Source organism: Lemur catta, chromosome 14 (genome assembly GCF_020740605.2).
Source record: "Lemur catta isolate mLemCat1 chromosome 14, mLemCat1.pri, whole genome shotgun sequence".
NCBI classification, from domain to species: Eukaryota; Metazoa; Chordata; class Mammalia; order Primates; family Lemuridae; genus Lemur; species Lemur catta.
This window is the reverse complement of record NC_059141.1, coordinates 11,464,893-11,585,072: the sequence shown is the minus strand read 5'-3', so window position 1 is coordinate 11,585,072 and position 120,180 is coordinate 11,464,893. Positions and strand designations below refer to the sequence as shown.

The following is a 120,180-nucleotide window of genomic DNA, read 5'->3' as shown; positions in this document are numbered from 1 at the left end:
GCAATAACAAAATAACTAAATTAAATTAACCAAGGAAATGATTTATTGCCTTAACTAGGTCAGCACTTTAATTTCAACATACAGTATAGTCTACTCACCTGTCCTCACTGGAGGACCAGGCTCACCAATGAATAGGCAGCATTTTATTTTATCTATTTTTTAGAGATGGGGTCTTGCTCTGTTGTCCAGTCTAGAGTGCAGTGGTGTGATTATAGCTCATTGCTTGAACTCCTGGCCTCAGCCTCCCAAGCAGCTGGGACTACAGGTGCATGATACCACATCTGGCTAATTTTTAATGTTTTTGTAGAGACAGGGTCTCCCTATGTTGCCCAAGCGGGTCTGGGACTCCTGGGCTCAGGTGATCCTCCTGCCTCAGCCTCCCAAAGTGCTGGGATTACAGGCACGAGCCACTATACCTGGCTTGGCTAGGTAGCATTTTAATTTAAAGTTCTTAGCAGGCTAGGCACTGTTTCTATTTATATTTTGTCTCTCTGTGATATATGATAAAAAGCATATTTATATGACAATAATAATCTGTAAAAGAAATGATAGGAACTAGTCATACTCTATATTAAAAATGACAGTGGGATGGGGAAACACTAATACTTGGAAGAAACTTCAAACCACTCCAGTCCTTACACAGGGACTGCCTGATGACCTGCTTATGATAATGACAAAGAGCTATCCACTCCACACAACTTACTGGCATATAAGCTAACACTGCTCCATGATGGATGTGCCCAAACATGTATAGTATCCACTTAGGAAAATAATCCAGACTTTAAGACTCTGACACACAAGCTAAAAATGGTCTGGAAAGATAACAATTTTTACCTATACTACTCCATTTCCAACAAACATTTTACTGTGAACAAAGAAAGGAAAGAGGGAGGAATTACTGGTGAGTAGTCAAAGCCAAAACATCCATCCTTTTTACTCAGGCCGAACAAGGCTGGGTGCTACCAGCCCTGCTGGCCTCTGCCAGTCAGAACTTCCACGGGACTGTCCAACTCCGAAACGACTGCAGGTGAGTTTACGCAAGATGTGCTCAGATACAAAAGGGTGCAAGAATTTTAATTAAATTCTTATTTTTCCAGAAAAGCAGGAGGCCTTTTTTTTCTTTAACAGCAACAGCATGAAGTACTACTCTATCCTTTTGCCTCACTCTGGCTATAAATTGCATTAACCTTAGTTTAAAAAAAAACAACAACTCTGCAGCAGAAAAGACTTAATTTATATTCCAAAATTGAAGGAAGAATAAATAACCTTTTAGAGAAAACAAAAACATAAAGATGCAGTCCTTAGAACTTTAAATAGGATGCATATAATTTTGTGTGCAAACAGCTAAGAACATACCTTGAAGATACAAGCACTCCTATGTCTTCCTATCTGGAATCGACCGTTTTTGTTGACAATGTCACCCCAGCAGGGGCAAAACCTCCTCAAAACTGAGGTTAGAAGGAAATGCTATAGGCATAAAAAGGTTTGTAAATATCCTGCATCAAATACCTTTATGTCAAATTAATTTAAAATGCTTTGTGATCACGGTGAAGGAAAGTAAGCAGCTTAGAAAAGGCAACAACACTTTCAAAATACCAGGTACTAACTGTTGCCTGGTCCAGCTAACACATCTCACCAGACGTGTAACCTCTTACCCTGGAAATGAGAGTGTTCTGATAACCATGTTCTTCTGCAGATGTGTGTGATGAAACACAGAAAGATGCCGTACATCTTTTTATATTCCTAAACGTATGTGAGACGCACACCAGCGGACAGACGGCAGATGCAGGAAGGAGAACAGCATAAAGAATAAAATTCCTCAAAATAAACCATCTTGGGGACTATTAAAAATTACTAAAGTTATCAACACTCATACAATTTTCCTATTAAAGAATGTCAAGCTTGGGGAAGTAAACCAAAAACATCAATAACCACAATTGACCTTTAATGTGAAACTATTGGTGCTTTTTTAATAAGTTGTGGTGAGGAGAGTTCAAATCACAGCATAACAGAACTTGTTTAAGTGAATTAATGCAGTCTATAGCTAGTATATCATATAGCAGTATTACCCAGTTAAGGAAAAATACAGTTGAAAAACATTACATTTTAATTCCCCATGAGTCAACTGTAAAATCATCACGGGGAGAACATGGAAATAGTTAAGCATAACGAACCTACAGAAAGATAATTACCTCCAAATTTAGGAAGTACATTTACCTGCCTACCAACCTCTTCAAGCCTATGCTTAGCACACGTGCAAAAGTACAATACAACTACTGCAATTATTACTATCATTTTCTTTTGCCCTTAGGTGAGAAACACCTGACAGCTACATGCTGAGCCATGCTAACAAAACTAAACCTTTCACTTTCTTTAATAGTAAAATTACCATTACTGAATCATTGTCATAAAAAGTGCATTCAAGTACATTACTACTTATTTTAAATAAACACCAATTTTGAAACAATCAACTTTGAAAAGCTGCATAAGTTAAAAAAAAAAAAATCCCTGATTACATTTCTATTTATTCACTGTGGTGGCCTGAAACACTGTATTTTTAGAGACTAACTACCACTTAATTTCTTTAAAAAAAAAACACACACACACACAAACAAACCTGTGTAATACAGAACAGCAGTGAAGCAAGAAAAATATGTGCTTGTCACTTATCTTCACTGTACACAAGAACTGTGATAAAATATGGTACTTGTGCCTCATTAGTACATGGAAAAACACAATTAACTCATAGCGTAGAGCACATGGTTTACCAAGATATTACTGTTAAATTCAAGGTTTGTACTTTCACCTCAATTCTGTATTCAGGCCACCAGAGCATCCCCACTGAGGTCCTTGGGAGGCTTTGGACACAATCAATAGCATGTATTTTTCATCCAATAGTTAACAATCTGTGTAATTAATATCGACTATGGGACTACCAGTTTGATGCCAGCTCCTGAGTTTGAAGCTTATCCCAGTCTACCCCAGAAAATAACTTGTATGCCACAGTACCCAACAATTTCCATGCTGCTGCAGTTTCTTCATCAAAAGAGGATCAGACTCAAAACAGAAGCTTCTTTGGGGGCTTTTAAAATCACGTTAGGCTGGTCAGTTTTGTTTATCCAATTATTCACAAGCACCTCGAACTTTCAGCATTCCATATGATGACTGGTATGCACACTTCCTAAAAAGACATCAATATCTGAATGTTGTATAACTTTCTAAAAGAAGTCATACTTAATACGGTAACTAGGAAAAATCTTACCCCTATAAAGATCAGAAAACAAAACTACTTAGAATGTGTATTTTTCTAAACAGCATATTTACATTTACAGTTGCTGCTTACAAAAGTGACACCAGAAAGAACCTGCGTTTTGAATGCAGTGACCAGAACAGAGTGTCTATAGCCCTTGCCAATACACCAAAACTAATCACGTGCTTATTGAAAAGGACTTCCAAACTGTCAGCCTTCTGGTTTACAGATCAGCAGTTGGAGCTGTCTGTCTCTCTCATTTTTTCAACGCTGTCTTCTTTGTGTTCTGGTTTAATTTCGCCTTCATCTTCCTTGTGTTGAGTTGGATCTTTTTCAATGACCTGGTCTTTGGTTTGGGGTTCATGTGTGGAAACAGGATCTAAAACTACAACTGGTTCAGCTTGTTTTTCACCATCAATGTATTTTCTCCTGCATCCAATGCTACTGGGAGGCCTATGGGATGAAGAGGTAAACAAAAAAGTAAAAAGCAGAGAGAAAACAGTTGTCTTTCATATTCCTGGATTCAGACCAATAAAAAACCCAAAATGTGCTAAGTCTAATCAACATGCACACAGTAGTCTTTGAGATGCCAGCCATTTAAAAGAAAAATGAAGCTATCAGATTACATAATAAGAGCACAAGGCCAGAAGAAAGAAGGCAGAGAAGTCAGAGCAATTAACTACAGAAGTATTAAAAAGCCGAATGCACCTACCTGCTTAATTGCATCTCTTCTCAGGAAGCGCAAAGCTCATGGACACACTGCGCATTCCTCCTCACCGTCTGCAGCCCAGCCCCTGTCCTGCCCTAGTTTAGCTGAAAGGAGCCAGTTTACCCCCCACTCCCTCGTGTCCCTGGATACAGCTGGTTGCAGGTCTGCCCTAAAGAGTCTGCACGGACAAGGGGAAATAAATCCCCCCTGGTCACTGACGGACAGTGAGAGCTGCTGCCACTACTGACCAGCAGAGACCTGGTCAGACCTGAGGAGGGCAGGAGAGGAGCAAGGGCAGATGGGAGAGTCAGAGAACAAGCTGAAATGCTAAATCACCGTAAACTTTTCTAAAAAGGAGAATCAGGTTTCTTGAGAAATTTCTTAATTGAATTTCAGAGGCAATTTCTTTTTCCACAGAAGCCTCCTTTCTTCTCTTCTGATGCAAGAAGCTATTGCTTCTCAGGCTGAATGAGTGACAATTTCCTTGTGGAAACAGAGATACTCCTGAAACATTTTCTCCTGCCATGTGCTGGGCAATGAGGCTGTCCGCACCCGGTCCTCTCAGCAGTCATGGTCAGAACCCACCCTCTGAAGGTGCTGGGCTGCTGACTTGCTGCCTGAGGGCTGAGCCAGCTGCAGTGGGCAGGAGTGGGGCTCTTGGACTTTTCTGGTCTTCCTGGCTAATGCTAGGATCAGGCCTTTTTGTCCCAGAGAAGTGACAGCTAACCATGACCCAACACATCGCCACCCTACCTCTGGATGTCCCAACCAGTACTAGGGGGCTGCTGGCCAGCGTCTGCCCAGTGCCCTGCCAGCACCTCACCAGGAGTTCGTTTCCACTATTCCCTGACCCCTCAGCAGGTCAGATCGCTGGTAGACACTCTTACCACCTAGCACTCTCCCTTGTTGGACTTTGCACAGTTAATTAGTTGTTTCTTATCTCTCTCTTCCAGTACCATGTACACATCCGTGAGGCAGGGACTGTTTAGCTTTGTTCATAAATCCATCCCCAGAACCTAGCGCAGATCCATTTGTGGAGTAAACGAATGAGCAAATACTAACAAATTGTGAAAGGCTCAGAATGAATGGGGAGAAACCGCGGTTTTGGTGTGAGCAGGTCTGGAGGCCTCTCTTGTTCAACAAAAACAATGATGAACTACTGGAAGAAAGTGGCCTGCACAACCCAGTCACAGACACAAAACACTCAAACCCAATGACCACACTGTTATATCATTACATGATTAGTACAAGATTTGTCCAAATGCTTGAAGATCACTCCCTCTGGCTACCGGGTTAACTATGTGACTTGGTCATCATCATAAGTGACTAACACATAACTCTGTCTTCCTGAGAGGTGGTAAAGATAAAGAGGAGCGCAGGACGACAGGCTGTACTGTGCTGTAGTGAGGACAGATTCCTTTATTTTTGCCTAAACATGGCAATGCCCTGTTCACTTGGAAGCACGACACTGTCCATCCACGCTGGCCAGATTTCTCAAGACATCTGTTCCAATGCCTTGGGAATCAGTATGGGACATATTAATAGTTTCCCCAGTGATACCTGTTTTGACTTTCTTTGACTCAGGCAACATCTAAAAGCCTGTGATCGGAGAAATAGAACCACTAGGAGTGATATAAAGGATTTATCGTGGGAATTGGAGCTTAGACAATGGAGGGCACTAGTCAAGCATCTACATAAGTCTGCTACCCTTGCATCTAATGTTGGGCCTGTGGTCAGTTTTCCTGGCAGTTGGGAGGGAAGATGGCTGTAAAGTAGCAGAAGCCCAGGACAAATGAGAGCTCCATCCATCTCTCACGAGCAATCCTGATGACACAGAAATCCTGCAGGATATGCTAGAGCCTTCCACATGGAGCTGCACATGCATGCACCTGGCCCAGGATTTGGAGAAGCTGGAGGAGTTGTTGAGGGGAGCTGGAGACACTGTGGGTCAGCCACTGCCACGTGCCAATCAGGTGAGTCAGCACATCAGCAACATTGTGCATGAGCTATAACAGAGCCTGCTCTACATGCACCTTCAGAGGGTTAAAAAAAATTTTTTTTTAAATCTACTTCACTTCTGCCTTCTGAATCTCATGTAAATTTCTCTTATGGTAAACGTGAAACTGGAAACAAATGGGTAAGGGACTTTTAGGAAATGAAGTTGCAGCATAGCTGAGGTTACAGGGCAAGCCCTAACAAAGCATGCAGGTTAAGTCACAGGTCTGGCTTTACATCTTGGGGCTGAGCCCGCTGCTTTACAAGCTAGCCAGTCTGCTCTGAGCATGCAAAGGAAGTACTTATCTCACTCTAGGTGAGCAACTTCCATCAACCCATACTAACCTTCATCATTTCTGGAGAACTGACATGGATGTTTCCATGCCCATGTATGCCTGCAGGTGAAGGGGAGGTGAACACATCCTAGAAAAAGCTTCCTTCATCAGCTAGGGGCTAAAAACTTCCAGGAGTGTTCTCTGGGCTCCACAGGACAATAAATGGATGTTGATTGAACTGAAAACTCAGAAACCTTGTATTGTCAGGCTGAAAGTGTCCTGGAATTGTCTCAATCCAAAGAACTTTTCGTCTGTCCTGAAGTAAGCTTCTCAACTGCAGATTAATCTATTATTAAGTCACTGGTAGGCTACAATTTGAGAACCCCTTTGTTGATTATCACTGAACTAGGCACAGTGGGCAATTTCTCTGAATCTATGCACTGAGGGAGAGTAATTGGTTTCTCAAGGATAATGACCACTGCCTTGGCATCCCAATGGGCAGGCGGAAAGGGACTACGGCAATCATCTCGTCTGACCTGTCCTTTCACGGAGAAGGACGATGGGGCGTGGAGAGAAGAGCCTGGCCTAAAACCACACAGCTCATCAGTGGCAGAACCGGAACAAGAGCTGGCAGCTCCTGTCCCCCGTTCCTGCTTTTTCCATGACACCAAGCTATTTCCCAAAGGTATCTTCTCCTAGAAACGTGAAAATGATACTACAGGCTAATTTGGGCATGTTTAGTGATTTCTTTCTTTTTGAATCCTCATTTCCATCTGCATCTTCCAGATCTGTAAATATAAAGTCCATCCCTTCAAGCTATCCCTTGGTTTTTTTCCCCTCTGTGGTTTGTAGCTCCTCCTGGTTTGGTATCACTAGATCCGTTCCTGGCTCCCACAAGGAGCTGCATGAGGCTCCTTCTGAAATGAGAAGCCTTTCTCCTAGGCCTCACTCTATCTCCACTCCCATCCTATGGGAAGAGCAGAGCCCTATCAGTGATGTGCTCTCTCACGGTGGCAGGTTCTAGAGGGTTAAATCTGAAGCATCTCCCCAAGGTAGAAATCCCAGAAGCTCAAATGCAACAGTTCAATAGGAATTGTAATATACTATTATTCTGTTCCATTTTTCTACTTTAATGCAACATCTAAGTACAATGACCACAAATAATTTAAAGTCAGCACTTGAAAAAGTAATAGCAACCTTTCTCCTGCATGCTACAAAATCTGCAAGTAAAACTTAAATTTTATAGGTGATAAGACAACTAAAATCATGGGATATTCAGGCTGAGAGGGATCACTGATATGAGCTAATCTAACCTCTTCATTCGTCAGATGAAGCCTCCAAGGAAGAGTAAGGTTAAATGCTTTGTCCACCAGCACATGACTTAATAATAGCAGATACAGGACTAAAATTTTGGAATCTTGATTTCCTGTCCAATATTATTTTCTTGCCACAACATACTAGTAGTCATTTATGATCAAGTCAAAGAGATATTTTTCATGGGTCATTTAAGATCATATGCTCAAAGGCTATTTCAAGACAAAAACAAAAAGCAAAATAAAAGCTAGGAGAAACATACCAATCTACACCACTCTACAAAACCTGATGCCCAAGTACAACTTGGGTACGCTTTTAGAAAGCAGCTACTGTTCCCCAACTGCAGGAGAGCCCAAATGTGGGGCCTGGGCAGGTAGGACCTCTTACTGGTAAAAGGAAAGACCTGACTCCAAATCGAACTGGTGGTACCAGAAGAATCAGAACAATTGCAAATGGCTATGCCAAAGCTGAACTTTATAAAGGGACTCAGTGATTTCTCAGACTATGTTACAAGAGATGAAAGCACAGCATTCTAATTTTTAAAAAGCACATCATTGTTTGCATTCAATGAAATTCCTTTCAAAATCAACTTTCCACGTTCCAATTATATTCAACAACATTCTAGCTAACATTTCAGCTGCAATTCAAATTAACTAATGCCCAAAAGAGCCCTAATCGAAGTAGTTCGGAGCTCAATTGAATACAATCAAAGCTCATGAAATGAAGGGGGAAATGCTTATTTCATGCAAATTCTGCATATCACTCAAGCTTAATTTTACTGATAATATAAAGGTGGGACATTTTGAACATTACAGTGAATGAAACTTTTAAGCGGTGAGAGTTATTTTATAAAATGCTACCTCTGAAAAGCTGATTGCCAAACAGTATAAAAATGGTTTGAGGCATAAATGCCAAGTTCATTTCTATTTCACTTCAGAGGTAACTATCTTTCAAATCGCAACAGCTGGACTATTTAACACAATCTGGTGAATCAAAGTATAGTTCTTCTCTGGTCTCCCAGTGGGACGTCTGCATTAGTCTGTGGCAGCCATCCAACAAATGACGCACAGCCGGACGGTCTGAACTCTGTTTCATTTACAATAAAAGTGGATAAAACCACAATCATATTTACCACCTTCAAGGACAGAAAACGGAAAGATTTAAATTTGTCTTTATAAAGTAGTTTCCTGGGAAAACTCCAAAGAGGAAGTTGGTTTTATATTTTCTCTAGTGTAAAAATAAGAAGTCTTACTTTTTTTTTTTTTAAGCCCTTTACACAGTTACTACAGCAGTGAACAGTAGTGGCGTTACAGCAGAGGTAGTTTTTATTGTTTCTTCTGGAAACACTGCTTTTCAAGAGCTTTTAATTTACTTGTCCAAAACTTCACAAAATAAAGTTTCAAACGTAGGGTGAAACTTTCTATATTATTACCAATTCTAATACTTCTCTTAAATATAATGAAAATAGAACAAAGCTCAGTTCTTTTGGCTTTGCGCATTTTTTTTTTTTTAACTCCATTTTGGCTCAAAGAATATATTAGTTTGTCTTTGGGGTATTCTTCTATTTGAGGGAAAAATAGATTTGATTTTTAATTATAAAAAATAACATTGGTAAACAACAGAATACCACCGTGCTTGAAAATCTGACATCAGCCTTCTAGATGCTGATTTTTCCTCAAGATTAGCAAGAGTTCCTTTTTAACACAGGTTAACAATGGCTGGGCAAAGACCTGTGTCCACGCTCAGCAATACTCTCTTTGGTTGAGTAACTACAGCACAGGCATCCTGTGGACAGCTCACCCCAGATCACAACGCCACGCTACAAAGCCTCTCGTGTACGACGGACTGGGGACATTTACAGATTCCAAAATACACCAACACAAGGAGGCTCGGGAAACTGGACCATTCTCGCTGGCAAAAACAACACTGATAATGTGTGAACTACGACTGATTTTAGCTCAGCCAAAGATTCTGAAATGTGTGTGATACTTTTCTTGGGCTAGTTTTTCTTTTTCTTTTTTCTTTTTTTTTTTTTAGCATTTTGTAATTCTGCACAACATTAAGTCACCATGGAAAATCCATTCAGATCCCAGATATTAAAAGCTGAGTGTTATTTACAAGAAATATTTTAAGAGAGAGTCTTCCACAAAATTCATCATATATAACACTGGCTTCTTAAAACAAGCTGCTATTCTAAGTTTTGAGAATAATATTTTAAAAAATATTTTAAGTTTTTCTTTCAATTTACTATGTGATATTCTTTCAAAATTTTCTTTTAAGATAGGAAATCACAAAAAAATCCATTTGCTACTCTTCATATAGTTATGACATAATAAAGCATATTTCAAATGAAATACATTTATCAGGTTTCAGAAGTTAGGTCAGTTTATCAATAGATCTGAAATGGAATTTAAGTTTTAGTCAGCTACTTTTATTTGAATAAATAAAAAAACTCTCCTCTACTCCACTATACATAAATAAAAAGAAACATAACACTGTAGAGACTATTGTAAAATGGTTTAAAAAAAACCCTACGAGGTACCAAAAGCAACTTGGTTCTCTATGCAGAAATAATATATTTTATACAAAGTCTCTTAAAATCATAGGTGCTTGCAACCCAAAGCAAATGTTAGAAGGCAATTAATTCTTTGAAGAATTGAGAATTACTCAGCAGCATTGTAACAGTAATTTTGAGATTTACTCAACAGCATTTTAACAGTCATTTTTTACACTAGGAGTAATACATCCTCAACAATTAATCTGGAAGAAGTTGCTGTGTGCACAGCTACGAAGGACACTAGTAAGACAATTCTGACAGGCTGATCTTTTGGGCGGTCCACAGGATAACTCCTGGAGGGTGGGCGTGGGGGGGGACTAAGTGAGGGGATCTCAACTTCCAGAACATTTAGTTGTTCTGCTAATTTTGTTGTTAAAACTTAATTGTCCATGTACAGGCACACATGGAGAACCTTTGTAGTAGTGATTTGCCAAACAGAGCTGTTTCCTGCAGTGTCAGTACACAATTCAGCAGTACTAAGATTACAGGTGAGTGCAGAGCAAATCCTTTAATTGTGTAAGAGCATCAGATTAAGCAGTAACGTCCAAGCAGTTCATTCTGTTAGCTAGTAGTCTCTTCTCAGAAACAAATGTTTACAAAGTACAGGGAAGGTGCCCTCCCAACCCCCTTCCCCCTCCCCACCAAGCTTGAGGACACGGGGACACACACACACACACACACACACACACACACACACACACACACACACACGAAAGAGAGAGGAGGTGATAAGGAAATGGTGCGGGGTGGGAATAACAGGAAGAAAGCCCACTCCTTTCCATCCAAGAGGCTAAAAGAACTTCCCTAGTCTCTACTTGAACAAAATGTTGACCCAAAACCTCTCTTAAGGAATGGTAATATGGCCAAATTAATTTCCAGCCAAAATCAATGTTTGAGAGAATAATTTTATGCCAAGTTTTCCTAAAAGTAAGTTAAGAATCTCAAATTTCTATTTGCTAACATATTTCAAAAGCTCAGATTCTCTACCTCTGATCAAAGAAGGCAGTACTTCTCAATTTCATTTTCCTACATTAGTTTCACACTGGAAATAACGAATAAAACTGAAGATACCAGTTAGAGGTCAAATAATGATAAAAATCAATCTTACTTTTAGTTCAAAACCTGAAATGCATTTAGATTTTTTTTCTTTGATAGGAATGTTTGACTGGTCATACCAACCAAGAGACATCTAAAATTTATCTTTTATCAACTACACTTTCGTATTCAGATAATGGCTCAAACAAGATGAACTCTTACAAAAATAAATCTGTGTGGGGCCAAAAGTCACATATATTTATAGACACCATAGATGCAGAAATTAAATGCAAATCAAAATAAAAATGGTTTCACTGGAAACGAACATTTTTCTATTGAAATTGAAGTCCTATAATTGCTACATGGGTTTTTGTTTTTTAAATTCTTCTAGGGCAGAATGTGACCTGTTTTGACTCCCCAAACAAAAAAGCAAGCTAACTGCCTGTCTGGTGGTTAAAAAGGAAATTTAAAAGAGGTTGATAAAACTTACAGTTTTGGGGGGGATGTGGGGTGAAAAGAAGCATGATGAACTAGAGAAATGTTAACAAGAAGAGTCTCTGGCAATTGTGCCCTACAAGGATCTTTGAGAAACCAAGAGATGAGGATGGGGCTATGAAATCACTGTAAATCACAATGCAATGCAACCTGAGTTCCCTATCAAATGGGTTCTCCCTTTTGAAGTAAGGCTTTATAGAAGTAATTAGATAAAATGAAAAATCATCTCTGAGGTTGACTACCTTGTTTTAGCTGTAACTGTCAGAAGCATCTTCACCTTCTTCAAAGTAATTAGTTAATTAATAGAAAAAAGTGAATATGGATGAACAAAGCTCAATTCAGACAAGCAGGGCCACTTCCAGCCAGATGAGACTGTTTCAGAGACGAAAAACAAGATGGCAAGAACACAAGATACTCTTGAGCCTCTGCCTGCCTGTGATGCAGACATATTTTAAGATCTGTTCACCTCTTTCTCCATACTGGAGGCCCACTTGTTCTGCCTCTCTTTATAACAGAGATGTCCTAAAACATGATGACCAATGGACAAACTCAAAGGGCCTAACTGGACCTCTCTCAAAAAAAGTGGATACAATAATAAAAATTATTTTGGGCTTTAGGATGTATGTTTTTAAAATAACTAGATTCAGAGATAGTGATTTACCTTTATATTATCATATTATTTAGTAAAGCAACTTTCTAATCCAATGATTAAGGTCAGATATTTTCAAGGTATTTGACTTCTGGGAATAAACTACTCTTCAGCATGTTTGAAATGTTCAACAAAATAAAAAATGTGCAAATGAAACTTCTGTTGTAGACTAAACTAGTTTAGGCTGATAGGCTAATTTCCAAAGTTTATTTTGGCAGCATGGCCCTTTGTTGTATATTTGGCATGAAAAATATTAAAATAATTTCTTTCTAATTATTCTTTAAAACTTTTTGCTAAGTCTGATTGGCTCTCCTTTTCAGAACTCTTTGTTTTACTGGATAACATTTTCCTCCCTTGACAAGAGACCTTTAAATTGCTTAGATTAGCCTTGGAAAGAGGATGAGAAAAGGAAGAGATTACACTACCTGAGTATGCAGGGTCTGGGGAGCAGGATGTGAATAGGGCCAATGAAGCAATTTACTGCAGAATCATTGCTTCCTATAAAAGCAATCTTATGGTCATTCTCTTTTCTCCCCTTCCTTAAGCTCTTAAGAAATGAAATACAGTGTGCTATGGTTCAAAAAGCATGGGCTGGCCAGGTACAGTGGCTCACGCCTGTAATCCTAACACTCTGGGAGGCCAAGGCGGGTGGATCGCTCAAGGTCAGGAGTTCGAGACCAGCCTGAGAAAGAGCGAGACCTCATCTCTACTAAAAATAGAAACAAATTATCTGGCCAACTAAAAAATATATATAGAAAAAATTAGCCGGGCATGGTGGCGCATGCCTGTAGTCCCAGCTACTTGGGAGGCTGAGGCAGGAGGATCACTCCAGCCCAGGAGTTTGAGGCTGCTGTGAGCTAGGCTGACGCCACGGCACTCACTTTAGCCCGGGCAACAGAGCGAGACTCTGTCTCAAAAAAAAAAAAAAAAAAGCATGGGCTTTGGAGACATAATTTAAAAGGTTCAAACACAATCTGACCCAACTATCAATCAGAAGTATAATTTGGAGCAAGCTGTTTACCTCACTGAGCCTCAGTTTTGTCATGTGTAAAATGAGGATAATGTCCAATCTATAGATTTGGGAGAATTAAAATAATATACTAGTAATACCTGGCTTAATAAATGCTAGTGAAATACAGTCAAAACAATAAAACATCACAGAAGCAAATTCCAAAATTCTCAACCCTCAAACTGGAACTAGTTCAATACCTACAGTTTCTACCTATAATCAACATATACATCCTGCCCACCATTTCAGCACATTTCCTCTTGGATGGGTATTATGACTATATATTGATGAAGAGTAATAGAAAATATTACATAAAACACCCACACACAAAATGGAATGTTGTAGGCTTTTCCTTCCCAAATGTTTTTCCAATTTATTGTACCTGTATCAATCAACAATATCAGACATGCATTCTGTTGATAACAGAGTTAACATGTTTCAGGCACCTCAAATAAGATTAAAATGGAAGACAAATTCATCCACATACTGGGTTTTCTTATTTATTGTTCAACTTATGTTTCTGTTTCTGAAATATTAATTTCCTAGTTATTCATTAATCAATGCCCCAGAATGTATAAATGTGAGACCAATCTAGCTGGAGTGAAAGAAAAAGAGTTAGGCAACAACCAACTGCAGCTCGACTATACTGCATGGCATTCTTCTGCACATGTGGTTGGGAGGCATGGCAAGTATTTATGTCACATTAAAAAATACATACATCTGTAGTGGTGGGAAATTGACAGCTATTTCCAAAACTTGAATCTACTTTCAAAAGCTGAAGTCATTTGGAATATATGTTTAACGTATATTAATAGTAGTGATTAAAGTCAGCCGCATCATCTTTTGATCAAAATAAGTACTGACACTAGTTCTCTTATAGGACCAACAGAGTGGCTCTGAAGCAGTCTTTACTTCTCACTCACTTTCTCCATCCCAAAATAAACAGATAAAAACAAAAGACTGCCCAATTTATTTCCTCTATGTTCAGATATTTCTAACTCAAATAGGTCTAAAAGCCTTTGGGGCTATAGTGACAGGGTTGAAATGAGTATGTTGACCCCCAAGAGTACAGCTCTGAAAGACAACAGTCGTCTTGATTTGGACTTGTAAGTTCTGATGGTATATTTTGAAAATTAATTATTTTTTATATTTCTGATTTTGTGTGTGTCTTACTGTAAATCTATACTGAGAGACATGTTGTAGGTAGAAAATACGTACTTGTTTCTTATCCTAACTGTGAACATCTTTACCAAGAAACCACGTTTGTTAGGAATTACTGGTGTTTTAGAGCTGAAAGGGATTCTAGAGTGCCTCACCGACTGGCCTCAATTTTAGATTAGAAGAAACATAAAACATAACAAATAAAACATAATAAAAACATAACAAAATACAGAGAGATTAAATGACTTATCCAAGGTCATCTGGCCCAGTCACTAACTCAGATGGACCAGTATCTTAGCTTTTGTCCTTGATTGTCCATTATCCCAATATTATAATTTTAATATAAGATTAGAAAGAATATATTGAAATACTTTTCACACATTGCCTAATGTACATGACAACCCTACAAGGTAGGTGTTACAATCCTCAATTTACACATGAGGAAACTAAGTCATAGATTAAATAACTTGCCCAAGGCCAACCTTAGTCTGTCTGATAGTGGAGCTCAAGCCCTGGAAATAACTGGATGTCGCTTGCCACCCTGTGTGTATATGGGAAGGCACTGATTTTAGGCTTTGTCATGTGATTTTAGCTCACTTTATAGCTCACTGTAACCTCGAACTCCTGGGCCCAAGCAATCCTCCCCCCTCAGCCTCCTGAGCAGCTAAGAGTACAGGTCCAGCTAATTTTTTAAATTTTTTTGTAGAGACAGGGTCTTACTGTGTTACCCAGGCCTGTCTTGAACTCCTAGGCTCAAGCGATCCTCCTCCTCAGTCCCACAAAGTGCTGGGATTACAGACGTGAGACACCACACATGGTCTACAGGATTTTATCGATGCAAATGTAAATCATTCTTATTTTTCTGACCCTGTGCAACACTTGATTAGCCTATTTCCAGCTATTTCTATAGCTGTCTGAAAGTGGTAACAGTTTCTCTGAAAAATTCTATAATTCTAGAGTTTTCCCTTTTTTATATTGACCATCCCCACTCATTGATTAGCCTGAATCAGTAAGTCTTACTATATTTTAACATTATCAGATTAATCTAGATCAACAGAAAGAACACAAAAGCAAAAATCAGGTTTACGCTGTTCATGTGCTTGGCTAGCTCCTTACACTTCATGACAAAGAGAGAGATTACAAGCATAATTCCTTGCTGAATTATAACCAATCAGAATTAATAAAATTCAAATTCACTGTGGCATTTAAGATATTATGACTAGATAGCATATACTTATTAGAAATAATTAACAGGACACAAATGTTTTTAAAGCTATTATTAAAATAGAAACAATACATTAGGCTTCTCCAAGCCCTGATTATCTTTTCCTTTCTTTTTTTTCCCCTTAAAAAATACCCTTGCTTTGTTTATGCTAGTGACAAGAACATTAATTTTAATTAATCCTTATAATTAAGTATTAAAATTGTTTCTTGCTTTTTCATAGATTCCTAGGAAATAAATCAGTATATCTCTGACTTTATAATTTGCCAGATAGGAGTTACTTAATTATTTGGAATAGATACATACGCTAATTTTAGGAATTTATTAAAAAGAACTTTTCTAGGGATAGCTTGATGCTATTCAATTTTCTGGTGAAGTGAAGATCTTATGCAAAAAACATCTTTGTTTCTGCCTTTACATTTAAAACCTTTCTTAGTAGATTAGCAAGCTTTCCTGTCCATTTGAGGCCAGTCAAGTTAGCCTAGCTAAATCTTTCTTTTATAACTGCGTATTCTATTTTCTCTGATAACTTTATCTGGATATAAAGGTGAAGAAGATATGCAAGTTTGAGCTGAATGTAAATGATTTATGACATTTAAGAAATGTTTTAAAAACCAAATAATCCAACAAAACAACAAAAAAAACCTCTAATATCTAGCTTATATGTACATGACACTGCTAAATAATGGGAGAACGCTGGTTAGTTGAGCATTCTAATTAATTGAGGGGGTAAGCTATGAAGCTACAGAATACCAGCGTACAAGGTAGAGGGTGGACAAAAGCCAAGGGTCTAGGTGGAACAGTATTGGGCCAGCAAGGTCAAAGTGGAGGGAAGAAGAGAGGGCAGAGTGGTAGGGGCCGGGGGCGGGGGTGGGTGGGTGTTGGGGCAATAACGTATACATTAGAGGCTACCGTGATTGGCATCCTCCCTTGACCTTGATTCCTGTCAAGAGCCAGTAGTGCTGCTCACCTGAAACACCATGGTGGTGTCGCCACAGATCACAGGAAAGACACGACTACTAGAGTACAAAGACAGTTTTAAAAAGCAAAGGAAACATTTCACTTTTTAATTGCTGACCTGACTTCCAAGTGCTTTGAGGTAAGACAATGTGATTGCCTCTACCTTATGATTAGTATAATAGAGTGAACTTATTAGTCAAAGCCAGCCAGAAACAGCCCTGAAAATAACCCTTCTTGTTCCTGGCAGCGAGGCTAAGAAGTTTAACTTAACGTAGTTATATATAAGCTTGGAACTTCTAAGTTTGCACTTTTAAAGCTTACATGTAACTACATTAAGTTAAACTTCTTTTAGTTATTGAAAGGTTTAAACATAAGTGAATGAAGTGTGCCTGTCTGGGAAGCAAATAATTACCCTGTATGTGCACAAAATTCTCAGATTCACGGGGATAGTCTAATTGTACTTAAGAAACAGATTTTTCAGAAAGGCACTCTTATTTGCTAAATGACTGTCAATATGAAAATACATGGCATTAGTTACTTTAGCTAAAGAATGTCAAGAACCGAATAATCAAGCATTAGGTTACAAAATTTAAAAGTTAATACAGCAGCACACAGTATCTGTATTAGTACTTTAAGTAGATAAATTAAATTGAAATGTGTCTCTTAAGCAGTCATTGAACAAGCAAGATGAGAAATAAATTGAGCTTCACATCGGCCTTTATGGCATCTAACAACTGTGTCTGTCAACACATGGATCCTTTTCACTGTCAATTCAACACACATTTTGCAGACCTTGGGCCTGCAATTATTTCATTTCCTTTCTTGGAAATGTAATTTCCACTTACTTTTGGAGAATAAAAGGCAGACAAAGGGAGGAAAGAGTTGCAGTATTTTCTGATTAAGACTATCTGTATAAAATGGTAAAGGAAAAAAATCTATACACACACACAGAAGCATTTATCAGAAACTAACTTGTCTCAGCCAAATTGCTTTTGTGTCTGGATATTGGTTCAAATGTAGCCAGATTGTTGATGTCAAATTAGGTGTTAAACAAATTTAATAGAAAAGATGAAGAATGAATATAGATCATCTTTCTGTAAGAACTGTTCAAATGACTCTAGTCAAAAGAAAGGAAACACATGACTGCAGGAGAAAATGTGCTTTTAAACACAAAGAAATTAGATAAAACTGTAAATCAGCAAAGAGGGCCATTCACTCCAAAAGAGGGGGAAAAAAAATTAATAGTACCAATGAGAGAAATGCAAGAGAGGAAGAAAATACCAGTTGGCAAAAATAGATCCAAATTGAATTTCAATTTCATTTGTCCAGGTTTCACCTTTTAAGCTAAGACAGCTAGAGTACAAAAAATGGGTTCTTTCTCTCTTGATAGAACAGGAAATCAGAGGTTTAATTAACCGTGATTACAATATTCGGCTGATCTGATTTGTCTCACCTCTTCCTTTTCTCTAAGTGACAAACTAGCTGACATCCTGGCAAGAGAACTAAAGCAAAACTGTAGACTAATTTCAAAAAGAGCTTCCCATTGTTATAAAACAAATTGATCCTCTACTATGTCTGTCTGAAACACATTCAACAGCAGGATTAACTCTTTGACAATCAAAGTGCCACTCTGAAATAAGACTATATAGATAACTCCTTAAACAGTATATTTTCATTCTCAAGATAGAGCAATATCAGGCTCATCTTTACCTGAGGACCAGATAATAAGGTTGTGAAAATGTACCCTTCAAAGTAGCCTCTGAAAAATCTAGTATCTTCTTCAGCTGTTCATGAACCATTAAGAGGGATGATCGAAGTGTTTAATCTTGAAAGACTGTGTCCTGATGCAGATTAAGTATCATCTAGGTCAATTCTTTGTGTAGAAGAACCTGATTACCAAACCAGTTTAGGGGAAGGAATTATTTCTCTTAATACATGGCATTTGCTTTGGATCTGAATTGAGATCTCTAAGCTATTATAGGAGCCTAGAATCAAAAGCTCATCAAATTGAAGGAGAATATTTATTGGCTAGCTAAATAAAAATTTCTCTAAAGAGAAACAAACCAAAGAAACACACAGTTAGACATTACAGATTCTTCTACACGCTACTTAGTAAAGAGCATCATTACTTACTGAAATGTAACCTTGGAACTTGTGCATCCTTCCAATTTACGGGACCCTTCACCTGGTTCAGGTGTTGGGGGGGACGGGCTGTTGAATTCTGCCTCCAGAGTTTTCTTGTTCAAGGCTGTTTTTGTTACACTGGATACAGAACCCAACACTGGCATGGATTTGGACTCTGAGGTGGCTAATATCCCGGTTGGACCTTAAAACCAAACACATACCTCAAGTTTAATAATTCTGTACGACGCTTATTAATATGGTATTGAAAAACAGATTAGCTAAAAATCCTTCAAGAAGTGAAAGGGCCAAGTTAGTTAAAAATTTCAAGAGCATGCTGGAAAATGTTCCCACTGGAAACCTGCTCTGTTTTGGGTGGTGCTACTGCTTTTCAATGCACCAGAGGACCACGCTGAGAAATTGTGTACAGGCGTTTAAGAAACCACAAAATCCCGGCCATAGTTCCCTCACTGACCAGAGTCCTTAGTAATACTGGAATTGTGAAAACTCTTTTCTTCTCCCAGAGTATGGCTTTCTGACAGCCCTACTTGAACTATTTCGTCTCTCAAGAGTTAATTCTTCCCCAAAACTCAGCCCTGCATTTTAAACAGAAAATAGAACAATGTCAAAAGGCTCTTTCTAAAAGGCTCATGAAGCCTTCTCAAGCATTAAACAGCTTTTATGAACATTTTCATTTTAATATGAATGAGAAGTAAGTGGATTTATTTCCTCTTAAAATACAGACACACAGGATCATAAAAATTAAGTGGAAAAGAGTTTGGCTATTTACCTATTGGACTTTTCTGCACTTTGGGACAGGATTTTAAGACTGTAATAGGGTTGTTACTGAAATTACTGGCATAGCAATCTAAAAATGCTGGGCACTGAAGTTAAGCCCCATCATGACCTTTTTCCTAACTCTAGGTAAAAAGATTCTGTCCTAGGTGGTTTTTTCTCAAAGTGAGATTCTAATATGTCTTTCTTGAAACTTCAGAAGGTATGCTTTTAAAACAGAGATTTATGAAATAAGTCACAAATATGCAAATTAAATAATTTCTAAAAGCGAAGCTAGAGGACAGCCTTGAAAGGTGCCATGCAGAAAAGGGCAAAACTTGGGAGTCTCCTTATTCCTGAGAAATGTCAGATCATCATCTCCCAAGATGGAAAGTGTCAGTGGGTACAATCCAAAATACTAGCTAATCCTTGACCATTAATATTAAGCTCTGGAACGTTATTCTTACATTTGGATATGAATGTGTCTGATGTACAATAGCACAACATATCAACTCTAAAAATAAACATCTAATTTGAAAAACCTACCTGAGAGAGACTGAAAAACTGTTCAGCCATTCTGTTAGATGCCTCCTGTAGCCTCACTCTACGTGGGAGACACAGAGCCCCTCTGATCCAGTGTAAGAAAGCATTAGTGTCTACCTTCCTTATTTACTTCATCTACACTATCTGGGCAGACAAGTTGGCAACATTATTGAATATTCTAAAGTCTATTTTCCTCCTATGTTAAGCCTCATGTTTTATGGGGACATGGGAGTAAAGAGAAAGGCAGAAAGACCAAGAAATAAAGTTTCTGAAAATATAGATATGAAGTTGAATTCAAGATTTGCTACAGATCAGCTCTATTCCGCCCTTGGATAATTGTTGACTACAATACTAGTTAGCTTTAAACAATTTGTCCTTGCAGGAAAGCAAGATCTGTTTCTGAATACACCAACGCTTGCTGCTTGTTCTTGCAACTGATGCTAATAAAAAAAAAAGGGTTAGTAGTGAGCTGAGCCAGAGCTCTTATTTTTCTTATGTACAAAAAGGAATTTTGAGAAATGCACAGTGTTTAGGATTATTATTACTGCATCCTATTTAAGCCACCCAAAGTTCTCCAAGAAGCACTTGCTGCTCTTTTACATGGCAGTTGGGTAGGCCACAAGGCCAGGTAAAACAAGGGAACATCAGTTAGCTTCATAAGAAAAATTCTAAGGAAAAGGGTTTGTGCCTTGCTCCTGGGGGAAATACCCACTAACCTGGAATCGTGTTCTGGAAACCTCAGGCTGCCTCTCTTGCAAAACTTCCCGTCTCCATTTGTGACCTCATATTTGCTTTCCCATAAGCCTTTGTGCACAAAAGAAAACCACCTCAGAGATTCAAGTACCTGAGGCACCAACCTGTCCAACTCCTCATCTCTGTCATCTGACTCCTGCAATGCAGCTGTGCTGTTTTAACTTCTTCCTTATTTTTACCCCTTGGAATTTTCACTTTGTCACTCCATGAACTTTATATTAATAAAAAGATTCACATGGTAAATGCCTCTTTTAGTCTGATGCTGGAAAAATGTTTGTACTACCTAAAAATGGTGTGCTTTCTTTTTTAGATGATGAGAGTTTGTAAGTTTGTTTCCTCCCCTGCCCTCCACCCCCCCCCTTTTTTTTTCCGTCTTGGCTATTAGGAAGCTCAAAGAAAATTTCTGCTCAATTATAAGGCACTCTCTCAGTATGTGTTTCCTCTCTATATCACCAATGTCAGTTCTTATTTCTCTATGCGTTTACTAATGGTTCCATTGAATATATATCTTTTATTCTAACTTCCTTCAATATCAAACTGTATATTGATGAAACATAATAAATAAAATGAAAGATCCTCACCATGCCTATAAAATGTGTTCCTTTCTCTGCTCTTTGAAATATCCAAATTTCCATATTGACTAAAATGAAAATGTTTCCTCATTTCTTCCATTGAAACTCGGAAGCAGTGAGTGTTGCACGTGTCTGACCAAATCCGTGAGTGAAGTAAGAATGTTTCTGGAGAAACTAGAAGGTCAGTGACAAAACACTAAAATGGCACCGACAAAGCCCTAAAACATGAAACGATGGAAAGGATGACTCATGCACTAAGTCACAAAATGAGTAACAATTCACGTGGAGGCCATGTAATGCTCATAGAGCAATCCTAAGAAAAAAATATTTTGTGGCACACCCTTAATTTTCCAAGAGGTTATTTTGCGTGGTAGGGAATCCTCACAGGATTTTAATGGTAGAATCTCCAGACCAAACTAAAAACTGGTTGAACTTTTTACAAGATGAAAATAAAGATTTTACCTTTTTATAATAAAAGTTTGGCTGGTATTATGCCGCTTTTGGTTCAAGGAATCAATTTACTCAATTGTTTAAGTAAATGTATATGTGAAAACTAGAGTTTGATTATCAAAAATCCATCTTTCATATTCTATCAACTTAAAAGTGGTCAACATGACTCAATATTTTCCAGGTTTCAACAGTTATGATGGACTATTTGGAGCTGAGCGAGCTGAGTCTAAAAGATTCAGCCCATTAGCTATGGTTGCTGATTTATTTTACTTTACAGTAGTTTTTTAAAGTCAGCCTCCTACCTGGCCACAAGGGAAAAACCTCATAAAGGTTTCTGTTAATTCCTTATGACCAAGCTGATGAAAACAACCGAGGACATCTACAGTTAGTTCTGGAACAGATCTTGAGGCCAAATATATGCCTAACATGACACAAATACAAACCAAGAGCTCAAGACTTGTTCTGATGGTATCTTATAGTTGGTAACAGAGCTGGAATTTCTCACTCACTCGGTTCACAGGCAGAGACAATAAGCTAAACGGATATAAAGAGTAAAGATGACTTCCCTCAATCTGTAACTGATGCGTAATTACTACTACAACTACTAATTACTGTGGCTCACTTTGTGCCAGACACAGTGCTAAGCATTTTTCATACAGTGACTGGCTTACTCTCTAGAATAATTCTATGAAACAATGTTTTTATTATCCTCATTTTATAGATGAAGAAACTGAGGCACAGAGAGGTTGAGTAATTTGCCTAAGGGCAACCAGCTAGTATACGACAGAACTAGGATTCCAACTCAGATGGTCTGATTCCAGGGTCTGTACTTGATACTATATTGTTGTCAAAAACCCACTCCGAATGTTTTTACACAGGGTATCTTGCATTAAACAATCATATCTATAAATGCCTGATTACCTTCAAATACATAAATATACCAATAAATAAAAATGCGTAAGAGTTCTTATGAGATATCCATAAATACCTTTGCCTATCCAATACTTCTCACTCACATTAAAAATGAATATTTTAATAATTTTTAAAAGATCATTTCATAAATTTCATAGTAAAAAAGGGACTTAAAGGAAGAAGTTTCAGAGATGAAGACTAGGACCATGGAGAAGTCAAACCAGCTTACTACTGCTATCTGCTTCTGCTGTCACCTTTCTGCGACGCAAAATCCTTTCTAACTCAGTTTCACTGTTTTCAGGGTCAAGGGATTTTAAGCTTCTCGAACTAGTGGATTTGTTAAGTGTCCCCTAAAGTGAAAACAAAACAAAAACAAAAAGGTTAATGTCTTAACACAATATGCAAAAGAATATAAAAATCAAACCAACAAAACATTACCAGAATTTGAATGGAATTAAGAAATAAAACAAATTTGAGATATGTATATATATATATATATATATATATATATTTAGTGTGCATATCTTCAACAACACAGAGTGTTGAATCATTCAGAAGATGCTACTGATGATGCAGATACTAGCTTTCACATGGAAGAACAGTAAAAGAACAACTCTTGATGCGTTTACTACATGAAATTCAGCAGTGGCAAGGTACCTGCATAACGATGATTAAGATTCTGATGCGTGCTGACCGGGTGGAGAAGAGAATGGATATAATAAACTCACCTTAGAAGGAAATCTTGATATGGCAGACACGAGCCACTAAACCCAAATCCTTGTGGCACTGAAAAATGTGTGGCTGATTCTTCAGAGAAAGTGACCCTGCTGGCTGCACGCCTGATGTCAGTGGTGTCATGGCTGCCAAAGGAGGCACATGATGCTCCCCGGTGGCCTAGCCAAAGGGCTGCACTGAGCACACCTTGATTTCAGTGTGAAAGAGGAAAGTTATAATCATACACAGAGGCAAACAAGGGTTGGGCCTCTTAATTCCAGATTCCTAACAGAGGAGGCAGTGAATGTATCTTCCAGGGCCCAGAAGACACTGAAGGAGACAAGAGATGTATGAAGCCGTACTCATGCTGAAACTGACACTGGCTTTCAAGAAGACAGAAAGACCCATGCAGTGGTTCCCTGCCCTGGCTCCTCTGAGAAGTATGCTATGGAGGGACAGCTGTGGTTTTCCATCTCTGTTACTAGTCAAGTGTTGGAACAGAACACTGGGTGATGTACTTTTTCTCAATTATATGTAAGAATTTAATATATACATTAAATTCATATGTATTCCTAAATACATATCTAAATTCAATAAATGCAACATTACAAGTTTTTTGTTTTTTTTTTTTCCATAAGAAATGCTATTTCTTTGAAATGGTCCTCAACTGCGCCACAGGCTTGGGTAGTGGTTGAGGAGGATGCCAGGAGAACTGTAATCCTTTGATCAGAGGAAATAAGAACCTTAAGTCTGGTATAACTCGCCAGACTTCATGCCAGAGTCAGAAGGCAGCTTTTGTCCACCAAGGCTAAGAACCTCGCCAACCTTTGTAGTGGCTGAACTCACTAAGGGCTTGTCTTAATCCTGCTCCCTCCCCTCTGCCAACTTCCTCAAGGATTCTAAGACTTCTACTGGCTATAAATGGTAACCCATTTTTCAGCTTTAGTCTATAAAATAAAAAAAGTTACTTACAAAATCAGATGGGTACAAATCTCACATGGTATATGTTATATCATTTTGTTTAGAAGTTTTTTCCCCCTAACTGCTTAAAGTTATAGAAAAGCAGCGTGTTGTGATGGGGGGATATTGACTAACAAGATTAGGAGATTGTATTATTTTGCTGTCAGCTGCCTAATCAACTGATGTGCAAAAGACTTAGATAAAGCTCATATTTTAATCAGGCATATGACATTTTTTTCCCCTGGACGTACCTCTTTTTGCTTTCCATTTATTGCAAAAATCCATAAAACATACTAAAAGAAATATTGCATCACACTTTAATAGATTTTACAATTAAAAAATGAGATGATTTGGTTTCTTTAACATTGCAGATCTCTGTCTTCTCATGGAAGAGTCACAAGTGAAGTATGGTTGACACCGATGACTGCTTCAACTATTAACACGAGTTGTAAAACTATTACACTGTTTGAATGTTAAGGACACTGTTTTTTCCAATGGCTGGAGTTAATTCAAGGAAAAAGGGTAGGCGTGTACGGTATACACATACTATACCTTCCAAGAACATCCTTTTTTGATGAATTTATCTTTCACAATATTCTCTAGTTTTTCACTTGGATAACAGCATTATTTCCCTAAATCCCTGGCTGTAGTAAGCTACCCACCCATACCTGATACCGTAGGAATCCATTTTCCAAGTTCTAAACTTTGAATCCCAAACTTCTTTCTCCATTTACTGACAGAAGTCGTTGATTCAGCTAATATATGAGTAGACTTTAAATACAAAGGCAATAATGGAGGAAAGAAAGATTTCTGTATGACTCTCAACTAATAAAATACCAAGATTACCTCACAGTTACCTATTTACAGGTAAGAGAATTCAAACTCAGTGATCCTCAGTCTCTGGGTCAGGTCCCACAATGACTCAGTGATAAGGCTGGACCTAGAACTTAGATCTTCCAACAATCTTAGCCTCCATGCTAATTAAATGTTCATAATACTGATTAATCTAATTCTCAGGTGGCAAAATTAACTATTCAACAATTTCTAGGTACTTCCAAAAACTGAAAATGTTTGAAAAAGACCCATAACAGAATTTCTAAAAGCTGCTTTACGTTTCTTTGATTTATAGCCAATTGAAATTAAGAAGAGACTTGTAGATTAATTTGTATCAATTTATTCTTTAGGAATCACCATTGCCACTTATAGTGGCTTTTACTTCTTTCTTTTAGAGACAGGGTCTTGATCTGTCTCCCAGCCTGGAGTGCAGTGGCGTGATCGTAGCTCACTATAACCTCAAATTCCTGGCCTCCAGCAATCCTCCCACGTTGGGCCTCCCAAAGCGCAGGGATTTACAGGCATGAGCCACTGCATCCAGCCTACAGTGGCTTTTAAATGACTGGAGTGACTCAAGATGTCTAATTTCCTATGCCTCAAAACCTGTGTGACTATGAAAAATGGACTATATATATACTATCCACAAAATATACAGCTTTAAAAATTAAGAGTAAGTAGGTTTGGAAAAATGAGTTCGGTCAACACTGAGACTTTAAAAATTGGCTTGAAAATTGTACAACTCAAAACTGCACTAATTCAGCAGAAGGCCAAATTTCTAAGTCTTACAACTTGGGTCACATTTCATTTCAGCAAAAATACCCCACACTGAGTTTCTTCCTGGTTTCTGTTCTACAACAGAAGTAAACATAGTGTTTCCTGGTATCTCCTGGTACAGGTGCTGGCTTTCCACTTCAGTACACAACTGCAGGCTTTTCATGTTCTTTCATATTTACTTTTTACATGCCATGATTGTGAGGTTGGCATCATGTGCTTTACTGGGTACTAACTCTGATACTCCAAATAATCTGAACTTTAGCAAGAAGCACCAATAAAGATCCATCTGTTTGGCAAACTGAGCTGGGGGCTGTCGCTTTCTCTCTCTCCCTTTTTCCCTCCCCTCCCATCCACCCTCCCCTAAAAGAATTGGTGAGATTTCTTGGCCCCAGGTGATTTTCCAGTTACAAATGGTCCATTCTTCCACAAAGAAGCTAACTGCCATTTGGCAAAGGGAGAGTAGGAGAGAGGATCATGAGTTTCACTTTTTAAAAAAACTTAATGCAAAGAAATAATATTGTCAGAATAACTGTTGGTGATACATTAATGCCACATAAGGCAGAGAGATCTAATGACAGATTCAGGGAAAGAAGGATGGGAGTAATTTGCAGGAAAAAAAAAGGATATTTTAAAAATGTTTGTAATTTGTAAATTACTTCAAATTTCTCTCCTTGAAGTGGGACAAAATTATGGTGAATATGACATTTAAGAGTAATGCTGTAATTCACTAAACTTGCTACCATCCAGCATTATCAGGGAATGGGATATCTTGGACAATCACATATTATCATATGCATTTCATATAGATGTCTGATTTTTAAAATAAATCTAATTTTTAAAAAGTCAAACTCAGTGTGGTTTACTGTTTCACGGATGATCAGGACTGTGCCACAGGGAACATCTTTATGGACATGACATGGATTAGCATGATAATGCAGAGACAACAAAGGGGCTGTTACAGGAAGTTCTCCGTAAGGGAACACTGGGTAACAAAATTTTCCCATCAAAGAATCCATGAGATAATAACCACGTACTTTTTCAACGGTTTAATACTTTATCCTGTAGGTAGACCACCACTGTTAACCAGTGATATACCTCTCTTCAGTGCTAATCCTATTCACTTAAAACAAAAGCAAACAATTAGCCATTCCGAGTTAAGTCTACTGTTTAGAGACATGCTTGATGAAAATAATCTTGTTTACCACAATTATGTGGATGTCTACATGCAACACATAATTAGCCCAGTAAAAACAGACATGGGAATATTTAGTCCTATACCTCCGCCCCCGTGTCTGTTGACTTACTGTGCATAATAACTGGGACCGTAACAGGATCTGAAAATAGAGCTCTTGGTATCTGAAACATTTTCTAAGTGGGGCGTTTGTCTCTGACAGCAACTGTTGGAGAGGGTGGTAGCCATGTATTCCGTTGGCAAAAGCTCACACTTTGGAAAGCAGAAATATGACTAGGGAGGGACATGAAGCACGCTCACCGACGGATATGAATTACCTTTAGAAAATGAAATTAGTAACATATAGAAAGGGCCTCTTACTTTATCCTCCAATTTATCATCAAATAATGTTTCAACTGTGAGAAAAGGCACGTTGGGACCCTGATACTAACATATTGGGTAGGAGCTCAGATTTACATTTAGGTGTCAAGAACTCCACTTTCATGCCTCAAAGGAAAGCATTACCCATATATTATATTTCTGTTATTCATAAACATGTACAGATTCTTGACTATGGCCAGACACTTGATCTTTAAGCTGTAATGCCAGAATGGGAGGACAAGAACAGGAAACAATGACTTTGGTCAAAGTGTAACCACTCTTTTAGAATAGAAATAGCAAAGTGTTATTTTATACATTATTAACACAAATGATAGAGGAGTACGAAAGTATAATGAAGTAAACTGACAAAAGACATAAGGCTAATTGTACATGGGAATAAAACATACCAAAAATAATTATTCATAAATACACACATTTTAAATATATTCTCCTTTCATTTCTCCATTAACTAAATAATAAACTGAGATCTATTCTTACCAGTATTCCTTTTAGCTCATTCACTGCACTTTCAGAGGCTTTTGAAGATTCTGGCTACAATTTTAAAAAGAACACAATTACTAATTCAGTTTTAAAATACCAAACAATGATGTTTACAGGGCAAAGCATTGGTAGCTTATACGTATGACTACATATTTTTTTAATTTTTATTTATTTATTTTTTTTGAGACAGAGTCTCGCTCTGTCGCCTGGGCTAGAGTGCAGTGATGTCATCATAGCTCACTGCAACACAAACTACTGGGCTCAAGTAATCCTCCTGCCTCAGCCTCCCAGGTAGCTGAGACTACAGGTGCACACCACCACACCCAGCTAATTTTTCTTTTATTTTTTTCGTAGAGATGGCGTCTTGCTCTTGCTCAGGCTGGTCTCGAACTTCTGACCTCAACTGATCCTCCCATCTCGGCCTCCCAAAGTGCTAGGATTACAGGTGTGAGCCACTGCACCTGGCCATACATATATTTTTAAAATTAGGTCTATGTCTTAAGGTTAGGAAAAAATATTAGCCATGTTAGTGCTCCCAAGTGGCAGTTAAACAGAAAATTAGAAGTTATATTCAAAGCAAAAGGAGGCATGCTAACATCTTCTAAATATCATTTTGTTGCCTCTTGGTTATCATCAGAGATAGAAAAGATTTGATTCCAAATTATTCAGAGCTTTTTATAACGAAGTGTCTCCACTTGCACTGCTGGACTCTACCAGCAAGCCAGGACTAGGGAGAAGGCAGCGTAGAGCACAAGCAAGCGACAGGGCAGAAAACCTCTCTCAGCTCCACCAGCTCCAGGCAGAGGTCAGCTTACAGGGGCCTGGCACCCTGGCATGTCTTGTTTCATGAATTCCACACCAGGATTGAGTTGGGAGACCTGGGACCAGCCAAGGACCTGGCTTGCAGAGAATGTTAGCATAGCTGGCTGCCAGAGTAGGAAAGACCCTCAGAGGGGGTGAAGTCCAATCACTATGTCATCTTAGCAGGAGACTTAGGCAGCATTTGAGTCAGGTGTCTTGAGTATAAGCCCAGGTCTCTTCTGGCCGTACCGTGAACAAAATAATTTGAAATAAAATTCTGGGTAAGATATGCCTGTCCCACAGCATCTAATAATCTCAGTGGATCCCTCAACTGATTCCCAATTTAATGGAGGGAAAATTTAGCATGAGGCCCTCATGAAAAAGAAGTTCAGGAAAGACTTCTGGTCTCCCCTGCACCACCTCCTCTCACAAGGATGGAGATGAAGAGAAAACTTGCAAGACACAGTGCAAGGAGCTCCTTGAGCATCTCACTACTGCAAAAGAGGTAAGGCTTTATATTTTCTCTCATCAAAAAATGCGAGTTGATCAATAACAACCTATAATCCTTGCCTCTCAAAAGAGAATAAAAGATCTTATTTCAATTTTTAAAAACGGAAGCAGAGAAGTGAGAGAGGTGTGCTGCTCACATACAAATCTGACTAAGGCACTCAGCTCTCATAGCCCAGGTTTCCCGTGTAACACACATGCCCTCAGTGCCGGTCAGAAGCTCTGGGACACTAATTTCAACCACGCCGGCACCAACACCACCGCTAAGGAATTCAGAAAATATGCAGTTGAGTTAGTATCCTTAAAGCAAGCTTAACTTCTGCAGGTCAGCTGTTCGGGTGACAAGCTGTGATATTTGAACAAACACCCAAAATGCTGCCATGCCACTCAGGCTGCCCTCTGACTGCACACGCCTTTTGAAGCCTGCACGGCGCATTCTCATAACTTGTAACATTTCAGGAAAGCCATGAGGGTCCTGGGGGAAGACGTGTGCCCTCAAGCATGCAGTGGCCATATGCCTTAAAGGTTACTGACCAGGTCATTCAGCTCTACATCTACACAGTTTAATGATTACCAGAGAAAAACCCAGTTGTCCACTGATCCTTGTTCAGTTGCATCCCAGATTTTGAATTGACATTAAATAATGTGTAACTGTTGGAAGAGTCATGAGAAGAAAGAAAAAGCACAAAGTGATGCTCTGAAGATGAACGTACGTACTGAACATTGATTGCTTATGATTTAAGAAGTATTCAACATCCTTCTTTCTAAACTAATTTTGTTTCTTTATGGCACTGCATTTTCTTCCAGTAATAGTTAGGTTTTGCTTATTCTTTCCATAATCGTGGTGAGGTGAAAGTCATAAAAATGTATTCTTTTTCAAAGATGGCACTCAGACCTTGCATTTTAAAGTGTTTTCATCCTTTATTCCATCTTATCCTGACGACAATCCCATGGGTCAGATGGCAGGTGCTATCCTCATTTTGAAGAGAACAACGTACGGGGAAGCTGGGTGACAGTGCCAGGGCCTGACCTCAACAACAGTGCCCTTCCCTCACTTGCCAGACACCAGCATTGGAACAGCTGCACCAGATCACTCCACACACTCAGCTTCTCCTCCAGTTTTACATTCTGTCCTTACTTCAAAAACTGCTTCTGATCACTGGCACAAGACTGAACTACTTTACACGGCTGGCCAAAGCTTCTGTTTCACTAGATGGAAATCTATCCTCGGAGATGAGTATCGTGTCTCTCTTTGCAACTCACTTTCCACGTACAGCCCACACCAGGGCCCCTCCTGCCTTGCCTGGCTATCAATGGCCTGGGACAGACAAAGTGGCAACTTCAGAAAGCCCATCGGGGTCTGTACTGAACAGGGGGCATTTAAGCCGTTGAAGAGGGGAATTCTTGAGAGGAAGAAAAGTTTGGTGAAAAAGGAGGTGGGGGGGAGAACGAAGAGGTGGAAGAAGAGGAGAAGGAGGAGGAGGAGGAGGAGGAGGAGAAGAGGAGGGAGAACCAATCTGTTCACACCTAATTAGAGTGAAGAAAGAAAGAATATTTTTCAAGGAAAATGTCAAAAACTATTATTGGGCTTATGTAAATGTAATAGACACACAAAGGGAGGGGAGAAATACTGAACTAGACTCTAAGTGCCGCGACAGATCCTGGAGACAGCTGATGGTGTACATGTGCACAAAGTTTTCTCCTTGAAGTGACCTGGAATATGTTTGTGAAATTAATGAAATACAATCATATAAATCTCACTATTTTTCAAAAGTTGTCTTAGTTCTTCTGTTCTGCTGTTATTATGTGATTCTCCCCCCATTAAATAGAAGCTTCAAGAAGGCAAGGGTTTTTGTCTATGTTGTTTATGGCTTTATCCCCAGTGCCTAAAACAGTATCTGGCAACTAAAAGATAATAGAACTACACAAAAGAATCAGGAATCAAAGAAAAGAAAGAGTGTAAGAATCGTTATTTGTTGGCACAACAGTTAATATCAATGTCCTTCTCAAAGAGATGACAACAGCCTGCAAATAACATGGCTTACTTTCTACACTGATTTAGGTTCACCATGGGTCTGGGGCTTCTTAAAACAGGCTTATATAGAAGTAAAAGCTTTTATAACACATTAGCCTTATCCTAAGATTGGACAGTCCTGATGTACCTTTCACCAAACTTCAAATTTTTACATTTAAAAAGGGGAATATCAAGGAAGGAGAAAATGTTTAGCCACTCCGTACCTTTTCCTTCGGTCTGGCTGTCTGATTAACTGGTCTGAGATGAACTCCCTTTTTAATTCTATCCATCATCTCTTCAACTGCTTGCCTCTTTAGGTCTGTGACTTCTTCAGCTGTTCAAAGAACACATAAATAAATCACCTTATGTTACAAGAAAACAGCTACTTCCTATTTTGGGTGACTTAGAAAGACTATACTATGTAATTAAACACAGTTATTTTTCAGACAGAGTTGTGGAACACCAATAATTTACTAATGTTAACAGCTACCACGTAGCAACATATTTTAAAAAAATACAGGATGTGATAAAAAAATGAAAGTATAAAAATTTGTAGGACAGAAGTCAATATTGTTCACCTATGTTAAACAAAGTAGATTTTGTTCATTTATCAACATGAATTTCTCCAGGTCTTTAAAAATTCAACCCTGTACCTAATCCCAAATATTCATTCATCTTTTATCTCAAAAATGTTTTTGTAACTTATAGTACATCCTTTGTTAATCAGTCCCAAGAAGAAATAACTACCAAAAACTCATTTGCGAAAAATCAAAGAGACGTTTTCATATTTGGAATAAATCCATAATCTAAAGAGGAGCAGCAAATAAAATCTATTTTTAAATTGCCATCTTTTTGTTTAGAAATCATGTGGAAAGGAAACATTTAAGCAAATCTTTTTCAAGTCTCTTAAAATTGTCAATGTTACAAGAAAACATACATCTCGAAGTAATTGCAATTAAGTAATTAAATTTGATTTTAAAATGTCAACTATCTATTGTCTAGCCTTTGCACTATTTTGCTGCAAAATAAATAAAGCTGTCGAGATGTGTACCAATTAGATAAATGCATCTGAGGTGAATGCAAACATATTGATCAAAATAGTGAAATCTGTCTCTCTTGTAGAATAGCTTGACCAAAGCACAGAACCATTTTGGAACATTTATCACCATCAGTGCAGTTCTAGATCTTGTGTTCGCCTCCATCTACCTGCAGCTGATTTATTTACATTTAAATATTGCGTAAGGACCATCCAATTAGTATCTCTAACAGACTCTACATTACCTGGCATATGGTGGGCACTCATCAAGTATCCACTGACTGACTTCTGTAGTTGTGGCTTTAAATGGCTATTAATATTTTTACTATTTGAGTAGAAATTACTAAATCCCAAAAGGCTGGCTTCTAAAGCGAGGCAATCACAACTATATCCCCAAGCTATTTAGCTCCAGTGTCAGGCTTTACACTAAAGGGGCCTAAATCATGGCTTATTTTTTCCTGCTACATGACCAGACTCCACTCTAACCCGGGGTAGCCACTCCTGTTGTGTAAGTGCCTAAGGGAACTACAAAGAGAATCCAGAAGTTTCCATCATCCTCACAGGATGGACACTGCTACATTCACTGTACAACCTAGATTTTCTGATACAGTCCTAACTTCAAATAGAGTTCTGTCATTCTCAGAAGCCACTAAAATGCTGGGAATTTAAATTTCTCAATATCCAAAAAACGTTTTTCAGCTCCACAAGTTACATAAGTATCTTTTGCCAGGAAATATGGGAAAGAAACATGGTCACCAAAGTTAGAACTCGTCCACCAGTAAATGAAAGATGGCAAAACTGTGGGTTGATCAACCATGTTATCTCAAGTAGCATTTTCTTGGGTAGCTTCTTCTAATGGCTCAGAAACATCAAGGAGGGGACAGAGAAATAAATTACCACGGGCAGAAATCCATTCATTCATTCACTCACTCACTCGATACATGAGTATCTATTGCGCACTACACGGTGCTTTTGCTCACCCTACTCAAAAGCAGAGGAGATAAAACCCAGATCTTCCATTCAAGTACCTGGGTATGGTTGTGGGATTTATTGCTGGGAATTTAGAAAATACGTTCAAAAACATTTGATTATTCAGAAAGGCTGCCATTTTGAGACTAGGAAGAGCTGCGTGGCAGTAGGAACACCGCCTACAAACGGATTAGCACTCTGTAAGGAATGACTGAAACCCAATTAAATGCACCATACAAAAACTAATTAAGGCAGACAGATGGAGAATTATGGTCAACACCATTCAAATCTGCTACAGCATCTAACATAGCAGGAATTTAAAGTAGTTTCTTATATTTGCTTGCCAGAATCATAGTGATAATTCAGAGAAGTGCCACTATCTGTATTGTACACAGATTATAAACCAGGCTTTAATTTCTCAGTCTTTTTCAAATGTAAAGGCTTAATTGGTTTTAAGGAAAAGAAATCACTCTTATCAGATTCCCTACTCAGGCGCAATACAAGGGCAACGCTAGGTTAGCTACACAAGCTTTCTCTCTCACCAACCCTGTTTTTGAACCAGCAAAAAGCAATCTATACGAACTTCTCAACTATTAAGCAGTTCTAATAAATCTGCAAGAATCACCTACAGAGAGCTCATGGTATGTTTTGTAATTCTTTCTGCAATCACACAGTTGGTAATTGTCTCACAAAAGCATGTAATCAGGGGGACAATAGAAATATGCAGGATACTGGAGATTACAGAAAAGGGACAAATGAAGACAACAGGTCTAATGTTATTGAACTGCCACAGGAAAATAAAATCAAATGTTCTTTGAGTTAGTGCTGCAAGGTCAGTCTTGGATCAGAATGCTACATGTAATTAATTGGGGCTTAAATTTTAAGACCCACTTGAAAAATAAGTTAGTTCCTCAAAAATAAAAAAAAGACCCACAGACAAAACCATCACCTTATTACTCAATAAAACCTTCTGTTATTACTTAGAAAAACTAAAACGAATTTCTAAATTCCACAGGATTACTCTTCTGTTTCACTAACTTTTTCTTATAAAGGCATTTTAAGAAATCTTATGCCACCACGATGTACAAAATTTCTAAAGAATACATTATGATTGAATAAGTTAAAATTTGACTTAAGGTCATAAAGTTAAGGAAATTTCCTTAACTACAATAATTGTAAGAACCTGCTGAATAAAGACTCCCTTTGTCTCTCTAAAAGGGTGGCCGCTACCTTGTCCATTTTTTTTAGCTAGCCCATTTTGAGTATTTTCTATGCTGGACACTACTCTAAACACTTTTTATGTCGTAAGACTCATTAATTCTCACAATAGCCCTGTGAAATAGGAACTATTATTACCTCCATTCTACAGATTAGCAAACTGAGGCACAGAGAGGTAAGAAAATGTAAACAAACTAATGACCTAAATATTTGATTAAACAGCGGGCATACCTTTGAAATCTTAGATCTGGCCCAACAAATACATTCTTGTCAAAATTAGTTATTAACTTCAAAGGTTATAATGATTTCTTACAATCATATTATAAGAAAATAATAAAATATTCCACAGACCTTCCTTATAATTAAGCCATTTAAAAGCCAAAAGTTAGGACTCAAAGCTTCCCCATTTTTAAACTCTGTGAAAACCTTACCAACCATATGTTAAATGCCCTCATAAGATGCTGAAAGAAAACACAGTGACAGGGAGACCAGTCCCTGTGTTATAAATACAAACATAGAAGATCCCAATGTTTGATGCTCTACATTAATTTATCATGCATTTAGTCATTGTTGATTTATTCACTCAACAACTGCTTTTTAGTGTGAACTACTAACCAGACACTATAAATAACTGCCTTGACAGAGAGGAGGTTCTGCTCCATCCCCATGTGGGTACAGTATATATCATTCAAGGCTCTATGATTTTTAGGGTTACTCTCATCTAAAATCTCATGAGCAACTTCTGTGTCAGTAACTCTACTTAGAATCCCAAAATAATAATCCAATGGCCCAAGGATGTGGGAGAAAATATTGTCACATTTGATGAATTGTAAATAAAACATCATTTTTGTAAGAAAACTATTTAGCTCCTAACATTGGGGGTTAAGAAGTCCTAGAATTCTTTATTTTTAATTTAAGGGTGCTATCGAGGTTATTGAGGTTGACAAGTTGATGATGTGATCTACTTCAAAGGGAAAATTATTTTATTCTGACTTTCCCTCGACACTCTAAGATATACCAATTGTTCCCCTCCAAAAAAATCAAAATAAAATTGAAATTGCAGTGTCAGGAAAAGCTAATAGCCAGTAATCCCGGAGCAGGGCTGCCCTGCATATCACCAAGGGAAGGACTGCTTCATAAACCTGCAATGCCTTGTGCAAAACAGAATTTGCCTTTCAGCCCCACTAACATACAAAGGAATAGATTCCAAAGGGTTACAAGATGCAGGCACAGAAAGCCAATTCAGAAATGAAATCGGCTTCCATTTGTAATGGTGCTGCAAGGTCCTGCTAAAAAAGAGAAGACTAAGTCCAAACTTCAATTCACTCAATATGCACGAAAGCTATGGGAGGCTGCACAGAAGAGCAAACCCTCTAAAGCTTGCAATCTGCTCAGGGGGAGAGAGGTGGAAATAACTCAAACATCAGAGCCCAGAGCGGAGGGTGGGGGTGAGACATTAAATCCTTAAAGTAACAGAATTTAAGGTAAAATGCTATCACAAGGCATTGTAACGAGCCATTCATTTGGGTTGTTAATAATAATACTAATAAATAGGAGAGAAAGGAGGAAGAGCCTGGAACACACAGGCAATCTGCTCGGGACCTGAATGGAGGCTACAGAATTCGAACAGCAGGCTCGAAGGACCAAGATCTGGCCCCAGCCTTGCAAGCCTTTGCTCTCACCGTGGCCGCACACCAAACTTCTGCGGCTCTGTGAACCACTCTGCATCTAGCCACCTGGCGCTCCTGCTCAACGGGAAGGCCTTTCTGCCTCCATTCCCTCTGTGCATTGTCCTCCAGACCTCTGTCTCCAATGAATCCCAGAGTCCCGTGGATTTTACCTCCCTACATAGGTCCTGAGTTCATCTATGTCTATCTCTACTGCTACCACCTCGTCTAAGCCACCATCAACATTCACCTGAATGACTGCAATAGTCTTCCCTCATCCACTCTCACCCCTTTACAGTATGTCCTCTATGCCTACTACAGCCAGAGTGTTTGTTAAAAAAAAAAAAAAGAAAGAAAGAAAGAAAAGGACAAATCTTATCACATTACAACCCTACTTAAAACTTCTACTGCTCTTAGGAGAAATTCTAGAACCTTCACCTTAGCCTCCAGAATGTGGCTCCTCCTACCTATCAGACCACCTCTCTTACATTACACCCCATGTTCTAGCCATATCAACTTGCGTTTAGTTTTCTAACATATCAAGCTCCTTCTGCATTTTGGACCTTTGAATCTGTTCCTCTGTCCGAACTGATTTTACCCTATATACCCCCACCCGATGTTCTAAATGCACAACTACTCAGCTTGAACATCACTTTCTGACTCCAGCAGTCTACCTATACAATCTCTTAGAAGCGCATACTCCTCCTCAATTGTATTTAAGTAATTATACATTTGCTTGCATAGTCATTTGTTTACTTCATATCTGGTTACACCAGAATGTAACTTGTATATCTTGTATCTCCAGTACACCAGACTGGAGTAGTACATAGAAAGTACTTGATAAAGTCTCAGCTCACTTGCTATCAACTCTAAGAAGTCTTCTCTCACATCCCTCATTTGGAATTACTCCCTCTCTTTCCTTTACACCCAAAGTGACCTGTCCCTTAATGAAAACATATTTCCTAGCATCTCTCTCATTACAGTGACATACGTACATTTTTATCTCCTCTAGACAATAAACTACAGGAAGGAAATGACAGATATATGGTCCATTCTTATAGCTGTTAAGTTCTTCAACACTTCTCTCCTGACAATCTGTTCATAGTCCAAGAACTTAACAAACGTGAACTGTTGAAAAATTGCACAGCATTGACCACTTAAAGCAAACCGAATGGAAGTGATGCTTACTTGTTTCTGGCTGAGCTGCCTTTTCTTTCTTAGCACCACTGCCACTGGGGTGGGATCGCTTCCGGATCATGGACATGAGGGATCTTTGGGAGGAAAAAAAGATCAACAGGAGATTACTGGATGCCTTATGATCCAGCAAATAAAATGTATAGATTCTAAATAATCAGTAAAAATCCAACTCTTCTGTACATGCATGAATATATAACTAGAATTTAAGCAATCTACTTCCCATTTTTAATAATGTTAAACTTTTCATCACTTTACAGAAAAAAAAACATGTCTCATCTCTTTCCATGTAAAACTAAACTAATTACTGGAGGGAGGGGACTGCTATAATTACTAATACGATGCATACCCATTTACAGAGGAAAATAGATACAGAAAAAATTTCAATACCCACACATGAAATTTAGAAACTGCTATCTATGTAATACATCTGAAGGAGCGGGAAGCATGAAAAGAATTAGAGAATGCTTCATATAAAAAACTATGTTATCATAAATATCTATTTATGAAATATGGGCATAAAAACGTCTGAATCTGTATGATATAGACCAAATACTTAAAGGTAAAATATATTTAGACCATCGTTGCTCTGGTCCATTCTTTCAAACTTATGTAAAATAAAATGATAAATTTTATCACATTAACATTTTAAAACTTATGCATATTAAAAGATACTATAGAGAATGAAAAGATAAGTTACAGAATATATAAAGAAATTCCACAAATCATGAAAAAAAGCAGACAAACCAATACAAAAATGAACAAAAATCTTGAAACTCCATAAAAGAGGGTATCCAAATTTCCCATACACATACAAATAAGGTGCTTGACTTCATTAGTTATTAAGAAAACACCAATTAAACCCACTCTGAGGTATCACTATATAGTCATCAGGTAAGTAAAAAATTTTGTTTAAGTCTGATATATCAAGTGTTGGGTTTGTGGAGTAACAGGAATTCTCAAACGGAAGAGAGCACATAAATTGACAGTGTCACCCTGAAAAATTATAATTATCTAGTAGAACTGAAGATACACATATCTTATGAGCCAGGTTCCACTGCTATATATCTTACAGAAATGTAAACACTTGTTCACCAGGATACATGTACAAAAATGTTCATGTAGAATTTTCATAATTTCCCAGAACTGGTAATAATTCAAATGTCCATCAGCACACAATGAATAAGTACATTTTGAGACGTTCATAAGATGAATAATACATTAATAAATATGAATGAAATTCAGCCACATAAAATAACATGAATGAATCTTACAAAACAATGCAGAGTAAAAACAGCAGGACACAATGATATAGGAAAATTCCAATTATATAAAGTTCAAAACCAGGCCACATAGATATTTATGGTAGTTTAGAGGTACATATGTAGGCAAGAAAATTTTTCTTCAACAAAGGCAAGGAAATGATTACCATAAAAGTCCAGACAGTGATTAGGGAGGGAGGGGGTTATGTTTGGGAAGGGTAAAAGGAAAGGATTCTAGGGTGCATTGTTCTATTTCTTGATTTGGAGGATGATGATATGGATGCTCATTTTATATTACTTTAAAACTACACATAAGTTTGTGTACATTTCTGCATATGTTATCATTTCACCCATAAAAAGTTAACAAAAAAACAAATGAATCAAGAATTTTTTAATTCTTTCAACTAGACTGTAAATGTCTTCAGTGTGGTAAAAACTATATTTGACAAAATACAGTCCTAAGGAAGACAAGCTGGGAAGCCAGCAATGGAAAATAAATTACCTGGAGGACAGGAGAGGCACAATGCTGCCCTCAGAAAAAGGGACAAATGGATATACGTAGTAATACTTGCTCAGAAGGTGGAACCACCCAATGTTTCTTAATCACTATAATTTTTAGAATTTTTTTACTTTTCACTTCAACTTTTGGTTATATTACTAATCCTCTAATTGTCTTTTCTTAAAATTCCCAAACACACTGGACAAGCTCCCAAAGCACAGTAAGAAGAAAAAACCCATATCCTGCTCTATCTAGGCTGTGACATTCCCAGGCCTTACCAGATGGAAAACAATCTATCACTGCGCTGTTGACTTCATCTAGTTTATCTTCTTTGGGCTCACAATGGCCCAAAATGGAACTAAACTATTTTCACAAAAGTTAGAAATTGCAATTTGAAATAAGCATATTTTATTCCAGAAGTTGTAAGGAATGAAATAATGTAAATTATATTTGTTCACTTTTCTACCCTGTCAACTGAAGAGCAAGAGTATTCAATATATCCTTGTCACTGCTCTGTGGCAGGGTGGGCTTGAGTGTTCTCACTAATCAGAAGCCCCTCCTCACCCTCTCACCATACTCTGTAATGGCCCCATCTGTGGTTCTGAAAGGAAATGCTGAGAACATGCATTATTGTGCATAAAAATCACAAAGCAGGTACATATTTGTACTGCTCAGAGTATTTATAAATATTTACACATGTGAAGAATATATATTCATCAATGTAAACCACCAGTAGATGACAGACAGCGTCAGCTTAAAAGGTACTGAGTTGAAGTATTAAGTTGGAGACACATGGTGCCCAGAGAAAAATCATCTGTAATATTAAAAAAAGAACCATCAGTCAAGATGGGGCTTAGATTACAGAGAAAACAGATTGGGTAGGAGTCGCGGGACAGATAAGAGTGGGACAAGACATCTGGGACCTATAATCCAAACCTCTGGCTATCATTGCCCCATTTCACTGCCATTTCAATTGAATGGATAAAAGATTCAAGCAAGTGATACCCCAAGATGAAACAAGTGAGTGGAGAATTTTTTCACCTTGAAGTTCTTCAAGATGTGTGCTTGGCCACTGTGATGGTTATTCTGTGTGTCAACTTGACTTGGCCATGGAGAGCCCAGATATTTGATCAAATATTATCCTGGGTGTTTCTGTGAGCATGTTTTGGATAATATTAACATTTAAATCAGTAGACTGCGTAAAGCAGATTGCCTTCCCTGATGTAGGTGGCCCTCATCCAATCATTTCAAGGCATGACTAGAACAAAAAAGCTGACCCTCCCCCAAATAAGAGAGAATTCCTCCTGCCTGAATGCCCTCAAACTGGGATATTGACTTTTTCTTGCTTTCAAACTTGAACTGAAACATCACCACTTCCTGTGAGCCTGCCAGCCTTTGGAATGGAACTACACTGCAGGCTCTCCTGGTTCTCGGGCCTTTGGATTCAGACTGGAACAAAGCCATCAGCTGTTCTGTGTGGCCAGCTTGCTGGCTGACCCTACAGATCTTGGGACTTGTTGGCCTCCATAATCACATGAGCCAATTGCTTATAATAAATCTATATTTATATCTATCTATATCTGTATCCACACACATACATATCCTATTGGTTCTGTTTCTCTGGAGATCCCTAACTAACACCTCTATGCTTCTCTCCATGAACCATACCTGCCCAGGACCTGTCCTATTTTCACTACCACTAGAACAAAAATTACTGAGGTATGCCTTCTTCCTCTCTTTCCTCTCTCCTACCTATTCTCTAGCTCAAATGACGGGAAGAGGAAGAAAAGGCAATAAGGGCACTTACAGAAGCCACGACCCTAATCTTCCTTCCCCCTCTCCCACTTTCATTTCTATCCCTGATCTACATCAGGATCAAACAAATGGCTCAGGAGCAAAGTTGGGAAACTTTAATTAGTGGATTCAAAATCCACTGAAACTCAATTCATACGCAAATATATTTCTCTGACAAGAAAGTACGCTTCGTCCAAAAAAAAAAATCTTTTCTGAAAAATTATGTCCCATACTATTAAATTCAACTTAAATTAAAACCATTCATATTATTTAATAAAAACTTTCTTTAAAGAGCCTTATAAAAGGGTTCATGCTTGAGATATATGTAGTCCTGAACCCTACATTCATTTGTTAGTATAACTGTAAAGTGCTCTTTGGAAAAAAATTCTATTTAGGTTATACTTTAAACTCTAGGGCCTCTCAACATTTCTCTGAATAAAAATTAAAGGCCAACAGCAAGATTGTAATTGCTTTTTAATAGTTCTCCCTCTTCATACCCAGAAGTGACCTTTCTTATCAGCTCAAAATTCTAGACCTTAGAGAAAGATCAAAGTGATGAATTTCCAATTTTAAATGTCAAATCCAGAATATCTCCTACAGATTTAGCTACCCAGGAAAGAAAGAATTTAAAATACCTGAAATGCTTTCAATTGACTCTTGGATCTATCATGTGTAAAAATTATTTTGCCTTAACTAACTTCAATGGCTTAAAGTAGATTATGCCATATCCTACTCAGTAAGGAAAACTAATGAGAATCTTTTTAAAAAGCAAAGTCCCATTTTCATAGTTGCGTGGGAGGAACATGCTACACATTCAATTCAGATGGATCAGCAAAGGTACAAAGTATGGATAAATGGCCTCTCTGTGTGAAAGGATTAAAGATTAAACAAATCACATGAGTTAATGAAAGGTAAAGAACCTAGCCAAAGTTTTTAAATGCCATTTATTCAAGAATAAATTATACAAAAGCAGCTAACATCATGAAATGAGGAGGTAAGTTGTCACCACAGCCAGGAGGTTGTATAATGCAATTCTGGGTGGTGGCACAAAATTTGACTCTCGATCTCCTAGTGTGTATTGTGCTTAAGTCAGCTACTCAATACCATCGAGTCACCTTAGGCTTCAGAAAAAGTGAATTCCTGTCTGCATATGATTTCCTGTCACAAGAATTTAAGCATAATTCATTTTCCTTATGGAGGGTTCCTCTCTCAGTATTATTAAAGGCTTAAAAATAAGGTTAGCGCTAAAAAATTCATCATTTTAATTTAATTATTAGTTAACGATATGTTTAATTTTTAATTTAGTACTTTTATTTTTAAAATAATTGAACAAACCAGAGCTTTTCAAATTCAAATTAGTGAGAGAAAAAGATAAACACATTCCAGAGAAGCTCAAAATTCCTTGGTCTTACAGGTAAAGGAAATCCTAAGGGTATGGAATAAAATTTTAAAACTGGAGTATCTAAGATGAAAAAATGTTTAGCTCCTGGGGGTTGGAACATCCACATGGAATCTCAACATCTGCAACAGAAGAACACTTGTAGGCCACAAGAATTTATTTGCCAGATGTTTTCTAAGGCCCCTAATATACTGGCCTTTAGAAAATTTTCCAAGAGAATTACCATACTTTCTATGGTCCCTCTACTGATGCAAAATTATTTAAAAAAAAAAAAAAAAAAAGGATACCACTAGCTTGTTAACATAATGTCTGATGCAGAGCCGTCTTCCCGGGTGTGCTTACCGGATAGGATTGGGAGGTGGAGGGGGCAGTGGTGGTGGAGGAGGAGGTGGTGGAGGCACTGAATTCTCAGACTGGTTCACTCGTTTCTGTAGTTCATCGACTGCACAGAGAGCAAGCATTCAGAACAGAGCTGAAACAAGCAACTACACACCGTTTATACATGTAAAAGGAAACGCATAAACTCTCTCAAAAGCAAGTTCTTTTCATTAAGGCCAACTTAGAAATTTCATTATGAAACTACAGAACTTTTTCAACACTTTATTATCTAGTCTATGGCTAATGCAAGAGAGGCCTCCCATCTGTTAAAATATTACCATCTTTTTGCTGTCTATACAAGTCTTCAGAAAAGAAAAAACATTCAGAACAATGGCTGACAGTGGGAAGTAAGCATTGAGTGGGTTGAAGAAATATTTGTTAACAATGGAGTATGCTACTCAAAAACACTAAGAAATTGTTAATACTTGACTTTAAAAGTGTAGAATTAATTTTAAAGATGACATTTAGTAATGAATTTTGATAGCTGCATACTTCTCTCCTCTGCTTAATTTCCTTCAGAAACCACAAATGCTAGAGTCCTTGATTTTAACCAAACTCAGATTCCTAAATGTAACTCAGAAACTTTTTGCTCTTTTGATGCGTATTCTGGAAATAAAGCTTATTCATTCAGTTCATACAAGTCATTAGTGAAGCAGATATTTACTAAGCACCAACAATGTGAAAGAACCACTTATGTATGCTGCTGTTGAAGACACAGTCCCTGAGTTCAAGGAGTTCAATTTAAATTTATACCTGGATGCTAATTCCCGTAATACAGGCTAATGGGTAAGAGGTCCTGAGTACTGTCTGCATTCATAGGTGGCTCTCTGTCCACAGCCACTCCACCTTCCACGACTGACTGTACCCTCGATGATCCATCCCCTGGTTTTTACTCTCAACACTTAAATAGGCAGTGTGGGCTGTGCTCTCCAACACCAAGAATCCTCTAGTCATTTCACGTGCATGTGACTGTCTCTACAAAGGGAATTTGAGTTCTCTGAAGACAAAAGGCCTGTTTTCTCATCTTCTGTATTTCTTATTTACCCTAGGGTATGGCTGGGTACACACACAGCAGATACTAAATAAAACACATTCAAAATTGAATCTCAAATGTCCCTAATATCTGCCTCCTCCATTCATATTAGAGATGACTTTGGCCACAGGTTGCTCTGATATTTGTTAAAAATAATGGAATAAAATTTCTTAGCTTTGAATCAATTTTTAAAAAATTGTAATCAGTTTTCATTGTGGATTAGAAAGCATTGAATGTTTTTATAAGGAAAGAAGCCTATATGGTTCTTCTGCATAGATTTCAAAATTCTAGTATAAAATTAACCAAAAATGTCTAAAGTGAATATTGAAGCTATTATAAAGGAAATGTACCCGCCTCCTTAAATTACCTACCTTCCAACAGAGACTTATGCATGTGTAGTAATCTAACTCACACATTCCTGTTAAGCCGTCTAGAACTGAATGAATAAATCTTTTGATGTGAGTATTCCCTGGTGTTTTAAAAGTTTTTCCATTTAATGTATGTATTGTTGCCTGTTTCATTGTTCGATGTGATATAGAAAGTATTACTTCATGTGTATAATTAAGACAGCAAAGATGAAGGTAGTGTGAACACCAAAGATGAAGGCAGTATTTAAAAAGTTTAATATTTTAACAAATACGCTCTAAAATGAACACAATAAAATACTTAACAAACACTCATCTCTGAAGCTCTAAAAAAACGCTGAAATGTTGGGTCTTCCCACACTAATGGTATCTCTGTCATAATTCTGTATGTTACGCTCACAAAGACTCTGGGTCCAAAAAAGAGGTTGAAAATATTGACGAATCATTTGATGACAGCAGCTGTTCAACTGAATTGCAATCGTTAGACATGGAGGAATTTAAAACCAAATCTTGGTGTTTTTCTATAGCATTCAGTAAATGTTCTAGGCTAACTATATGCCAGGTGTTGTACTGGGCATCAGTAACTCACAGATTAATAAGAAGACATAATAGCCTAACTCAGTGCTTTTACCCGAGTGCTTTAAATTTTTGGCTTTCTCCTCAGAATTCTGGTATTTCAATTCCAATTCCTTTTTATCTTCTTCTAGAAGCTCCAGTTGCTGTTTCAGGCTGTGCATCTCTTTGTGGAGTGTTTCATTTTCTAGTCGCTCTTCTAATTCTTTGACCTATAAGTTATAAACAATATCTTATGGGGTGACAGTTTTCCCTTTGTCAAAGAAAAGGGAAAAAATAAATACATGTTTCCCTTTGACTTTGTACTTCACCACAAGGAGATTCCATCTTTAAAACCACACAAATTCTGGATAAAGATAATACTTACAATCATTATCAGCTCTTTGATTTAATATAAATTTACTGGTGAGTTATGTACCAGACATTTTAATCTTTAAATATGAGCCATAAAAGTAAAATAATAAAAATTCATTTAAAACAGATTAATGCTTTGGTACCCATTTTAAAGAGAAAAATTCAGATAGTATTTAAAAAGACCCCTGGGGGCACAATTTGGTAGTAAGCATCAAAAACCTTCCCAAGAAAAGAAGAAGGAAAGGCCCTTGAATTAGTAATATCACTTTTAGGAATTTGTTTTTAAAAATATTCAGACACAGGCCAGGAGTGTTGGCTCATGCCTGTAATCCCAACACTTTGGGAGGCTAAGGCAGAAGGGTCGTTTGAGGCCAGCAGGTCAAGACCATCTGGGCAACATAGCGAGACTCCATCTCTACAAAAAATTAAAAAAAATTAGCCGGGCATGGTGGCATACACCTGTGGTCCCAGCTACTGGGGAGGCTGAGGCAGGAGGACCACTAGAGCCTGGGAGTTGGAGGTTGTAGTGAGTTATGATTCCGCCGCTGCACTCCAGCCTGGGTGACAGTGGGAGACCCTGTCTCTAAATAAATAAATAAAATACTAAGGCAAGTGTGCAAATATATTCATTAAAATGTTCTTTATAACAATGAAAAGCTGGAAATGAATAACCTAAATGTCCACCAATATTATTGATTCAATAAATTATGGCATATTCATTCAATGAAATACTATGCAATCATTTAAAATCACATAGCTTACCATCAACTGACATGGGAATATATATTATCAATTGAAAAAAAATCAGATTATAGGATAGTATGTGTAGTATGATTCCATTTAAACAAATATATATACTCATAAAATTATATATTTACGTAAAATTTAGCTATTTACCAGAATATGGGATTCTTTAACTTTTTCTATATTTACAAAAATTGTTTATTATAAGGAACATAGGTTATTTTTATAATTGCAAAAATAATATGCTGTACTTAAAAGATTGCTGAATCTGCAAGGAACTTATAGACAGGGAAGAAATATTTTCAGCCACATAGAGATGGTCTGGTTCCCAACTTATGATGGTTTGACTTACAAGTTTTGAAGTGTACAATGGTGCAAAAGCCATACACATTCAGTAGAAATCATACTTCAAATTTTGAATTGTGATCTTTTCCCAGGCTAGCAATATACGGTGTACTAAGCTTACAAGGCTGGGCGGCAGCAGCCAGCTGCCACTCCCAGTCGGCACGCGATCACCAAAGCAAACAACCAATACTCTGCAATGTTCTAAGCTGCCAGATGATTTTGCCCAACTGTAGGCTAATGTAAGTATTCGGAGTACATTTAAGGTAGGCTAGGCTAAGCTATGATATTCAGGAGGTTATGTGTATTAAATGCATTTTCAAGTTACAATATTTTCAACTGATGATGAGTTTATTAGGACATAACCCCATTGTAAGTCAAGGAGCATCTGTACATGAAAGATTGTCCAGAATAACTACATAGAGAGCATAACAGCTTAGAAGTAATTATTGCTATAATTTCATTCATGATTTTTACCTAATCTTCAGTGTCTCTATCCCTATCCAACAAGGTACATATACAACAATTTATTCCTATACCTCAGTTCAATTCAGTAGGTTCTAGGCATGTATTGTTTATTAAATGACTCAACTGCAAGTAGCTGGACTTTTCACAATCAAAAGTTAAATTCTAGCTTAAGCTAAAACAAACAAACAAACAAAAACATTCTTTTTTCATCTGTATTTGAAAAGGTAATTCCTGCACACGGAAACAAAAAAAAAAAAAAGAAAGAAAGAAATTCTTTCCCTCTTACTCAGTTTCTCAGTCCTCTTTCCCAGGAGACGATTACCACCTATCCGTCCAGAGGTACTCTACACATACACCAACACATCTTACTGAGGAAAAATAAAATCAACTCGACCTCACCACCGATTTCATAAAAACTTCAGAACTTCCAAGGATTAAATGTGAGTATTGCTGCTCACAGAGACTTTGACAGGTGATAACAAACAGCAGCTAACAGCCTTTCCTTCCCAAAGTAGGTGCATGGTAAGCAGTGCAAATACTGATGTAATTTTTCTTAAGTGGTTTCTTTAGTTTGCAAGTCTTTGTTCTGCCTCTTCACCTCTCCTCTCCCACCTCCTCTCACCTCCCTCGATGACTATCCTTTCCGCCTAGCACAGAGAGGTAGGCTGTGTCAGCTGGAATAGCTCCACTCATACAAATTGAAATACCCACTTAGGAAGTCTTTAAACATATACATTTGTGCAAGTTTACAAAGTCAGAAATTTTCTCTAAGCAAACAATTACTACTAACATGGACTTTTCTTTTACTCCCTCTTTGAATAAAACCTATAACCTCCAACAAGCTCTTTGAGACTAATATAGCCTCTTAGTGTGTACAGTCTCCTAAAAACACAATGCCTCCAAAAAACAGAAGTCCAGACTCTGTATTATCAAAACTATTTTTGAGTCATATCTCTTTCCCGTGCTTCTTATGACCCCTTGGACAATCTAAAGATCATTGTAAAGTCTACAACAGTGTGCTATAAATTTCAGTTTGGAAATACATTAAGTTCATTTGGTATTTTTTTCTAAAAGGTCATTGGAAGGACTTAGTAACTAAGGTAAAATATAGAACTACAAATGACTAGACTGATTCCTTTCATTTTAAATACATGTAAGTGTGTAGCTACGTCTGTGTGTAGCTAAGACTCCAGAAGAAAATCACATACCTTTTGCTGATGCTGAATTCTCTCTTCTTCAAGGAGCTGGATGAGTTTTGCATTTTCATCTAAAGCTTTCAAAAGCTGCTGGTCAGGGACAGAGCTCTGTAGCAGAAGGTGACTTTGTCTCTTTAGCTTGTTTTGTTCAATGAACATCTGCAAAAGTTCATTACAGGAATATATATACCAATCCACCCCACATATTTCAATGGCAACTTCAGCAAAAGGAAAGTACATAGTTTTTATTAAAATGTTAAAGGCAATTTCTGAATTGCATATCAGTTTTAAAAGCAGTGATTGCTACAATTTCATTCCTAACTTTTATACAATCTCCGGTAGCCTTACTCCTGCCCACAACGAGGGCAGGGGTGTGTGTAATTTATCCTACACTTCAGTGTTTAAAATTTTATTATTGCTTGAAAATACATTAATACTAATAGTAGTAGCTAATATTTATCAAGAACTTACCTTATGTACTCTACTAAATATTTTATATGCATTATTGTCACCTCTTACATCAATGCTGTGGTTAAGTGCTTCTACTATGAACAGGTAACATTTACTAAACACTATGTGACAGATATGATGGTAATCATTTTATATTCATTGTATCATCTTATCCTTACAACAACACTGTCAAGTAGTTTTATCCCATTTTACAGATAAGGTAACTATGGCCCCAAGGGGTCACGCAGCTTTCCCAAGAACGTAAGTGGTAAGATCAGATTTAAACCCATTTCTGTCTGCTTTACATGCACAAGCTCTTAACTAGCTGGCTAATGTCCTCTGCTATTTATTAGGCATAATGTTTTGTTTTAAACCATTTAGTTTTTCACCACTCACGAAAGTAGTCAACAGAAGAGTAAAGGGGAGAAGGGAGACAGTATACTAATATTTATTGAGTACTTTATTAAGCAATTTACATATATTAGTCTTCTAATCCTAAAACAAACAATTCTACATACCTCCTTTTCTAAAAAGGTATTCCAAAAAGTTCAGTTACCAAATACTAATGAATATGGTTTTTAACTAGGGTAAGAACTCGTCAGTTAGAGTTATGAAGTTGGTCCCTTATCAGACAAATAACACAACAGGTATCAGAATTTCAGAGAAATTTCATAAATCTTTTTGAAGAATAAGAAGAAAAATCTTATGTTGTTAATATATAATATACTCTTTCCAAAATAACACTGAAATATCACCTGAGTTGTTTGGGGGGAAAAAAAGAATTGATTATATAATAGTTTCATATTATACTGGGGATAGATGTTGAACAAAGTACCTATAATTTAAAAAAGAAAAGACACACTATGCTAAATAGCAAGAAAAATATATTCACAAAGTACAAGAAAGTTCTTCGTTTAAAAATTTAGTATAGTTATGAAGACAACTGACTGTTTTCTTCTTATTGAAGGGGATCATGTTTTGGGTTTTGTTCTTTAAATGAACTAATAGGAACAAGAGGAGTGGGGAAGAAACATTTAATTTTCACCCTACATATGTGAGAATTGTTTCTTTTTACAAGGTACATGTATTCCCTTTGTAATTAAAAATACAAAGCGGATTAACTTTAAAATTTGATTCCCAACGCTCTAGACTGTGAGCTCCAAGAGGGCAGGACTCACATTTGGTTTCTTCACCATTAGAGTCCCAATGTCAACACAGTGTCTGGTGCAGTAAGATGTTTGCTGAACTCACTGAGGAACAAAATGCAAAAGAGTGGGACCCTCTTGTTAAGCTAAGTCATGTGCCTTTCAACAGTAGTTTTCTGTTGAAAACCTAAGAATCTGTAAACCATGTAAAAAGGAAAATATACTCATTCCAAGCAATCTAGCACTACTTAAGAAAATTTTTTCTTCTATTATGTAGACCGAATCTAGACATTGTAAAATTATTGAGCACCATGGCAAATATTTATGCTACCAGTAACATAAGCACCACTGCTCTTGCTTTCTCTCTTCAAACTTCTACCTCCTCATTCTGTCTGATTAACATGTCAGCATCATTGTTTCCAGCAACCACCAAGGCTTAAGACCAGGTGAATGGCAGAGTAATCATTCATTTTTGTCCTCTTACTGCAACCTCGCTTCTTCTATCTTCTCTGCTACTGCATGGCCTTCAAGTTTTTATTTGAGCTGCTTTTTATTCTAACATCATTGTATTATACAAACAACAGATGGAAAACTGAAAATGTCTTGAAATAAGACCCTGGCATGAGGGTCAAAATCAGACAACCTTTTCAGTTCTGCAATAAAGGCATCTTCATATTATCTCAGCCTTCCACTGATTATTTAGTTGCATTATTTATATTGCTGCAGCTTTTTCCAGAGGGCTCTGACACACTTCAATTCTTTTTTCTTTCTTCCAAGTAATAAGAGAACAATATTTGCTCACCTTTCATTAAACTCTCTGAATAAAATGAATGATAATATTTCAAATCAGATCTACTTGGCCTAAACCTTAGGTAGGGTTCATTGCTAGCACAGCAAGGCTTAAGCATAGAAAGACTTCCCCACAAAACCATCATCTGATTTGCAAATGTCATTCCCATAATGCCACACTTTGCCTTCCTTCTATGTCTTGGGTAGCTCTACCTAGGACTGATTTACATTTCCTTAGCTGCTCTACTTTCCTTCAACCCACAGTATGCATACAAATTCAAAAGACTTATACAGGATGGAGATCTCTGCAGGTCAGCTGCATTTCCCTGGAAACCAGCCCCAGAGCCATGGAATACCCAATGACTGCAGGTCAATAAGGTAAACTAGAACAGGAGAAGCTCAAAGCTTATCTCTAACATTGAGAGGAAAATCATTACACTGGTGAAAGGCTGAGATAATAGATGTACAACATGGCAATGTTCCACAGCTAGTGGAAGAATCAACTTGCATAATGAGAGCACAGTACAATGGCTGAAGAGAAATACTGATACCATCATCCTGTTATCTGAGATGGCATATGGAGATGGATCTCAGATTTTAAGGCTGTGTGAAGCACACAGACACCCTGCACTCAACCTGGACTTTCCATCACAAGTTATGGGTATCTCTGAATGCAATTCCTTGCCCATTTTATAGTTTATAGAATATTTTTTAAAAATTGTGCCATTTGATGCTAAAATCCACTTGGTTAGGTTTGTATCATCACCCATTTTACAGATGGTAAAAGGGAAGCCCCAAGAGGCTAAGAGACAGTTCTAAGGTCATACAACTAGTAACTGACATGCCCAAAACCTGAACACAGATCTTCAGACATCAAGTTCAGTGAACTGGATACTATTCCCTACCTCCCTCCCTAACCAGAGGATCCTTAATTCAAACTGGTAAGAGCTCTTACGCAACCTCAAAAATTTTGTTGATATGTCATCTGCAAGGTCCCTTAAAGAAACAAAAATAAAAAACTAGGTCTCTACAAGATACCCACCTCTTGTGCAAATGACTCTGCTTTCTTTCGAAGGTCCTTCTCCAGCTCCAGGTTTACTTGCATCTCCTCATACTCTTCTACAGCTAATATGGACACTTAAGATGAGGAAGAGACAACAGACAACATGCCACACAGATGGTCAGGAATATGGATGAAAAGGAGTGTTGAAGATTCTTCATACAGGCATATAGGCACTATCATCCATTTCTCATTGGCATATAAATTGATAAAACCTTTTTGGAGGGCAAGCTGGCAATGTGAATCAAGAATGTAAAACTATCCATACCCTTTGACTCAATGACTCCACTTCAAGGAAGGTATATTCTAAGAGATAAATCAGGAGCACATACAGAGATTTCATTGTAAGGATGCATTCTGCATCATTGTCGAAAACGGTGAAATAACCTAGATCAGTGGTCCCCAACCTCTTTGGCACCAGGGACTGGTTTCATGGAAGACAATTTTTCCACAGACAGAGAGTGGCGGAGGGGCAAGGAATGGTTTGGGGATGATATAAGTGTCTTACATTTATTGTGCAGTCAAACCTCTCTGCTAATGATAATCTGTATTTGCAGCCACTCCCCAGCACTAGCATCACCACCTCAGATCATCAGGCATTAGATTCTCATAAGGAGGGTGCAACCTAGACCCCCCCCACATGCACAGTTTACAGTAGGGTTCATGCTCCTATGAGGATCTAATCCCACACTGATCTGACAGGAGGCAGAGCTCAGGCGGTGATGGGAGCGATGCGGTGCCACTGTAAATACAGATGAAGCTTCGCTCGCTCGCTCACCTGCCGCTCATCTCCTGCTGTGAGGCCCAGTTCCTAACAGGCCCAGGGGTTGGGGACCACAGACCCAGGTGGTCTAACATTGAAGGATCAGTAAACTGTGGTACAAGAAATACTATTCTGTCATCAAAATTATACCGCAGAAGCATATTTAGTGAATGGAAAGACAGTCATGATACATTTTTTTAAAAATAAGCGCAAATTGAATTCATTTTTGTTCTTTAAAAGCCACAGATAAAACACATCAATAGGCATTTCACAGAACAGGTACCATATGAAATCCAATAAAAGTGGAAAGATGCTCATTTTCACTAGGATTCACAGAAATGCGCAATAAAAACACCTTTCCACGCCCACCCAAGGGGCAATTGGTAAAAATTAAAAAGGACAGCTATATTAAGTTTAGAAAAGACACACAACAATGGGAACAAATGTACTGTTAATAGGACTGTAAACTGACAGATCTACTCAAAAAGTAATTTGGTATTTTGTGGTGAAATTGAAGATAAAGTTTTACATTTGGCATTTATTTTAGTGAAACTGCGGAACATGTGCACCAGAAAACAAGTATAATAATTTTAATAACATAATTTTCATGACTCATAATAGCAAAAAACTGGAAACAACTCAAATTTCCACCTACTGGATACTGGATAAATGAATTTTGGTATAGCCATCTAATGGAATATATACCGCAGTGAAAACAAACATAACACAACTATGTCCTCACTAACATAGAAGTTGCAAAAGGTTATATGCAAAATGCTTGCATTTATATAAAGTTCAAAAACACACAAAATTAAACAATGTGCTGTTTAGGGATACATACATACTTGGCAAAACTATAAATAAAAGAAAGGAAATGATAAAAACTCAAGGGAAGGACATGAGCTGAGAGGGCTGTTCATGGGTTTGTAAGGTACAACTAGGCACAAAGACATTTCTTTTACCGATATTCTCTTTGTCTTCCATCTATATTATAAACATATTTAACAAAAAATTTAAAAAAATATAGCTTTTTTAAGATTAGAAGAATATATACTAAAACGTTAATAGTGTTTATCTCTGGATTATAAAGGTTGAGATTTTTCTTTTCCTACATGAATCTAAATTTTCCACCAAAAATATATTACCTGAATAAAAAGAAAAAAAAAATATATATATATATATATTTAGGTTATTTTTAAGTGTTCTTCACGTTTACAAAGGAGAGAAACAACCTTAGATCCATTCAGGCCCAAAGAATCAAAGCTTTGTACTAAAGAAACCTTTAGTAGGACAGAAACCTTCAAAAGGAGGGTCCTGTCAAATAAAAGCAATGTGAATTCTTTGCTACTTTTGACATTTAGTGGCCTATTTTGTTTAATAATGATATTGACAGGACAGAGGGAGTGATGACGCTATTGAAATTAGGCACAACATAATTTCTTTCAGAATCCGAGTCAGAAGGGCCAGGGTATGCGAAAATTCACTTTTTGTTACAGTGTTCTGGACACAGAAAAGAGAGTCCATTATCTTGCCGGGGCCTCGGACAGTCATAGTCGTCTTTGTCATAGTCTCCCCCCCTGAGGCTGTGGTGCGCCTCAGCGGACGCACACCGTCCATCTGCCTCTGATGAGGCACCTCCATCCCGAGCTGAGTCATATCGATAAAATCTTTAAAAAGGCTCACTTAATGGCCGCTCTCACACGCTGTTCCGCCAGAACACTTCAAGCCTAACTGACTAAGGACGGGTTTGCTGGGTAATGACATAGAATTTCAGACTCTGTACTCTGTAAATCTACTGCCTCCTCAGAAGAAAGTCTAATAGTCTTACTCAAGCAAAGCAATGGAAGTGGTGATTTGTGGCGTGAATTACAGGTCCCTGATAGCTAAATGATTTTCAAACCTATTTTAAAAAGAAATTTCATGAAGAAAACAAAGAAGACTATGCCTATCCAAAGCCCTGGCAAGATAATTGACCCTCTTTTCTGTGTCCAGAACACTGTAATAAAAAGCGAATTTTCACATATCCTGGCCCTCCTGACTCAGATTCTGAAAGAAATCAGGTTGGTCCTCGTCATGTATTTATTGCCCAATCTCTCTTCCTAGACAGGGGCCTCTCTGAAGGCAAGAGCCATGTGACTAACCTTTGCAGAACCCTCTGTTTCTAGCACAGTGCAGCAAGACTGAAAATTCTTCTACATCATTGTTATCTTTAAATATGGAAAGACCTGAAGAGATGTTACAATCTAGAGCCCCTCCCACACTTCACTACAAGGTCCTGTATTTATTCAAAAATCCAAGTTGATGAATGATGAAAAGATTGAGAGCTACCACCAAGAACAGTGTGGAAGGCTCTGGGTCTGGAGTATTTCCTATCAGTGTTGCAGCTTCTGAACTAGGAAAGAGAGTGGCTGAGGGGAAATGGGAGAACAAGAAGCACATTAAGTTCCCTATCTTGGAATTACTTTTGCAGAACTGAACTTTGTCATCACTTCCCTGTCCTAAACTGGGGGCCATAAGAAACAGGCCCCCATGAGACGTGACGCTGTGTTTTACAACAAGGATGACAAGGTCACTGTTGACAAAATCACACAGAGTTTCCTCTGGAAATAGCCATTGGAGACATTTCCCATTTACCAGGAGACCAGGTCTGCTTCTCCTAATCATTAGGTTTATTTTCATGGGATTCATTTAAATGACCAAGAATCTCTTATTGCACTGGCTGCTAGACAGCTCAGCGTCCGATTTCAGACACACAGGCAGGAAATGTGCAAGACCTCAGAGCAAGAACACACTTTGTGTAAGTCTAATTCCACTTTCCCTTTGCCCCATTCTCCACATCTTCTTAATTTAAAATTTCATCCCATTATGTTGCATGTTTTATGTAGATACACTAACCTCACCTGGATTGAGATTTACTATTAATAAATAACCTATAAAATATATAAATACTGAAGGGATAGCCAAAATGGCCAGGGTGCCAGGATATATGTAGAACAGAAGTAGTATTTAGGTTTGAAGTTTCAAAATGAGTTGGGTTCCTAGTTCCTCAACTGAAATCACTTTTAGATGTCCCCAGACTCTAAGTTGGGTAATAAAATAATAGGAATGAGAGAGACTTGCTGTTAGGAAAACACAACATAGGAGAAGTTTTGTTTATAAGAATCTTTAGGATAGGCACAGGTGTAAAATGACACAAATTACAAATGTATCTGAGAAAAAAAATACTGGAAAGACATACCTCTATTGCATTTTTCTAAGACTTTTCTCTGTTCGAGAACTTCTGAATTTAAAACAGCATTTTCTTGTTTAACTTTATTTACCTAAAAATGTGAGATTTTGAGGGAAGAAAATACCCAAAATTGTAAAATAAGACATATGGCAGTGTGTGATATTCGAATTGCTGTTCAACTTTCAACATAAAATTACAATTTAAAGCTGAAATTGGCTTCACTGTGTTAAGGCTTTTATTAAAGCTCTTCTTTAAAGTTTCAAAGATAGCTATTTAAGTTAGTGTGAACACTTAGTATAGAACTTATTTACATATACCAATTGGCACTGGTCCCTAAACATAACAGTATTCTAGCCATGCAATGTAAATGATTCATATTCTTGACACAAAAATCCAACTAGAGATCACTCACAAAATACACAAATCATTTAGTCAGAGATCCAGTGCTCAATTTGTTATTCATTCTAAATTCTGAAGACTTTTGACTTAAGTAAAACACACATCATGAACTTTTAAGACAAAAAATATTTTGAACTCTGATCACTTTTGGCTTAAATAAAATACATATGAAAATATTTGCACAAAAACTTAAATTTCTGAAGTAACTTTTGATATCAATAAGGGAGAAGAATACCATACAGCAGTTAAAAAATAAAGAATATAAGGCTACACATATCAAGGTGGATAAATCTAAAATATGTTATATTGAATTTAAAAAAACAGGTACATTTATAAAGTTTAAAAATATTCAAAATACTACATATTATAGTAAACATATAAATACATTGGAATGATAAACACCAAGTTCAAAACAGTGGTTCCTTAGTAAAACTGGGCAGAGAGTAAGGAAAATGCAATTGAGAAGGGGTATACCCAGGTTTTTAATCTCTGTGCTAACGATCTATGTCACGTAGTAGGTATATGAATGTTTGTTATTTTGCTCTGTGTACCCTTTTTAGATATTGAAAATAGTCATAATAAAAATAATTTCTGCATTGTCTTCCAATAACACCTGTAAGTGGGAAGGGAGAAAATCATCCATAAATTATCACAATTGAGGAATAGAGCACATCATCATGTGTGTCCTGTCTCTCTCCTACAGCTGTACTCAAGAAACAAACTAAGGGAACAGTCCTGACACTGGCTCTGAATCCATCAGCACCTCCAGATAATCTGTGAGCTGGTTTTTGTAGTAAAGCCTTATTATTGTTGGTTTAAATTAATAACTGGTACACACTGTCCAACAATAAGGTCCCTTCCAGAATATCACCTCATCCCTCTGCCCATTCATTACAATGTTTTGCCACAATAAGCAAAAGCAGCTGGGGTCGGGAAGTTGGTGGGCACTGCTTCCCAACCTTTATTACACCACGGCCTTCAAGAAAATGACAATATACGTATGGGAACTGAGGTCATGGTTCACTGAAGGGATCGGTACCTTGGCATACTTGTAAGCCACACGGGGGTTATTAGGTGCGGTAGCACATCAGTTGGGACGCTCTGAGGGATAGAATCCAAGACCACAGACACAAGTTAAATCAAGATTGTGAAGGCAGATCCTTGAAGACTCATGCAAATAAAAGGCAATTTTCTGGTCCTGTTCTTAAGACGGTTCAAAAGGAAAAAGAAAGATTCTCTAAATACCCACTTGCATGCATTCTACCACTTGTACACATTTTACCATCTATCATGTATGTCTGTGTTGGAGGTACACAGAGGGATAGTCCTTCCCAACTGAGTCAGCTTCCCACTGAAGAAGCAAAACACTCTCTTCCTTCCTCACCACCAGCAGTAAAGTGTAAGACCTGAAACAGTAACTACCATTCTTACAAATTCACCTCATGCAGTAAAAAATGGGAGACAACCGGGAACACCTCCACGTTAGTGTTTCATTTAAGCTAGGTAGTTGTTCATGATCTTACTTTCTCTACCTTTTTACACATCTGAGGAGATTAAAAGTGATGCATGGTTCCCATGTCAGAAATTAGCTTCCAACAGCAAATTTTTAACTTAGCCAGTCCCCAAACACCTGGAAAACACTAAAAGCCTTGCCTTTCAGGCCTAAGATACATACTTCTTCAATGACTTCTACAAGTTTGCTCTTGAGATTTTCCAGTTCAATGGCTAACGTCTTCTTTTCCTCCTGAACAGATACAATTTGATCTCGAAGTTCTATATTTTTAAGGAAAAAATAATAAAAAAAAATAGAATAAACTTACTTTTAAAAGAAGAAATCAATCTATCTGGTCAAAAGAATTGAAAATGCCAGTCCATGTGCAGCTTACGGTCAAGGTTATTTAACAATTAAAAGGAAAATAAAGAACCAAAGAACAATGGGAATCTCATTTGTGTGGGTGGCCCCCACACAGCCAGGTTATTAATAATTTTCTATCCAGTAACCTCAATATAGTAAATGTACCAGATCATGTTTCCTTTGCATTCTATCAAACCTACATTCTTCACAAAAGCTACCTGGCATTTGGGAAGTAAAAATTGTTAAGCTTTCAGCAAAGCAAATTAAGGCATTGTACTAATTTCTTTTTCATTTCATTATGGTCATGGGCTCTTGTCACAATACAATATAAACAAACAATTGGGCAGTTAATAATTTAGAGATTTTGATTTGAAGAAAAAGATCCTGACTTGCTGCCAATTTATAGCCCTTAAACATTATTTGAACTCACTCAAAATATAACTATTTGAAAGAAGGGTTAATTCTAGTAATTTTCTCTCCAGAGTTGTGGGTGTTTTGTTTTTTAATTTATTTCATATTTTTTATTATTGGAATTAAATAAAAAATGTGTTACTAGAATGAAAATATCAGCAACTAGGCCAGGCATGGTGACGCACGTCTATAATTCTAGCACTTTGGGAGGCTGAGGTGGGAGGATCACTTGAGACCAGGAGGTCAAGATCAGCCTGGTCACAGAGTGAGACCCCATCTTTACCAAAAAAAAAAAAAAAAAAAAACTAACTAAAATTAGCTGGCCGTGGTGGCACATGCCTGCAGTCCCAGCTACTGGGGAGGCTGAAGCAGGAGGATCACTTGAGTCCAGGAGTTTGAGGTTGCAGTGAGCTATGATGATGCCACTGCATTCCAGCCTGGGGGACAGAGTGAGACCCCATCTCAAAAAAACAAAAACGAAAGAAAAAAAAGAATACAATAGCAACTGTAAGTATAAAGGTTTCTGGTGCTAAAGTTACTTCTACAACTCAAATGTTTAAAAATACACACGAATTTGCACAGACTACTTAAACTTACACCCAGGCCTACTGTTTTGCCACTTAGTTTTTAACTGCTTTTAATTTCTTACCTTTTCCCAAAGGCAATGAGAAACTTGCTCTCTGGTTATTTGTAAGTTAAGTCACTTTTTACATGACTGCAGCTCGAAGAAGTTCTCAAAGACTTATTTCTGAATCCCTTTCTCTACCAGCTGGCTAATCCAAAAGGAAGAACGTGAGACCATATTGTTCAAGACCTAACAGAAACTTCCTCTCTCCACCTACCAACGTACTTCTGTGTGGAGGGGTTGAAGAGTCTGGTAAAGACAGTGCCTGTTACGTCCTTTCTTCTTTATGCTTCCAATAGAAATTTTATCTACCAAACAAACTGATGAGTATTGCTTTGCACATATGTACTAAATTAAAATATTCTGAGAGTTATTGAGCCCCAAACTGCTTTCCTACATCTTTAACATAAACATGTGTATGAATAAAATTAATGTGCATTTAATAGATGTACCATATGATCTTGCCTTACAGCACTGCTTGCTGACCAACATGGTTGTTCTGAATATCTGAATATTGCTTATAGCTCACTGCCAGAATCAGATATGAAATTCTTGGAGGACAGAACCTACAAAATTTGGGGAGGAATCTTCTCCAAAGATTCCAAGACATAACCGAACAAAAAAGGAGTGTTGGCTAAATATATTTTTATCCATTCTTTCTTTGTTTAACAAGAATATCTTGACATAGTCCATATTCTTAAGGTTATAGTCTAACTGGCTATTTCTGCTGAGCTAACACTTTCAAAAGTGCCAATTCCAAAACAAGAAAGTAACTCATAAAGCACAAATGTTATAACCTACTGTGATTTTCAGCCAGGCTATACCCTCGGCCAATTAAATCAGAATTTTGGGGAGGTAGGACCCAGGCATGAGTATTTTTAAAAGTTGCCAACTGATTCTGATGCGCAGTCAGGGTTGAGAAGTGCTGTCAGAAATACGCTCAGGAACGAAGCAAAGAGCTCCACCTTTGATTTGCTTCTGACACTGCACTGAGACGCACGTCTCGCTGGCACCGTCCGTGTCTGTAGTTGCATCTTCGTCATCAATGTTTATCTCTTCAGTTATTACATCTGGTCCCAGCTTGGCCATGTATAACATGCTGATTCTTTTCAATGTTTTATTTTCTTTATTTAGCTAAGACAAAATATAAAAACGGTTATTTTAACAGCAGTCAAATGAGTATCTTGAATTTTTAAACAATAGACAAATTAAGTGCACTTTTGTCTTACATATTCATCAAGATTCACAGCAGGACATAACAATTAACAGATTCATTAGGTAAGTTTTTATTCATACTTTTTAATATTAAATTTATTACTTGAAGCAAGACCTGCTGCCTGGATTACAGCTAGTAGCAAGTGGACATGCTAGTTATAACTGATAAGAAATACAAGGAATTAAGATAAAACACTGGTATAGATTAAATAAAATTTTGATTTATTTGTAGCCATTAATAATCTTAATTAAGGCACTTTATTATAAGCAAACTTTCTGTTTGATGCTGTGCTGTGAACACCTTTTCCGTGTCTGCCTCGCATCCCCTCTTTCCTGGACACTGCCACTCTTCTTCATTGTTCCACATGACTTCTACGGGAAGAGCCCTGGTCCCCCGGAGCACACCCATCCCTCTGGCCACAGCTAATTAGTCCAGGGATTAGGCACACACTCCAAGTTTGTGCCTGATCAGGTTTCCTTCTCTAGAAATTTGTGAGCTGGAACAGAGAGATGAGTTTCTTTCCATGTGTCTGGAGCTGCTGGCAACCATATTCCACTACTAAATCAAGGAAGAGAGGAAGGTAGCCTACAGCAAAGCCAAAAATGAAGCTCCTAAATAGGGAAAAGCAATGGAGAAAAGGTTTCCCAGACTCCAGCCCATTCTTAAACTGTTCCTTGCTCACAGGTTCTATGAGATTCTCCAATATTCCTCTCTAACAAATTTCTACGTTGTTTCTTTTCTTGCTTAAACCAGTCCAAGATGTGTTTCTGCTATTTAAACAGAGTACTAACAAGACACAACAGAAGTTCAAGATATGTTTCTATTAACTCTATAAAAAGAGTTCCAATTCATAGCAGAAAAACAGATTCCTAATTTGTTACTGTATGTGTTGTTCCCTGGTGTAGAAATAAGAGAAATGAGCTGGTTTATAGATTTACCCAACTGTCATCACCTTCTTTAGCTAATGTGTTTATGTGCATAAAAATGTTAGTAACAAAGTACACACAAAGACTAAGCTTGGTCCCATGTCTACAGAAGGAAAATATGGTTTTGCTTGGTTTCTCTTCCCAAGACTAAAAAATAAAAGGTCTTTCTAAATTTGAGCACATGAAAGTATTTAGTAGATTATTTTCCCTAGAATAAAACGTAAGCTATAGAAATGCCAACACATTCCTTTACTAGAGCCACTGGCCACTGAGATTTAAAAATTGGTATTGGAAATAAATGAACATAAGTCATTAGAAAGCTAACTACCCTTCCCCACTGTACCTGAAACCAGGATAACACGTTTGGTATGGTGTTAGTCTGGCTTTACCACTACTGTGGATACTTTGCTTTGCTAAAATGTGTAGGTTAAACTGATGTATGTAGACCAATTATTTAAGTTGTATAATCTAAAGCCATTAGATTTGCTTGTTTTGTACCTTTAAATATTTATGATCCACATTTGTGATCATAATTTGGGCTCCTCCAAGCTTCTCACAGGGAAGCCCAGCCCACTTCAATCTAGGAGATCTGATTCTTATGTCAATAATATATAGCCTAAATGTTTACCCCAAGTGGTGTGGTCTGGAGAACAAGAGGTCTCTCCAGCCTTTCTGGGGAATCATGAAGCATCTCTCAGAACTGGCTACCAATCCTTCCATGGGTTCTTCCTGGGAAGAAGACTGACAAGCTCTGTTTGGGGAGTCAGACACACTCCTTTGTCCCCTGTCCCCAGTCTACAGCCCCAGCTTCTATCTTCCCACATTAGAGGATCAGGGATAACAGATGAGGCCCATAATTTCCCAGCCCCTCTTCTTTAAGATGGAAAATTCCAGTAAACACTGTGTGGGTTCTTTAAACCATGAATGCCACAGCATGGCACTAGAAGCTCAAGGACCTTCTTGCCAATTCTCAAACTATCCCATCTTTCCTAAATGTTGGAAGAAAATACCAATTTAAGAAAAAAGTGAAAAACTATAAGACTTAACATGTTGACTGCCACACTAGGAAAAAAAATTGTTTTCCTTGGGACCATGGTGTTTTATTACAAAAACAGAATAAAAACTTCAAAAAACAAAATGATCCTTTCTAATTTAATGAAAAATGAAATATACTGACTTCTATTCATTTAATCTACATTTTTAGAATTAATTTGTCAATATTGGTTGTAACAATAAGAATATCAACAAGTAAGATTTTCACAAACCAACTGCAGGGTTTTCTCCAGGTTTTGCTGCATGAGGCCCTGGGCTCAAAACTAGCATGAGTTAAATACAACTCGTGTGGCAGTTAATGTGTTAATTTATAATTCTGTCTCCTAATATTTAAACTAATGGTTCTCAATTCTGTACATCAGAATCTCTGGAGATCACTTAAAAAAATCCCAATGCTTAGACCCTACAACATACCAAAATCCCTGGCAGTGGGACCCCGCATAGCACTTTTTTAGAGCTTTCCAGGTGACTCCACTGTACATCAATACTAAGAATGACTATGTAGAGTAATGCAAGGCTTTAGTATACAACCCACCTCTGCAATAAAATTCTGCCTCTACAACTAACCTAATCTTTCGGTGTTTCAGTTTTCTCATCAGTAAAGTAGGATAAAAATAGTCTCTATCCCACAATATGAAGATTAAATGAGACACACAAAGTATTTAATACAGTAACTGACATATAGTAAAACTTCAGGAAGTGTTAGCTATTAATAGGTAGAAGAGAGGTTTGTGTGTTTATCCTTTGGAAATCATTTATCAGTTTTCTTCAACCAAAGTATTCATCTATTTTTCTTCTTCCTCCAGGATACTCATGAAAATATTAATTTTTTCCATCTAGTGCTTAATATATTACTTCCCAGACCACCATCACAATAATACTTGATAACCTGATTGTCAACAGTTCTGCTCTCAAAGAGCTTAACACCCCTACTAAATCAGGCACCAAAGTTCACCGGCTACTGTCTGTCTGTAGTACAACTACTCTGTTTAACAAAGTTACTAGCTCAAGAAAAAAGGCAACCAGAAAATTTTGTAAGTCTTCTCTAAAACACCATTTTCATATTTTGAAAGAAGAAATAAAAGATTTATGTACATGAGGTCTTCTGTGCATACTACTTGAACATTTTTGAGAATTTTGAATTTACAAATTTTGGCTAAGCAATTTCACTGCAGTTATTCATCCAAGTTGGAAGTTAATGGCATGCTACCTGTTGTTTGGAACCCTTCTATGTTACAAGCCAAAAATAAATCTTTTATAACCCTATAGTAACAGAATCTACCACCATATTCAAATTTAAATAGAATTTTTATGTTGAGCACAGTTTAATAAACATTTAAGGGTACAAAACATGCAAGTTTAATGGCTTTGGATCATATGACTTAAATAAGTGGTCTACATACATCAGTTTAATCCATACATTTTAGCAAAGTATCTACACTTGCTTTTGAGAAAATTATGAGGTCAAACTGCACCATAAGAATTAGACATTCCATTTGTCATTAACTTGATGGCAAAGATTTAGAAAAATAAGAATTATAGAAACTTTGCTGCTCAGAAAATGAAGCCTACTTTCAAAAAATGATAATTTATACTTAAATCAGAATATGCTATTATCATTTACTGATCACACATATAAACAAAGCTTTCAAATTTTGCATTCAAAGCTATAGTATCAGCTAAGCATGGTGGCTCATGCTTGCAATTCCAGCACTTTGGGAGGCTGAGATAAGAGGATTGCTTGAAACCAGGAGTTTGAGACCAGGAGTTTGGGCAACACAGTGAGACTCCATCTCTACAAAAAATTTTAAAAATTCTCTGGGCATGGTAGCATGCACCTGTAGTCCTAGCTACTGGAGAGGCTGAGACAGAGGATCTGTTGTGCCCAGGAGTTTGAGGTTGCAGTGAGCTATGGTCACACTGCTACACTCCAGCCTGGGCAACAGAGCAAGACCCTTTTGCAAAAAACAAACAATCTTTCATGTCCAATGAGCACATCTATAAGTGTTTGATCGAATTCTCATTTTTTGGTTTGTTTTTTAGTCCATGCCCCATGAGTTCATAAAACAAACTATATGTCCATTTTTTAAAAGGCTTCTTAAAGAATAGGCAACAAACAGCATAAATTAAAGAGCCTATTGCTAACACTACATTGTAAAAATGACCTTAGAGATTAGGTAACACAGCGGTTCATAACCAGGGATGAACTTAACAGTCACTTGGCAGCTTTTCTACATATACGTGCCTGGGCCACACCCCTAGAGCCAGAGAGTCTGGGGTATTCTCAAGAAGCCAACCATGGCCCATCCTGGCATCTAGGGCAAGACAACTACACCTCAAAGAGATGAATTCTCTTGCCCAAAGTCACCTATTAAATAAAAGGGGAGGGAGGAAAGGGTAATTTTTTTTAAAGGGGGCCATATATGGACCAATGATTAACTCTAGTCCATCCTGTCATTTAAGATGAGACACTGCAGTCCAGAGAACAAAACAAGCTTATCCAAAGTCACATATGCCAAAAATGACATAACCAAGAACCAAATCTGGATATACCGGCCCAAATAAACTCTGCCAATCCAGAGAGGTAACCAGGGTCCTAACTTTAGATGTACTATTGCAACAGGAATACTTGAAAATAACAAGAGATCATATAGAGAGTATCCTTAGACACTAGAAGATTTAGAGAAGCTAGTATTTTTTCCCTACTTGTTCCAAAAGAAATAAGAGAAATGAAAAGAATTCTCACAACATTATGGACCAGCAACCTCTATGATATGTAGCAGCGTAAAAATGATGTAAGAGTATCCATGTTATCACTGTTTTTAAAGCAATGGCCTGTATTGCTATGTATTCTTCAGAGGAGTAACGAGAGAAGTTACATGCATAGATTTATATTCTTAGGTTCAGACTGAGTATCTTATGAATTCTAATGTAGTGTCGTTCTGCAAACAATTAAGCAAATACCTCTAGCAAGCACGCTGCTGATGCATACTAATTAAATTTATTTACTTATTTATTTATGGGTAGCAGGATTTCAGTCACATCCAAAGAAATACTTTGGAAGCAGGTGATGGGGGGGAGGGAAAAGAAATACAACCAGCATTACTAATGAAATTTGGTTGAAAATTGCTGTAATCCATTTTCTGATGAAGTGGTTCAGATGCATTTTACCCAACCCAAAATACATAAGACAGATAAAAACATTCTTTAATAATAATGTACTTCTGATGAGACAGAATACAGAAAATTACACACTTGGTAAATTCATCAGCTAGAAGCAATCAGCGGAGCACTGGAGGTCACCTTTAGCATGCCCTCACTTTGCTTTCACAAATAATCACCTGAAATGTATGGCTTCAGAATGACTTTTTCATCCGATTCAAATATGAAACATTCATTGCTCTTTTATGTCACACCAGGTTAGTTTTAAACTCGGTACACATTTTAACCAAATGCATAGACATTTGGAAAGTTCATTTCAACCGACTACCCTGAGACCATTTTTCACACGCAAAAAACACAAATGCTGAAATACACATATACAAATGCTCCTTTTACGATGGAAATAACCTTTTCATTAAGGCGAACATTTACATAATCATATTCCAGGATTCTGAGACCTTACCACACTTCCCTCCTCATCAGATTGGAGAACTAAGAACACCACAAAAGGAGAAGCCACTGTTTAGAAAAGCAAGTGGAAATAAAAAAGCTCAGGTAAAATTCCTTCATGTGAACAGGCTCACCTTTGTTGCCAGAGCTTCAGCACTTTCTCGACAAGTCTTCTCTATTTCAAGATGGTTCTGCATGAAATTAACTTCCTCTATAACCATGTGAGAAACTAGGAATGAGGGGGGGGAAAAAGTCTCAGCATTCAGAGATTAGTCAGCTATTCCAGAAGCCCACGCATTGTCCCATGATTAAGAATACTTCAATTCTTTAGCTGGCCAAACCTTCAGCTATCATTGAAAAAAAGTTTTTGAGAAGCTGCCCTGATTGAATCTTTGCTAATATTTGAATGTAGAAAGAAAGAAAAAGAACACAATGAAGACTGCCTCACTGCTATTACAGATATTTTCAGGAAGCTATTTAGGAGACTTTTTTTAAGCATCTATTTTCTATGTAGCTATATACATACCCATAGACATATCTGCTAATTTAAACAAAAGATCTCTCATAAATAAAGAGGATGGCAACATGACTGCCTTTTCTTAGCACAATACATGTATCTAAGAAGGAAAATTACCTAATGAAAATAAAAGAAAAATAAATCCAAAATTGATCTTATGACTAGAATAACAATGTGGCAGCTTAATTAAGTATTGTACATTAGTCTTTATTAGTTGCAAAGTAGTTACTGTTATTTCATAAACTCCAGGGCAGAAAAGTATAGCAACATGATTTATGTATTATATGATGATGAAAGCAGATGCTAATAAATTGTTTCTTGCATCACAGACTGCCAGGAGGTATAGAAGTAAAATTCTTCCTGATATTGTACCAGCACTTGAAAAATAGTAATTTTTAGATTTTTTGAGAGCTGGCTCATGTAAATTGAGATTTAAAGGTATAAAGTAATTTAGAACTTGAATTATATTTTGAAGACCAACTAAGAAAAATGCCAATTCCTTCTGCCCATATTTCTAGTTAGAAGAAAATTCTTAGAATCTCAAACCTCAAGTGTAGACATGTTACTTATTGACATGTGTTTGGCTTTAAAAAAAAAAAAAAATTAAAGGACACCCAAATGTGAAACCCAACAAAGTTAGGCAAAAAGCACTGGGCTCACATAACACAAAGAGAGATTACTTTTGATTCATTTAAGCTTAATTAACCTGCAATTATGATTAAACTCAGGGGAAAAAAATTTCTCTCCAAATTAAATACAAAAATGTATTACTTCCTAAGTCTGTCCAAAGTTCTTATTATGTTAATATTCAAATTCATAAAGCAGCACTAAATGGCCAGAAACATCCCTAACCTTGACATTTTTTCAGGGGTAATAATAATCTGCAGCAAATGCAGGCCAACCAAAAACCACTTAACTAATTAGTAGTTGCAGTCACCGAGAAAAACATGAATCAACACTGTTATTACAAGTGGCACATTTGAGTGGCATCTAATTATGACTTGATGAGCACGATACTTGCATTATCAACATTACTACTGCATCCCATCAGGGCCTAAAAGCTGCTGATGGCATTGACTTCGAGAAACTCCCACTCAATGGTACAGCAGCACCCAACAATCGGCTTGGCAGGGGCCCCCCTCACTAAATGACACGTTAAGCGTAATTACTGGTAGACATTGTAAATAAACAGGATTGGAAGTGAAAATTGTACCAAGTGCATAAGACACAATCTGACACATTGGAAGTGGCAGCCTTAATTGAGAGTTTCTTTGACTGCTCAAGATCATTTCAACTGCATTTCTCAGAGGACAGTGATTATAACTGTGGAGACAGACGGCATAATGGTATCAGCACTGCTGACAGAGCAGTGAATTAAATTGTATCTGCTCTTGTGTGAAAGCCTTGATGAGAGGTACAGATGCCTTAGTGGTCTTATCATTATAACACAATGGTCATGTTGTCATCAACCTTTCTGGCTCCAATTGAAAAGAAATGATTGTGTGTTGAAGCTCCCCCCCCTTTCCACACCACCCCCCTTCTTCTCTTCTATCTCTTGTTCTGAATAGAACCAATTTTCAGAGAGCTATGAAATCACGCAATAGGTCCTAAAATGCAGCTGCTTGGCATACAAACGGGTTCCCATTAAACTGGAATCACACACAATATGTGTTTATGCCAGAAGAACAAATAGAAGCTGAACACAGGCCAAGTTTATTCACACACACAAAGCCCATGTAGCTCTTCATCAATATAATTGCCTTTTATATTGTAGTTTAAATAATAGGCTCTATTATTTCCTTAAAATCCTAATATTCCTGGCATTTTATCACTATGTTTACAAGGTAGGTTCTTCAAAAATGTGAAGGAAAGAGAAAAGAAACCTATACAATTTTTACAACATCAAATATTACTTTGAATTTTTAGCCTTAACTACTTGACATCTTCTGCCACAATCTGGTATTTCCACTATCATAACAAAAACATAAACACTCTGCATTTTTCATAGGAATCTGACTTTTTATTCAATAACATTCTTGCCTGGGAAAGAATAAGAAAAATCATTCTGCAGTAGTGAGGTTTAGGCCTAGCAAATAGGAGGGGAAAAAAAAAAACACCACATTTATTTTCTAAACATTTTGTAAAAAGCTGCCCTGTGATTTAACTTGATAAACTTGGCTGGGTAGTACCTGCCCACACTTTCTCCCATTCTGATATGGTGTACTCCATCAGCTGGGGTTTTTATTTCTTCCTCAAACAGGGAACAGTAGAATTTGAAATTGTACTTTAATTTTTAGTTTAAGAAATTATCTCAATGCTAAATTGGTAGCATAGAAACCTACTAATCAACTTTCCAGGATTGGAAGGGAAAAATATATTTCAAAGGGCAGTCAGATCTTTAAAAAGTATGACTCCATTTTCAAAACCAAAGTCAGATCACATGCTGTAAAACTGAAATATTTTTTGATATATAAATTTATTTGTACCTTTCAAAGAATAAAAGTTTTTAAAAACTTTAGCTGTTTATGATTTGCCTCACGGTCTTGAATTTGGGCTTGTCTCATAGTATCCACAATCCATGGCCACTACACCTATATTTTTGGGTGACATAAGGTTTAAAAAAGAAAAAAAGATGAGCTTTTAATAAAGTGACCCTAGTACTGCAGAAAAATCCTAAAGCTTGTAGAAATATATACTGAAATATTTACAGTTAGTAAATATTAAAATGATACATTGACTGGATGAGTTTCCAAAGGGCAGTGAGGTGAGTATACAGATGAAGGAAGATTGGACATGAGTTGATAACTGCTAAAGCAGTATAACTGGTACCTTGGGGATCATTATACTATTTTCTTACTTTTGTATAACTTTGAAATTTTTCATAATGGAAAACATTTTAATGACCCTGAGAACTCAGAAGCATAACCCTAAAAGTACATCAACTATTGTTTCTGTCGGGCTAGTTGAATCAGCAAAGTTTGTCTCTCCACATCTACGACCTTAAAGCTCTTACATACTTGCTGTTGTAGTATAGATCACATTGTAGGGTAACTTTTTTTTTTTTTTTACTTGTTTTTGTCTTCTACCGTGAGCATTAGAGCAGGGATTTTGTCTTACACATCTCTGATTCTCTTGTACCTAGCACAATGCTATGTACAAAGTAAGTACTCATGTTTGTGTTTTTTTGAAGGACTGAAAAGATATATTGGGCCTAAGTTCATCTGTGAACATCCTTTTACGTGAATGTTCTCTGCTGTATAGAACTGCTTAGGAAACAACTACCATCACCATTTAATGAGCCTGACTACATGTCCAGCCTCATGCTAAACCCTTTACGTGTGTTCCTTCATGAATCCTCACAACAATCCTATAACATAGATATTATCATAGCAATTTGATCATATATTTGAGAACCCTAAGGCCCAGAGAAGTTTAGTAACATATGCTGAATCACAGAGTTCTAACTGGTAAAGCCCAGCCAAACCCATTCTAGGTGACTCCAGATTCCTATGGTCCCTTCTAACTATGCAAGGTGTCACCACCACTTCTCTAAACTCCAACATCCAGCACTATGTTAGATGTAGAATACGTTTTGAGCATACATGGTGAACATATCACAAATTCTTCTTCAACATCAAGTTACTTAGGTTTTCATGTCATAAGAAAACAGCCATGAAAGTTGGCACATATGTAGGAAAATTGGTGTGCCCTGCAACAGAGCAAAGGATCTAATGTTGTGTCCTAAGAGATATGAAAGGACTTTGATTAGTTCTCTTTTCACAGGACTCTATCTTCCTACACAGCATGGCTTTGCTATGTGGCGGTGTTCTTTGTGTAGAAAGACCAGGAGAAAGGCACAGAAAGACCCGGTAGAGGGCCAAGAATGGCATGGAGATATGGAAAAAAAACATATTTATCCTGGGAAAAGCACGCTAAGCTAGGGCAAGTAGATCCCTACGGCCTAACAAAGCTTTTCCTGAGCCTCATTCAGCTGCTCTTCCTACACTTCAAGACCTAGGTCTAGGACATAGGTTACAGGGATTTCAGATTTCAGCTCAGCACCACAAGAAACTTTTCCCCACAGCTGCCCAAATGTGGAGTCTGGTATCCAGGAACTAACTCCCTAAAGGCAAATGATATGAACTCTTAATACTGAAGGGCAGTCAGGCACTGGATGGTTTAGTAGATGAGGTCAGCAATTAACATTTATTGAGCACTTACTATATGCCAGATACAGTGTTAAGTGCTTTTTACATAGATTATCTCATTTTACCCTCAAACAGCCTACAAAGCAGGGTCATTTATCACAATTTTACTAACACAGAAACTTGCTCAGGACTACATGGATTCACACCAAATAGTGCTTTGCCCTGGTGATAAATTATGGCCTCACTCCTTTCCAAATCTGAAATTGTACCCTCTGTTCAAAAGCCATAAATCCCTTATCTCAGATATAGTTTTTAACAAATAAGTAAAGTTTTCTTAGTCTACATCTCTTCTTTTGAGACTGGGTAAAAAGTTGGCAACTCTGTTTTCCTGCCATTCAAATTTTAAACTAATTAAGCACACTTAGTAAAGTTAAAAACTAAGTGAATACAACAGAGACTCTACGATAGAGCCCTTTCAGACTTTGAGTTGCTCATAAGGAAAACGTAAATTTTTAAAACTATCAAGGTGTTTAGAGGAAGAGACAAGGAAAGGGAAAAAAGAAATGGTAGATGAAAGCAGAGTTTGCATGTTATTCTAAAGGCTGATTTGGGGGGAAAGTTGCTTCTGCTTTTGCATAATGCAGGAGGCAAAATCCCTACTACCTACATGGACCAAAACATCTCCAACCAACAGAAATTTGAACTCTTCCCCACTGTACACAATACACCAATCCACTATCTATAATTCAAGCACAATAATTGGTAACAATGTCAATGGTATAACTCTTTCAGATTTGACTTGGTGTCAGCACAAGTATAAGCAAATTTCATAAATCCCACATTAAGGAAGGAGAGTCTCACGTGATTATAATTCACACATTCACAAATTACGAGGCATTTCTACCACAGCATACTGGCCTCCAAAGATAAAACTATCAACAAGATTCCCCTTAGATATTCCTTGTTACAGCCAGATGCTGGACTAAACTTTCTATTGAAATTTAACTAGAATGCTACATTTTTATGGCTGTTTTACCTTCAACAGAAATAAAATGTTTTGTTGCATAGTTACCAAGTCAACACTTTGATAGAATCCAATAGCCTGACTGATACAGCATCTGCAGAATGATGGACAAAGGGCTTGCCTCCAAAGAAGGGAGCCACTTTCTCTGCTATGGTCTGGGCCTTCGCCCATGACATATTTCCATCTGATTCTTCTAGGTCAGATCAGCTACGTTCTATCTCAGGGGATAAACAATAACAGATTTATGTCACATAAAAAAATTACACAGCAAAAATTTAGAAAATTATTATCACTTCTGTGGCAATTTAACTTTTCTTGATGAGAGGGCTATTTCAAACATTCAAACTCTTAAAAACATCTAAGTTCTGTGAACCTATAATTCCTTTTCTCTGTTTTTAAATCACTTTATTGAGGTATAAGTGACGTGTAAAAAGCTGTACAGATTTAAAGTCTATAACCAAATGAGTCAGGGATACACCTGTGATACACCATCAAGGCCACAGACATATCCCACAGTTTCCTTCTGCTCTTAAATACTTATTTATTTTTATTTATTTCTGTGGTAAGAACATGTAACATAAGATCTACCCTCTGAGTAAATTTTAAGTATACAACACAGTGTTGCTAGCTATAGGCACAATCCTGTATAGCAGATCTCCAGTATAACTCCCCTTCAGTATGACTTAACCTAAGGAACTATTCATATCACTGTAAAGATATATGTATAAGAATACTGGCCGTGGCATTATTTGTAACAGCTAAAAACCAGGACTAATCTATCAGTGAAGGAATAAACAAGTTATGGTCCTAGCATATAATGGAATACTATGGACAACAACTAAAACTGATGTACAATCTCTACCGAAAGGCAAAGATGATCACAGTACGCTGTTTACTGAAAAGAGCAGGCTGCAAAACTGAATACAAAATGTGATTGCCTTTTTTGTAGATACACATATTAGACAAACAAAAGCCCAGGAAGGACAGACTATAAAATACTAGCATTGGCTTTTATCAAGGAGTCAAGATAACAAGTAAATTTTATTCTCCTTTAATTTTTCTACATAGTAAACTCTTTTATAACAATTACCAATTTTGATAATACCCTCACAAAACAATAATGCTTATTCCGTTTCTTTAAAAATTAGTAATGTCAGGGCATTTTTTTAGCAAATGGGAAGACAGTTCTTGCTTTCTTGATTGTATGACCAAGGCATCAGCAACTAACCAGGATGTGTGTCTATTCACATAATCCCACTGAAATGCTTACATACTTTTCTGAAATTCCTCCAGTTTTTTAACAGCTTCATCTCGTTCTTGCCTAATTTTGTCACACTGAAATGAGAAAGAAAAGAAATGTTAAATTTTTATCATAAATTTAAAAGTTTGGTAAGCAAGCAAGAGCAAACTTATAAACAACAGCAATTTTCTGAAAACAAAACAAAATTCGAAACCTTGGAAAAAAGCCTCAATGGTCACATGGTATTTGTACCACTCAACCAGCATGGTATTGTGCCATTTATCTGGCCCGTTTTCTTGGACCTTCTAAGATATAAGTCACCTTACTGCTCATTATCTCCTCAGTAACAGACCCATTTAACATTCCTGAGTTAAAATGTATTCAATCTTTAAGAGAACATGTGTGCCTCTTTATATGTAGGTTAATGCAGTGAACTCTCCACAGGTCTCCACGCATCCACAGGTCTGCTTCCCAACAGTTTCCACTGTCCAGAACACTGGTGCACACTTGTTAGTGAATGGAAAGACTACTGCCACACACTCTGCACTCCCTCGCCCAGGAAAAAATGATCTGTGTGTCCGCAGAATTCTGAATAAAGGAAGGTAAGCAAATTAAAAGGAGAAGATAAAAATATTCCACAATAAGCACGCACCACTTACAAAACTGATTTTTAATTTAAAAATGTGGGAGAACTCACTGAAAAGACTTTAGGAGGCAAGACCTTTTAAGGCAAAAATAATTTTTCCTCCAGAGACAGGGTCTCGCTCTTCACCCACTGCAACCTCAAACTCCTGGGCTCAAGCAATCCCCCTGCCTCAGCCTCCTGAGTAGCTGGGACTGCAGGCGCGCACCATCGCACCTGGCTCAAAGTAACTACTGAAGTATGAGGACCTCTTAGGGTATCTGGTATAGAAACAAATATCTCATACTTATTAATGAGTTTTTTAAAAATCTAAAGTTCACTTATGAGGACTGACTTCAATTCATCCTGAATTTCATAAAACAGGCAAGTATAACACATTGTAGAGAGCTCCATCAAAAGTACCTAAAACTTTACAAAGTCATTTTTAGTTATTAGAGTAATAATGAAAAATTTAATTTCCTAGGAATAACTTATTCCTTAAGAGTATCATATGAAATAAAGCACAACTCTAAATTATATTTGATTCCTAACATGCCAGATAAATATATTAGGATTTCATCCCTTTGGATGTTTTTAATTTCAAATTTCAGTGCCTAAAAAATTATGATGCCACTGGTGTTTGAAAAATCCAAATTAAAATGATGAGATATTCTCACCTATCAGACTGCAAAAACTGAAAAAGTCTGATATCAGGAGTTAGAAACTCTCACAGACTGCTGGTGAATGTGTAAACTGGTATAACTATTTGGAAATAAACTTCTATCAAAATTGAAAATGCATGTTCCCTATGATTCAGCCTTTCTGCTTCTAGGTAAAGTAGAATATATACCCAAAGAATCTCATAATATGTACAAAATGACCTGTACAAAAATGTTCAGCATTTATAATAACAATAAATCATGGTATATTCATACAATACACTATAGAGCAGCAAAAATAAATGAACTAAAGCCATATGTATCGACATAAATAAATCTCAAAAACCATAATGTTAAATAAGAGGAGCTACAGAATATAAATCAAATACCTTGAGTACAAAAACATTTCATATGTTTATATGTTTCATGATACATATTGCATATATCAAATATAAAAACGTGACATGGAAGGATACATACAAAATTTATGACAATAGTTGTCTCTTAGGAGATAGGGAGGAAATGAGACTAAGGGTGGGTGACACAGGAGACCTTCAATTGTATCTGCTGCATTCTTTTATTTTTGAATTTCAAAAGAAATAACAGTTAATACTGTTGTTATATTATTCTCTGCCTTTTTCTGTGCCTTTAAGATATTTTTAAAATAGAAAAGTAAGAAGCAAGCAGTTCAGTTCTCCCCTTTAATCTCTAAAGAGTCACTGAAACATTAAAACCTATCTTTGTTTGTACGTGTAAATCCATTCCGGCAAGAGAGTATAAAGCAAGAACACAGTGCTAAACCGGCAAAGCTGGTTACCAAATCTTGATATAGAAGACTATACTTTCAGGGATCACTTTTATAGTTCGTGACAAAATCTTGACTTAGACTCTCCCCAAAATAAGTCAGGCTGGACCAAAGATTATTTCCTAAAAGAGAAGGTATATTCTTTCATTAAGGTTTCCCTGTAGAAATCTATCCTCTGTACAAAAAAAAAAAAAAAATCTAATATACTTTCTATTTCCAACCTACCAGATAAACTACATTTATCATTTTTTGGTGTTAAAATTCTAAACACTAGAGTTCTGGATTCTCATAAAAGCTTTTCCTAGAACCTTCCATAACCCAAGTAGACTATACCAGACAGTATAATTAACCCTTAATTCTAGGAGACTGCTGTTTCAGAAATGTTTCTCTTATTTTCTAGAATTGGCTTCTGTTTGTTTTGGACTTCCCCACTACTCCTGCTAGTCTGCTCACCCCCCACCCTCCAACAATGCACAGTATAGTCTAAGCTGCGGTCCCCAACCCCCTGGGCTGTTGACTGTACAGGTCTGTAGCATGTTAGGGACCAGGCTCCAGGGCTCTGCTCCACACTCCCCCATGGAAAAATTGTGTTCCATGAAACTTAGGAATGGGGGGTGCACAGCAGGAGGAGAGCGGTGCCTCCCCATCCCCATCCTCACCCCCCCATGGAAAAACTTTCTTCCATGAAACTGATCCCTGGTGCCAAAAAGGCTGGGGAACACAAGAATGCACAAATAGAAACCTGATTTCTGACCAGACTCAAATTCCTGAGTTGTCATTGCCAAATGAAATATACCTAGTGTTTTAATTTCAAATTAATTTCGTATTTCTTAATCTGGCATTTCTGAAAAATGTGAAATGCCCTGTGAAAAACTGTCTTCATCTAAGAGCTGGTGCTTGAGAGTGTAGTGTTGCTCCTGGCTTAATGTCACTTGGGTCATTCTATGTCTCTCTCAAAATTTTACCTGAAAGAATCAGAGGTTTGTTCAATTCTCACTTACATCAAATAGCCACAGTCTTCACTGAGACTTTGTGTGACAAGAGCATTAAACAAGTGCTCTACCCAGTCAGGTCTGAAAAAGACCACCAGTTGACATCACACACAAACCACCAAGGCACCTACCGTTACTGTGAATTGGCAATTTTAGGTAGGCTTGTACCAGTTGCTCAGAAGTAAGACTATATCCATGCTCTCTGCTCTTAAGGCCCAGACAGACAGGCTCTGGTTAAAAACAGGTCTCAATATCAGTTTTATTCTAACATGTAGGTACCCCATTTCTATAGTTCAGCCATATATGTTCACCCTAACCCTATAGTTATCATCAGCAGATTCACAAGCTGTCTCTCAGCCCCAGCTGTGTTCTATCAGGGGTCTTCATGTTGCTTTGCTTTCTATTTTCTGCAACCACATTATGCTAGAACTGGCAGTCACAGAATTTACCATCTGTTATGCTGAAAAGGGTGTGTGTTGGGGGTGGGGAGAATCTACACATGCTGTAAATGCAGCTTACTTGTTCCAAACCAGAACTGAACAAAATATGGAGGACATACCCATTTACTAAGCAAAGATCCAAACACCCACTTATTTCCTCATTTTAGGTGAACCCAGAAAAATATCTTGCAACCTTTCTCTCATTCTACCAACAGGGAGAAATTATCAAGGATTATGGGCTTTTCAGAAGAATGGTTCATCTTTCCACCACACAGAAGCCCCTCGCCCATCCCACCCCCTACCCTGCTCACGCAGCTGCACCATTTGTAAAAACTGCTTCTTTTTGTGTGAGAATTGCTCATGAAGACTTTGCAATAGCAACAGATGTTTTGGGGCCCACATCACTTAATTATGATGCCCAACGATTCTCTGTAGCTCAAGGCTAGGGTAGAACCCAGCAGAATGAGTGCTGGCTAGTGTGAGCAAGTCGGATAACATTACATCTACTCTAGAGCCTCTATCTGGGCTCTTTATGAAGTGGTGAACTGACCGCAGGTTGGCCTTGCTGGTTTTGAAAGCCCTTAATACTAGACCCCCTGGCTGTTTTCCAGATCTCTTCCTTGAGCCTCATCCAGGCAGGTATACCTGGCTTCTGAAACTAAACCAGGATTTCAGAGCACTGGCAGACTGATTTGCAGAAGAAGGTGTTTGCAGTGTGAATTGGTATCTTTCCTGAACCACTCCCCGCAAAATGGGCAGCTGAATTCTTTCTCCCTCACGTATCATCCAACTATTGGCAACACTAAAATGTCTGCTTAAAAGCAGAAATACATATAACTGATACAGAAACCAACACATCTTTATATTTGCTGTGTGTGTGTTTTACGGAAGAAAAACCAACATTCTGAATGGTGTCTAACTTCCACTATTATAAACATTCATCTTTATCTCCCTGGTGAATAAATAGAAGGGAGGATTACCTATAGAAGAGCATACATGTGCTGCATTCACACAACTCGAAGAAAGTGGACAATCTATACATAGGCAGGTACCTTACAGATGACTAAATTAGACTTCTAAGCAAGTATCCACTGTAATCATCGAATGTCTCTTTCTTCTGAAAACTGAACAAATTTATACAGGACCCCCATGTGCAAGGCACTGTGTTAAACACTGGGGGGAATACAGGAACATAACAGACAAGGTGTTCTCACAAAACTTAGGATCTACCAAGAAAGATCAACAATGAAATAAGCCATTTATAAGGACACTTGATAATGAGAGAAATACTGCACTAAAGGCAGAGGCTATAACACTAAGTCTGAGAGGTTTAACCCCACACCATTTTTCTTGAAGTTTATTTATATCCAGTTATAGTATTTAAAGATTTAAATATGCATAGTACCAGAACTGTGTATATTTACCTGTTTTAGAATCCTTGATGATGCAGTGAGAATACCACCAAATCATTTTTAATAATCAACAATTCTATTGTTCCACCTATGTAAGTTTGGCTAGGACTCAACTGTGCTTTCCAGATTTCTACACACTTATCCTTTAAGACTACAATACACTAAATCATTCCCACTAGGATGGAATTCCTTTCACTCTCTTTCTCTTTTGGTGTTCTTCTTTCTTCCAATTTTCACAGGCAATAAAGAAGAAATAGTAGCTGCCCCCTAAAGCTGTCTTTCAGCATTCTCCAAATTCTAGGTATTGTGTGTTAGATGGAAACACATGTCATCAGAACAGAGATCCTTGCTCTTTGTTTCTGGATAGATTGCTGTTAATAAGAGACTCATTTTCACTTTCAAACTGCTAAGTAATTACTTTTTCTCTGGCACAACCACTTGCCACTCTGTCTCAAAGAAACTGCATGTATGTGGATGTATTATGCATGAACAGTTAGCATAATGGATGCATATTTTGCTCTTTAAAGTGGCTTCTTTATTGATTTTTTTAAAAAATAAAATACTTTGGGACCTTCACCTCTGAATATTACACAAGAGTAAGAAATGTTAACAATAGACAACTGAGCCAAGATGCAAACAGTATCATATATCTTGCTTCTTGAAACATAAGTCTTGGAAAGTGTCTGTCTCATTCTCTTTTCATTCATTGTTCCTGGCATGCTGACAGAACCGCCTGATGCACTGTTACAGTAGCTCACCCAAACGACTTCTAATCAGCCCACTTAAACATTTATGCATTTCAAAACTCGATCTCAGAACATAATATTAAACATACTTACTATTTAAAGGCAGACATTCTTCTATTATACAGATTTCCTTCTTTTTATGCACACTGCACACACACCCCCTCCACCCCGAGAAATGTGAAAGCTACTCCATTCAAAGCTCAATGAGGCCTTTCCCCCATATAGGAAAAAACCCCAAACGATTATGACAAAGATCCTGAGTGAGTCACAAGAGAATGCCCTTCAATTGTAGAAGCATGACTAATATCTGAATGTAGCGATTGCTACATAAGCAAAGTAAAACATTTTATTTGGTTGATCCCATCACCTATTTTTCCATACTCAAAAATGTAGATTGGGAGAGTTGTTCACTTCGATGATAGGCTCCCTTACTTTTTCACATAATTCCATTTACAAAATGGGTAAAAAATAATGGAAAGTAGCAAGTAGCCCCCTTTCCATAATCACCATTTATCTTGATGTTAAAAAAAAAAACAAAACACAAAAATCTCAAGTTTTTTACATTTTTGTCCAACCCATACTGCTTGTTTATACCCTATTTAATATTTTGACAATAATAAATTTTGGTTGATGTGATAAGCACATAACAAATATGCAGATGTTTTATTACAAAACAAAGCAATTAATTCTGCTTGTGAGAGAGTTAGAGAAGACTTTGAAAAATACAAGTGATATTTAAGCCAAGCATTGAAGGCCAATAAAAGTTTGTCACATGGAAAAGAACAGGAAGCTTGTCTTTCTGTTCTTTTCCTATCCCACTGCCAACCTCTAGGCACTCACTTATAGCAGCATAATTGATTGTAGTTATTTGTCAACTTATTTGTGGCCCTTAGTGTGGTTTTACTTAAGAGTAGGATCTTTGTATATTTTTCTTTATACCCAAATACTCAGAAGGTATTCAACAAAAAGTTTTCCCTTCAAAATAGCTTTCCTTATAAACTCAAACAGACTCTGGTTCTATCCTCAAAGTCAGTGATAAAAACCACAAAACAGCCAACATTCCATTTTTCCTACAAAGGGAGAGCTGCAAAGGAAAAGATCCATTAAACCATTGGCCCACCCTTTCCCCCAAATCTCCTCCAATCATCCTCGGAATGCATTATGTCAGGGTCTACATGCATATATATGTATATATGCACACATATGAACACGTGCATGGATTTTGCTAACATAAAATTGATTTGACATTTAACTTGCAGTTTTTCAACAAAAACCGATAGACGGTGAAGACAAATGACCCAGGAAAGTACTCAGTCTGATAATTTGCTGTGAAAAATTCTGGTGCTAACGATAAAAGAATTAATAACAAAATTAGGACCTTTGTGGACAAAGAGTCAATAAGCTCCCATGAGTTTACCTGCCTCTAAAAGAAAACTGTGGTCAGAAAACCCATGTTTAAATTTAGACTCTGTTACTAATTAGTTGTGTAATCTTGAAAAACTCACTCAAGCCCTGAGGTCCTGTTCTCTCCTCTGTGAAACGGGGGTGGCACAAGGCAGTTTGGAGCATTAGATGAAGGAGACAAGAGAACATGGATGTCCCATAACAGCTTCTTCATCGACACAGCCTCTTTAGCAACCGTCTTCCCTGAAGAGCACCATGTCCAACCACTTGTCTCAACAGAAGTGCCTCCAAACAAAGCAGAAAAAGATGCCACCCAAAGGAATCATGTCCACTGCCTCTTCCCATGGAAAAGATTCATGTCTTGGCAACAAAGATAGTTAGATTTACTGTGGACACGTGGAAGGGAGAAATACCTTGCAATTTATTTTTTCTTTCTCCCCACATTTGTGCAAAATTTCCCCCACATCAAATTAACTATGGCAAAAACAGTCTTCCTTGAGATTGCTCTCCCAAACTGGTTTAACTGAACCCTGGTCTGGGGCCACACGGGAAGGATGGCCACGTGTTATTTGCTGATGCCGACAGGACAAAGCTCACCCGGCCAGGCATGAGAAAGCGCTTTCGCAGAGAAAATGGTGTTCTCCATTTACCACCTCCAGAACTAAAGCTGCTTTTACTCATTCTATGCTCTGTAAAAGGCTTTTATTATATGCTTCCCTCTTTTGTAATACAGCCCCCCTTTTTGGGGAAAAATCTCCAGTAATAAGCAAGCTAGTCTTCTAACAGAAGATAAACAGAGCGCGGTGAACTTAAAACCACTCTACTTTGTTTTACCCAACCACACGGCATTCCATATTGCTTTCATTTCTTTTCTCCTCGTTTCTGTTAATAGTTATTTTTAAAGAATTGAACAGAAGCAGGTCAATAATGCCTACAGATGTTACAAAAGTATTAGGCCATACTCTATGTAGAGAAACATGTAAACAGTTAATGGGCTGAGGTAATTTATAATCCTTCTTTTACCAAATGCATTTTACCTATAATGCCATGTGCGTAACAGATGGTTCACTTAAAACCTCACTGCAGAAAGTGGCTCTCACTTAAACAACCCTCATCCCTACCAACAGTAGATGCTTACAGAGCAACTACTACGTATTTTTAGAGCACTGCTAGGTCTACGAGTAAGCAAGGATGAAAGAAGAAGGAAAGAATAAACAAAAAATTTGATCTTCTTTCTCTTATGTTATTCTTTTATATCCTTCTCAATCGTATGAGGACACCTGTTTGCTTTTCCTCCTGTTACCATCTAAGTTAAGTCAAAGAGTTCTCCTGAATTAACCCTCCAACTTGCTTTGTTCTTCCCCTCTTGGGACAGGAGCAGCTGGGAAAGTGACTCAGTGGCTGGTAACTTCTCTTTGTCCTCCTAGAGCTGGAAGATGGTTGGGTGTCTTAGGGAAAGAGGGTCAAGCTACGTGGCCTAAGTATCACCCACTAGATTTGCTTAGAAATTACAGGGCATCAGGGACCCAGTATTTAAGCACAACCTCCCAACCTGTTTATATTCTCAAACCATCTGTGATCTGGTGTGGTTTCGGTGTTAGAAGTAGAAATCTTCTTGTCAAACTATTTTCTGTGACCTTCTCACCATATTACAGATGCATGCAGCAGCCACCTTCTGCCATGGATATTTTTATCACCCACATTTACCATTCCCTGAATTGCCTGACAAAGGGAGAGAGGAAACTTAAGGTTTCACGGGACACTGAAGATTCCATGAAAGAGCAAAGGAGCCTTAAAACTAGGTGAAAAATAATGATCTAAAAATATATGATAATCTGCTTTGAACTAGAGTACTTACCATTAATATCACCAACCATACTACAGCTATGTAAGTGGCAACTTAATACGAGTGAAAAAGTTAAATATGATTCTTAAGGGCCCAACAAATAATCCCACATATGGCAGAAGTTTTACAAATATTTAGCTCACTATACACATTCTTATTACAGTTCTTACTCTGAAATTTTAAAGATGAGGTTTCACAATTTATTGAAGTGATGACCACCTTTAATAATCACTAAGGACTTGTTCTATTAATATTCTACCATGGACAAATATTTTGAAATATTTGATCCATCAAAGTAATTTTTAAAGTAAATTCTATTTATATCTGAAACCAAAAATGGACAGTTCTGCTTCCTCTCTCCTAGTTTTCATTTTCTGTTCAGTCCCTCTGTTTTCAGACTTTAGCCTGCCCTTCTATTTGTCCTCTCCTTAAATTTACAAGGAAATATATATTAGCAGACATTCACAAATCTTAAACAAACATTTTCAGCAACAAAAAGGATACAGTTTGTAAAGGTCAAGTAGAATTATTTAATAGTTAAAAAATAAAACTAACAAGAGTCCCTCAAAATATTCACTAGGCTTCCCATCTTTACATGGATGTTTTTCAACTTCTGGTATATTATTCATATAGATAGAGGAAGTAAACATAGAAAAGGTTTGTGGAGGTATTTGGGTTAAACACCAATAACTAATTTCAAGGAGTTCTCTCCAGGATCTAATGTGCTTAGGTCCCAAAGGTACATGTCTCAGGCTTTCAACACCATCACCAGAATCTCAAAGCTGACTGTTAGGGGAAAAGTACAATTCTTGGGGACGTGAGTTGCTTGGCCTGGTGCCTTGCTGCACATTTAGTCGTGCAGTTAATCTCCCAGAGCTGCGCCCACTGTGGCAGGCCTGCTATTCTTTACCATCTGGAGCCTGGAGTTGATATTAGCTTGAACCACACATGCAAGAGAAAAGGGAAAAAAAAAAAAAAAGAAACCCTCATTCACATTTAACTGAAATTGGTGGCTGAACAATGCACTATGCCGCCTAGGCTTTTACACATGTAAGAAAGGGAAAAAAAGGGTAAAGTACAAACCTTCTCCTTTGTTTTCTGGTTCTCTGCTCTAAGGTCTTCATATTCGCCTATTGCTAAAAGAAAAAAGGAAAGCAACATTATAACACTATCGAAAGTTTACTGTAGGAAAACCTGGGAACCCAGCTAACCCCCGTTGTCTATTTACTAGGTTGGGGTAGGGTGGAGAAGAGGCCACAGCAGAAGGGCTTCTGACTTTAAGAGTAAGGAAGAAGAAGAGATCATAGCAGATGTGAGAGCTCACCAAGCTAAATTTCAGTTCCCCCTAGGTCATTAGAAAGACCCTTGAGCCAAGACAGGTGACCTAGGAGAAGTCATTTCTCCTCTTTCATGCTCAGCACTTGCTCCTGTGAAAGGATTCGGGTGGATGTTCCCTGAAATTTCTCCCAGCACTATTAGTAGTTTGTGGTGCTATAATCAGAGGTTTATTTAGAAAAATCAGCCTCTAGAAACTAAAGTCAGTTTGTATATTCAACTTAATGTCACACATCTGCTTTATTCACAGAGCAAAAAGTTTATGCCATGAGCATTCAGCTAAGAACAACTATTTTCAGGCAAGTCTGTCAGTCATCAAGCCATGACCAGAAGTCAGCCAGGCTCAGTTCACTAAAATGGGAATGTATGTAAACTGTTTGAAAATAGTTCCAACTATGTGGGAGAAAAACAGTTTTCTACCTAAAATCCCTTCTTGCCAGAAAAATAAAATAGCCTGAACTACCACATTCATCTTTTAGTCAAAGCACCATTTTTAAGAACCCTCACTGTTGAGAATATAAAGTTTAGAGCACATTAAGTGGGGGGGGAAAAAGAGAATGACCTAAGATCGATGATGGAGCAGAACACCTAAGGTAAGTCTACAACTGCTAGTCACCCCCAGGGCCAGCACTTCACCGGCACCAGAGTCACTAAATCACCAATCTTTTATAAGATTTAACTGGGATTTATCTATCAAAAAAGCCCCTTCGTTTTGCTTTAAAAAAGAAGAAGAAGAAGAAGAAAACAAAGAGAGCTTTCTATTTCTATGAATAATTTAAAGACAGATATAAAAAAGCTGAAACCAGTAGCTTCAAGAATATCCCAGATAATCTGGTCATTAATTCTAGAAATGTATGATTCTAACCACTAGGGCAGAAAACACCCTGGAAACAGACAATTAACATGGTAAAATATGTGTTTTGTTTCCTCCCACAGTGATCCAAAGGGTTCAGAATAGCTACAGTGATGGTAGTACTGAAATGTTAAAATCCTATTCAAACTGACAAATAGTTATGGGATTATACCACCAAGGTCCAGAAGTTTTATTAGCACCCCATAACCATTTAAATACGAATTAATGGGCAATTTTATTGAAGCCACATTCCAAAAGAATCCTTGAAAATTAGCCCATAAAACAGGTGAAAGTATACATGTAAAGATATAGCCCTTTTGAAAAGAATTATACTTTAAACAGAAAAGACTTGACTGACCCAGAATGAAGACCTCTGCACAACCAGCTCCTCAGCCCCCACCACACAAGCCCCAACACCTGAGGATGAACTAAATTGTCTTCAGATGTGAAAAACCAATGATATGTGCTCTCTTTTTAACAGAAAGAAACAAGAACTAAGAGATCCCCAAAACATGCACTTATGCCATTGGGTAGTCTACGGTCATGGTCCCCAATCTTATTACTGTATCTACTATTGTTTAAAAAAATGTACAAATATTTTATTGAGAGACTTTGATTTAGGTTACTTGACATTTAAAAGTATCTGTAGATGAAGTTGAAAAAATAAAAACTGATTTAACACTCTATTATTGGTAACCTACTTTATAGACATATAAACAAACAATAAAAGTTTATAAAACCATGATCTCACACTGACATTAAGAATTTTTTCTATTTAAAACACCAGCTTTGAAGGCTTTTTAAAAATATTGATACTATTCTTCCATTATACTGCCAATAGAACCCAGATGAAACACCACAGACTCCCAATTATTGGGTCTTTATGAAAACATTAATTAAGAACTCTTGACCTATCATATTTAATGGAAACCACAGAAAATATGCTTTCTTGTGACTATGTATGACTTTTTTAAAAATAAAGCAAGGTACCAGAAAAGGAAGGGGAACATATGGAAAGAATTCAACCACTAGGTGAAGGTGAAAAGAAGCGGGCTACTGGGGGACCGGGCATAAAAGAAAAGAAAAATCTTTACTTCTATTTAAGTTAAAATACCAAACTCACTACCCTAAACAACACTTATACATACACACACATACGTGCACACAAACATACACATACATGACGTATACGTATATATCACAGTGAATAGATACATAACTCCACCCTCAGTAAAACTAGCAAAAACTGAAGTGACCTGTATTATTCAGCTACTTCTTTTTTGGCAATGTTGGGGGTCACAGAGAAAGCTTTCTTATTGTTTCAGAACTGGCTCACAGTTTGAAAATTTTAAAAAGTGAGCTTGCACAGCTCAAGCGATTTGATAAGAGATCCTCCGAATCCTGAATTAACCAAAAAAGAGATGAATCTGACCGATTCTCTGCCGTATGAAAGATACCCACAGCTTGAGAAGACTTCATCGCTCAGGCTTACAGGTAGAGTATATTTCACTGTACTAGAAAGTCATATAAGACAGTCATTAAAAAGTACATCCTAATCCCAGCTCGAGCACCTAGGGGACCTTGGGCAAGTTAGTTAATCTCTGAGTCTCAGGTTCTCATCTGGAAAAGGAATAATAATTATATATCTTGAATAGTGTTGTTATTAAGAGTAAACGAGTTAACATACGTAAGAGTGTTCAGGCATAGTAAGTGTTCAAAACATGTCAGCCATGGTTATTACTAATAATACAGCAAGTACATCAAATGTTGGGCACATGACAAAGGAAATTAGGCTGATCCCTAATGCTCTTAGTCTCTGGCTTACTTTTGTCCCACACATACTGAAAGATGGCAGACCAGAAAGATTTGTGAAACCCAGGGTGTTGCTATCCTCCACCAAATACAGGGAGGAGAAAGAGGGCTAAACATCAACTGCAAACAGTTCCTGGTAGTAAAGAAAGTGGCAAAGAAGTGGAAACAACTCTGAGAGCTGTGCTTGTCCATCCCGGCTGCACATTAACATCCCTGGGGAGCTTTTAAATCACACAGATGCCTTGCCCCTCCCACCCCAAGACTCTGATTTAGCTAGTCTGGGGTGGAGCTGGGGTATCCATATATATATATATATATATATTTTTTTTTTAATTTTAGAAATGAATGTTCCAGGCTGTACAACCAAGATGGGGAACCACTACATAACAGCATAGAATGGAAGAAAAAGGAAGGTGGTGGAGAAAACAAGGAGAATATCAGGCAGAGCATGTGTTTCAAGAATCATGCTGCTTTTCTATTTTCTAACTCCCCAACGCCAAGAAAAGGAGTTTTCTTTTCAAGCTGCAAATCATGACATAGCCAGCAGCCCAGGAAGCAGTTGAGTAGACTTAGCTGTTTCAGAAATGTGGCAACTAAAGTTCTTACCACCACCACCTCTGGTTAGGGCTTATGCCTATATCGAACAAATGAATGGTTCATATAAATCTGTGATGCAAAACAAGCCAAATATTAACATCCCCATTTTATAAATGAAGACACAAGTGCATAAAGACATCAAATTCCACAATACAAAGTGGTGGAGACAGAATCAGTCTACTGATTCCCAAAGACGCTCAAGCAAAAAAAAAAAAAAATTACTGAGCATTACTGTGTGCAATGTGCTAAAGCACTAGATGAGAAACAATCCTCTTGGGTGAAGGCTGTCTTCATCCATCCAGATGTGCCCACTAGTAGCACATGCCTGAATACAGTAGCACATGTGATAAATATGTGTTAAATTAAGGAAGAATGGATCTAGGTCTTCACATGAGCAAATCATGATAGAGCATATATTCTCTTCCCCATAGTAAAAAGGTCTCATATCAGGATACTTAATAAAAATGAAGCTTTAAATAGCCAACAAATGTAACCAGAAAAACACAGCCTCCTGAGATCTTCTAATGTAGATTCTCACCCACTGAATATATGTGGGTCTCTGAGATTCAGGGGGGCTTGAAACACCTCTTACTAACAGGGAATGAGGACATGGGTCATAAAACAGTGCTCAATTAGGACATTATTCCCTTTTGCACACATCCCAATGGGTGCTCTTCTTAAAGCCAGAGTAGAAAGAGAAGTCATTTATACCTCACTTGTTAATTAAAGCATTATGAAAGCCAGGGAAAACACTGCTGGAAAACCTGATCAGAAAACAAAGGTGACATATTTCACATCCGAAAAGAAATTATGGCAAACCTGAAATTTACTCATTACATGGTAGAACACACAGTCCAGTGTTAATAAATTAATGATGCTTAAGAAGTACTCTCACAAACTATATTAGTGACTTCAAATTAACCAACAGGAAGGAAGGAAACTGAGTATCTTGTCTGCGTTCTGGTCTGGCATGTAAGGAAGCCTGTAAATCATCTCTCCATCCTCACAACAACAAAAAGGCAAAACAAACTGAAAATCAACAACACTTCTTAGAGCCATCAGAGAACTGAGGTCACAGAGCAAACCACTACCTTCAAAACTGGAGACACATAGGCAGATATAGAGAATCACAATTTATTAAAGCAGAAGCCCAGAAACAGAAGAGCAGAAAACCTCCTCGAAAATCAACACTAAGATAGGAAAACCTAAAGTGTATTGGATGAATTGTTGGAGGCTCAGTTCGGACAAGTTTGAGAGTTAAAAATACCAGGGGGGCCCAGTTGTAGGGTGCCCTTGAAATTGAGTTTTACCTTCAGGAACCCTACTGGGTTCTCACAGTGAAGATCAGTAGGGGAAATTTTCCTACTACTTCTGGCAGGTGGAGGAGAAAAGTATGAAATATACCCAGAGCATTCTGTTCTTCTTAACAAGGCCTTCTCTCAGGAGAAACTATTTTACCAGGGTCTATCAGACCTGGTGGAAGGCAAATACCCAACTCTAGCCCCCTCTAGCCTTCCTGTCTCACCTAGGGGAAACAAAACAAAACAAAACAAAATTTAGAAGACCTTGTGAAGGTTACAGCCCAAGGATACAGGGTCGCTAAGACCTAATCATAAAACTATGATCTAATCATAGGACTACAAAACACTTCCCTTCCTTCCATACCTCAACACCACACAAATCTTTATAGCAGCTTTATTCATTATTGCCAAAACTCGAAAACAAACAAGATGTTCTTCAACAGGTGAATGGGTAAACTGTGGTACATCCATACAACGGAATATTACTCAGTGATAAAAAGAAGTAAATGAGCAATCAAACCACAAAAAAGACCTGGGAAAAACTTGAATGTATATTGCTAAGTAAAAGAAGCCAACCTAAAGAGGCTACATGCCATATGATTCCAACTGTATGACATTCTGGAAAAGCTGAAACTATGGAGACTAAAGAGATCAGTGTTGCCAGCCCAGGAGAACAGAGGAAGGGATACACAGGGATTTTTACAGCAGAACTGTACTATAACGGTGGACAAATGCATCATACATGTGTCCAAACCCACAGAATGGACAATGCAAAAAGTGAACCCCAATGTAAACTATGGACTTTAGTTAGTAATAACATATCAATACTGGCTCATCAATTCTAACAAATGTACCACATTAAGGCAAGATGCTAAAAATAGTGGAAATGGAGGGAGGAAGGTGAGGAAGTTTGTGACAATTCTCTGTACCTTTGGCTCAATTTTTCTGTAAACCTAAAACACCTCCTCCCAAAAGTCTTATTAAAAAACATTAAAAATATACACACAGAATCACACACAAATTTGTGCCACAGAGGATTTGAAATGGAATCAAGTAACTAAAAGGATCTTGATATATTACTCTTTATGGTACCATACAAAAATTTCAGAACTCATGTTTTAATGTTTAAAATGCTTAACAAGCATCGTAAGCAGGAAAACACAAAAGTTGTATTCCTTCTTCATTTTAAAGCAAAGTTTAACTGTTAACAGCTTTAGAGAATAAAACTGAAGTACAACAAAGTTTAAAATACACATACTTTTTGGATCCCACAATTCCACTTTTAAGAATTTTTTCTGTACCCCCAAAATATATACAATTATTATTTGTCAATTAAAAAAATTTGTGTTAAGAATTTTTCCTACAGCTGCTGTTACAGATATATGTGTATATAAATGTAAGCATTATTTTTAAAAAACTTCAATTTTGTAAGTTTTAGATTTATAGCAAAATGGCAAAGATAGTACAGAGATACCATATATTCCCCAATTATTAATATCTTACATTAGTATGATACATTTGTTACAATTAATGGACCAATGCTATCCACTGTTATAAAGTAAAGTCCATATTTTATTCAGACTTCCTTAGTTTTTACTTAATCTCCTTTTTCTGTTCTGGGATCCCATTTGGAATACCACATTTCATTTAGCTGTTATACGTCCTGAAAAAAAAAACAATATTTCTCCCCAAAATATGAAGGATTGTTGAGCTAAAGACACTGAGGATGCAAGAGCGCTTTCCACCTTCCCTCTGGTTGCCTAAAAGCAGGACAGAGAATTAAAAAGACAAAACATCTTTCTATCCTTTTCTCCTTTCCCTCCTAAAAACAGGGTATCAATTCTCCTTCACAGCCCTGATCAGCTCAGAGACGGTGCCAAAGGAACCTGGGAGACTTTACCCCATTAGTTTCCCCATAAATTTACCTCCCCACATTTCGGGAGTCTGGGACTACTTTCCTTCATCCTGTCACTTCTCAGAAATGCACTGCTCTTTACTGAAGATGCTATATAAGCCAGAGTTTTAAGCCACTGCTTAGAGTTACTTTTCTTCTGCATCATGTGCACTGCATATGTTTAAAGAACTTGCTTGTTTTTCTCTTGTTAATCTGTCTTTTGTTACAGGACTCGGTACCAACTACAAACCTATCAGAGTTGAGGGAAAAATAATTTCTTCTCCCCTTCCTTTTGACATAGTTGGCAGGACATTCTGAGCCACTGCACTTGCTCTGGGACCTGCAGATGGGATTCTGGAGCTGGCAGGAAAAGGTGAGAATTCTTACCAATGTCAGCTCTCTCAGATCTCCACCTGTAGTACATGGTCAAGGGAAAAAGGGAAAAGATTTTCCTCATTCCTTCCTTTCCAAATTCAGATCATTGGCAGGAGAAAAACATTTGAAAGAAAAAAAAAGAAAAAATAGTTCTTTGAATTTGTGACTCTTGTGGATTTGGTTTCGGTACCTATTGGTTATTTATCTCCCAGAGATGATCCTTATTTTCCTTGTCTCTGTTTTTTGTGTGGTTTCTCATAAAAAGGAAAATCATGAGATTTTCCTTTCATCTTTGTCTTGAGAGCTTGGCTTTGTAGTAAGCGAGGTTTTTGTCAGATTTGTGTTAGGCAGATAGCCAGCTGGCTACAGTCCAAAATGTCAGTTTGTCAGTCTGTCCTTCTGCACCAGCTCTCAGGGAAAGAAAGTTGTCTCTAATTGTCTTCATTGCCGTGTTAACAATGAGCGTCTTTACCTTTGAGAATAGAATAAAACCAAACTCTATAAAGTAAAGAGGTTTATTCTGAGAGAAATATGAGTGACCACGGCCCGGGAAGCTATACTCAAGAAACCTTGAGTAAGTGGTCCTGAGGTGGTTGGGTTTCAGTTTGGTTTTATACATTTTAGGCAGACAGAAATTGTAGGTAAAATCATAAATCAATACATGGAAGGTACAGATTGGTCTGGCCCAAAAGGCGGGACATCTTGAAGCAGGACTTACAGGTCATAGAGGGGTTCAAAGATTCTTCGATTTGGAATTGGTTAAAGAAATAAAGCTTTGTCTAAAAGCCTGGAATCAGCAGAAAGGAATGTTTTAAGGTAAGGAAGTCTGTTAATCATAGAGCAAGCCACAATATACAAAAAGTGATCTTTTAAGCAAATGGCCTCCAGGCATGATTTAACCTTTGCCTACATGGCCTTGGGTCCAGTTCGCAATTAGTTTAAACTCCCAAAGGGAAGGGTGTAAGGAAACGTATCTAACCTCCCTTCCCTTCATTGCCAGGAACACAGTTTTAAGGTTTTTCTGAGGTCTGCTTGGCCATGAGGGGGTCCGTTTAGTTGGCAGGGAGCTTAAATTTTATTTCAGTTTATACCTTCTTAGGATATCTTTGGGAGAAACTTTAGATCTTGAGGGGGACTGTACCTTTTTCACTCTCTTTGGAATGTAATTCTTGCATCTGTGGTTTTCAGCCATAAAAAGGCTTATTGTTAGTGATCCTCCCTGCCCCCATGGGCAGCTTTTGTTTTCCTGTTTATCTTACTGACTGTTGTCTCTTTTTGACTTTCCATTTTCAAGGGCACATGGGTTACCAGGACTTTATGTGCAGGCAGCCAACCAAAAGGCTGGGAGCCCAAGAATATGACCAGATAAAATTGTGAATAATGCCCCATTTTGCTCTAGGCAAAGCTTTTCTTTTGGCTTTCTTTTGGGAGTTGTCTGGATTTTGGAAAGGCTGCATCTTTTTTTTTTTTTTGAGACAGAGTCTCGCTCTGTTGCCCGGGCTAGAGTGAGTGCCATGGCGTCAGCCTAGCTCACAGCAACCTCAAACTCCTGGGCTCAAGCAATCCTTCTGCCTCAGCCTCCCAAGTAGCTGGGACTACAGACATGCGCCACCATGCCCGGCTATTTTTTTTTCCCTATATATATTTTTTAGTAGGCCAGATAATTTCTTTCTATTTTTTTTAGTAGAGACGGGGGTCTCGCTCTTGCTCAGGCTGGTCTCGAACTCCTGACCTTGAGCGATCCACCCGCCTCGGCCTCCCAGAGTGCTAGGATTACAGGCGTGAGCCACCGCGCCTGGCCAGGAAGGGCTGCATCTTTTGCCCCCTCTTTGAGACCTGGGTAAAAGCTATAAAGGTGTTAAATTAAGTTTAGCCTAAAGCTGCCTCCTTATGTATTTTAAGTCTGGCCTAAAGGTTTCTCTGTACATGGTGAACTGTAACCTAATCTTCTGCCAATCACCAGCTTTCAGCCAATCAAAGGTGGCCAACTGTTCAAACCATGTTCACATAAGGCAAAAGCTGAGCTTTAATCAATCCAGCTGTTTCTGTACCTCACTTCCATTTTCTGTAGTCACTTTCCTCTTTCTGTCCATAAATCTTCAACCATTAGGCAGCACTGGAGTATCTCTCAACCTGTTCTGAGTTGGTGGCTACCTGATCTGTGAATTTTTCTTTGCTCAATTAAATTCTGTTAAATTTAATTTGTCTAAGATTTGTCTTTTAACAAAGGGCTTCTGACCACAGTTGAATGAATTATAAGAGTTTTTAATTAAGCCTTGATATCAAAAGTATACTGATACAAAACTAAAATTTGGGTCTTTTAAAAAACAAGATTTTCATGTAATATTGATAAGGGAAAATAAAAGGTTTTTGGTCACTTTTGAGTGACTGGCCAAAAAAGAAAAAGAAAAGAAAGAAGAGAGATTTTGTTTTTTATCAAGATAATTCCCTGTGCTTCATGCTGTCTTTATTAGGTCTTTAATTACATTAGACACCTAGTTAAAGAGTTACAGTTTTACTACAACTACGTAACCTCCTGTATTTCCTTCTGAAGTCTTTATCACTCTGGTTAAATGAATGATTATTATTTCACAGTGATCTATTATCCTATTTTGATGTTTTGAACCTCTATTTTTGACAAACTTCTCGGAATCAAATTCTAAATTAAGACTTTTTAGCCTTGAACTAACTTTGGGATTACCACAGAGCTCCTGGAAGTTTGAAAGAAACCTATTAAATCAATCAGGCTTATTCAATATGCTAAATTATACAGGAAGCATTGCCAAATAAGAAGTGATGCTAAACCTTCAAGTCACATTTGTGTGGATATGTTACTAATCTAAGTGTTCCAAAAACTGTATGAGATTCCTATAAATCTAATGTTATCTGTCATAATATTGATTATGTTAAATTGTTGTCTGCCACAGAAATAACTAAATTTCCTTATTAATTTTGTCATTGTCATAATAAACTCTGTCAGATCTTTAACCATGGCCACTCTAAGTCTTGCTGCCCATAGTTAACTGCTTTATTCTGATGCTTTCTAAAAGCCTTTTACAAGCAATTTTAATCCTAAATGGTTGTACCTAAAGGAGGTATAAAGTAAGAATGAAAAAGAACTCGAGATCATATCATTGGACTGGGTAAGAACTGAAGAACTTTAATTGAAAACCTGAACTACTAAAATTGCTAACTCAGGTCGGGCGCAGTGGCTCACGCCTGTAATCCTAGCACTCTGGGAGGCCGAGGCGGGCGGATCATTTGAGCTCAGGAGTTCGAGACCATCCTGAGCAAGAGCAAGACCCCGTTTCTACCAAAAAAAAAGAAAGAAATTATCTGGACAACTAAAAATATATAGAAAAAATTAGCCAGGCATGGTGGCACATGCCTATAGTCCCAGCTACTTGGGAGGCTGAGGCCGGATTGCTTGAACCCAGGAGTTTGATGTTGCTGTGAGCTAGGCTGACACCACGGCACTACAGCCCGGGCAACAGAGTGAGACTCTGTCTCAAAAAAAATAAAAATAAAAAATTGCTAACTCAATATCAAGCAGAACAGTTAATTACATGAGACTAAACTGATGAAGGACTATGATTTTTATGATTTCTTTGTCTGAAACACTGTTGATTCTTTTACACTTTGTTTTCCAGATTCAAGGAAACTTTTTTTTTCTTAAGCTATCTATAGCTTACAATTTGGCATATGCTTTTGTAAAAAGAATTGAAACATTTACTTTTTCTCCCTATCTGATCCCTCCAAAATATAAAAACTATTTGTGACAGTTTTCTTCTTTTTCTTTTGGTTTTTTTTTTTTAAGAGACAGGGTCTCATTCTGTCACTCAGGTTGGAGTGATGTAGTGGTACAATCATAGCTCACCACAACCTCCAACTCCTGGGCTCAAATGATCCTCCTGCCTCAGCCTCCCAAGAAGCTGGGACTACAGCACAGCTAATTTTTTTTAATTTTTGTAGAGACAGAGTCTCACTATGTTCCCAAGGCTGGCTTGAACTCCTGGCCTCAAGTGATACTCCCACCTTGGCCTCCCAAAGTGCTGAGATTACAGGCATGGGCCACCACATCTGGCTTCATGAGTATTCTTGATGGTTATGACAATATAGTTACTGCATAAATTCAATAAGAATCTGTTCTTATTACAACAAGACACAATTTAAGACATTGGTAATACTGCCAAGGCTTTGACTAGGATATCATATTTTCTGATATGACAAGACAGTTTTAAGGTACTGAGGTTGACTTTAAGTAGCCAATAAAAGCCCCTTGGGAAGAGCTGGCCTGGTACCTTGAATACACGGTTTACATGATTGCCTTATAGAGAGTGTCACTTCCTGACGGGCCCAGGGACCTCAGAATATTTTGGGAACCTAGAGAAGAGAGGGATTCACAAGTCTGCAAGTCATTAATAGGCATAATATGATGAAGAGTACTTGGCTTGGCTCCTTAGCCTGTAGAGATGGTTTTTTAAAAGTCTAATCTGAGATTCTTTATGAAAAAGTCAGCAAAGCAGACTTTAAAAGAACCTAGATGATCAATCACCATTCTTGCTGTATTTACATAAATAATCAGGCCAAGTATAACAAAATTAAAACTTACTTTACAAATAAATTGGTTTTACTGTGATTATCTTTGGTAGAAACGAGGGTGACTGAAGAGAGAAAAATTGTGTTTCAGAAAAAAACTATAGTTCATCCATTAGATTCTAGCCTTATTCATTTTTTTTGAGACTTATTATTTACCTGCAATCTGGACTGGATCCTGAATTCTTTTAGTTTCCTCCAATATCTGGCTGCAAGTTTCCAAACATTTCCAGTATTTCTTCCACCCTTCTAATTTGAAATCCTGAAGCTTTGCAAGCTAAAGCTGAACAACTTGATATAAACTTCACAGAGAAATCACTTTTTACTTTATACCTTTATTTTTTTCTACAAGCATGTGTTTATTTTACAATTTAATTAAAAACAAAAGTAAAACTCACCTACCTAATGGAAATATTAAGTGAACAGTGAAATTCTGACTAAAAGATATAGTTCCTTGGCCCATGCTAAGTGTCCATCTCATGGAGCGTTGCCCAACTGGTTTCTCTTCAGCAACGGTTCACCAACTTTGGGAAGAAACTGCATTGTTAATAAGTACCTGGTGATTCAGATGGACCTGGTCCCTGGACCACACTTCGAAAAATACTAGTGTAAAAACAAGCTTGTACTTGAAACCAAGGCAACCATTTATTAATAATTCCAAACTGCTTTCTACTGACTGACTTCATATGCATCCAAGATTGACAAACTTCAGCTTTTCCTGACTGATAAGGTCATTACAATAGGCAATAGTTTTAGTCCTTTTTTTCAAAACAATGCTCTAGCTACTTTCTGGCCTAGAAGCCAAGAGAACGTTGGAGGCATCTTTTTTTGAGACAGAGTCTCTCTGTGTTGCCCAGGCTAGAGTGCCTTGGTATCAGCATAGCTCACAGCAACCTCAAACTCCTGGCCTCAGCCTCCCAAGTAGCTGGGACTACAGGCATGTGCCACCACACCCGGCTAATTTTTTCTATTTTTAGGAGACCACGGGGTCTCACTCTTGCTCAGGGCTCAGGATGGTCTCAAAGTCCTGAGCTCAAGAGATCCCTGCCTCGGTCTACCAGAGTGCTAGGATTACCGGCATGAGCCACCACGCTCAGTCTGAGCATTTTTTAATTAATTTAATAACTTTCTCTAAAAATAAGCTTGACTAGGTTTCCATTTGAACTTTAAGCACCATCTCAATAATCTTAGGGAAAACAGTACTAACTTTAAAGATAAAAGGAGGTTTAAAATGCTTTAAAACCGATTTTCTTACCATAGTAAATTCCTTTTAAATAGTGTTAGCCCAAGAATAGCCCATAACATTTGGATCATTGTGTTTCTTTCAGTCTTACATCCTTATTATTAAACTTCATCAACAAGTTCAAAATGGCATGAGATTACTACGTTGACCAGTTTAGTGAGCATGTGTTGTTTGTGTCCACCCCATCTGCATCCTCCCTTCTGGTAATGGCACCCCGTTCTGTTTTGGACAACTACTCCAATTTATTGGTCTTTGTGGGGGCTGCCAATAAAGGTGTCTTGCCCTCCCTGGCCAAGAGATTTGAATCCATGACCCAAACTGGGCCAATTAGACACTCTTCCTGGAATTTACAGGCCTGCCATGACCTCCAAACTAGGAACTCCTCACCAGCAGGGGCAACGTCTTATTTATCTGTCTCTGATGCCTAGCACAGTGCCTAGCTATGAATATTCATGTGGGTTGAATGAATTACACAGAAAATAACGCACCTTAAACAAATGCTGAACTAAGTCTATCATTTTCCCAATAGAATTCTGGAGGGAGGGCAAATTGTATGATGTTTTGTAAGGGAAATGTCCACTTTTAGTAGCTAGGAAATATGCATCGGAAATAGTATCCGAAGTTGCCATTTCTCCATGCATTAAAGATGTCAATCAGTCCAATAAAATAAAGCTCCCAAAAAGACAAAAGGAGAATTACCTCATTACCTCAACATCTGCTTGAACATAAGCAATCACACACTGGCTAATTTTTTTTAAAGGGACATAATATAACTTTCTAGAATGACATAATATAGCTAATTATACCATTCACTAGAAGGGAATATACAATGTTTTGAAGTAATTCAGAAGTGGGTGTGATTTATAAGACATGGAGCTTAGGGAATGGTAAGTATAAATTAGAGATTGTTCATATTATGACAGACTCCGTCATTACATTTCACAACTTTTGTCAAAAGCAACTTTATTCACCACGCCACTGAAGCCTTCACATTAGGAAGGGCTGCTGTCAGCTCTGGGGTTTAGAGTAGAGAGAAACCTTTCTCAACTCCCTTCTGGGGAATAGGTTCAAATTTTAGACTTAAAACTCCCTAAGTGGTGGGGAGGATGAAGAGAGGTTGGCTAATGGGGAGAAACATGCAGTTAAATGGAAGGAATAAGTTCTGACTATAGTTAACAACGATGTATTATATATTTCAAAATAGCTAGAAGAGAGGACCTTGAAATGTTTCCAACATACAGAAATGATAAATACTCCAGATGATGGATACCCCAAATACACTGACTGGACTGTTACACATTCTATGCACATAACAAAATATTACACATACCCCATAAATATGTACAAATATCATACACCAATTTAAAAAACTCTCTAAGGAAGGAACCATGTGATGAAACCTAAAGGGCCAATAAACACGTAAAAAGATTTCAAACCTCACAAATAACCAGAGCAATACAAATTTTTAAAAGTACCATTTTGCCCATTAGATTGGCAAAAATTCAGAAACTTGTCAGGCTATCAAATTAATAAAGATTGTTATTAGCCAATGTTGACCAGTGCTGGTGGGAATGTGAACTGGTACAGCTATTTTGGGGGGCACTGTTGCAATGTCCAACAAAGCTCTGTGTGTGCATGCCCTCTGTCCAACAATTCAATTTCAAAGAATCTATCCTAGAAAAAATATGTAACTGTACATTTATTTGTAAGATTACTTGATTAATAACTGTCTTCTCCACTAGACAATAAACTTGGTAAGAACAAGAACTATCTGATTCACTATCTATACCCCCAGTGCCTAGCACATGGACCTCATATATGGTAGGTACTTGGTAGGTATTTGTTAAAGGAATGAATAAATATGTTTACTCAGCACTGAAAAGGGAAACTAGAGTATTAAATCAATAATAGTTCTTCTTGTTCACATCAAATAGGAGTAGTGAAATTATCACCAACAATGTTAACAGATAGTAAAAGGTACTATTTTCAAAAAAAAAAAACCACAAACACCATCAGCTTACAAAATTGATTGCAATATGCATTATTAAGTGCCCAAAGACCTAGTTGCCTGTCCTCAAATCCCTTCCCAATTAGTTCATAGGTTAAATAGCAACTAAATACTCTTGAAATAAGTCGATTGCTTTTACAGTCTATGATCCAATGACAAGCAAATGCCCTGGTTTTGAGATGTGTAAAAATCACACTGTGGGCTGAAAACAATCGCAACACCTGTGTAACCAGACTTACTATCCTAAAAAAAGGTATACATTTTAAGAAACACAAATTTCAACATCTAACTGTTCTTTTAACCTTTGATATGCCCTTAGTCAAGGAAATATAACCTCTAAAAATACCAATGTCATGAATCTGTTTGTTTGCCAATACAATGCAATAGGAGAAAGAGCCAGAAACTTAAAAATCCTCCCTTTTTCCTCAGGCCTCAAACCCAACATAGAGACAGAAAATGTGTTCCAAAATTAAATATAAACAATTTGTAGATTATCTACATTGTTAATCTACCCTTCAATCTACCGTTCAAATTATATAGAGAATGAAAGGTGAAATTTTGTAATCATTATTTGAAAACTGACCATCAAAAGATCTGATATCCACTGACAGATATTACCAATAATGAAAACTCCAAATATCTAGGACATGAATCAAGAGTTTTTATATTAAGGGGTGGGGGGAGGGGGAAGGTGTTATTAAAAATAACATCCCAACAGAATCCAGTCCCACACTAAAACATTTGAGAAACTCAAAGGCATTCTGATAAAGATAAAGGCATTCTGTCCGCCCACGAGATTCACTGAGGCTTGTGACTTTATGACCTCAGGCTAATCTAGGATGCAAGCAAGGTACTGGGAAGGCAAAAGAGACTAACATTTATCCAGCACTTTTTAGATGCTAGATAGCACAGAGGAATGTATTAAGTCCATTTCAGTGAGGTTAAAGAACTTCCCCAAGGTTACCCAGTAAAGGGTACTGTTGAGATGTGTTTGTGGGAGTGTGTCTCCCGAGGGATCTAGGTACTCTTACGAATGATATGTTTGTGGTTTCAAGGAACAACAGATAATAGTACTGGACAAGACCTCATAGAGTCATCTGGTTTAGTCCTTGCCTTTACTCAGATGAGGCTGGATTAACCACAGGATTGGCCAAGGGAAGAGACTCCTCCAAGTTCACAGAGCTGGGCAGTGGCGCCAGGAGAAGTGAAAGAACTGGGACTAAACACCAAGTTCAGCCCCAGAGCAGGGCCCCTTCCATTATATGGCCACGTCTGCAAGTCACTCAAAAAAGTACATGTTCCTACACAGTTTTACTTCCTAAATCCGTATGGTTCCTCTCTTTCCCGATCCATACTCTAAGACCACCCTTTGGTCAGGGCAATAATTTTTAAAATGCGTTAGGTTAACATTTGGTCGCTGATCTGGTTTTGTTCAGAAGTGTGGGTAAATGATGAAAAAAAGAATGACTGAAACAGCTCTTTACTAAGGGACTATTCCCAGTTACCAAGCGGTACAGAAATGTGGGCGCATGGCCTGGCTTTGCTGCGCCCAGCACCAACCCTGTTAATTCAGGAAGCCCCACGCTGGCACGGTGTTGACTCACTAATAAATTGCTAAAAATGAGAAGTGACAAAAAAAGACATCACGGCCTGAAAATCCCAGCTGGATAAGGAAAAAGGAACTAGATCTAACCCAAAAGAAAAGCAGAGAAGGGTGTGTGCAGCGGCGCTGCAGGCCACCAACCACCAACAAATGTGCAAGGGTGGGGCCAAGGCGAGCTGAGCCGCCCAAAGCCGCCAAGATATCCTGCCCCACCCGCTGCTCCAGCAGGGAAGGTGGTGCTGTGCGACCTCGTCCGCGCCAAATCCTAGTCCCTTAACCCCCAGCCCCCGTTCGCCAGCTAACGAAACCGGCTGGCAGCCGTGTCACACTGCCGGGCACGACTCTCCCGCACTTTATCCTCGGCCCTGGGCTCTCCAAGGCGCGCGGGGCGCGAAGGACACTTCCCCACGGGTGACGGAGCTACGGGGGCGATCGCGGCGGCCACAGTGCCTCCCGCCCAGCTGCCACCCGCCGCGGCTCCGGCGCCCCGGAGCCGTCCCCGCCCACGGGCCGCGGCTGCCCACACCTGGCGCCCGCGTGCCCGCCTACCTTGCTCCTTCAGGCTGGTGATGAGCTGCAGCTGCTTCTCCTCGTCCGAGCTGTTCATTTTGGCGGGTGGGGCCGGGAATCAAAGGAAAGGAGGGAGAGGAGAGGGGCACACGAGGGGGAGGAGGAAGAAAAAGCAAGATGCCGGTGGCGTGCGGCTTCACTACCCGGAAGTTGGATTCTCTCCCGCTCCTCCTCCTCCTGGCGCGGAGCGCGCGAGTGAGATCATCCCCACGCACCTACTCCGCGGCTGCGGCCGCTTCACCTGCCGCGGGCGGCGGGAGGGCGGGCACTGCGGCCCGACCCACAGCCCGGGGGCAGCGGGAGTGGGGAGGGGATGGAGGCCCGCGGGTGGGGCCGGGCCCCGGGTCCTAGCCTGCGGCCAGGCTGCCTCCAGGCCGGCGCCGCAGGACGCGCTGGCGGGAGGGCGTGCGGCCCTGCGTGCGCTCTCTCCGGCTGCGCCAGCACCCTCTTCTCCGCCTCCGCCCCCCGGACACAAGGATGTGCCCTCAGAGAAAACTGGCCTTGGGCTCGCAGCGTCTATGGGAACCCCACTTTGGACGCTGCCCCGGGAACGTAGGGACGTACTGGGCAATTGACGACCAGGATTTTTCGCCAGTTCTCATGCATTGGACTCTGGGAGCGGGTTTGGAAAATCTAGATGCCCGCAGGGGCAGGCCCAGGGTCGTACGTGTTGCACCTTGAAACGCAGACAAGCACCCAAACAAGCCTGTCTGCCCAGTAAGTGCATTTTGTGGGCCGCCGAGGTAGTTAAGTTACCACGCAGTGAGTAAAGGAAGGCGTGGAGATTGGGTAACAGTGCCCGAGGGCCTGGACAGGCTTTCGCCCGGCCAACCAGGGTTGAGAGGTGGTCAGAACGTGGGCCCTGCTGCAAGTGGTTCGCGGGGCCTGGAGAGCCCTTGCGGATCATCTGGTTGGTGGTGGGATGACCTTCCCACTAGGGAGACTGCCAGTGCAGTCCGAATGTCCAAGGTCACGCAGCTAGCTGGCAGCAGAGCCTGGTGGAGTGAAGCACAGCATTTGCCCCACTTCACTGCCCTCTGTTCTGTTTAAACCCAGGTCTGGACTGGACCCTGACCAGGAGAGAGGTGGCAGGCCTGCTTGGTTCCAAAGATACCTCTCTTCAACTATTAGTTGCTGGCTAAGCTTTGGTCAAGTCTCCTGGGTCTTTGAACTTCATCTAAAGAATGGGAATAATAATAATGCCTGCTCTGCAGAAAGAGTTGTAAGGATTGAACAGGGAGAGAAAGATTAACAAAACACCAAATCCAGAATTTATCATACAGTGGGTGTTTTGTTGTTGTTTAAGATTACTACAGGGCCAAGCGTGGTGGCTCATACCTGTAAAACCACCACTATGGGAGGCTGAGGCAGCAGGATCGCTTGAACCCAGGAGTTTGAAAACAACCTGGGCAACATAGTGAGACCCGCCTCCACAAAAAATTTTTTTAAATTGGCTGGTTGTGGTGGCGTGCACCCATAGTCCTAACTACTCAAGAGGCTGAGGAGGGAGGATAGCTTGAGCCCAGGAGTTGGAGGCTGCAGTAAGCTATGATCATGCCGCTGTACTCCAGCCTGGGTGACAGACGGAGACCCTGCGTTAAAAAAAAAAATTATGCCAGGTCTGTGAAAAAGAAGTTGTGATTGGTAATTATAAGCTGAAGCTGGCAAATTCTTTTGCACTGAGCATTAAGCATCCAAAATAAATTCAAAATGAATTGGATTTACTGCACATCTTGGCTTTTCTCTCTTCCCCTAAGCTTTTAGTATGCGTACACCATCAACACAGTGCTTCTGCTCATTCTTCACATGATACTTTATGCAAATGCCCAACTCCATTTGTTGGGTCAGCCGCTCCATGACAGTTGGGAAGGTGGGGCAGGATATCGGTAAATCCTGTAACTAGCATCTTTCTGATACTGGTTACTAAATACTAACTCAAAACAAACTTTGGGGAAAAAATGGTAGCACTGCTTTCTCTTTCTCTAAAATGGCAATAAGATATTTTAGTATGGGTGATCTAGAGATAGAATGATCTAAAAACATAGTACTTTTTAAATAGAATTAAAAGTCTGAAACTTTAAAAATAATTTTGGTATGGGATTTTTATCATTCAGTCCTTTTCCCAGTTCTTCACAAAATAGTTATGATAGCTGCTATGAAGACCCCCAGGAGATAGCCAAATGGCCTTTGCCCTAGAATTACATCTTAGTCCTCAGAATTGAAACAAGGGCCGGGAAACAGGAGACAATCAGACTCAACTACCATGAAAATATGAATATGTGCATATGTGCTGCCACCAGGTATTTTGTGGGAGGAGAAATAATTTCCTACCAGGAAAAAAATATCCAGGAGATCCGGGTGTCAAATCATGGCCATTTCACTTTTGTACAGCAGCCAGGAAACCTGTCAAACCTGATGAGTCATCCTGACTGTTGCGCAATGTTGAGAAAGTCCCTTGAAATGTAAATAAGCAGAAGTATTTTCTCATACTGTATCAACTATAAGCACAGTGAACATTAACTATTTGGATTAGTTCACAAAGTTTCAGTTTTTTCAATGGCTGATTTAATTGTCTACTACAATTATACAATATTAGATAATATTTTTGGACTTTAAGAATGACTTAATTGTCAAATCTACATTCAAACTAAGTTTTTTGGTCCCACACTGAATCTGCAGCCCCTTGAAATTAATCCCATTTACCCTCCTTAAAATTAAAAAGGCCTCCTGAAATAAAATGTGGTATTCCCTTGAGGGCATGGTATGAATTATTAGGATGGCCATTAGAGTCACTTATTGGGATTCAGATCTCCCATTACACTATGGTTTATTTATATGATATGAATATTGATGGAAAGGATAGAAGTGATAGAATTAGTTTTTGTTCTGTTTAATAATACATTATAGGGATTTATGTTGCAGGTATCACATTGGCATTATTATTAACCTCCAAATACCTTGTAATTTAAAACCTTTAAAAATGTGTGTTTATATATACATATACAGATATATATGTAGAGAGAGAAGAGAGACTTTTAAAAAATGAATTGGAAGGAAATGTAGCAAACTCAGGATAATGGCTGTCTAGAGGTAGAAAGTAGAGGAATAGGCCCAAGGGGTGGGGGACTGGAGTGGGTGAGTGCAGTGATCAAAAAGGATTTTCTCTTTAGTGTTTGTTCAGTTTTTCAGGTAATTAAAGTAAAATCACATTTATGTAATGTTTTGAGGTATATAAACAAATAAGACCGAATGCAGTGGAAAAAAAGTTCATTCTCTTTGGCCCACTAATTCTGTATCAGGGAATCCTAAGAGGATTATGTACAGAGCTATTTATTGTAATGTTAATTATGATATGAAAATGGCAATGTTGGAATATTTGGAAATAAAATGAAATAAAATACTGATATATGGTACAACATGGATGAACTTTGAAAACATTACAGTAAGTGAAAAAAGCCAGTCAGAAAAGCCCAGATATTATATGATTCCATTTATATAAAATGACCTCAACAGGCAAATCCATATAGAGAGAAAGTTAATTAGCGATTGTCTAGAATAGAGGCTGGGGGAGGAGATTGGGAGAAAATGGGGAATGGTTGCTGATAGGTGTGTAGTTTTCTTGTTGGGATGATAACAATTTGATATTGTACCCTGAAATTAGGAACAAAACAAGGATACCTGCTTTCATCACTACTATTCAACAGTATGCTGGAAGTTCTAGCTAACAATTAGACAAGAAAAGGCATCCAAGTTGGAAAGGAAGAAATAAAACTATCTGTAGTAACATGTGACATGATGCTATATAGAGAAAACCCCAAAAAATCCACAAAAAAGTACTAGAGCTAATCATTGAATTCAGAAACTTTCAGGTACAATATTAATACACAAAAATCAGTTGTGTTTCTGCACACCAGCAATGCAATGAACAATACAGAAATGAATTTAAGAAAGTAATTCCATTTATCATAGTATTTTAAAAAATTAAATACTTAGAAATAAATCTAAGACATGAAAGACTTGCATGTTGAAAACTACAAAACATTGCTGAAAGAAATTAAAGAAGACCTAAATAAATGGAAAGACATCTTGTGTTCATGGATAGGAATACTTAACATTGTCAGAAATACCCACATCTATAGAGCCAGTGCAATTCTTATCAAAATTCTAACAGCCTTTTTTTGCAGCAATGGAAAGCCTATCCTCAAATTTATATGGAATTGTAAGGGGCCCGAACAGCCTAAACAATCTTGAAGAAACAGATAAAGTTGGAAGATCACACTTCCTGACTTTGAAACTCACTACAAAACTACAGTAGTTAAAACAGTATGGTGCTGGCATAAGGACAGATATATCTACCAATGGAATAAAATAGAAAGCCCCAAAATAAATCCTCACATATATCATCAATTGATTTTCAACAAGGGTGCCAAGATCATTCAATGGGGAAAGCACAACCTTTTCTACATTGATGCTAGGAAAACTCAATATCCACATACAAAAGAATAAAGTTGGACACTTCATAATTGAGTTAATATACAAAATTAACTCAAAATGGACCAGAGACCTAAACTTAAGAGCTAAAACTATAAAATGCTTACAATAAAAATTGAGGAAATTTTTCATGACATTGGATTTGGCAACAGTTTCATGGCTATGACATGAAAAGCATAGGCACAAAAAGAAAGGAAATTAGATAAATTTTATTTCATAAAAATTAAGAACTTTTGTGCCTCAAAGAATACCATCAAGGGAGCAAAAAGAAAATCTACAGAGAGGGGGAAATATTTCAAATCATATATCTGACAAAGGGTTAATATCCAGAATACATGAAGAACTACAACTCAAAAAAGAAAAACCCAATATTTAAAATGGACAAAGGACTTGAATAGCCATTTCTCCAAAGACATACAAATGGTCAATAAGCACAAGAAAAGATGCTCAACATCATTAGTCATTAGGGAAATGCAAATCAAAACCACAATGAGATACCACTTCACACCTACTAGGATGGCTAGTATTTAAAATAATAATAATAAGTGTTGGCAAAGATATAGAGAAGCTAGAACCCTTGTGCATTGCTGGTAGGAATGTAAAATGGTGCAGCAACTGCGGAAAACAGTTTGGCAGCTCCTCAGAAAGTTAAACATTGAATACCAGATGACCTAGCAATTCCACTCGTAGGTATATATCCAAAAGAATTGAAAGTGGGACTTAAATACACATTTGTATACCCATGTTCCTCACAGCATTATTCACAATAGCCAAAAGGTGAAAACAACACTAGTGTTCATCAATAGATGAATGGATAAATAAAATGTAGTATAAACATACAATGAAATATTATTCATCCATAAAAAGAAATAAAGTTTTGGCATATATTACAATATGAATGGACCTTGAAAACATTATGCTAAGTGAAATAAGCCAGACACAGAAGGTATTTAATACCACTGAATTGTTTACTTAGAAATTATTAAAATGATAAATTATATACTTAGAAGTGGTTAAAATGATAAATATTATGTATATTTTACCACCAAAATACCCTCTAGAAAATATTAGCATTGAACCCAGAGATAAATAAAAAGATGACATATCAAAACCAAATCAAATGACATATAAAAACCAAATGCAAAAAGGAATGCAAGACAAGGTTAACATTCAAAAACAAATCAATATAATTTACCATATTAACAAATATCAAAAACAATATGATCATCTCAATAGATGCAGAAAAGGCATTGAACATCTATTCATGATTGTTTTTTAATTTGCAAACCAAGAACAGAAGGGAACTTCTTTAACATAATAAAGGTCATCTGAAAAAAAAATCTATAGCTAACATAACACTTAATGGTGCAAGATTGAATTCTTTTCCCTCTAAAATTGAGAACTAGGTAGGATGTCCCCAAGCATTGGTGTAGCATTAGTGAAAGAATAGACAAGTCAATGAAACAGAATGGAAAGCCCAGAAATGGACTCAAATAAACAAGAGTCAACTGGTCTTTGACAAAGGAAAAAAGGCAATACAATGGAGAAACGGTAGTCTTTCCAATAAGTGGTGCTGGAACAAATGGACATTCACATGCAAAAAGAATGGATCTTGACAAAAAATCTTACATCCTTCATAAAAATTAACTCAAAGTGGACCATAGCCCTTAATTTAAAACACAAAACTATAAAACTCCTAGAAGATAATATAGGAGAAAATATAGATGAGCCTGGGTTTGGTGATGACAAAACCAACACTAAAAGCATGCTCCATGAAATAAAGAATTGATAACTGGGATTTCATTAAAAGTAAAAATTTCTGCTCTGTGAAAGACTCTGTCAAGAGAATGAAAAGACAGTCACGATCTGGGAGAAAATATTTGCAAAAGACCTATCTGATAAAGGACTGTTACCCAAAATAAGCAAAGAACTCTTAAAACTCAACAACAAGAACAGACAACCACAGAAGATATACAGATGGCAAATAGGCATATGGAAAGACACTCCATATCCTATGTCATCAGAGAAATGCAAATTAAAACGATATACCACTATACACCTGTTAGAATGGGCGAAATCCAGAACACTGACAACACCAAATGCTGGCGAGGATGCAGAACAGGAACTCTCTTCATTGCTGGTGGGAATGCAAAATGACACAGCCATTTTGGAAAACAGGTTGGCAGTTTCTCACAAAACTGAACATACTCTTACCATACAACCCAGCAATCTCACTCTTTGGTATTTACTCAAAGAAGCTGAAAACATGTCCTTATAAAAACCTGCACACAGATGTTTATAGAAGCTTTATTCATAATTGTCAAAATTTGGAAGCAACCAAGATGCCCTTCAGTAAGCAAATAGATAAATAGACTGTGGTATATCCAGACAATGGACTATTATTTAGTACTAGAAAGAAATGAGCTAAGAAGCCATGAAAAGACATGGAAGAAACTTAAATTCATATTACTATGTGAAAGAAGCCAATCTGAAGGCTATATATGATTCTAACTATATGACATTTCTGGAAAAGGGAAAACTATGGAGACAGGAAAAGTAAAAAGATTAGTGGTTGCCAGAGGTAAAAGGGGAGAGGAAGGATGAATAGGCAGAGCACAGAGAATTTTTAGGGCCGTAAAAACTACTCTGTATGATATTGTAATGGTGGATACATGTCATCATACGTTTGTCCAGATGCATAGACTCTACACCTACAGTGAACCCTCATGTAAACTATGGACTCTGATGATAATTATGTATATATTAATGTAGGTTCATTAACATCAACAAATATGTCACTGTGGTGGGGGATGCTGATAATCAGGGAGGTTTTGCATGTGTAGGGGCAGAAGGTGTAAGAGAAATCCCTGGATTTCCCTTCCACTCAATTTTGCTATGAACCTAAAACTACTCTGAAAAAAAGCTGATTTTTTTTTTAAAAAAAAAAAGCAAAACTTTCACAATGAAAACTATAAAACACCACTGAGAGGGATTAAAGAAAGCCTAAATAAATGAAGAGATATACAACATTCACGTTGTGGAAGACTCAATATTGTTTTCTGTTCTCCCTAAACTGATCAATAGATTGAATATAATTTCAATCAAAATCTCAGAAGACTGTTCCTAGATATTGGAAACCTGATTTTAAAATTTATATGGAAATACAAACAACCTAGAACAGTCAAGACAATCTTTAAGAAGAATAAAGTTGGATGACTTACACTATCTGATTTCTAGACTTGCTATGAAGAGGTAGTATTATAATTAAAGAATTGTTTAAGGACACACACACCAATGGATGAAAACAAAGGATCCAGAAATTGACCTATACATAATGTTCAACTAACTTACAATGATGGTACCAATGAAATGCAACAGAGAAAGGAAAGTCTTTTCATCAAATGGTAATAAAGTTGTAAGTTAAACAAAAATGAGATACCATAGCAATGTTATATACCAATAACATCCAAACCAAGAATCAAATCAAGAATTCAATCCCATTTACAATAGCTGCAAAAAAACCCCACAGAGACAAAAGATCTCTACAAGGAGAATTACAAAACACTGATGAAAGAAATCATAGATGATACAAACAAATGGAAAAAAATCCCTTGCCCATGGATTGGGAGAATCGATGTTGTGAAAATGACCATACTGCCCAAAGCAGTCTACAGATTCAGTGCAATTCATGCCTATTAAAATACCAACCTCATTTTTTTGCAGAAGTAGAAAGAAAAATCCTAAAATTCATATGGAATCAAAAAAGAGCCCAAATAACCAGAGCAATCCTAAGCAAAAAAAAAAAAAAAAAATCTGGAGGAATCATATTACCTAATTTCAAATTATACTACAAGGTGATAGTAACAAAAACAGAATGGCCCTGGTATAAAAGTAAACATATAGATCAATCGAACAGAATAGAGAATCCAGAAATAAAGCCAAATACCTAAAACCAACTGATGTTCAACAAAGCAGACAAAAACATCATACACTGGGGAAAGGGCACTCTATTCAATAAATCGTGCTGGGAAAATTGGATAACCACATGCAGAAGAATGAAACCAGATTCCTATCTCTCACCATATACAAAAATTAACTGAATTTGAATTAAAGACTTAAATGTAAGACCTGAGACCATAAACATTCTAGAAGAAAATCTAGAAAAAACTCTTCTGGACATTGGTCCAGGCAAAGAATTCATGACTAAGGCCTCAAAAGCAAATGCAACAAAATCAAAAATAGGCCGGGCGTGGTGGCTCATGCCTGTAATCCTAGCACTCTGGGAGGCCGAGGCGGGCAGATCGTTTGAGCTCAGGAGTTCGAGACCAGCCTGAGCAAGAGTGAGACACCCGCCTCTACCAAAAATAGAAAGAAATGATTTGGACAGCTAAAAATCTATATAGAAAAAAAAATTAGCCGGGCATGGTGGCGCATGCCTGTAGTCCCAGCTACTCGGGAAGCTGAGGCAGTAGGATCGCTTGAGCCCAGGAGTTTGAGGTTGCTGTGAGCTAGGCTGATGCCACGGCACTCACTCTAGCCCGGGCAACAAAGTGAGACTCTGTCTCAAAAAAAAAAAAACAAAATCAAAAATAAATCAATGGGACTTAAACTAAAAAGCTTCTACACAGAAAACAAAAACAATCAACAGAATAAATAGACAACCTACAGAATGGGAAAAAAATATTTGCAAACTATATATCTCACAAAGGACTAATATCCAGAATCTACAAAAAACTTAAACAAATCAGCAAGAAAAAACAATCCCAGTAAAGATTGGGCAAACAACACAAACAGACATTTTTCAAAAGAAGATATACAAATGACCAAACATGAAAAAATGTTCAACATCACTAATCATCAGAGAAATGCAAATTAAAACCACAATGAGATACCACCTTACCCCAGTCAGAATGGCCATTATTGAAAAGTTAAAAAACAACAGATGTTTGCACAGATGCAATGAAAAGGGAATGCTTATATACTGTTGGTAGGAATGTAAATTAGTACAACTTCTATGGAAAACAGTATGGATATTTCTCAAAGAACTAAAAGTACACTTGACCAGCCTTTAAAAAAAAATTAAAAAACACAAATAAATAAAAATTAAAAAAAAAAACTAAAAGTAGATCTACCATTCAATCCTGCAATCCCATTACTGGATATCTACCCAAAGAAAAAGAAGTTACTATATCAAAAAAATACCTGGAATTGTATGTTTATCACAGCACAATTCATAATCACAAAGATAGGGAATCAACCTAAGTGCCCATCATCTGAGGAGTAGATAAAGAAAATGTGGTATATATACACCATGGAATACTACTCAGCCATAAAAAAAGAATGAAATAATGTCTTTTGCAGCAATGTGGATAGAACTGGAGTACATTAATCCTAAGTGATGTAACACAGGAATGGAAAACCAATACCATGTGCTCTTACTTATAAGTAGGAGCTAAGTAAGCTACAGGTACACAGGTGCATACAGAGCAATGGACGTTGGAGGCTCAGAAAGGGGAAGAGGGGAGAGGGGTGAGGGAAGAAAAACTACCTATCGGGTGCAATGTACACTATTCAGGTGATGGATACACTAAAAACCCAGATATCACCACTATACAATTCATCCATGTAACAAAAAAACCACTTGTACCCCTAAACCTATCCAAATAAAAAAATTATTATAATCAAGATTTGATTCTCAAAAAAATGAGACACAACTATATACCTATTAGAATGGCTAAAATAAAAAAATTGACAATACCAATTGCTGGCAAGGATGCAGAACAACAGGAACCTTCATGCATTGCTGGTGAGAATACAGAATGATACAGCAGTTGTGATACAGACAGTTAAGCACTGTCCTCCAAAGCTAAACACAGATTTACCATACAATCCTACAATCATGCTCCTAGGTATTTGCACAACTGATTTGAAAACTTACATTCACACAAAAACCTACACATGGATGTTTATAGCAGCTTTTTTACAGAAGCAACCAAGATGTCCTTCTTGGACAATAAGTAAACAAACAAACAGTGGTATATCCATACAATGGAGTATTATACAGCAATAAAAATAAATGAACTATAAAGTCATAAAAAGACATAAATACATTTTAAATACATGTCACTCAGGAAAAGAAGACAGTCTGAAAAAGCTACATTCTGTATTATTTCAATTATGTGACATTCTGGAAAAGACAAAACTGCAGAGACAGTAAAAAGATCAGTGATTCGCTTGAAGCTCTGACTCGGGGATGGGCGGGACATGGGCAATATATACAACCTGAACTTTTGTACCCCCATAATAAGCTGAAATAAAAAAAAAAAAAGAAAAAAAAATTATTATATTGCGTGGAAAAAAAAAAGATCAGTGATTGTCAGCAATTCAGCAAGGCAGGGGTTAAATAGCTGAAGGACAATGGATCTTTTAAAGTGGTGAAACTATTCTGTATGATTTCTGGAATTGTAGATACATGACGCTATGTATCTGTCAAAACTCACTGAACTTTACTTCCAAAGAATAATCTTCAGTGTTTTCAAAATTAAAAAAAAATCATTGTGCATGTTGGGGGAATCCCAGGATGGAATGTAAAATGTCACAAAACAATCTTCCTGCATCACAAATGTTTAAAACAACCTGTGGAAAGGAGTGGGGGGAGCGGGGAAGGTGCTGACCTGTAGGAAAACAGCTGTTGCATGTCAAGAGTGACACCATCTTGAACAAAACCGCCTATGTCTGACTACTGCATACCAAAGTGTTTTGCAGCAAGGTCTTTAAACAATGCCTATAGCATAGATAACCCCTGTCAGTTATATAAAGATGCTTATCTAATCTCCCCAGTGGTCACGAGTTTGGGCAAGAAAGTATGGGATGTGACCAGCCAGACATGTCTTTACGCTAGAAGCTTGCTATATAAAGGATAGTTTCTGGAGGGCAGGTGCAGGGATTCACCTTCTTGCAGCCACCTGAGACATCACTTCTGTTCTTAGGTCTCTATTAAATATTTATTTTTGAGAAACTGGATTTACGAGCCTCTTTCTTCAACATCTCAGCTTCCTTGGTCTTTAAGGGTAGGTTTGCATATGTCTGTGCACCACAGAACATGACTTATGTAACTTTGGAAATCACCATAAAATTTAAAGTCTGTAAAATTAAAAGCTAAAGATACTGTACTTAATCACTATACATGAGTTGATAAAGTTGTTTGCCATAGGGTTATATATTAACAATTCAGATACTGATATACATGTATACTGGAATCAAACGATTAAATAAATGAATGGCAGTTGGTAGAAGCCAGGCTTCTAACTGTTACAGTGGGAGTTTCCAAATAAGCAAGAGGAGGAGGCTAGGATGGTCCATGTGATAACGGACTAGAGAGAGACACACGTCAGAATAAACTCATTTAACTTTATAATATAGATACAGATGGTTACATATTGAAATACGTGTAGATATGTGTATGTACACATATATTTTCTGGTCTGTTATCTGAGATGGCCTTTGCCTTTGTAGTCTTCCTCCCAAAAATCTATAATCATGAGGAAGGCATCAGACAAATCCAAATTAAGAAATATTCTACAAAATACCTGACCAGTACTCCTCAAAATTGTTAAGTTCATCAAAAAAAGAAAAGTCTGAGAATCTGTCACAACCAAGAAGTGCCTAAGGAGACATGACAGCTAAATGTAATGTGATATCCTGGATTAGATTCAGGAACAAGAAAAGGATTTAGGTAAAAACTAAGGAAATCTGAATAAAGTATAAAATTTAGTTCATAATAATGTGTCAATACTGGTCCAGTAATTGTAACAAATGTACCATACTAATTAATGTAATATGTTAATAATAAGGAAAACAGTGTAAAATACATGGGAATGCTCATGAGTTTAAAACTGTTCTTGGAAACTTAAAAATTAAGTTTATTTAAAAATCTATTTAGAATATTGTTTTTTAAAGATAGAATACTAACCTTGTGAGTAAAAAACAGAATCATTAATAGCATTCATATGCTTTCAGACAAGGGCTTTCTGATGCTGCTTGAAACTGCTCAGTTTACTTTTCCTCACTATTGTGGTGTTTACTATGATCTGAAGAGTTTAATTCACATGAAAACTAAGTTGCCACAATACTTAAAATGTTTTGTATTTCTTACTTCTACAGCAAAGTCATAAGCACCTTGAAGACAAGAACTGTTTTTGTAAGTGATTTTCTTTTATAATGCTCAGTACTCAGTCTAGCATTATGTTAATACCTAAGTATGTCTTCATTAATATGTTTTTCCAACTTAAGTGTACCTATTGAAATGCCAAAGGGAATTCAACAGAAAGCTGGGTTTTTAAAATACAATTCCTCAAATTTATTAGCTACCCATTTTTATTAAAATTGATCTTCAATGCTAGAAAAACTAGAAGAGTAAATAAGTGAAACTATTGATGAAGCAATATGTAATATGTAGCATCAGGGAGTCCAATACACTATTTTTGGAACTGTTTTCAACCCTGCAACATGTGTTTTCTTTTCTGGTATTCCAGCTATTTCAGTGACAGACATTGCTTTATATGAGGCTAACATATATGTAAGCCTGGGATTCAAGACGGAAAGAGGTTCACTGGTTTAATACTCTTAACATTTGTCTTGAAGAGTCAGATTAGTGCATCCCAGTTAGGTAAACATGTAACTTCCCAAAGAACTTGTGATTTTTTCTTTTCTAGAGAAAAATTACAGTGGCTCCGGTTGTCACATATATATACCACTAGCCCATCACATGAGTAGACATGTATAATCATTAGTGTTGTTGTACAGATTATACGGCTGGGACACTACGTTATTATTTTTAAAGATTCACACACATCAAGTTATTTGTTCTTTACAATAACCAATATGACAAATCATCTACTTAAATTTCCAAATTCCTTTTACTTATAGAACCAAAAGAATAATAATATTGAAAAAAACCTAAAACATCATTTGGTCCAACATTCTTAATTTTACAGAAGAGTAAAATAAGACCCCCAGAGATTAAATGATACATTCTCATTCACTTAGCTACTCAATGGCAGAACCCAAACTAAAACCCAAGTTTCCTGCCCTATTCAATTGATTTAAGGTCTTTGAGTGTGTATGTTAGTAGGGGAAAGGGAAGACATGAAAAAGGAGGAAGTGGGTAAGGAGGAAGGAACAGAAAGCAAAACTGCATTTCAAGTTTTTCACAGCATATCTTTGCCATTTTCCTTTGCTATTTACAGGCCATCTCTGCTAGGAATGGCAGCTCACTTAGCTGCAAAACCAATGAGCCCTTTGTTTTTGAAGCCACCCTTCAAAAGTAGCACTTGCTATGTAATCAGAGAACTCTCATGCTCAGAAGCAAATCCACCTCTTCATTATCTGCTCCAACTTACTGACTGTGATAGAGCTTAGGTTATTCCACAGAACAGAACATACATTCCACTGCACTTAAAGTCTGGGGTTCTCCTTATCCTCCCTTCTGCTCCCCTCTCTCCTAATACCGAAAGTCCCACAACAGCATTATTAACCATCTTTCAATAATTATATCTGATAGCTATTCAGTCTATTCATCTGATTAACTTCTCTAGGTCCAAAGGTAAATGCCTCCTTTTTAATCATGAAAAGCATCCAATCTAGTGAAATACACACCCAAACATGGCTCTCATGGGGATGCACTTCCATTATATTCATGATAAGTAGCAACTCTGCAACTTTTCTTTTTTATTCCACTAATTAATGTAGCACTAATACACACAAACATTCAACCTATATGGAGTCGAAAACACTTCAAATAAGAACAGGTAGGTGAAAGCAGTATTTTAAAGTGAAAGACACCATCAGTCTATTCTTATTTTTCCATATATTTTTTCCAATTTAGTTTACATGATTTACAGACAAATTTCCATCTCCTAAAAATGGATCTTTATTGTTTAATGGGTACAGAGTTTCAGTTTAGGACAATAAAAAAAAATTCTGGAGACCAATGGTGCTAATGGTTGTACTATAATGTGAATATTCTTAATGCCATGGAACTGTATGCTTAAAAATGGTTAAAATGGCTAGGCATAGGCCGGGCTTGGTGGCTCACGCCTGTAATCCTAGCACTCTGGGAGGCCGAGGCGGGTGGATTGTTTGATCTCAGGAGTTCAAAACCAGCCTGAGCAAGAGCGAGACCTCGTCTCTACTAAAATATAGAAAGAAATTATATGGACAGCTAAAAATATATAGAGAAAAAATTAGCCGGGCATGGTGGCGCATGCCTGTAGTCCCAGCTACTTGGGAGGCTGAGGCAGAAGGATTGCTTGAGTCCAGGAGTTTGAGGTTGCTGTGAGCTAGGATGATGCCACAGCACTCACTCTAGCCCGGGCAACAGAGTGAGACTCTGTCTCAAAAAAAAAAAAAAAAATGGCTAGGCACAGTGGTTTGCACCTGTAATCTCAGCCACTTGGGAGGCTGAGGTGGGAGGATAGCATGAGGCCAGGACTTCTATGTTGCCTCGGTAACACAAGGCCCTCTCTCTCAAAAAAAAAAAAAAAAAAAAGGTTAAAAATGGAAAACTTTTAAAAGCGAAAACAATTCTTTTTTAAAAAATAGTTGGTCTATGACTTGATAAAGAAGAAAAGAAGAGAGGGGCTTTTTAGGGTAAAGGAAAACATAAAACGAGAATTGTATATATGAAGAAGAATGTGAAATAAAGGGGAAAATTATATGTTCCAATGTTATAAAAATTAGATGATTCTCTAGGAGATAGCTTAGTTCTAGAATTACTTTATTAATCTGTTGTTCATATGCCAGGTTGGAAATAGATTTTTAAAACAAATTATGAAAGCATGATTTGTTCTTTATTGTTCAAATATAGTAATAAAGTTAAGTCTTTCCCTCTTACCCCAAACTCTACATGCTGCTCAAGTATAACTATTACTATATTTCATAGATATTCTTCTGGAAATGTTAACATATATTTCTATACACATATTTTTATAAACATGGTTCATTTATACTATTTTACAATCTGTTTTTTTACTTAACAATTTATCTTGGAGATCTTTCCATATTTTCATATTGACTTACCTTATTTTTTTAAGCTACATACTGTTTAATATATATATGTACATTACCTATCTACTCACCTACATAAAAGCCTTACAGATATGGAAAAAATGAGACCTTGAAACTGAGTAACTTTGATAACAGTGATGCAATTTGTGTCTGAATAAGATATTCTATGTTAGATTTCTTTCTCAAAACTGCAGTAAACACATGATATGGAACATTCATTCTTGAAATCTGTGTATTTCTATATCAATTTGAAGTCAAAGAAGTAATTTTGTAGGGAGTCTATAAGTACCCAAATAACAGGGGCAAAAGCATTATAGCTTGGAATATTTTTCTGACCTAACAGTGGAAATATCAGAATTGAAAAATACACATCTGAAAACCTCCTTGAAAAGCTGGGCACAGGGTGTCAAAACATCTACATAGAAGTGAAAAGTATAGTCACAATATTTTGATGGTAATGTCTAACAATGAGAAACAATGAAATCTCATTGTTGCCTTATAACATTTTTAATGAAAGTCCCAATTTTGCCATATTAAAGTGCTAAAAAGAAAGGATGTTTCTGAGCAATTAATGTCATTTAAAAATTTAGCTATTAAGTTTCCTAATACTTTAACATAGTTTAATATGTACATATATATGTGTGTGTGTATATATGCAGAGCAAGTACTTAGATCATCATCAAGCAATTAATCTCTTAAATATAATACGATTGGCAGGATACACTGACAACTTACAAAATTTATAAAATCACTTTTTTTTTTTTTTAGAGATATGGTCTCCTTCTTGCCCAGGCTGGAGTGCAGTGGCACAATCATAGCTTGTTGTAACCTTGAGCTCCTGGGCTCAAGCGATCCTCCTGCCTCAGCTTCCCAAGTACCTGGGACTACAGGTGCATGCCACCACATCTGGCTAATTTTTAAATTTTTTCATAGAAACAGAGTTTTGCTATGTTGCCCAGGCTGGTCTCAAACTCTTGGCCTCAAGGGGTCCTCCCACCTTGGCCTCCCAAAGTACTGGGATTATAGGTGTGAGCCACTGTGCCTGGCCTAGAAAATCCATTTTTGATTAGTATTAGTGCCAACCCTTTCCATAAGAAATGAAAATTTGTATTATTTGCAAATTATGCATCATGTTAACAATATTCATTTATTAAGAATAATCTGGAGTAACATCAGTAGAAATAAAGAGTAACAAACTCTGGAAATCCTCTCCTTAAAAGCAATGAGAACACTGGCAAAAATTGTCTACATCAACTTTTTCAGAACTCTGGAAAATAAGCAAACATGTGTAACAATCTGGTGAGCATTTATTTAAGAAAAATGACTGACTCTTGGTAAGAACAATGACTTTTGTGGCATTTTAACATACCCTATTCCTGTTTCTCTCTCCCTCCAACTGCATAGGAGCTTTAAAAACTGACAGCCCCTCAATCACAGAAAAGATGGCAGCTTAGCAGCCTCTGGAGGAGGTAGAATGGGGTTAGAGTTCCTCCTCTGCCCCACTCCCAGGTGCTATTATCACTAGATAATAGCTTGACTGGATAAGCCTGACAGTTAAAAACTGCAGGGGAACCCAGACATGGGGGAGGGCCCACACTTTTGTGAGTTTTACCTCTAGGAGCCCTACAAAGTTATTACAATAGATATTGGAGAAAAATTCCCTAATACTTCCAGCAAAAGGAGAAGAAAAGTAGTCACTATGAAATATGCCCAGAGCATTCTCTTATCCTTCATAAGGCCTGCCCTCAAGAGAAACTATTTTACCAGAGCCTAATCCACTGGAGTTTTACCAGAGCCTACCTGACCAGGGGAATGGAAATACCCAACTCCAGGCTGCTCTAGCCTTCCATATGGGGGAAGAAAAAATAACCAACACCAGTCCCTTCCAGCCTCTGAGTTAGGGAAGAGAAATAGGCAACTCCAGTACCTTTCAGACTTCCTGTCTCACCAGAGGGGATAAACTAAGGAACACTTATAAAGGTCACAGCCCAGGGGCACAGGCTCATTAAAAGACTGAGAACTAATCATAAGACTATAGAACACTTCCCTTCTCTCCACATCTTACCACCACATCTACATTAGGGTTTCTGTATAATACCAGGAGATTACATCTGAAAGAACTCCATGTCTCAAACTTTATTTAAGAAGAAGTCCTTAGTAAAACCCACAGGCAACAGAGGAGACAAAAACAAGGACACCAGAAGAAATTTTAGCTTCTGACACATACAGCTATGACAAACAGTAAACACAAACTAATTTCTAGTCAGATTAATCCTATACTAAGGCCTATTTACCTCAGTTCTTTTTACCTAGTACCTTATGTCCAGCTTTGAACAGAAAACTCCAAAGTATATGAAAAGACAAAAACACACAACTTAAAGAGACAGAGAAAACATCACAACCAGACTCAGATTTTGAAATTATCAGACCAGGAATTTAAAGTAACTATGGGCTGTGGCGCAGTGACTCATACCTGTAATCCATTACTTTGGGAAACTGAGACAGGAGGATCACTTGAAGCCAGGAGTTTGAGACCAGCCTAGGCAACATAGGGAGACCCTGTCTCTACAAAAATTAAGAAAAATTAGCCAGCTGTGGTGGCACACACCTGTAGTCCCAGCTACTCAGGAGGCTGAGGTGGGAGGATCACTTGAGCCCAGGAGTTTGAGGCTGCAGTCAGGGAGCTATGATTGTGCCACTGCATTCTAGCCTGGGCTACAGAGCAAGATCCTGTCTCTCAAGAAAAAAAATAAAAATAAATAAACAAATAAAGTAGCCATGGTAATATGCTAAGTGTTCTAATGGAAAAAGTATACAACATGCAAGAACAGATGGGTAACATAAGCAGAGAGATAGAAACTCTAAGAAAGTAGCAAAAAGAAATGCTAGAAATAAAAAATACTGCGTCAGAAATGAAGAATGCCTTTGACGGGCTCATCAATAAGCTGGAAATAACTGAGGAAAGATTAAGTGATCCCAGTGATGTGTCAACAGAAACTTCCTAAACTGAAAAAGAAAAGGAAAAAATGAATGAAAGGAACATAATAACCAAGAACTGTGGGACAATTACAAATGATGTAATAGGAAGGTATAACTGGAATACCAGAAGGAGAAGAAAGACAGGAAGAAACAGAAGAAATATTTGAAATAATAATGACTGAAGATTTTTGAAAACTAATGACAGAAGCCAAACTATAGATCCAGGAAGCTTAGAGAACACCAACCCAGACAAATAGCAAAAAATCTACACCTAGACATATCATATTCAAACTGAAGAAAAACAAAGAAGCTAGGGTAAAAAATGGCCAATAAGCGCACGAAAAGATACTTAACACTATAAGTCATTAGGTAATGCAAATCAAACCCACAGTGAGATATCACTTCATGCCCACTGTCCATAAGACAGACCATAACCGGGGTTGGGGAGAATGTGGAGAAATTAGAAGCATCCCATTGCCAGTGGGAATGTAACATGGTATAACCATTTGGAAAACAGTTTGGCAGCGACTCAAAAAGTTAAACATAGAGTTCCCATATGACCCAGAAATTCCACTGCTATGTATATACCCAAGAGAACTGAAAATATATAGTTCGCACAAAAATTTGTACATGAATGTTCATAGCAGTATTATCCATAATAGTCAAAAAGTAAAAACAACACAAATGCCCATCAATTGGTAAATGGATAGACAAACTATGATATATCCATACAGTGGAATAGTATTTGTCAGGAATAAAGCACTAATACATTCTACAACATGGATAAACTTGTAAATATTATGCTAAGAGAAAGAAGTCACATATTATATGATTCCATTTACATGAAATGTCCAGAATAGGAAAATCCACAGAGACAGAAATTAGATTAGTAGTTGCCAGGAGCTGGGGAAAAGAAGAAATTATTCTTGAGGTGATGAAAATATTCTGAGATTAGATAGTGGTGATAGTTGCACAACTTTGTGAATATGTTAGAAACCACTTAATTGTATACTTTTAAAGAGTGGATTTATGGTATACAAATTAAGCCTTTAAAAATTTTTTTTTCTTTTTTTTTTTTTTTGAGGCAGAGTCCCACTCTGTCACCCTGGCTAGAGTGCTGTGGCATCAGCCTAGCTCACAGCAACCTCAAACTCCTAGGCTCAAGCAATCCTTCTGCCTCAGCTCTCCAAGTAGCTGGGACTACAGGCATGCGCCACCATGCCTGGCTAATTTTTTCTATATATTTTTAGTTGTCCAGCTAATTTCTTTCTATTTTTTAGTAGAGATGGGGTCTCGCTCTTGCTCAGGCTGGTTTCAAACTCCTGAGCTCAAATGATCCGCCCAGCTAGTCCTCCCAAAGTGCTAGGATTACAGGCATGAGCCACCACACCTGGCCTAAAAATTATTTTTAAAAGCATAATCTATGTCATTCAACACTGAGAAATTATTAAGCACCTACCATGTACCAGGCACTATCACACACAGGTGATAAGAGAGATGAATACAATATGGCCCCCACTCAAACAAATCAATCTGTTACCAAAAGTATCAAAAGATAATTGCAATACAGTCTGATGGGGCTGTGATGGTATTAATGCTAGATACAGTAGTGGGATAAAGGAGGCAATGTTTAACTCTCTCTGGTAGAATCAGGGTGTGCTTCCTTGAGGAATGAAATTTCAAGCCTGGTCTCAAAGGATGAATAACAGTCTTCAAAGAGTGTGCAGGGAAAGAAAACTCCAGACACTGAAAAAGCATATGCAAATACATGAAGGCCATAAAAAAATAAATAAAATTAAAAATCAGCTCAATGATGTAGTTTTAGCCATCTCTCTGAAACTGAACCGAGTTTCCTTCCTTGAATTAGGTGTCATCAGACTCACTGTACACAAGATACTGAGGATCAGGTTTCTATGAGTAAAGGTGCGTTTTGCAACTATAAAAAGGGCATAGTCCACTGAAAGAGAGGGGAGCCATACAATCACCACATATATAAACAAACCCTAATAGTAAACACCATAAATAAGAGCATGGCAGTAACTCTTGGAGTATATAATTAACATTATGAATAAGATTAAGTGGGTCTGTGTGCTGAGGTAATGTAAATATCCCCATCAACTCAATCAGACTCAAATAATGACTCCAGCATAACTTATCTGGGTAA

General features: G+C 37.6%; 1 protein-coding gene across 3 annotated transcripts; it reads right to left on the bottom strand.

Annotated features, from left to right (window-relative positions):
* Positions 1–1,943: 1,943 nt before the first annotated feature.
* On the bottom strand, positions 1,944–99,802 carry SHTN1 (shootin 1). Of its 3 annotated transcripts, none has more exons than XM_045569055.1 (17): positions 99,459–99,797; positions 82,376–82,428; positions 72,401–72,461; positions 65,572–65,666; positions 59,596–59,764; positions 57,415–57,512; positions 55,350–55,431; positions 51,331–51,425; positions 47,917–48,063; positions 44,859–45,012; positions 42,794–42,893; positions 37,492–37,574; positions 31,638–31,747; positions 28,089–28,142; positions 22,986–23,106; positions 18,765–18,957; positions 1,944–3,181 (listed from the first exon to the last, which is right to left on the bottom strand). In XM_045569055.1, exons 1-17 carry the CDS (start codon positions 99,514–99,516, stop codon positions 3,124–3,126), a joined length of 1,731 nt encoding a protein of 576 aa, XP_045425011.1. In that variant the 5' UTR covers positions 99,517–99,797; the 3' UTR covers positions 1,944–3,123. The 3 variants fall into 3 exon arrangements, with proteins under 3 accessions (XP_045425011.1, XP_045425010.1, XP_045425012.1); XM_045569054.1 differs by having other exon boundaries at positions 1,944–3,703; positions 99,459–99,792; XM_045569056.1 differs by lacking the exons at positions 18,765–18,957; positions 22,986–23,106 and having other exon boundaries at positions 1,944–3,703; positions 99,459–99,802.
* Between the last annotated feature and the right edge of the window lie 20,378 nt (positions 99,803–120,180).

Coding starts and splice junctions, on each gene's coding strand:
- SHTN1 (XM_045569054.1), bottom strand. CDS start 99,516: ATGAACAGCTCGGACGAGGAGAAGCAGCTGCAGCTCATCACCAGCCTG. Junction 31,748..37,491: donor GGCAGCTCAGCCAGAAACAA/GTAAGCATCACT, acceptor TTCTTTGAACAG/CTGAAGAAGTCACAGACCTA. Junction 28,143..31,637: donor CAGCCAGACCGAAGGAAAAG/GTACGGAGTGGC, acceptor TTAAAATTGTAG/CCAGAATCTTCAAAAGCCTC.